Below are 144,179 nucleotides of genomic sequence, written 5' to 3' on the forward strand. Positions count from 1 at the left end.
AAATAGAAGAGTTGGTATAAATATTTTTGTGTATATTTTTTTCTTTCATTTCCCTAGAAAACATGCCTAGTAATAATATCACTGAGTCAAAGGGTACAAACGATTTAATGACTTTTGGGAATGGTTTTAAATTGTTTTTCAGAACGTGAGAGGCTCAGTCGACAATTCCATTTCTCAACTCCACTAATATTACATTAATACTCCTATTTTCTTATTGCCTCTCCAACATTTGTCATTTCCCTTTCATCGTCTTTGCCAATCTGATGACTCTGAGGTAGAACTTCAGTTGTTTCAGTTATTGAAGAGCTTTAAATGCCAAACAGAAGAGTTTATATTTGATCCTAGAAGTGGGATCCTTTGGAGTTTATCAAGCAAGAGGGTGATATCACCAGAAAAATCACCTTGCTGAGGTGTGTACAACATGGATTAGGGTGGGGAGGGACTGGAGATAGGGACCACAAATAGGAATCTTTTGTAGAATGTCTAGGCAAATCTAGTTTAGGCAAGAGGTGATGAGGGCCTGAACTAGTGAAGATACGGTGTGAATGGACAGAAATAAGAATCAGTGACCGATTGGATATGTTGGGTGAATAAGTGAGAAATTGGAAGATAGTGCCTAGATTGTGAACAAGGGTGATTGGAAGGACCATGGCATTTTTACAGAAATAAGGAAGTTCAGAAGAAGGGGAAAGATAATGAGTTATGTTTTAGACATGTTGAGTTTGGGAAGCTTATGGGGTATCCAGTTTGAATTGTCCAATATGCACTTAGAAATAAGGACTGGATCTCAAGAGAGGAGCTAGAGCTAGACATTTAGATCTGAGTGTCATCTGCACAGAGTTGATAATTCAGTCCACAGAAGGTGATGGGGTTACCAAGTGAGGGAATATAGAAAGAAAAGAAGAGAGGGCCAAGGGCAGAGCCTTTGGGTACAATCACAATTAAAAGATATGATATAGATGATAATCCAGCAAGGAAGTTTGACAAGGAGGGATCAGACAAAATCAGTCTTAGGAAAACATACACACACACACACACACACACACACACACACACACAGAGAAAGGGAGGGAGAGAGGGGGAGAGAGAAAGAGAAAGAAATATCCAGGAAGAGGAAAAGGAGGTAGTCAACAGTATGAAATATCACAGAGAGGTCAAGAAGGAGAATTGAGGAAAAGGTATTTGCTTTGACATTTAAGAGACTACAGGTAACTTGGAAAAGAGTGGTGTCAGATGAGTGATGAGATCAGAAATTTAGAAGAAATGGAAATAACAATTATAGACAGTTTTAATATAAGAGTTTGGCTAAACAAAGGTGAGATGATAGCTAGTATTTTTTTAAGGATGGATATGTTTGTAGGCAACAGGAGATAAAATAAAAAATATAGATTAAAGATTAGAGTGAGGAAAGGTGATAGCAAGGATGATTTCTAGATGGAATCGAGGGCACATAAAGAGGGGTTGGTCTTGATGAGAGACTGTGGGACAAATGTGTCCAGCCGCCTATTTTTGTACAATTCCATGAGAAAAGAATGGTTTTTATATTTAAAAAAACATATTTTATCATATTCAAAATTTAGAATTTGGCTCAACAGCTATTATTTGATGATCAAGAATCCAGTCTCCCATTTTAAAAATAAGGAATCAGAAGGTGTCTAAGAGTTGAAGTAATTTGACCAAGGTTACACAGCTAATAAATGACAGTCTCAGAACTTTAACTTATGGCATTTCATCACTTTGGGCAAAATGGAGGGGTTGGAATGGATAGCCCTTAAGGTCTCATCTAAGTCTAGAACTCTGATCCTGCAGACTTCTGTCTCCCAGTGCTGTGCTCTTTCTATCCATGAGTTTATGTAGCATAAATAGTGAATTTCAAAGCGTAAGTGGGGTCCCAAACTCATGTTAGGGCTCATTTAAAGAAAAATCTTAACTTATGTAGAGTAAAGAAACATAAAGCAGGAACATTGTTACTTAAAAAAATACTTTAAAATAAAAGAATGAATGTGTGAGAGCGGCGGAAGACAGAAGATGGTTGACTTCTAGTCCAGCTGAGATCAGTTTCCAACTCTAATGAAAAGAAAACAAGCTGAGGTATAAGAGGGTAAACCACAACCACTGGGACAGATCTTGTGGCAACAATTGAGCTGCCACTCTCTGTCTCCATCCTTGGTTTATCCTTCCTGTTTCCTCACTTATCAAATATTTATTGTCAACAACGGGCAGTTCTGTTTGCACACAGTGCAATGGGGTAATGAGATAGTTAGGTTCCCTCCTGTTATTGATGGGGAGTGCTGATGGCATGAATAATTTCCTCTTTTTATAAATGGGAATTTAATTATTGATGCCTGGTTTAGGCAGTGACAAAAGTGTTCCTGATGCAGAGCTACAATAAGAGGCAACTGGCAGTCAACAGGCGGATGCCTATGCTTCACGAGGTTTATGAAATAAAGTTAGTTGGTTGTTTAGAAGATACAGTGCTTTTTAATTAAAAAAAATCTATAGAAAGTGTATTTTTTAAACAAAACAGAGAGAAGGAAAAAAATCTAACCAAGCCTAGAAAAATGCATGAGGAAGAAATCAGAGGAGAAACAAACCTTTCAGAGTCTGTAGAATGTAAGCTTCCTCAGGGCAGGGACAGTGCCTTGCCTAGACTATGCCTAGCTATGCTTCTCAGCTCCTCCCAAGAGCCTGGTACAACTGTTTGCTGAATTGAATTCAGTTTAGATAACAAATGATTGAATTTTTGTCACAAGTGTGATTAAGAATGACTTAAATTTAACTGGAAATACTCCAGACTTTGAAAGTACTTTCAAGTTCCTACAATTTAATGTAATGTAAAGACAGACAGCCAGGTGGTACAGTGGATAGAATGCTGAAGTGGATAGAAGACCTGAGTTTAAGTGTGACATCAGATATTTATTAGCTCTGTGACTGGGCAAGTCCCTGAACCTCTCTCTGCTGCAGTTTCATCTGTAAAATGGGGATAATATCAACATCTCCTAGAGTTATTTAGAGGATAAAATGAGATAATATTTGTAAATTTTAGATAGACCTTAAATTTGTTGCAGGGTAAATGCTAGTTCTAAGAACCAAATTTTAAACCGCAGGAGTATGGGAGTTTTAGGCAGGTGAAAGTAGAAAGAATGTCCACAGTTCAATCCTTATATTTGTTGAATTTTTCATCTTCATTAATATGTTTTCCCCTGTCTTCCCTGCATGAAGCTTGAGTTTGTAAATAAAGTTTAGTGACAGAGACTACATTTCTTTTTCATTAGTTTCAGATTTGTGATGGCACTGAGTCCAGACAAGAAGTGTCTGGGAATATATTTCAGAATGATGGCATTTGACAGAGTTTTATTCTTGGCAAAAATTAGGATGTTGGAGAGGAGGTTACAAATTCAATGTGTATCTTCCCCCAGCCCTTGATTCGCTTCCTTCTCCTCCTACTTAGTCAATTTTAGGCAGTCAGCTGTCAGGTGTTCAGGATATTTTCTCTCTCATGTCTAGTCTTTTTGTCTGCTCTGCTGAATTATCCATTCTGTCGAATGGTCTTCTATCAGCTGTGATGTCACGGCTTTTATACCTCCGCAATTCTTGTCTACTTTTCCTCTAGCACTATTCATGTCCTTTCAGCTTTTGGTATCAAGAATCTAAGTCAACTATAATAGGAGAGATGGAAAGGCAGTATCATAGAGTGGAAAGTGCCGACTTTGGTATTAAAGAAGCTGGGTTCAAATCCTACCTCTATGACTTATTACCCATATGACCTAGAGAAAAATCACTTTATCTCTTTGACCTCAGTTTCCTTATCCATAAAATGAAGATTGAACCACATGAACTTTGAGGTTTGCTCTAGCTCTAAATCTATGATGCTATGAATTAAGAGAACAGAGAAGGGAAGGGATCAATAGATAATGATTCAAAGAGTATCAATAAAAAACAAAGGACTTAATTGCTAGAAAGTGTACTGGACAACCTTCTGTCAACATGGATCTATATCTAATTTCACTAGCCTATGAACAAACCAGCTTTAAACTCTCAAAGACTTGGGTTTAAATTGTGGGGATTTTCAATGATAAATTACTTCTCTGGTTCACTTTTGCCTTCACTCAGAAAACTGGATGCTACTGAAGTAAATTTAGGTCTGGGTATTCAGTTACCCACAATGCCAATAGGTCTAGGCATAATATAGCATTGAAAGAGTAAAACATTTAAATCAGATAGAAATGATTAATAAAACAACAGAAAACAATATCAGCACTCATTTCCCAAACAAGTAAGAACTAATTCCACTATCCATGTGGTCTTGAACAGTTTTGGAGACAAGCTTTTCTGAAATCTGCAGAAGGCATGGGCAGAGACTCAGCAGCCTGAGTTTACTCCTGGAAAGACTTTGGAGTTGACTTTAGTGGAGGACTCATTCCGTGATCTGTGATTGCCTACTTCTTGATTAGCATCATTCCTGTGCCCTTCTTGGTTTGCCCTGACTTAGACCCTGTTCACTGCATCCAGCTGTACCATCCATGTACTCACCATCTTTTCTGTAGTTAAGATACCTTATTTCCTTGTTACATACCGGTGGGGGCTCTCTATGTAGAATCTAACAGCAACCTTTTCTGCTATGACTACCCTTTTCTTGGAAGCTTTTATTGTTTAGCATAGTCATAATTCTGGCAAGGATCTCTATCAATCTCCACCATCCCCCAGACTCCTCCATCAGCTCCCCACATTAATCATGGTCTATGCCATGAACAAATATCCTTATGGGAAATAGAGTCCTTGTTCTTCTCTGGTGAGTGCTTCTGCTATGGATCCAACAAAAGTCCTAGACAGTTGAGTCCTTCTCCTATCAGACAGACCTATACATCCTCCTCTTCCTTATAGCAGTCCTGCCTGTTAAATAGGTAAAGTACAAATTACACGCACAATTTAATACAACTTTCCTAGCCATTTTGCACACTTGGATATATGAACTTATTGTAGCAAAGCAACTTATTATTATCTTTTCTCTTCGGAGAAAGGTGTCCGCTAAAGGATGCCTCACAGCTTTCTGCCTCCAGGTGATCAGTGATGGAACCCCAACGGGTGGTTCTGAAACTTACCTCCAGATCCCTTCTTCCCTTCCCCTGGTAGGAAATGGAAGCAATGTGTCACAAAGAGTCCTGAATAGCCTTCCCGTAGATCAAGTAGTGAAAAGATCAATAATTCCAGAGGAAAAAAAAATTATAGGGATGGGATGGGAAAAGGGGAGCATGAGATCTCAGACCAATTATTTTTCTACAAAATACTTTATGTGACAACGAAGGCAGGCCCCAAAGGGCAGCATGTAACAACAGAGCCTAATTAGAATGAATTCAGTGTAATCATTAACTCGCATCTAACACCTACGAGAGTATTTCTGTTTAAACTAAAACATGACCTGCATGGTGGAGAGGCCTTGTAAACTGTCTATGAAATAAAAAATGTGACAGTAAAGGTCAGAGCGGCACTCATTTGAATTTCAAGTAGGAAGCGGGCTCCACAGTCATCGTGTAAGGCAAGACTGGCGACTCTTTTTCCTGAGCTTTTCTTGCCAACAGTAGCAGTTGGAGAAATCCTCCAGGACTAATTACTAGGGCTGCAAAACACGTATTCTTCTCTCTGTTGCCTCACCCATCCCTCTCCCACCCCCAGCCTATTCCCTTCACTCTTTCTGATATGGAGAAAGGCTTGGGTTCCTAATTATACTGTATAAAAGAGGTGGCTTTGTCTGTTGTCCTGCACAGGACTGAAGGTCGCTGCTTAAGCCTGCCAAGTGGCCCCTAACAACTCACTCCAGCCACCTATAGACAGCATCCCTGGCATCGCCTTCTCGGCACGTCTCCTGCTGGCAAAGCAGGGGAGGGCTTGCTAATAAACTCTCCTCCCAGCAAGAGTGATGCTAACGCATTGCCTTCCGCTGGGCCACGTAAAAAGCAGCCATCAAATCAGCAAGATGCGACTTGATTTGCAGGTCTCCAGTGAAATTTAAGAAGGCGAACCGTAAAACGTTCAGGGAAAAGGAAGCATGAAAACATTTTTAAGGAAAGCATTTAAAAAGTCAGAGACAGACATAATAATAAAAAAAAAGTTGGCAGGGAAGGTTTTATTTATTCGTTTTGAAACATTGCAAAGAGCTCTGTTAGCAGCATTTATCTGGTTTTTTTTTTAAACAGCCCAGAAAGCAAGTGAGTTGAATTCATTTCCTATTTCCTTCTGTGACTTTTAAAAATACTGTATACACAGAGATCTTCTTTTGCACTTCTGGGAATTTATAAAGCTATAACATTTAGTACATAAGCCTTACTTCACTAAATCCTACCTCATCCTGTCCCGTCTTCCCATTTTTACCTTTTTCTTTCTTCCCTAGCAGTCAGTCCTGTGATTTTCTTTGGTATTTACAGTAATTGATACCTTTGTCTCAATCCCATTCTTTTCCTTGTTACTTTCACCTCTTAACTTTCATCTTCCCCCTTTGTTTCCCCCTCCCCTTCAAAGACATTTAAAAATAAATTTGGCAACGGTGAGAAGTAAAAGTCAGGAAAACCCAGTATTTCTTGTTTATTTATTCTCCAAACTGCATAAACTGGGGAGGAAGCTAGCTATTTACCACTAAACTGACAAAGATGGAGGCCTCCCAATTGAAGTCAGGGAGAGTATTAGAATCTTTGCTTTTTTCCAGGGTCCTTTGCCGAGGTTGCCAATTTCAGTGCTATAATCCCTCTACCTCAGACGAAGTAGGGGCTCCCTAAAATATATGCTGATTGATTGATATGTACCAGAACCCTGGGACCACAAGCATATCTTCTAGCAGGGCCTTCCTGTAGCAGCAGTCCATTCCAGCAAGAAGGAAATTGAATTTATTTCTGAACATTTCTAGAAAAGGATATTCCACAACCTCTCTTCCTTATCCAGTTCCCAAGTTTAATAGCTCTTCATTCCTTTCCTACCTCTAAGTTCTTGGTTGAGGTGGCCTCTATTCTCCCCTTCCTCCACTCAGCTTTCACTTTATTCTTGGCTGTCCCTGTGCTGAGATCGCTTCATAACAGCCACTAATATAGGATTGGGCAAAAGGTGAGGGGAATGGGGGCCTCTTATTCCAGAGCTTCCCAGGGGAAAAAGAAGAACTCTTGACATTTTAATGATAAAAGGATATTTGTTCCCAAGGAGATGCTGTAATAGGGTCACATCTTGCTAACCAGGTGGGCAAAACTGTATTTCAGAACTGGTTTTAAATGAAGGGAAATATCATAGTTGAACCTTTAATGCACAGTTTCTTGAGAAATATATGTGAATAACTTTCCAGGCAAAAATGGAAAAGATGCTTTGTATTGAGGAGTGGGTGCCTCTAACTCCCTGCCACATTAGTACATTGTTCATTAACGTGTGCCTAATTTATTGCATTACATGAATCGAATACATACAAGTAAGCAGAGGTTCCTCCTACCACATTGTCCGACGAATCCCTCTCTGAGCTGTGTTTCTGCTCTGCCTTTGGTATTCTTAATGATATATGATTGTATGGGGTATAATATCTGTCTCTGTTAGATCGCAAAGGAGTATAAAAATTCATAAAGAGACATTAGGTTATATTTTACAGGAATCTTTGTGTATTCTATTTAAAGTTCCATTAACACTTTCAGGGGCTCCACAAAGCAATGTCACTTGAGAAATTTATTGTTTTAGCCACTGATTCAGTCAAGTTTCATTTTCCTCTTTGTGTGTAGGAGGAATGTCGCTATGAACCAATCTGTGCACTGAAGGGAGTTGAATTACCATTCTGGGTTATCAGTTCTTGGGTCATCTCCCCTCTAGCTAGCAATCCAATTCAATTCAATTCAGTAAAATTGTATTAAGTGTCTTCTTAATTCAACAACAATTTGACAAGAATACGACACTACAGACAGCCCTCATAGTAATTGTAGTAGGTTGCTTCGAGGTAGGAAAGGAGACATTCCCATTAAGTTCTTAGAAGGGAACTTTACTAAAGTTGACCCTAAGGCTACTAGAGATTGTCTCAGATATGTTTTAGTATGTTTGCTTCACCACATTATTGGCTTTGCCATCTCTGAGACAGCTAAACCTGATGTAGTTCCTGCACACAGATAAAGTACTCAAGGCATATTTGCTTAATTCATCACCCCTCTTCTCTTTCCTCTTCATTTCCTCCCTAGTTATAATAGGTAGTGTATATATATATATATAACTTTAAGGTTTGCAAAGCACTTTACACATTTTGTTATCACAATAATCCTTGGAAGTGTTGTTATCACCCCTGTTTTACACATGAGGAAACTGAGACAAATGAGGACAAGTCTCAGGGAAATTATGGTTTCAGTTTTGGAAACGCTGAGTTTGAGATGGAAGCAGGTCATTCAGATAACGATATACACAAAAGAGTTGGAAACGCAGGATTGGAGCTCAGGGCAGATATGAGAGCTGGAGATAGAGATTTGGGGGTCATCTGCTGATTGATGAATGCTTGCCTGGAATGGCTATTTCAAAAAATGGCCCCAACTATTTTTCACTTTATCATCAGTCTTCTTACAATTAGGTGTATAAGTTCCTTGAGGGCAGGAACTGTCTTGATTGCTTTTATTTATATATCCAGTGCTTAGTGCAATATCTGATGTGTATTAAATGCTTAACAAATGCTTTATGTTCCTAGAAACTATGGGAATCAATGATATTGACAAAGCAGAAAGTTCAGAGTGAGGAGAACTGAACCAAAGACAAAGCTGTGGGTAGGCTTATGGGCCCCAAAGACTTATGGGGACAGAGAGAAGAAGAAAAGCAGTGATAAGATGAGAGAGGAGTAAAAAAAAAAGTGTTATAGAAATAAAGAGAAGGGGAAGTATCAAGTGTATGTGATAAACCCCCATGTACATGCATCTATGTATATACATACATATATGGAATTAGACACATGTATATCATTCACATACATTTGTGTGTCCATTTGTCTACCTATCTCCCTTGGCTCAAAATCCATTTACGTAAAACTTTCCTCAATGGTGGAGATTGATTTTTCAGTGCTCCTTGCCTGCACATGAGGGCACAAGATGGTAAGAATTTGGGAGAATGGAAATCCTGGTCTTCTGGCTTTTAGCTTTTTAAAAAAAAATTAATTAATTTATTTTTAGTTTTCAGCATTCATTTCCACACAATTTTGAGTTCCAAATTTTCTCCCCATCTCTCCCCTTCCCTGCCCCAAAACATTGTGCATTCTGATTACCCCTTCCCCCAATCTGCCCTGTCTTCTATCATACCCATCCTTTCCCTTATCCCCATCTTCTCTCTTTTCTTGTAGGGCAAGATAGATTTCTATACCCCATTACTTATATTTCTTATTTCCCAGTTGTATACAAAAACAATTCTCAACATTTGTTCTTAAAACTTTGAATTCCAACTTCTCTCCCTTCCTTCCTCCCCACCAATTCCCACCGAGAAGACAAACAATTCAATATAGGTTATATATGTGTAGTTTTGCAAAAAACTTCCATAATAGTCATGTTGTGTAAGACTAACTATATTTCCCTCCATCCTATCCTGCCCCCATTTATTCTATTCTCTCTTTTGACCTTGTCCCTCCCCAAAACTGTTTACTTCTAATTACTCCCTCCTCCTGTTTGCCCTCCCTTCTATCATCCTCCTCATCCCTCTTATCTCCTTCTTTCCTCCTTTCCTGCAGTGTCAGATAGATTTTCATACCAAATTGAGTGTGCATGTTATTCCCTCCTTAAGCCAAATGTGATGAGAGTAAGCTTTACTTTTTTCCTCACCTCTTCCCTTTTCTCCTCCCTTGAAGAAGCTTTTTCTTAGCTTGCTCGTTTTTTTAAAAAAAATTTATTTATTTAACTTTTAACATTCATTTTCACAAAATTTTGGGTTTTCTTGCCATTTGTCCCCTCCCCCCACCCCCAAACACCGAGCATTCTAATTGTCCCTATCACCAATCTGCCCTCTCTTCTATCATCCCTCCCTTCCCTTGTCCCCATCTTCTCTTTTGTCCTGTAGGGCCAGATAACTTTCTATACCCCTTCTCTGTATTTCTTATTTCCTAGTAGCAAGAACAGCACTCAACAGTTGTTCCTAAAACTTTGAGTTCCAACTTTTCTTCATCCCTCCCTCCCCATCTCTTCCCTTTGGAAGGCAAAGAATTCAATATAGTCCATATCTGTGTAGTTTTGCAAATGACTTCCATAATAGTCGGGTTGTGTAAGATTAGCTATATTTCCCTCCATGCTGTCCTGCCACCCATTGCTTCTATTCTCTCTTTTGATCCTGTCCCTCCCCAAGTGTTGACTTCAAATTGCTCCCTCCTCCCCATGCTCTCCCTTCCATCATCCCCCCCACCCTACTTATCCCCTTCTCCCCCACTTTCCTGTATTGTAAGATAGGTTTTCATACCAAAATGAGTGTGCATTTTCTTTAGTGGGATGTGATGAGAGTAAACTTCATGTTTTTCTCTCACCTCCCCTCTTTTTCCCTCCACTAAAAAGTCTTTTGCTTGCCTCTTTTATGAGAGATAATTTGCCCCATTCCATTTCTCCCTTTCTCCTTCCAATATATTTCTCTCTCACCACTTAATTTCATTTTTTAAAGATATGATCCCATCCTATTCAATTCACTCTGTGCTGTGTGTGTGTGTGTGTGTGTGTGTGTGTGTGTAATCCCACTAACTACCCAGATACTGAAAAGTTTCAAGAGTTACAAATATTTTCTTTCCATGTAGGAATGTAAACAGTTCAACTTTAGTAAGTCCCTTATGACTTCTCTTTGCTGTTTACCTTTTCATGCTTCTCTTCATTCTTGTGTTTGAAAGTCAAATTTTCTTTTCAGCTCTGGTCTTTTCATCAAGAATGCTTGAAAGTCCCCAATTTTGTTTAAAGACCATTTTTTCCCCTGAAGTATTATACTCAGTTTTGCTGGGTAGGTGATTCTTGGTTTTAGTCCTAGTTCCTTTGACTTCTGGAATATCATATTCCATGCCCTTTGATCCCTTAATGTAGAAGCTGCTAGATCTTGTGTTATCCTGATTGTATTTCCACAATACTTGACTTGTTTCTTTCTAGCTGCTTGCAATATTTTCTCCTTGACCAGGGAACTCTGGAATTTGGCCACAATGTTCCTAGGAGTTTCTCTTTTTGGATCTCTTAGAGGAGGTAATTGGTGGATTCTTTCAATATTTATTTTACCCTCTGGTTCTAGAATATCAGGATAGTTTTCCTTGATAATTTCATACAAGATGATGTCTAGGCTCTTTGTTTGATCATGGGTTTCAGGTAGTCCCATAATTTTTAAATTGTCTGTCCTGGATCTATTTTCCAGGTCAGTTGTTTTTCTGTGAGATATTTAACATTGTTTTCTATTTTTTCATTCTTTTGGTTTTGTTTTGTAATTTTTTGATTTCTCATAAAGTCATTAGCCTCCATCTGTTCCATTCTAATTTTGAAAGAACTGTTTTCTTCAGTGAGCTTTTGAACCTCCTTTTCCATTTGGCTATTCTGCTTTTGAAAGCATTCTTCTCCTCTTTGGCTTTTTGGACCTCTTTTGCCAATTGAGTTAGCCTATTTTTCAAGGCGTTATTTTCTTCAACATTTTTTTGGGTCTCCTTTAGTAAGGTGTTGATCTGCTTTTCATGCTTTTCTTGCATCTCTCTCATTTCTCTTCCCAATTTTTCATCTACTTCTCTTACTTGTTTTTCAAAACCCTTTTTGAGCTCTTCCATGACCTGAGACTATTGCTTACTTTTTTGGAGATTTTGGATGCCGAATTCTTGACTTTTAAGTCTTTCTCTGATGGTATGCATTGTCCTTTCTCATCTGAAAGGATGAAAGAATATACCTGCTCACCAAGAAAGTAACCTTCTATAGTCTTACCTTTTCTCCTTTATGGGGAATTTTCCCAGCTAGTTACTTGACTTTTTAGTCCTTTGTCAAGTGGAGAGTATACTCTAGGCACCTGTAAATTCTCAGTTCCTCCAAGGTGGCACAATCACAGGAGACAAGTTTCCTCCTCTCCTGGCCTGTGCTCTGGTCTGGGAGCCACCACAAACTTTTCTGCCCAGGATCTGTGAGTAGAATTTCCTCTGCAGAGCCTCCCCCAGCTCTACCATGCAGGCACTCATCCTCACCCCAGGAATGCCACATAGGGCTGAGATTCAAATCAACTGCTTATTTCCCCCAGGGTCTTTAGATGGAGTGCTCCAACAATGGATGCTGATGCCACCTGGGACTAGGGCTGTGGGAGGACCCTACTCCATTCTCACCCAAGTGAAAGAGCTTTCTCAGTGAACTTTGAAGCTGGGCTGAGAAATCTTGGAACCACAGTTACTGCTTGTGGTGCCCTCAAGCCTTCTCTGGTCTTGTCTGAGCCACTCCATGTGTCCAAGGCTGGGCTGTACTTCGCTCTGAGCCTGGTGTGATAGACCTGTCCTGTCAACCTTCTAGGCTTCCTTGGGCTGGAAATCTCTTTCAGTCTCTTGTCTCTTCTGCTCCTCTAGAATTTGTTTAGAGTCATTTTTACAGGTATTTTATGGGCTGTGGGGGGAGGGTTTCTACAGGTCTGTCCTTCTGCTCTGTCATGTTGGCTCCACTTTCTGACTTTAAGCTTTGAGAAAGAAGACACACTATTCTAGATTTTTCTTCAAGGAGAGGTTACTGAGAGGAGAGGCATTCTCTAGGAAGAAACTTTGTATAAATGTATTTATTTCCTATTTGCTACATGCATTCACCATGCAACTGCATTTGGTGGGAAGGGGATCAAACCTTAGATGTATATTTTGGGGACATTTCTTCTCCCTCAAAGGATGGTGATCAGAAACTCAACTTTAACCTAAAATTTGTTTCCCCTAGACTAATAATCTTTAAGGGGAGAATATAGATATAATTCTTGCCTAGTACCTCTTCCTGAGAAAAGCAAAGTGGTCAGGGTTTGGTGCCAATATCTTCCTTCCCATTGTGGCAGGAACTGAAATCTCCTTGAAGAAGGGTGGGTGGAAGAGACTCTTGATGTTCCTTCTTATTCATGCCTCCCTATAAGCCACATCTGGACAGACCCATGTGGACATATTTGACCTACAGGGGCAAAATAACACACACTGCCTACCACATACATGTGCACAAATGGAGGGAGAGAGGCAGACAGACAGACAGAAGATAGACAGAGACGGAGATGACAGGGAGTGAGATGATCACAGAATCATAAGATCATAGGATTTAGAAAGAAAAGGGATCTTACATATGACAATATTTTGGATTTAGTTAGTAGGGACCTTAGAGTTCATAGCTAACACTCCCCTAAATTTACAGATGAGAAAACAGAGCCAAAGAGTTTAGGCAACTTAACCAGGATCATACAGTTATTAAATATGAGGCAGGATTTGAACTCATGTTTTCCTGACTCTGAGTACAGTGCTCTACCCACTATGACACCTAACTGTCCAGATCCCCCAATTCAATTCTTCTTTCTCCTTTCCTTCATCTCCCATCTTTTTTTCAACAGACGAGAAAAATGAAGGTTAGAAAGAGGTAACTTGGCCAGGGTCACAGTGGTAATAAATAATAAAACCAGTATGTGAATGTGTCTTCTGACCTAGAATCCATTGTTTTGATATGGAGCAAAGTCCCTGAGAAGATTGAAGGATACTCAAAGATTCCACTTTGACTTTCTTTTCCTTTGTCAATCTCTTGTTTACATCAAGCACAGTTTTTTATAAAGAGTAAAATCTTTTAGACTTGAAAATAGACTCAAGGAACAAGTTACTGCAGTCCAAATGTCATACATGTCTGTGTAGTTAAAGGACTTCACTTGACGGGGCATTTTCTACATATAGTTATAGTTTGATTTAATGGAAAACAAAACAAAATAGTTTAAGACAGAGTACTGCCAATATGCCATAAATTTTTTCTTAAAGTTTTTTGTCATTGCCTTTTTTAATAGTCACAATTTCTATTGCTAGTCAAGCAAAAATAAAAACATAAAATGTTTCCTGACATTCTCTTTTGCAATTCTCTCCCTTTGCCCTTCCTTCTCCATCTCTTGTGCTGGGTTCCTGTACTTCCTTTCTCCTTCCCTTTTCCCTATATTAACAGATTCTTGCTGTAAAAGAAATTGATTCTTCACTCCAAAGTAGGTCATTATAACAGAGGTTTTAAATCATTTGGTCCTCCCATTCGTGAAATATAGACTTCACTTTAATCTTCTGTGCATTACCAGCAGTAAAAAAAAAAAGAAGCCCATAATTTGTGAAAAATGGGATTTTTCTCCACAATCAATCCTCTGGACAGATATGTAACTTTTCTACTTCTTTTTCACCCATCCTCCACTCTCTTATATATACCTGGAAGTCAGAAGGACTAGTGCTCATCCCACATAGACTGAATATATTTATCCTTATTATCAACGCTAAGTTTAGAAACTTAATGGAACATGTAGGTTTTATAAGCAAAATGCTATAAGCCCCGTTTTCTTTTCACATTCTTTCCTTCCTCCCCTTGTTCTCTTCTATCCCCATTCTTTTACCCTTTCCATTATCTGTAGCTGTTTAAAGGTAACTAGCTTCCCCTAAGGGTGATGTTAGTAGTGTTTACTGTCATATTCCAACCAAGGCATATATGGACGTTTTGGTATACATGACATATATTCTGAATCACAAGGTGAGCACCTGTAAACCACAAAGCCAGACCTGCATGCTACCAAAGGGGTGGAAAAGTGCCAAAGTCCACAGAGTTGAGATGAGAAAGGGTGGAAATTCGAACCATGGGGAATCAATTTGGGATCAGAAGACAAAATTCAGAAAGTACTGAGGCTATTTGTTTGGATCTAAATTCTAGGTATGGTCGGTGGTGTCTCCTGTCTCCCTTCCTAGTACATTGTTGTAGTGTGTAATTAAGAGCAGACTGTGCTATATCCCCTGACTAAATTATGCCCATTAGATTGCCAGGGTAGATGACTCATGCTCACCTCAAATCCTACTTTATGCAGGAGGTTTTTCCCTCCCACTGTCTTCCCTTCTCCCTCACTTCCCTAATGCCTTATACCATATACATCTTATATATATATGTATTTGTGTACATATTGTTGCCTCCCTTAGAATATGAGCTCCTGGAGGGTAGGGATTATATATATTATCTCTTCTTGAAGAATGTCTTCCTACACCTCCAGGCTGCAGTTTGACAGTGTCATTGGTGGAAGGGCTCTATCAATTCCAGGGAATGCACATTGAACACAAGTTTCTATCTTCTCTCCTCTACTCCACTAGGTCTTGAAGGAGGTTGCTTTGTTGCTTCCATGAGTCAAGGATATCTTCAATAGAATATTCTTTATGCCTATTCATAACGAGCAAGAACACAAAGGGTGTAGTTTGGCATGATGTTTGTAGTTTGTAATGAAGACCAATGGGATATAGAGTGGATATAGAGGGAGGAGAGTATCCCAAGTAGTAAGCTACCAGACTAATAATGTGAATGACAGGGAAGGAGCCTACAACCTTTTCCATTAGTTACTGAAGAGGTCTCTTGATGTAGAGGATAGTCATACCTGGAACACTATATACTGAAAAGCCCCACCTGGTGCCCTGATGGAGGCCAACACCCGTTAGCTTCTTGTAGAGTCAGCCTGAGTAATCTCCAACTCCCCAAGGTTGTCACTGACTATAGGAACTATAGTGAATTATTACATTAAAAAAGGGAATGGAATTCATAATTTGTATAGATGGGCATGTGCTGGATGGAAAAGTGACTGAGTATAACAAAATTCCTAGTGAGCAGCAGAGAGACACAATTACCTTGAAGTACGAGATCTAAGAGATAGCGTTTCAGGACTTAGCTTGCATGAGCTATCTGCATGTTAATTAATAATCTGTTGTGAGTCTACTATATGCTAGGCATTGTGCCAGGGATATGAAGGCAAAAGTGACAGATGTATTTGTGTATATCTCTATATGTGTATATACACACATATTTATATGTGTGTATATATGTATATATACATATGCATGTTTATATGTGTGTATGTATGTATATCTATCTATCTATATCTATATGCAGTACTTCAGCTTGTCCCATCAACATTCAATGTGGGAAGCTTGGAGTTTCCCACATTCCTGATTTTTGACCGTGAATGGTCTGAGAAAAAACCAACAGAGTGGAGATGCTATCTGGGGTCAATGGAGGCTCAAGTTAAGGCATTCTTAGTTTCCATTCCAGATCTTTCAAGTACAGAGAAGAGCAAAGATCAGGAATGGAGGATGATTAGATTAAAAAGTGAGGATAAGAATTCATCTTAGTTGCTAACTAGATGTGAGCTGGGAAGAATGAGATAGTGACCTCTAGTCCCTGGGTTTAGGAGCATCTACCTTAACAATAGCTTTTTTCACCTTCTTTTTATCCCTCCAGGAAGAAGCTCATTTTTTTTTCTTTTTCTTTGGCAACCAATTGCTCCTTTTGGTTTTCCTTTTGACCCTCTTTGGCTCCTAAGAGTTTGGTTTCCCTGTTTACTTTTATATATGTATGCTACATTTTAAATTGTTATAAAACTTGATGGCCCCAAACCCAAATCGTTCTTATTGATTATTAAGTGCATGGCGTTAGAGAAAGAGGAAATTTGAGCAATGTAAGAAGGATAGGAACTGGACGGGAGAAGGTCAGAGAAGGCTGCATGGAGAACATAACATTGAAGTTGAGTTTGTAAAGAAGGAAAAGAAAGGATTCTGAAAGGTAGAAATGATGGAGGAATGCATTCCAGGCATGGGCCATGGCTTGAGTGGATCCTTGAGATGGGAAGTCTAGGAAAGAATTGGGATGCTGGTTTAGCTGCTTTGGAATTTGTGATGGGGATAGACATGTGGCAAGATTTAAAAAGTAGGTAGGAGTCAGATTGTGGGAGACTTTGAATAAAGGCATTTGTAATTTTTCCTAGAGGTTGGGAAAGGAGCCAGGAAGTTTAGAAGAGATGCAGATTTATCTTGGTAACTAGTAGCTAGTAGCTAGTTTGGCTGGTGGATAGTTCAGCTAGTAACATCTAGAGAGAAGGAAGGGGCCCACTAGGCAGTTAGAGATGTGAAAATGGAGTTCCAGGGAGAGATTAGGGCTTAGGTATATAGAATTAGAGGGAATTTATACAGACATGACCATTAAATAGATGGGAGTAGAGGTGATCACTGAGTGATAAAGTATAAAGAAAAAGAGAAATCTTGGGACAGAGCATATTTAGTGGGCGGGAGATACATAGCATTTCAGCAAGGGAGCCTGAGAAGGAGGAGAACTTGGAGAAGCATTCATAGAAATCATGGAACGAAGATTATGGAAATAATCACAGAATGATAATTAATTGGGAACAGGCTGATGAGGAAAGAGTCTCAAGGAAAGGGGGTTGGACAACAGTATCAAAAACTGCCCAGACATCAAGAAGGATGAGGGACTGAGAAGGGGTCATTAAACTGAGTAATTAAGAGATCAATGGTAACCTTTCAGTGAAGTGTTCATAAGTTGAAAGAGTTGAGAAATGAATGGGTAATGAGGAAATGAAATCAATGAGTTTAAATGGGGATAGTTAAGTGGTACAATGAATAGAGAGATGGGCCTGGAATCAGGAAAAGCTGAATTCAAATCAGCCTGAGACATTTACTAGATTGTAGCCCTGGGTAAGTCTATCTGATTCCATTTCCACATCTGTAAAATGAAGATTATAATAGCACCTATCTCACAGGATTATCGTGAGGAAAAGAATGAGATATTTGTTAAGTGCTTTGCAAATTTTCAAATACCATACAATGCTGGCTATTGTGATTATTAGACAGCTTTCTAGAGGTTAGGAAGGAGGAGAGTTTTAGGAAACAGTTTGAAGGGATGGAAGGGTCCAGTGAAAGACTTTTAAGCATTGAAAGATGGAGAAACCATGCATATTCCATAGACAATAGCAAAGGCAGCAGTAGGTAAGAGACTGAAGATAAAAGATGAGTGATTATGACCAAAGTGGACTGCTCTTTGGAAAGGAGGAGGGTACCATCTTGCTCAGAGGATAACTCCAAAGACCATAAGATTACAGATTTAGAACTTAATGGATCTTAGAGTTATTTTGTTGACCTCTCAATGTATGAAGGAGGAGACTAAAGTCCAGAGAAAAGAACTTGTTCAAGGTATGAGTAGAGAAGGGTACAGGTTAAAGATGTAGAGTGGTTTTGAGGAATAGAATGGGGCTGAGAAGGGAGCTCATGATGGATGGATGACATTTTCTAACCTTCATTATTCTAACCTCTGCTCCCTGGAGACATTCTTGAGCTCAGAACACCTCCATTCCTGCAGCTCCTTGCTCCTGTTGGAGAGTTCCTCTCCCAAACTCCATTTGAGGAAATGCCTACACTTATTTCTTAACCTAGTTCATCCTCTCTCTCTCCAGACTACCATTCTACTTCCCCACACCTCCAAATCTTTCTGCTTTCTTTCATAAATTGTCTTTTCTCATTAGATTGTAAGCTCTTCAAGACAGGGCTTTTGCATGTATTTATTTACATTTCTAGTTCTTAGTATGGTGCCTGGTACATAGCAAATGGTTAATAAAGCAAATGGTTGAATCTAATCTAATGCTTTTCCTCAAAGTCTGAGAGGAGAGCATCTAGTCATGATGAGGTGGGATGGAGGTGCTGCTAGAAGGCTTGAAGAGAGAGGAGGGTGTTTGGAATAGCCCTGGGATCACCTGATAGAAAAACAATCAGAGAATGATAAAAAATATTGTCATGATGCAGAAAGGGCCCAGCTGTAATGAATTTAAAGTGGGACCAAACAGGAGGATTTTATGACTTCCTCTTTAGGCAAATCACTTAGCTTTTTGCTGCTTCAGTAGAGGATTTATGAGATTCCTTCCAACTAAGCCAAAAAAAACCAAACCAAAACTGTGAGTATGTTTTGTCTTCTAAATCCCTTCTCCCCTTTTCCCTTATTCTCTTCTGAGTTATTCCTAATAGCTATTACAACAGAAAATTTAATATTTTGAGGTTTAGTGAGTGTAAGTGTATAGCATAGTAACAGGTATATAGTAAGCACTTAATTAGTGCTCATTCATTTGTTTATTTTTCTGCCTTTAGAGGGTGAGATTAATTGACTGCATCAGCTCGGCCAGTTTTGGGTATACTGATACATGTTATTTAGTCATTTTCAGTCATATCTAACTCTTTGTGATCCCATTTGGGCTTTTCTTGGCAAAGGTCTTGGAGTGCTTTGCCATTTACTTCTCCAACTCATTTTACAGCTGAGGAAACTGAGACAATCAGGGTTAATTGACTTGCCTAGGGTCACACAACTAGTAAGTATTTGAGGCCAAATTTGAACTCAGAAAGATGAGTCTTCCTGAAAGATTCTCTGTACACTATGGCGCTACCTAGCTGCCTTTCACCGATATAAACTCAGTTGAGCAGGAGAGTCTAATATTGAGAGAAGAACACTATAGAATAGTTAGCAGGATATTAATAGTTGACAATTACATAATACTCTAGCGTTGGTAAAACCCTTCATATACATTATCTCATTGAACCTCTCAACAATCCTATAAGATATTTATTCTGTTTTTAAGTAATTCAAGTCAGTAACTTACACAAAATATCACAGACCACAATCATATTGGAGGCCCCCTCCATATCAGGCTGCCTCTAATCTAATTCAGTCTTTGTCCTTTGATGTTGGTTAAGGGCTAGAGTGGATCAGAAGCATCAAAGAGGAGAGGAAGGGAAGGGGAAATAAGGGAAGGAAAAACAGAGGATGACACAGACAAGATTGTGGGGAGAATGAATGTAGATAGCAAAAGGTATTTATATTACTTACGTGTTATCCCCATTTTATAGAGGAGGAGACTAAGGTTTACAGGCTAAATGACTTGCCCAAGATCGCAACTTTTTAATAAATCAGGATTTGAACTTGGGTTTTCTTGATTTTGAGTTCAGCATTCTATCCCCCTCCATCACTCTGCCTCTCTGAAGTGGGTGTTTCATTACTGTAGGGCCTTTAGGCAGAAACTGGATAGGATCAAAAGACCATAGATTTTTGAGATGAAATGGGTCCTAATCCATCAAATACATTCCTCCCATTTGATTCAGAAGTCATCATTCTTTTCACTGTACAACCTTTTGAGTATGTTATACAGGGAAACCCTTTACAGATATGGTTTGGTCTGGAAGGCCTTTCATATCCTTTCTAGCACTGAAACTCTATGGTTCTATTTCCTATGTCCAGGAAGCAAATTTCTTTCCTTCCTGGATCATTCCCAATATTTGTGACAAATACAACTGCTGTGGGCTTACAGTTAAAGAAACAACATCTTTGTTTAAAAAAATATATATACATATGTTTAGCTCTCTAAATAACAGCATCACAATATGGTGTGTTGGAAATTACAGCCAATTCTTGATTTTTTTTTCATTGCAAAGCAAAAATTTTGCATAATCTAGAAAGTACACTCTGGGTTGAAAACCATGACTGTCAGAGATCTCTGAATTTAGAATTTTGATTCTACTTATGTCTCTTCTATGTTGTGTCTTATTTCCCTTGTAATACTCAGAAAAAAGGTGCATTTCAGTACTTGGGTTACTTCTGTATTGACAAAGTTCTTCCTCTCTTGAGCTGTATTTACCTCTATGGTACCCCTGTGGAACAAAAGTTAATGATCCCTTTTCTTTCAACTTGCTTTTCTCATTTATATCATAACAAGTTTGAAGGTTAAAAACAAAGCCCTTTTTGAGTTAGCCAATCACAAAAAAGCTTTTGAAAAATGTCTGAGCAGGTGATAAACTCCCCCCCGCCCCCCCAACCCTACTTCATGCTCTGACAACCCTGAAATGTCCAGCTGGATTCTGAGTTGAGAACAAGCATGAGAAATTCCAGTACAATTGGCAATTGCTTTCAATAAGTCATAAGTGTCAGAAATCAGTATACCCTTGAACATCAAAAGGCCTTAGCCTACAGGAGTCAGAAAACCCAATTTTTCAAAGCAACTTTCCACTTGAATGGGGAGGGGGAAGACTGCATGTCTGTAAGTGTCTTGGAAATATAAAAAAGGCATTCCATTAAAAATCAGAAGAGAAGAAATAAACTATATTTGTTTTTATTTTTTTGAAAAAATCTAAGGAATAAGACTAGGATACTAACAATTCAGACAGGCCAGTTGGTTGTACCTGGACCTAACTGTGTGGCCGTGGCAATACTGGCTTGACTATTGGAGCATATTAAGATGAGCCATGATGAATCCAGTAGACCAAGTTTTCTCTTTGACAGCCATCTACATCCAACCCTAATCTAGTGGGCAGAACACATTAGATTGAGAGTAAAGGGATATAGTTTTTAGTTCCAGGTCTATCATCTGACTTGTTGAAGTGTTGTCTAATAGTTGTCGCCTATGTCTGTCATTGGTCTTATCCTTCTAGAGCTGAGTGTACCGTGGGACCAGGTCACATTCATGCTGCTATTTCACATCTCTCAGAGCAGAACTTTATTGTTGAGTCATTTCTGACTCTTCATGACCCCACTTTAGGGTTTTCTTGGCAAAGATACTGGAGCCATTTCCTTTTCCAGCTCATTTCATAGATGAGAAAACTGAGGCAAACAGGGTTGAGTGACTTGTCCAGGGTCACACACCTAGTGTCTGAGGCTGGATTTGAACTCAAGAAGATGAGTTTTTCTGACTCCAGGCCTGGTGTTCTAGCCTTTATACCACGTAGATGCCCTCAGGGCAGAACTGAAGTCTAATGGAGAGTTATCATATACCACAGAGCTCAGGGCTCTTCCTGGAAACCCTCCTGTTGCTGCTGCTACCCTGAATTTTTAAATCAGTGAGTTGGTAGTGGTTGCAGGGGAACCTTCCAATGGGCAAAAGGTGGACTTCTGCTATATGTGGTAATAACTGGAGCTTCATACCTTATTAGGCAGATAGAGAGATATATAGATAAGTACCTAGATAGATAAGGCATTTATTAAGTATTTATTCTATGCCAGGCACCATGCTAAGCTCTAGGAATTCAAGTACAATTGAGCAAGACAGTCTGCTCCCAAGGAGCCTATGTAATAGAGCTGGAAGGGAAACAGGGGGAAGTACACTTAAGTGTACTGTGGCATGGTGTGGAGATGGTTAGGGAATGGTGTGGAAGCCTGATTTCCAGCAAGATAAGGTGAAGACTCACCTATCAGAGCTGAGAGTGCCAGCAGCAGAGTCTAAGATTCAAACGCAGGGAAGATGGGCATAATGTCTGGAGTGCCTGGTGCAGAGATGGAGGCCTGGATCTGGAAAAGATCAGATGAACTCTCACCTATCAGAACCTAGCCCAGAGACTGGATAGAATCCAAAGTGGATTCAGTCAAAGGGTCACACCTGAGGACTTAGAGGGCCACGTATGGCCTCTAGGCCCCAGGTTCCCCACCCCTGGACCAACACCAGGCAATAATTAGCAATAATGTGTTCAGGAACCCACTATTATCCTTGCCTCACACCTGAATTGTTTCAGGATTGTCTTGTCTTGCTACCTTGACATTGTCACATTGTCCTTCACCCAGCTGCCAAAATAACCCCTCTAATGCCCAGGCCTGGCCTGATCATATCACTGTCTTGCTAAAAGTCTTTTGGTGAGGTTCCTCAGGACTCCTGGCACAGAATAACAAGAGTTCTATACTCTTTGAGTACTCCAAGCTGTGGACAACTCACTGGTCTTAAGAACTAGAAGATATTATAGCGATCTTCTAGGCTGCTGCCTTTCCTCATTTTGAGGATGAGGAAACTGAGGCCTGTTCAGTTGAAGTGATTCTAACTGGTAAATAGTAGAATTGAGATGTGAGCTACAGTTACCTCTTCCACATTGTGACTTTCCCCATCACAATTTTGGTATGTTATGGGTCTGCATAAGAAATTAGATGGGGATTTCTGGTGAGTTTTGTGGAAGCTGCAGGTGACGCATGAAAGACAAAGAACCTATGATCAAATACTTAACCAAAATCTTACAAGGTACTATAAACACCCTATAAAAGAAAAAAACCAGACTTCTCTAGTACAAAGGGAGAGCTAAAAAATTTTATGTGGATTTTCCAGATTGTTGTGGGTTCAAATGGATGCTGTGCCCCTAGCCCTAAAGATGTGGAGGGGATAACTGTACTCTAAATGTGTTGACACGCTGTCTAGTGTTCCTTTAAGTACACAATGTTCCATTGCTCCATGTGTTTTCATAGAACAACTGTAGGATGGAAAAAGCCCTGGATTTGAGGAATCCTTGGCCATGAAATAGGCTTGGGCAGCTAGGTGGTATAGTGGTCATAGTGAAAGTCCTGGAATCAAGGAGACCTGAATTCAAATCTGGCCTCAGACACTTACTAACTATGTGACCCTAAGCGAGTCACTTAAACTTGTTTGCCTCACTTGCTTCATCTATAAAATGATCTGGAGAAGGAAATCGCAAATACTCCAGTCTCTTTGCCAAGAAAACTCCAAATGAGGTCATGAAGAGTCAGACATGACTGAAAAAAATGAACAAGAGCCTGAATATCTCTGTTGAAATTCTCCTCTTCCTTCACAGCTCAGGCACTGTCTCATCTAAGAAATCATCCCTATTTCCCTTGGTGAGAAATGATTCCTCCGTTCTTGATTCTCTCAAGCCACTCTGACCTTGGTTTGAGCTTAACTCTTATTCTAACTTTGGTCACAGTTATTTGTACACTTATTTCTGCTTTCTTACTAGATTAGAAGCTAATAGAAAATAATCACTGTGCTTTCATTTTTTACATGCCCAAGACTTGGAACAGTGTTTGTTGCATAGTCTGCCAACATATATGTTTGTGGAATTGATTCACATTGAATAGGTCAATGGCAAAAAGTTAAAATTCTGAGTCTTCAATCAGAAAATTCAGAAAAGTTGAAGATGACAATAGCTTTTTGTTTGTTTTTTTTTTAAAGGCAGATCTTTAAACTTGAGAGTCTTTTCATTTTCCTTCCTTCATGGAATGCAGGAACTGCTAGAGGAGTGTTTATGTCTGACATTCATTGAACATTAAATGTGTGTTCATCCTTTGTTGCTGAAGAAGACCATGCCATCAGAGAAATAATGACTTGACTTGCACTTGACTTTGCTTTGAGTGAGGGAAGGCTGTGCAGGTCACCAGCCTCACTTCTCCTCCAGAACCATCTGAATCCAGTGACCAGATATTTATCAGGATGACTGGAGATGACCCAGGATGGGGCAATTGGGTTTAAGTGACTTGCCCAAGGTCACACAGAGTGTCAAGTGTCTGAGGTGAGATTTGAACTCAGGTCCTCCTGACTCCTGCACTGGTGCTCTATCCACTGCACCACCTAGCTGCCCCTGAACATTAAATATGATGTCATGGGAAGGTCATTGGTCTTTTGGTAGAGAAACTTGAATTTGAATCTTGCCTTTGCCACTTACTCTTTGCAGAATGATGGACAAGTAATTTCCTCTCTCTGATCCTCAGTTTCTCTATCTGTAAAATAAGGATAATAATACTTTCAGTATTTATATCATAGGAATACTATGAGGAAAGTGCTATATAAATCTTAAAATGTTATCAATATAGGTAATTATTATTAAATATTGATTGAGCAACTACTATGTGGTAGGCTGGAAAGAATACTGAACTTATAGGATCTAGTTTCAAAATATGGCTTTTCCATTTTCTGCCCATGTGATCAAGGCAAGTCATATAACCTCTCAAGTTTCCATATCTCCAAAATGAGGAGGTAGCAAAAGATGACCTCTCAGGCCACTACTGGCTCTAGGTCTGTGAACTTATGAGAAAAGCATTGTGTTAGGTTTTACAAAGGATATAAAAAATTGTGAAATACAGTTCCAGTTTTCCTGGACCTTATTACCAGTCAAGTCAACAAACCTTTATTAAGTACTTCCTATATACCAGACAATACAGAAAGCTCTGGAAATATAATTATAACAAAAAGAAGACAGTCTTTGTCCTCAAGGAGATTCCATTAGAAAAGAGGAAGGAAATACAAGAAAGGGAAGACAGTTGAAAAGGAAGGACATAGAGAAAGTGGGTGGTGGGGGTGGAAAGAAAAGACAGCTGAGGCATAGTGACCAAGTCCAGAGAGTGACACATAGCTTCATTCAAGGGTACTTGAATTCAAGGAAACATAATAAACTACTGCCTCTGTGGAAGAGAACAGCTTATTACAGTGGTCATCCTATAACTGTAGAGAGAAGCAAGTCAATTAGCATTTATTAAAAACCTACTTTGTTCCAGGCATAGATAGGGCAGCTAAGTAGGATAGAGTACCTGTAATGGAATCAAGAAGACTCCTCTTCCGGGGTTAAAATCTGATCTCAGACATTAGCCATGTTACCCTAGGTAAGTCACTCAACCTTGTTTTCCTCAGTTTTCTCATTTGTAAAATGAGCTGGAGAAGGGTAAACCACTCCAGTGTCTTTGCCAAGAAAACGCCAAAAGGGATCACATAGAGTTAAACGTGACTGAAATGACAGAACAACAAATGTGCCAGGCACTGTGCCAAGTGCTAAGGATATAGTAAAAGGTGAAAATGGTCCCTCCTCTCAAGAATCACATAGTTTAATGGGGGAGATAATATTCAAACAATTATGTACAAGCAAGATCAATAGGAATATATCTTAGAGAGAAGGGGCTACTAGCCATAAGGGGGCTGAGAAAGGCATCTTGCAAAAGGTGGAATTCTGGCTGAGGTTTGAAGAAAGCCAGAGAAGCCAGGAGGCAGAGGGAAAAAAGAGTTTCAGATGCAGAGATAGCACAAGGAGTATAATATTGGAGGTGGCAGAACGAGCAAAACTGGTAGAAGAAAAGCTAAAAGTATCCTTTCCTTTCCTTGTAATCATCTACAATGCCATGTACATTGCTTTGCCTATGATGGACGTTCAATAAATGTTGACTGACAGACCCAAGGACGTTACAGACAGTTTGAAGGGTAGAGAATTTAATATTAAAATCCATCTATTGTTTTTATGTTTTAATTTCAGTAGAGGAAACATAAAGGATGAGGGCAAAGGCTAACATTTTCATTTGCCTCACCTAAAGTCATATTGGCAGGGGCCCTTAGGGTAAAAGAAGGAAAGGATGAGGTGTGGAATGGGAATGGGTATGAAAAAGTCATAATAAAATATCTCATCACCAGAGTGAGAATAAAAACAGATGGATTTCAGTCAAAGAGCAAAAAGGATAATGTATAAAGGCATTATGTAGAAAATTCAACCATCGGTAGACTTTGGGGGAATGTTAAGAAAAAGGAAGTAAGAAAATTAAGGAAAAACCTTTAATACCCAGCTTAGTAGGCAGCCTGCTGGTGTCACTGCTAAAGGGCACAGAGTGTTCTTCTTGGGGATTTTTAAAATGTTTGAAAGTGGTGAGGGGGGAAAACCAAGTTTGGTTTTGTGGCAGGAAAGTGATGCTTTCAAACAACTTAGGGAAGCAAAGATAAATGAAAGAATGGTTTTATTATTTTTATTATTATTAGAATGATATCTATTGGTTTGGAAAAGAAGTAGCAGCAATTAGCGGTTGATGGAAATCTTGATAATCAAGAAATCATCAGAGGGGAGATGGCTGATAAGAGTGTATTAGAAACTTGACTGTTTGTAAAGTAAGGGATGTAAATAGGATAGTGTTTGGGGCAGTACAGAGTAATGAAAATATAGATGTCCTTTGGGTCATAAAAACTCAGTGACAAGAATGCCCAGTCACCTCCTTTAGAGGAGCACAGATGCAGGGTATGAAGAGAAAAGTCCTCTAGCCCAGCAGTTCCTAAAGTCTGGGGTTCTTTAGGATCTCCAAGACCTTTCAGAAGATCCATAAAGTCAAAACTATTTTTACAATAATATTAAAATGTTTTAATTTTCATATGGTAAATATCTAGAGATCTAACCTGCATAAACAAAAGTTCCTTGGGTAGGGTCCTCAGTAAATTTTAAGAGTATGAAGGGTTCCTGAGACCCAAAATTTGGAGAACTGCTGATCGAGTGCAAACTCCTCATTTCCCAAGAAACTGAGGCCCAGAGAGATAAGGGGATGAAAAGAGATATCTAGATAGAGCACAGGAGCTGGAGGCTGGAGGTCCTAAATGTGGGATCTTTACCAAATCATTTAATCTCTACCTGCCTCAGTTTCCTGTTCTATAAGATGGGGATAATATTAACACCTACTGTAAGGGGCAAAATTCCCCTGGCTGGGGAACCCTGTGCCTCCCCTGTAATTGTTGGGTGTTCTTTTTATACCAAAGAAAGAGGCTACAGAGCTGTAGACTGATTATAGATAGTGGTTTAACCAATCCTTAGGAATACTTTCAGAGGAGTAATCTTCAGTCTGGAGCAGCAGTCAGACTGTTCTATGGATCTCCACTGCACCCTAAAATCCCCATGCTAATTATAGAAAACAGACAAAGGCAGGAGGAGCTAGAGTGCATCGCTGCTGATATTTTTTGTTTTCTGCTTAGAAATGAATTTGGGATTTAAGCCAGTGTTATGCCCAAACATAAGTTTGTGCATGGAACATGTACTGGTCATATACGGGTCACAATATTCTTATTATGACTTTCATAGGTCATAGTATCTTAAGTTTTGACTCAGTAACACAAATATAATTTTGTAGTTATATTAGAATTGTAAACAAGTCATTACGTCCAGGTTTCCACCTTTCACAGAGTTTAAGTTTTTATGGCTTTTTACTTATTATTGCGTTTTAGGGCTTTTTCCCAATTTGAACCTTATGCCTACTTACCAAGGTTGCTGTGAGGATAAAATGACATAATAAAAAAAAAGCACCTTGCAGATTTTAAAGTATTATAAAATAGTAGCTATTATTAGTATGAAGGGATCTGCCCAAGGTCACACAGATACTAAATGATAGGATTCAAACCCAGATCTGCTGCTTTCCCCACTGCGTATGACCTTGATTTTGGCTCAGTCATTTTCAAAAATCCATTCTAAAGAGAAACTATGCTCTGGAAAATACGGAATTTGAGGGGCTTATACTACATTTTTTTTTACTGCTACTATTATTTTCCTTCATACATATGTTATGGTGAACTCTGATAACTTCTTAATTTCATATAATAATAATAGCTAACTTTTATATAGTGTCTACTATGTGCTAGGCACTGTGCTAAACATTTTTCAGTTATTATCTGATTGGATCCTCACAATAATCCTGGGAGGTAGGTACTATTATGATTCCCATTTTACAGATGAGGAAACTGAGCAAGTGAGTTATTGATTCACTCAAAGTCATACAACTGTTAAGTGTCAGGTGGAATTTGAATGTAGGTCTTCCTGACTCCAGGTCTGGTGATCTATCCACTGTACCACCTAGTTGCCCTCTGATTCAGACAGTCTTCATCACTGTACAAGGGATAGCGCTAAGTCTACTAATGAAAGCAGCCATCAGTTGAACAAATGAAACATTAGGAGGCTTCTTTATTCTTGCTTTGAAACACCAGAGCAAATCATAGGATTTGGAGCTAGAAGCAACCTCAGGGATCCCAACAAGCTCATTTTACATTTAGTGGAATGGAGCCCTGCTTGTATAGTGAGGTTCCACATGTGGTGAGGATGCTATCCTTGTGTGTGGCTTGAAGGGAAGTGGAATAGATATCTCTAGCCTCCTCCTGCCACCTTTCTCCAAAGGAAACTTTTTTTCCAGTAGGAGAAGCAGGATGTTTGTGCCAGAGACTACCATTCTGCATACCTCAGAGGGAGTGCAACTCCCTTAAGTATTATTAATCTAGGGAATATGTTCCCTAGACTTCCATCTAATTTGTGCTTGCTTTGTCATTTTTGAGGAGAAGGAGAACTCAAGTTCTATATCCAAGGCTTGACCCTTTCCTACCTACTACAATTCTACAATGAACAGAAAATAGCCAAGAAATCTGTTTATGCAAATCCGTAGCAAAACAGAAATCAGAGAAAGCATACAAAGGAGAATCTACAACAGACAATACAGAGTGAAGGAGCTCTCTCCTTCAATGCAAGGTAATTCACTTTAACAGAGAGAGTGTCCTAGATTCTCACCCCAAAGGGAATTCCCTGAAATCTCTAAGGTAGAAAGCTGGGGACAGGGACATGATAGAGACTGCCAGCTGCTGTCATATCTTTCCATAGTCTTTTCCTTCAGTCACCTGAAGGGAGCTTAGTGTCTTCCGTCTTCCCCCTTGAAGCTGGAAGTCAAGTGAATTCTCCAAGAAAATTTGAAGCTTGACTAGTTCACAAAGGGTTGGGTCGGGGGGGTGTGTGTGAAATTGAGGAGTCCTGAAAGGGAACTGGTTAAGAACTGATCTCTCACCAACTCTGCCTCACTCCTTGTGAAGATAGGGTTTTTGTTTCCACCAATAAGGAAGGAATCCCATATTAAAGGACTTTGGAACAGGGGTTACAAATAAATGAAAAAAATGAAGACCCGATAGGGTACATCATTTGTTCAACATCATACTCCATGCAGTGTGACGATTTGGACCGAGGTCCTTTGACTTCAAATACAACGACCATTCTATTACATTACGCCCCCTCTGAGAACCTGGCAGGTGGGACCTGTGACACCTCCTTTAAGCTGGGATCTATGACACCTTATATAACCTCCAGGTTATATAAGATAAATCCAGGGCATATTTTCCCCTAAAGATAGGAAGACTTTGAGAGGAAATGTGCCTGGAATGGGTCTGATACCAAGTGGCATGGTGCAGCCTTGTTAGATGGCTGTTCTTTTTTGCGTTCCTTGGCTGCTACGGAGAATTGTAAGGTGTGGAGAAGAGCAAGATGGAATGAATTATTTTATGAGGTTGATGGAAACTGACCAAAGTAGTCAGGGTCAGGTAAGACTGGAGAGAGTATGAAAGTGAGGTTCAAGAACAGAAGAGGCCTTCCCCTCTTTGACTACTTTGTATCTACTCTGTGTAGCTTGTGTGTTCCTATTTATATATACATTGTCTCACTGATTAGAATATAAGCTCCTTGAGGACAGGGGACATTTTTACCTTTCTTTGTTTCCCTAGCATTTATCACAGTTCCTGGCACACAGTAAGTGCTTAATAAATTGTTGTAGATTGATTGAATGAATTTCCCAACATAAGCATGAGTTAGTAAGGGTTGTTACCTTTGGGGATACTTGAGCCACCTCTGCATTGATAAGTAATATTTGAATAATTAGTAAATGCTACAAATCAGAGTTTGATTTATTGTTTTGTGGATTATCTGGACTTAAGAAATAATGAGGAAAATATGAAAATGTAGATTAAGTTTAAAAGTGTGTCATACATTTTCCTCAGAGAGCTGGTTATTAAATATTTATCAGCACTACCTCTGAGTCAGCCACCAAGATGGATCATGGTGCAACAGAACAGACGAAGGTAAAATCCAGAGGGGAAAAGGTCAGAGATCAGAAAGTGTTCTGTGCTGGAATCAAAAGCAGTAACAGAGCTATGCAAAGGTCCAAGCTCCTGATGTCTCAACAAGGCAATGTGGTAGTTATAGGGAATCCATGTTCATCAAGGAACTGGGCTGGGAAAAGCAAGTTGTACCTTCTAAGGGGGCCTTGAAATTCTTCTAGGGTGTTATTGGTGGCCCCTTACACCAGGTACTATCTAGGGGGAAGAGGAAGTACTTACTAGGTGTCTAAAATGTAACCTTAGACTTTTTGCAACTCTGACTCACTTAAATCCAATTCACTTGCAAGGGAAGACATCACCCTCATGAGGTCATTGGTCCTCTTGGAGAATGAAGGATGAACAACAAAGATGTAATTTCCTCCTCTTCACTTCTGATATCTTGGATGCTTCCTTCATGGTAGAGAGTAGGGAACCTAACTGTAGGAATAACTTCTTGATGTGTTCGGGATTATCATTTAACAGACTACTAGCTGTAGATGCCCTTAGAAGGAGAGAAGCATGGGTCCTCAAGGTGGAGATGAGAACACAGAATTTTAGGAGGAACTTTAAAGGTCCTACCCCATTGGTCTAGCCTATGTTCAAAACATGGATCTCATCCAATAAAAATCATCATTATGCTAATAATTGACATTTATATAGTATAGGATATTGTATCTCAAGTGATCCTCCCAGTAACCTTATGAGTTAGGACTTGTTATTTTCTTATTTTACAGATGACAAAACCGAGACTCAGAGAGGTTAGGTGATTTTCCTGTGGTCACACAGCTGGTAAGTACAGGAGGCAAGATTTAGATCCCATCTCTCCCGCGTTCAAGTTCAGCATTCTTTCAACTCCATTTCTGTGTAGTACTTCCACCAAGTGGTCATTTTGCCTCCAGTTGAAGAATCTTAGTGACAAGGCTGGTGGATAGTGGATAAAGCACTGGATGGAGTCAGGAAGACCTGAATTCAAATTTGGCCTCAGATACTTACTGACAGTGTAATCCTGGGCAAGTCACTTAACCATGTTTGCTTCAGTTTCCTTATCTGTAAAATGAGCTAGAGAAGGAAACGACAAACCTCTCCAGTATTTTTGCCAAGAAAACCTGAAATAGGGTCACAAAGAGATAGACACAGCTGTTAAGTGACTGAACTACAACAAATGCTGCAAGGAACTCCTTGGCCTCAGAGGCAACCCATTTCACTTTTGGGTAGCTGTACTTAATTGCTTGGAAGTTCTTTTGTATGCTGAACTGAAATACACCTCCTTGTAAATACCACCTCAGTGGTCCTCATGTGCATAAATGAAGAAACCGCCAGTTCCTTCTCTACATTCAGTAACCCATCAGCTATTCAAAGGCAGGGGTCCTATCTAGTCTTTTCTTTCCTGGGCTAAACATTCCAAGGTAAGCCATTCCTTTAATTAACTAGGGTATAGTTTCAGGCCACTTTAAACAACCTGGTTGCAAGTCTCTGAATGTGCATTGGTTTATCAATATTCTTTCTAAAGCCTGGCTCCTCAAGACGGATATAATATGAGTCTCCTGATATCAATCAAGGCAGAGCATAGGGAGGCTCTAATCTCCAATGCTTTGGAAACTGTGCTGTTGTTAATACAGCCTCATACTGAATTAACTCTGCTGACTACCAGAGCACACTACTGACCCATATTGAAGGTGTAGCATTCATTAAAACCCAAGGGTCCTTTTCACATGACCTACTTTCTAGCCATATCTCTTCTATCCTTTTCTTGTGTAGTTGGTCTTTTTAAAAAATCCCCATGTTGGCTTCCACTTTTATTCCTGCTAAATATCAGTTTATTGGTTCCAGCTTGCTATCCCAGTTTGTTGAAATCTTTTTTTGGAACTTCATTCTGTCCTACAGTGCATTCACTGTCATCCACATACAATAATACGCTATCTATGCCTTTCTTTAAGTGACTTAGGAAAATATTGACAAGAAGAACATCCAGAACAGAGTCCTAAGGCACTTTACTGCCTCCTGGCTGATCTCTGCCTATTAGTCATAGATTATGGGGTAACCGGTTCTGAACCCTCATAATTATACGACTATTGAAGATTTAATTTTTCATCTGGCCAGTAAGTGTCTTGATGATGGACTTTGGCACATACCTTACTAGCATCCAATTGTACTGTTGTGAGCTCCTTGAGGGTACAGGCCTTTTTTTACCTTTCTTTGTATCCCTAACACTTGGGACATAGCAGACTCTTAATAAACCTTTGTTCATTTGACTTACAACATTTTTTCTGAGCTGTTAGGCTAATAACTCAGTCACAAAATAAAGTAACATTACTTAGGTTATGTCATTCTTTGTAAAGCTTTGAGGACATCACGGGTGGGGCAATGAGAAGGAATATAAGGTTTGCAGGTTAAGTAGTTTACAACTCACTCCCCCATGTTCATTCTTGTGGTCAGGAATAAACAATAGCATGGACATACAGTAGAATCCCTACCCAGCGTTAGAACAGAGTTCTGGGTCTCTGCCCTTATGTCTGATTGTTGTTGGTGGACAGGTTCATGGGGACCAAATGGGGGATGAAGTTAGGGGCAGCCAATCATTGGATGCGTTGGAGTTACCCCCACCAATCTTAAGGGCATTATGAATAGGAAAGTTTGCTAACTTTGCATACATAGATTAGATGAAGTTTGCTCAACTAACTATGATGGGAGAGAATTGCATTTTTTTGCCAACATGTAACTTTCTAAATCAATTTTGGGTACTTGAGAACTTCCTGGTCCCTAGGTGAGTTAATCAGTAGTCAAATATGTAGTCACTTCTGTCAGCTAGTGCCTAGCAATAGACCAGTCCTCACAAAATCCATATGGACTCACAGTAATTCTTTTCCTTTCTAAATGCTCGCAATTTACTTCCTTTAAATGTTGTAGGCTAGAAGTTTGTTGAAGGAAGCAGGGTCAGTTTTGTTTCTGACTATCTATTCCCAGTCCTGAAAAAAAAGGTAGTCAAGAGAACATAAAGAACTTTTAACCTCATACTTATTTTCCTAATTGTAATCTCATAAAGGATATCTACTTACTTATTGAAGGTATTTTTGATAACAGCTTTAGAAACAGGTGTAATTTCAGTAGAGGTAAAAAGAGCACTTCTTTTACAGTCAACAAATGCCTGAAAAATTCAGAGAATACAAGATCCCATTGTGCTTATCGTCTGTCAACTAGAAGAAAGCATTTGATTGATGGAACAAAATGCTGCTTTCAAGGCTTTCTTCCAGCCTGAGGTCTCCCACATATATATCCAAATCACAAGATTCTTAAAAGATGTAAATAACCTTGTTTAATGACCTTTCCATTGTTATTTTCAAGTGCATGAAACACACTCACCAAATGTGTCATTATCCTGGAGGATGTTTGACAGAGTCCTAAGAGAGGAAGAATTCCCTTAGACCAAGGATCCTTAACCTTTTGTGTGTGTGTTCTAGACCCTTTCTCAGTCTGGTGAAGAGTATGGGGCCCTTTTCAGAATATAGTTAGCCTTTCCACATCACAGGGATTAGGAATGCTGGTGGCCCCATGATCTGGAAAATTCGTGTAAAATTTTTTGGTCCTCCCTTTGTATCAGAGAAGTCTGAATTATTATGGCATTAAAAGATAAAATATGTTGATATTATACTATATACATATGTATACATATATATGCTATACATTTCTGAGTTTTTCTAAAATTTGCATCATCTGCTGGCCTTTGTGTGATGTCTGCATCTTCCACAAAACTCCCATTTAATTTCTTGTGCCAACCCATGATATATCAAAACTGCGACAGGGAAAGTCGAGATGTGAAAAGGATAACCAGTGTTTTTAAATGCATAAAATGGTACATAGGATTACAAAGGAAACTAATCATCCTAAAATGTAGTTATCAAAATGTTAAGAAAAACAGCACAAATTCATGGACCTCAGGTTAAGACACCCTACTGTAGGTGGAGAGTACCTTTCGATTCTCCTATTTGCGGATGACATTTTGCTGATTACATCAAACCTGGAATATAATAGAGCCTTCTTCATTTGATCTAGTTCCTCTTTATATTTTCTAACCCTATGACCTTGGGCAAACCATTTGAGCCTCTTTAGAATCAGCTCCTCATCTTTAAAAAGAGAGGCTTGGACTAGATGATTTCCAATGTCCCTAAATCTGTGATATTGTGGCATGATTTTTTCCCATCTACCCTAAGGAAAAGTCCTGCCAATCATTGATCTCTTGTCCCCAATGTAGCATAAAAAACTCTCGTTTTGAGCAGTATTTACAAGTCTCAGTCCTATTATGCTTAAACCTCATTCTCTCTGTCCATATTCACACTTTTATCTTCGTCAGTGGTTACTTGCCTTCACTTCCATCTCAAGTACATAAGGGCAGAGATCATCAATCATGGATCATTGATCATAGATTCATCCAAGATATTTAGAGCTGGAAGGGTCCTTAGAAGTCATCTAGTCCAACTTGCTCATTTTGCAAATGTGGAGCTGAGACTCACAGAAAGTAAGGGACTGGTCTAAGGTCACACAGATAGGAAGTAGCAGAATCTGCATACAATTTCATTCCAAATGCAGCATATTTTCTATATCCAAATCTGAGTCCCTTGAAGAAGTCACATTACTCTTCAGACTCTTTAGACACCCTCTACTCCTTTTCTTTCTTATAACAATAACAACAGTATTAATATTAATAACTAGCACTTATATCTAGCACCTTAAAGTTTGCAAAGTACTTTACATGTATTATCTCAATTGCAATTACACAGTCAATTATGACTATTCTATCAGAGTTCCTTTCTTGAGTCTCCTGGCTACACTTTTCCTTCCTATCCCTCCATCCCCCCAATCCCTCTTGAAGACATTCTTCTCTTCTAGTATCTGAGAAAGTGTAGTTAGCATGGAAAGGAAAGACGTATCATGGAATCACAGAGGCATGTAGAAATCAGGTTCAGCTTTGGCCATGAAAACACATACTGATAAATGGTTTTCTGATATCTATAATATTAATATCTAACACTTATCTAGTACTTGCTGTGCCAGACACTGTGCTAATTGTGATCTGATTTGATTCTCACTACAACCCTGGGAGGTAGGTACTATTATTATTATGTCCATTTTATAGGTTAAGAAACTGAAGCAAACAGATTAAGTGACTTGCCCAGAGTCATACAACTAGTAAATGCTTAAGACCAATTTACATTTGGGTTTTCCTGATTCCAGATTCAGTACTTTATCCATTCCTTCTCTTTCTCTCTCTTGCCTCTCTTCTATACATACACACACACATATACACATGCATGCACACACACATGCATGTATACATGTACATTTTTCAATATTATCCAATAATATCTAATGCATTTCATCCTGCCAAGGCTGCATGAATCCACCATGCTTGAGTAGAGAAAAACATTGTAGTCATGGATGATATTTGAGATCAGTTTATTATGATTCTGTGGATACAAAACATTTAGTGCAGACAGAGAAGGGAAGGGGTCGTGTAGTATGTCATGTCGTGGCAGTTAGGCAGTGTTTTTGGAAGGTACAGAGATCCCATGGGAGGTTGCCCTTTTGTCTCAATATATTCTTCTGCCTGTTTAGGCAAGATAGCCATGAGGCTGTGTCTGGGTGAGTTGCCTAGAGGCATCTGTTGTATTCATCTTTTTATTTATGTTGCATTAATGTTGATGTTGCTTTGCTTTCCTATGTTCAAGGCATCAACCACAAAGAAACTAAGTTGTAGAGAGATCAGAAATCTATTTTGTTCAGACTCGCATTCAAGCACTCTACCTTTTCTGCATTGCCACTTGCTTGTTGGATGTCGTATAGACATCTTAAACTCAACAATTCCAAAACACAACTCTATAGTTCTTCTAATCTCTACCTGCTTACGAACATACATATTTCCTGTGATATTGCCAGGCACTCACATTTGAAACCTTAGAGTCATTTTCCACTCTTCATTCTCACTCACCCTTCACATCCGATCACTTTCCAAGTTTTATTGATATATTGATAAATATATATATATATATATACACATCAATATATGTATATATATATATATATACATAAATATAACTTTTACACATATATGTGTGTATGTATCTCTCTATATATGTACATACATGCATACACATATAAATATATATGAAAATCAATAGACTCCCTTTTTCACTCCTAGGGTTGCTACCCTAGTTCAAGACTTTATTACCTCTTGTCTGAAATATTGCAATATTGGTCTCCCAGCCTCTAGTTTCTTCCTTTTATAATCTAGCCTCCACAGGTTGAAAAATTGATTATTATTGAAGCTGACATATCACTCATAGTTCATGAAGACCTAATGGCATTCTCTTATCTCTAAGATAAAATGTAAACTAAACCCCTCTGTTTGACTTTTAGAGCTCTTCCTAATCTGATTCCAGTATACCTTTCTAGACTTATAGCACAATCTATTTTCATGCAAACAAGCCAAGCTGCCCTCCTTTCTTTACCCCATATATGACATTGTTTCCTGCATTGACTATCCCCCAAGGCAAGGCAATCCTTCCTTACTGCTGCCTTATAAAATTCCTTAGCATCCTTAAAAGCTCAGTTTAATTGCCATCTCCTACAGGAACTCTATTCTAATGCTCCCCAGTTACTACTGTCTCTCTCCCTCTTCAGTTACTTTATATATCTCTCTATTCTGTTCATCCTTCTGTTAATCTATCTTAATATCAATCTGTTTATCTCCTGTATCTATCTCTATCTATCATCTGTCTCTATCTATATCTTTTTATCATTCTGTTACTATCTATCTGTCTATCTATTCATCAGTTTTTCTATCTGTTGTTTCCCCCAATAGAAGGTAAGCTCCATGAGGGTAGGGATTGCTTGATTTTTGTCTTTGTGTCTCTAGTTTCTAGGACAGTGCCTGGCATATCAGTAGGTATTGAATAAGTTTCTGTTGAATTGAATTGACTTGAATCATTACCAGTTTTTTTATGGGAAAAATCATGGAAAACAAGAAGAGGAGAGACAGAAAGTGATCAGAGGGGGAGGAAGATAAGATGGTGCCTGGGAATAGGCAGTGGAGCCTAGAGACTTGGAGATGAGTTTGATTGGGGAACAGGCTTTATTTGTCCTCAACTCTGGTTTCCAGGCACAATGTGCAGGCTGTGTACCACTCTGAATTTATATATATATATATATATATATATATATATATATAACAAATATATGGTACATTTTAATCTATAATGACATCGTATATAGTACAACATGCACACTATGCAGAGATTTGTTCTTTAAAAGTTAGTAAAAAATCTGCACACTAACAGCTATTCCTCAAATTTCTGTAATTCTTTTTCTCATTAAGATGTTTTATGCCTGTAATCTATTGTTTGACAGTCATACCTATTTGCCATACTAATACCTAGAGTCCTAAAATTGTTCCCAAATTTATTTTTTTACTGGCATCCAGAATCTTTCCTGACAATACAAATTTTAATATATGTTCTAGCACTTATGAATCAATTCCTCTGACAACATCCTTTACACTGTTTGCTTAATTTCTGGTTGGCGATATGTTGCAGCTCAATCTTGCCGCACCATGCCCCTCTCCATTGTCCTTTGCATGAACCTTAACTTCATTTTTTGGTGTCTGTATTGTTCCATGACTTGGAGTCATATATCATCAGAGGAATATTATTGTTAAAGAAGGGTCTTTGTTTCAGGGAGAAGCTTAGAGTCATACAAAACATGCAGAATATCCCAAGACAATCTAACCATTTCTCCTCCTCTTTACTTCTGGGCCCAGCTCATTGGTTATTTGCATAGTCTAAGGTGTATATCTATATATACACACATACATGTAGATAGATATAGATATCTATCATATATGTATACACACACGCATTTATATACATATGTGTGTATTTGTATGTGTATATGTAAATGTGTACATGGATGGACTAACTCTCTAGGTTGTCAGTCAAACTGCCTGTTACCTCGGATAACAGACATTTTTTCCCGTGAAGATAGTTAAGCTGAATGCTTTTGAATGATTACAGAACTTGTTTAGAAGGTTCCATAATATTTCAGGGCTTGACGCAATCAGTACAGTGTCATCTAATAATAATTACAATAGCTAGCATTTATATAGCATTTTACTTTTGGCAAAGAATTTTGAAATTATCTTGTTTGATCCTCACAACAGATTTGGGGAATAGATGTCATGGATAGGGAAACTGAGGCTGGCAGAGGTGGGGTCACTTGCCCAGGGTCACGTATCTAGTAAGTGTCTGAAGTAGGATTTGAACTCGGGTCTTCCTGACTCCAGATCTAGGTGCTGTCTTAGTCCCCACACCCAACCAGTTGACCAGTCTGACTGATTCTACTTAGGCAATATCTTTTTCTTCCATCTTTTCCATTCCCACTGCTACAGTTCCGTTTCAGGATCTCATTACCTTTCATTTGATTATTACAACAGCTTTCTTTTAGCCTTTCTACCCCATCCCCTCCAATCCACTTTACATGCTGCTTTGAGATGAATCTTTCTCATGCACATCCTCAGTCATATCACTCCAGTGCTCACAAAATTTGATTGATTCTCCATTGCCTAGAAAATAAAATTCAAGTGGCTAAGCCTAATATTCAGGTTCCCTGCAATCGGGCTCCTTCTGTCTCCTTTCCAGTCTCATATGTACTTTATTCACCTTCATATACCTTGTGCAACTATAAACTTTGTTATTTGTAATCCTTCAGAAAAGTTGTTTGATTGAAATTCAGCGCAATGCAACAAACATTTATGAAGTACCTATTATATAAAAAGCTCTATTCTAGAAACAAAAAAGACAAAGCAAAAACGATTTCTGCCCTTAAAGAGCTTATATTCTACTGGTGTGTGTGTGTGTGTAAGAGAAACTCAGTGTAAGGTATATACAAAGAAATTTAAACTACTAAATGAGATAGACAGAGAGCAGAGAGGTAGGAGAGAGACAGACAGGCAGAGAGACAGAAGAGAGAGATAGACATAAAGACATAGAGAGGACAGAGACAGAGATAGATATAGATGGAGAGACAGAGGCAGAAAGAAGAGAGGGGCACATAGAGATAGAAAGAGGAGAGAGAGATAGCCATGGAGAGACAGAGAGAGGAGAGAGAGATAGACAGAGAGAGACAGGGAGAGGAGAAAGACAATAAAAGAGACGGAGAAACAGAAAGAGGAAGAGACAGAAGATCTGGATAGGAGGGAGTCTGGAAAGTCTTTGTACTGAAAGTACAACCTGATTTCTCACCTCTGTTCCTTTGTTGATAACAGTTCCTTATGTTCCTGGAATATAATCTGCATTGCCACTTTCCCCTCTTCCTTACTTTTTTCCCCCTATTGGATTCCTATATAGCCCTTCAAGGCTCAGATCAAATGTCCCTTCTTCCAAAAAATCTTCTCTAATTACCCTCCCCCCAGTCAGAAAGGATCTCTTTTTCCTCTGATCTTCCTTGGGACTTTGTACTTCTCATGACATTCTTTTTAGCTTTTAAATTTTTTAAAAAATTAAATATTATTTAAAAATTGAACAGAGATCTATTTTCTACCTCTCATTATGTTCCACTTTGTGCTATAATTATTTGAATTCCTATCTTATTGTCCTACTAGACCATAAGTTCCTTGAGACCGTGCCTTATTTATCTTTATAGCTCCCTCAGTGTATAGCAAAGGGCCTTGTCATGAGGGCAGGCACTCAAATAAACATTATTTAAATTTAATAAAGTTGAAAATGTTACATTGGGAAGATGATATGATTTCCAAGTGAAAAATAGAATTCGTGAAAAAAATGAAACAAAATTACTGGAGAAAGGCCCGTAGGAAATATTTTGTAGCCAAATTGCGATTTCAATGCTCTTAACTGTCGCTTCCCCACTTACTATTCTCTTTTATGATCAATCCATCAACATACATTTGTTAAGCAACAGGTATGTGCCAGATTCTGTGAATGGTTCCGGGGATCCAAAGACAACTCTCAGTGGTGGCCCCCTTTCCTCATTTCTCAGGCCTTTAGTACCATGATATCATGATATACACACTCTCTCTCTCTCTGTGTCTATATATATATATATATATATATATATATATGTATGCATATGTGTGTATATATGTATATATGGGCACATGTATATTTGTATATGTATATGCACATATAAAAAGATATACATACATGCATATATATGTATACACACATTCTCTCTCTATGCATTCTCCTAGAGAGATCTGAAACCTTCCTCACATTTCCTTCAATGCCTCAGGGATCAATGATTTCATTGGTGTGAGTACTCCTTTCACTGATGCAGATCACAACTCCTTTCCACCTTATTAGACAGTCTTCATGAATTGCTGTAGCAGAAGAAATTCATCCCCTGGCTGTTAGCTTTCTAGTGGTGAGCCTTTCTAATCTTGGGCTGGCTCGTTTTCCTTGAAAAGACATACATTCTTTTGCTAGACCAAACTCAATGCCTTTCCAGCTTAATGGTGCCTGACAGAGCCTCTTCTCTTCTGGCAAAACCTTTCAAAACCCAAGATCACCTCCATGTCCCACAATGAGGCCTGGAACTGTGGTGGAGTAAACTAGTTATTACTAAGGTATAAGCAGCTCATAGTTGATTAGGCCAATATGTTGCTTATCTCTGGGGTATTTATATTTCAACCAGGAATAGAAGCTTCAAGCCTAAGGATTACAATTCTAATTTTGGAAAATCAGGACTAGATAGAGCCCTCTGGAGAATGTGAAGGTGGAGAGGTAGCCAGTGGATAAAGTGCTGGGCCTGGAGTCAGGAAAACCTGAAAGTTCAAATCTGGTCTGAGACACTTACTAGCTGAGTGACTCAGGGCAAATCATTTAACCTCTCTGTGCCTCAGTTTCCTCATCTGTAAAATGGGAATACTAATAGTACCTACCTCCCAGAGTTGATGTAAGGATCAAATGAGATGATAATTTTAAAGTGCTTAGCAAATGAAGTGGCACATCATAAGTGCTATATAAATATTAGCTATTATTATTATAATCTTTTCAAAGTAGATTTTCCATCTAAGTGTTGCTCTATGTACTATAAAGATGCACCTTTTGTTTCTTTTTGTTCATGGCAGAGGATAGAGAACCTGCTCTTGTCCTGGTCATCACAATTGTAATGTGGTTTTTAAAATGACGTCTACCTGAAAGCTGGCATTTTTTCCCTCATGCAATTCAGCACTCAGATCTATATTGTTTAAATCTTGTTTGCACTGTATTTTTATTCTTCCCCAAACAGCATTTCTAGCCCTTGAGACAGCTAATTAGACAAGTAGAAAGGGTGGCAGGTTGATTTATTGTGACTACAGTGTTTAAAATTTTTCTTTCAGCTAGAAACATTGCTTTTAGGTAGACTACAAGGACAAAGTGGTCAGTTTGTTGTCATACGAGATTATAGTTGCTTTTATTTTAATGAGAATCCTGGATAAATTTTCCAAGAATAGCCATACCTCCTGTGCTTTTCCTCTTCTTATCATTTTCCAACCCTCAAACTGGTTAATTCCAAGGTATCTTCTTAGAGCTGTCAATTTCCAGTTTTCTCTGACTTCACTATCTCATACTTGCTTCTTACCCCAGTTTCTTTTGGTTCCAACTGTGTTGTGTTCTGGTTTGTAAGTATTTATCCTAAGCAGCCTGGGCATGCTTCTCTCCTGATGGGTTGTTTTCTGCCTCACCAGTGTTTTACATTCCCACTTAAAATCAGCAAAAGTTTTTAAAAAAGGAAAAACAAAGGGAAAAAAATCAAGAAAGAGGAAGTCATGCTTAGGTTGCTTTTCATCAGTTACTTCAAAGTACCAGGTTCCAGTGGCAATTAGTCATTGGTTTACAGAGTCTATATGTCATCCATCTCCTTCTGGATCCTAAAAAGAAACTCAAAAACAAAAAGACACCATTACAACAGGTTTATGAAAATAGAGCTTCTTCTCCATGCCGATGATTAGCTACTGAAAAGATTAAGTGGTTAAGTCTGTGTTATTTTCTCATCAAGTTTATGATAGGAATTACCTGACTGTGGGTAGTTTTCTCTTATAGCTCATTTAGCAAGTGGATTCTTTCCAGGGTCTTACCGATAGCCTAATGTTTTATTAAATGATCTTTAAATATGATGACCATATTTATCTCCTAGATTTTATATCAGTTCTGATTCCCAGTCACAGAATAGTGAGAGGTATATCTTTACAGAATATGAAGAATGTCCTATATTTTCATATTTCATATTTTTGCAAATATTTACTGAATGACCGAAGTCAGTAAATATTTAAATAAGGGTCCTTAACCTGAGGTCTGTGAACTCGTCTTAAAAATAGTTTGATAACTATATTTCAGAATAATTGGTTTCTTTTATAGCTCTACTTTATATATTTAAAAATATTTTTTGAACAAACAAGTCATTTTGATTATTAAAAATACCCAAATTAAATATAAAGGATATATGAAGAAAGATGCCATCTCCAGAGAAATAACTGATAAATAAGAGTATTTATAGAATAATTTTACATATATATGTATATATATAGTGTCTAATGGTAGCTATCTGTAGTATGGGGGGAAGAGGGAAGAAAAATGCTATGTGATAACTTTACTATATATTTAAAAGGGATAGCAAATTGTACATAAATGATTTGCAATTTCATGTATGATTATATTTTTGTTATACTGTGTTATGGAAATGTTTATTTTATTCTGCAAATTGAAATAAATTAATAAAATAAATTCAGGGACTCCTAACTGCTAAAAAAATATTCTGAGAAGGGGTCCATAGGCTTTACCAAACTGCTATTGGGGTCCATAAAACAAAATAAGTTAAAAACTCCTAACTTAAAATTTAAAGTATTTTTTGGATTAGATCTGCGATTTCATCTGTTCAGGGAACTCTCTCCATCGATGGGGATGGGTATCTCCTCCACAGCTTAGTCTCAGAATATTATTTGAGACATTGAGATGTTAAATTCCTGCCCATACAGCTAGTGTATGTCAGAGGTAGGACTTGAACTCATGACTTTCTCTCTGAAATCAGATCTCTATCCATTATGTCATAACTGCCTCAAATTAAGACATGAATGCCACAGAAGACAGCGATTTGCAACCTGAGGAAACATCATGATTATTCAGAAAAACAGACTCATGCTAACATGGATTACTTACATCTATAGACAATGGCTCCTCTACATTGGTAGAAGGAATTTCCTCACTATTAATTCATGATTCCAGTGAAATCACTGGTGTGGACCAAAAATAGTGTGTATTAAGTATTTATGCCCTGTGTGCCATGTTTCTGGTTACCTAACCCTGAGAAAAAATACTTTATATTACCATGATAACATGTACAGTAAGGCAGGGGGCAGCTAGGTGGTGCAGTGAAGAGAGTGTTAAGTCTCGAGTCAGGAAGGCTCATATTCTTGAGCTGAAATCTGGCCTCAAACACTTACTAGCTGTGTGGCCTTGGACAAGTCACTTAACGCTATTTATCTCAGTTTCCTCATCTGTAAAATGAGCTGGTGAAGGAAATGGCAAACCACTCTAGTATCTTTGCCAAGAAAACCCCAAATGGGATCATGAAGAGTCAGACATTATTGAAATGACTGAACAAAACTGGAGCAGTAGGGGGACTTTTTATTATACCACTCAATTCACACTTTGTATGTGAACATGTACTCTGGTTTCACAAATGGCCAACCCTAGATAGGATCATCAAAAACTTGAAAGGGAAGATTATTACAACTTCCTGAAGTGTATAACTTACTCCATAGTGTTTTGCAATGTTATTGCTCAATAAACATAAAAATATAGACATGAAATTGTAAGAACTTTCCTAGATATACTCAAGGTAGATGGAGGAAAGAGCAGCCAGCTACTTTGGCTGTTCTCTGCATATATTGAAGGTTGTTATTTGACACTAATGTACTCAAATGCACAGGAAAATTGTAATTAAACTGTTTATTTGGTTCTATATTGTTCGCTGCCCTTAGTTTAATTAAAATATACTTCTGTGACTTTGGGGAGCAGACATTGCAGCCAAATAAAGATTTTATAACAGTAAGAATGAGGAACAAGGCAATGTACTTTAACAAGCCTATAAATCTCTTATTCTTCATGACCAATTAGCTTATGTACTGTTCCTTAACTATCTCCAGGTCATTTCTAATGCAGCCTGTGCTGTTCCATGGAAAGTCTCCTAGTAGTTCTACAATTGCTGCCTGACCTACAGAGACAGGATGGCACATTTAGAAACTGGAGGTGGAAGCCACAAGAGTTGAAGACTCAATTTAGAAAACATAGGTATTATATTTTGCAAGCATATACACAGATGAGCATTTGACTTATTCCTTTGAGAATACTATATAATACCTCTGTGAGCCAAGATGGTGGAATTATGCAGGAAATCCCCTGAATTCTTTCAAATTCGTCTCTAAACAACTATAAAATAACCCCTCAAAACAAATTCTGGAATGGCAGAACCAACAAAAAGGCAGGGTGAAACAATTTTCCAGTCCAATACAACTCAGAATGTCAGAAGAAAAGGTCTTTTCTCCTCAGGTAAGAGGGGAACACAATCCAGAGTAGACAGTGTCCAGGTAAGCCAGCAACAAGCCATGCCCTAGCAAGACAGCAGGAAGCCCTGAACCCAAGGTTAGGTCAGTGATCAAGACAGGTCCTGGGGCAGCAGGTGAGTGACCAGACCACCCCACCTTCAATGGTCCAACATAGCAGCAGGTCCACTGTGGGCCCCAGCACAGAAACAGGTCCCACATAGACCCCAATGCAGTACCAGATAAGTGACCAGGACCCACACAGCCCTACCACAGTACCAGGTCCACTGAAATTTCCAGCAAAGCACCAAGTGAGTTGTTAGGCTTCCTGCAGTCCCAGCACAGAACCAGGCCAGCAACCAAGTCTTTTGCAACACCAGGGCAGTGCCAAGTGAGCACCTGTGCATCATCAGGCAAGCAGCCCTGGCCTGTAGCCTGTAGTACAAGAAGATTGGGACAATATCCCCTCCACCATAAGAGCAGATGTCAACTTTAAAAGTAACAAAATGGGTGGAAATGAGAAAAAAACAGAAAAGAACCTGAGTATAGAAAATTATTATGGTGATAGGCAAGAACAAAACACAAACTTAGAAGAGGACAACAATGTGAAAATGCCTGCATGCAAAGCATTAAAGAAAAAAAATGTGAATTAATCTTGGACCCAAAGAGAACTCTTAGAAGATCTCAAAAAGCATTTTAAAAGTCAATTTAGTGAGGTTAGAAGAAAAATTGGAAAAAGAAATGAGAATGATGAAAGGTAATCATGAAGAAAGAGTCAACAGCTTAATAAATCAGTCACAAAAATGGGGGAAAATAGATGCAAAATTTTACTGAAGAAAAGAATTCCTTAAAAAGCAACATTGATCAAATGGAAAAAAGTACAAAAATCCAGTAAAGAAAATTACTTAAAATGAAGACTTGGACAAGTGGAACCTAATGACTCTATTAGACAACAAGAATCCATCAATCAAAATAAAAAGAATGGAAAAAATAGAAGAAAATGTGAAATATCTTTTTGGAAAAACAAGTGACCTGGAAAACAGATACAAGAGAAGTAATTTAAGACTTATTAGACTACTGAAAGCCATGACCAAAAAAGGGACCTGGACATTAAGCTTTGGTAAATTATCAAGGAAAACTGCCCTGATATTCTAGAACCAGAGGGTAAAATAGACATCAAAAGAATCCACCAGTCACTTCTCAAAAGAGATCACAAAATGAAAATTCCCAGGAACATTATAGCCAAGTTCCAGAACTTATAGATCAAGGAGAAAATATTCCAAATAGAAAGCAAGAAAAAATTCAAGTATCATGGAGCCACAGGCAGGATTATATAGGATTTAACAACTTCTACATTAAAGAATTGGAGAGCATGGGATATGAGATTCCAGAAGGCAAAGGAACTAGGATTACAACCAGGAATCATCTACCTAGCAAAATTGAGCTTAATCCACCAGGGGGAAAAATGGTCCTTCAATGAAATAGAAGACTTCCAAGCATTCCTGGTGAAAAGACCAGAGCTGAACAGAAATTTGATTTTCAAATACAAGATTCAAGAGAAGCATAAAAAGAAAAAAAAGGAAAAGAAAACATAAGGGATTCAGTAAGACTAAACTGTTTCCATCCCTACACAGGAAGATGATACTTATAAATGATGATACTTAGGAGTATACATGTGCAGAGTATGAGAGTGTAGGAGGTGGAAAGGAATGGGATGATATAAAAAATTAAAGGGTGAGACAGAGGATTACACTGGGAGCAGAGGTAGAATTGGGTAAATTATCTCACATGAAGAGACATGAAAGACCTATTACAGTGGAGGGGAAGACGGTGGTGGACATCACTTGAACCTAACACTCATTGGAATTGTCTCAAAGAAGGAGCGACATGCACACCTAGTTGGGTATAGAAATGTACATTACCCTATAGAAAAGTAGAAGAGGAGTGGGCTAAAAAAAGGGGAAGGGATTGAGAGAAGGGAGGGCAGATTGTGGAAGGCAGTGGTCAGAAGCAAAACATTGGTGACTAGAAGCAATGTGAAAGGAGAGGAAGGAGAATATGATAAGAAGAAATAGAGGTTGGAGGGAAATACAGTAATCATAACTGTGAATGTGGGTGAACTCTCCCATATAATGGAAGCAGATAGCAGAGTGGATTAAAAACCAGAGTCCTACAATATGTTGTTTACAAGAAACATACTTGACACAGAGAGATACACATACAGAGTAAAGGTAAAAGCACAATATATTATTGGAGTGAAGGGAAAAGCACAATATATTATTGGAGCACAATATATTATGCTTCAGGTGAAATAAAAAAAAGCAGGGGTAGGAATCCTGATCTCAGACAAAGCAAAATAAAAATGGATCTAATTAAAAGAGATAAGGAAGGAAACTACATTTTGCTAAAAGATAACATAGATGATGTAATATCAATATTAAACATATATTCCAAGTGGTATAGCATCCAAATTCTTAAAGCAGAAGCTAGATGAGTTACAAGAGGAAATAGAGAGTAAAACTATACCCATTGTGGACCTCAAATTCCCCTCTCAGAACTAGATAAATCTAATCACAAAATATATAAGAAGTTAAAGAGATGCGTAGAATTTTAGAAAAGTTAGATATCACATCTCTGGAGAAAATTCAGTGGGCATAGAAAAGAACATTCCTTTTTCTCAGTGGTACATGGCACCTACACAAAATATGACTAGGTATTAGTGCTTAAAAACCTCACAATCAAATGTAGAAAAGCAGAAATATTAAATGAATCCTATCCAGATAATAATTCAATAAAATTATATTCAATAAAGGGCAGTAAAATGATTAAATTGTATTGGAAACTAAATAATCTAATCCTAAAGAATAAGTGGATCAAAGAATGAATCATGGAAACAATCAATAATTTTACTAAGGAGAATGAAAACATTGAGACACCATACCAAAATTTATGGTATGCAGCCAAATCAGTACTTAGGGGAAAATTTATATCTCTAAATTCTCAAATCAATAAAATATAGAAAGAACAGATTAATTGGGTTCTAGTTTTTTAATGAAAAAAGTGCAAAGGAAGATGGTCTAGCTTTACCAGATCTCAAGCTATAATAAGGCAGTAATCACCAAAACTATCTGGTACTGGCTAAGAAATAGAGTGGTGGATCAGTGGAATAGATTAGGTACACAAGACTCAGTAGTAAATAACCACAGTAATCTTTGTATTTGATAAACTCAAAGACCCCAGCTTTTGGGACAAGAATTCACTATTTGACAAAAACTCATGGAAAAACTGGAAAACAGTAGGTCAGAACTAGGTATAGACCAACATCTTATACCATGTACCAAGATAAAGTCAAAATGGGTATATGATTTAGATATAAAAGGTGATACCATAAGCAAATTGGGAAAGCAAGGTATATGGAGAAAGGAAGAATTTATAACCAAACAAGAGGTAGAGAGCATTATGAGACAATTTTGATTATATTAAATTAAAAAAGTTTTGCACAAACAAAACCCCTGCATTCAAGATCAGAAGGAAAGCAAAAAGCTGGGAAACAATTTTCACCAAGTATCTATTTTATACAAAGTAGGCCTCATTTATAAAATATACAGAGAATTGAGTCAAATTTAAAAGAATACAAGTCATTCCTCAATTGATAAATGATCAAAGGATATAAACAGGTGGTTTTCAAACAAAGAAATCAAAGATATGAAATCATATGAAAAAATGCTCTAAGATTAGAGAAATGCAAATTAAAACAACTCAAAGATATCACTTCACACTTATCAGATTGGCTAATATGACAGAAAAGGAAAATGATAAATGTTAGAGGGAATGTGGGAATATTGGACCACCCATGCACCATTGAAGTTGTGAACTGATCCAGTCATTCTCAAGAGCAGTTTACTCTTGCCCAAAGTAATCAGACTGTGCATATCCTTTGATACAATAATACCACTACTAGATCTGTATCCCAAAGTGATTAAAAAGGGGAAAAGGACTTAATTGAAAAAACATGTTAATAGTAAGCCTTTTGTGGTGGCAAAGAGTTGGGAATTGAAGGGATGCTCATCAATCGGGCAAAGACTGAATCAGTTGTGGTAGGTGAATGTAATAGAGTTGTGCTATAAAAAATGATGAGCAGACAGGTTTCAGAAAAACTTGGAAAGACTTACGTGAACTGATGCAAAGTGAAGTGAGCAGATTCAAGAAAACATTGTACACAGTAACATCAGTGTTGTATGATGAGCATCTATGAATGACTTTGCTATTCTCAGCAATACAGTGATTCCAGACAATTCCAAAGGACTTGTGATGAAAAATCCTATCCACATGCAGAGAAAGAACTGATAGAGTTTGAAAGCAGGTTGAAGAATACTATTTTTTTCTTTTGATCTATTTCTTCTTTCACAACATGAATAATATAGAAACATGTTTTACATGATCACATGTACAGATTCTATATCAAACTTCTTATCTTCTTAGAGAGGAAGGGAGAGAGAAAATTTGGAACTCAAATTTAAAAAATGAATGCTAAAATGATCTTTACAAGACATTGGGGGAACATAACACTATGAAAATTTTTTAAAAAAAGAATACTACTTAAAAAGGGAAAAGAAGAATGGAACAAGCATCTATTAAACACCTACTGTGTGCCAGACATTAAGCTAAGTGCTTTACAAGTCTCATTAAAAGACAGAGTAATAGTGAAAGTAACACTGGATGTGGCATCAGAACATCAGAAGGTTTTAAGTTCTTTTTAAAAAATTGCCTCTTTTTGCATTTCTAGCATATAGGATGGGCCATGGAACATAGTAGGTGCTTAATAAATGCTTGTTGACTTGTTTGATTCTTGATGCTATCACTTTTTTGTTCCACTTAACTCAGATAATTGTTACTGAAGATCAATAATAATTCACATTTATAGCGTCAATTTAGGTTCATAAAATGCATTTCCCATAAGAACATAGGTAATACAAATATAATTTTCTTTATTTTGCAGATGAGAAAACTGATCCTTGTAGAAGTCAAATGACTTGCACATACCCACAACTACAACTTAGTAAGTTTTGGAGCTGAGACAGAGACCTCTGTCTACTGACTTAGAATCTAAAACACTTTCTAATACAGAGGAGATGCATGCATTAATAGATGTGGAAGCATTTTATAAAATGCAAATCACTGTAATAATTTGGAAAAAATACTGAATTTGGTGTTAGAAGATGTAGGTTGGAGTTTGGTTGTGCCGTTCTGTAACTTAGGCAAACTTCCAAGTCCATATTTCCTCTTCTATAAAATAACGATAGTGAGTCACTATATCTTATTAGACCATATAAATAAAGTACTTTAATATCACATCCTTCCATAAATATTAAATTATTATGATATTCTCTGCCAGTAAAGTCTTTATTCTGGTGCCTTATTGTGATATGTTGGCAATGGGTTTTGGTTGAGACAGCACATACTCTAAGTGGTCCTTAGAAGGTGGGAAGATATATCTTATCATGGACCAATGTCTGCTATCAAAGGACCAGCCAAGTTAAGTCATTATTAAGTTGGCTACAGGGTCATGGATTTTTTGGCCATGGCTTCTCAATGACTATCTATGATATTAAAGAGGAATTGTAAATCATGTCGGTGAAGGGAGTACCTTTGTGGAACAAATATACAGAAATAACAAACAAAAGATACCAAGTGACTGAGTTGATATCAAAGCTCTATTTCATTTATTGACAACACAGACCACCCAAAGGTAGTGTGAAGTCTTGGAGGCTTTGCTAAAAAAAGTGGGAGATTTTTCCCTTATAGAAAAGTCACATAAACTTCCTGATTCATAATATGTCATGGTATAGAAGATGAATGTTCCTTATTTATGATATATGCACCTTTGGCCACTAATGTCTCCCTCAGGTTACTCTTCTGAAATCATTCTCTTGTCAATAATCCCAGGATGGTTCCAGGAACTTTTTCTGTATTTGGCACTAACTCTACTGCTTTTTACCCACAAAACCTTTAGCAAGTCACTTTGCTTTTGCCTCAGTTGATCTGTAATATAAGAGGCTTGGATTTTATGGCCTCTACAGCTATGTTTCTACTTGTGAACACAATCCAAAGATGCCAAAGGACACTACAGCCAGACCTAATGTCACTACTGAGATCTCTCTACCTCTGAATGCTAGAACCACCTTCCCCTTTCTTAATTCACCCCACCATTTCACTGCTCTCCTTGCTCAGTCCAAACCTTGTTCTGTGGTAGGCTTTGGTGGGGCCACATGGCATGTGTGTGGATGTCAGCAATCTGGGATTGCAGGGCCTTTGAAACAATACCATGTTTAGGAGCAGGTATCTGCTGAGTGTTCATCTCTGATGCTTGCTATTTGGGGCATTCAGCACATAATCCTACAATTAGTTCATTTAAAAAAATAAAAAAAAATCCTACTTGCAAGTCACCTTTAAAACAAAAGGAGAAGCAATTTTGAGTTTAGTTATTTTTCATTTTTGACATCTAGTACCACCTCAAGCTCTGCAGTTACAAATAATGCTGGTGGGATACTGATCCTTTTATACACATTTAAAGAAAGAAGGGTCATGCATTATGAATAGAGCAAAGATAAAGGAAGTGGCTCTGCAGTGTGAGATACTTTGAGTACATTAATCAGCCCATCTTTTTTAGAGTATATTTTTTAAAATGAATTTTTAAAAATGTAAATAATCAAGAGGTAGGGAACCTGAAGACCTCAAGGCCACATGTGGCCTTCTAGGTCCTTGGGTGCAGCCTTTTGACTGAGTCCAAGTTTTACAGAACAAATCCTTATGTGAAGCTTAGATTCAGTCATAGGGCTGCAGTTGAGGACCTAGAAGGCCACATGTGGCCTTGAGGCCCCAGGGTCCCCATTCCCTATAGGTCCTTGAAACCTGTATGGTCTAGACCCACAAGGGCAATGAGAAGAAGAGGCAACCTTAAAATGCAAAATATAAAAAACTCACCAGAAGGAGAAATAGGCCAAGAAAGGAAACTGAACCTGGAAAAAGCTGAACTGGAATCCAAAACATCATGTATGGTATTGAGATTTTTCTGCATAGAGTTAAGGTGTTTCATGGGGGTTTTGTAGCCACAGATCATATCTTCTTTATTCAGAAAGAGAAGCTCCTCTTCAGTCAATGTGGCTGTATTAAGCATCTGCTATGGTAGCTGTGGAATAGGAGGTTTCAGTGTAGAATAAAATAAGGTGAAACCTGGTATCGATTTCTGAGGCAAATGGGAGGAGTAGAACAGTTATTATAGGTAAAATGGATAGTATTATATATGTTTGTAGCCAATGGACAATAGGATTCTTTATATTAAAAGAAAATTCTACTTGAGTTTGGAGAAACAATCAGTCTAAGTAACAGTTATGGCAGATTTGAATGATCGGGGTCTATGGACAGATTATTTTAGTGAGATGTAGAAATAAATTTTCAAGCAATCACTTTTCCAAAAAGTGTGGTATATATTAAGCTGAGGGGCAGATTCATATAGTGGTCAGAATGCTAAATTCAGTCAGAATGCTATGGATTAAGCTTCTGCCTCTGATACTTCCCAGCCACAAGTAATTCACCTAACTATTCTGAGTCTCAGTTTCCTCCTTTGTAAAATGGGGAGTAAAAATTCTTGTATTTATATCTCAGGGTGGTGGCCAGGCTCAGATGACATAATATATGTAAGTATAAAGTGATTTGAAAATTTTAAAAAGCTATATAAAATGTCATATACTATTTAAGTGCCCATCATATATGCAAAATTATGCTGTTTCCTATAGCAAGTAGTTTTTAAATTATGGCTAGACTAATCAGTATCATTCCCAGCCTCAGTTTCTCTACTTATAAAATGAGAATAATAATCCCTATAATACTTACCCCACATTCTTGTTGTAAGGTCCAAATGAGGTAATCATTCAACAAATATTTATCAAGAGGCTACCATGTTTCACATGTTGGGCTCAGTAGTAACCATAAGGGACACAAAGACAAAAATAAAATGTTCTTGACCTGGAGTTTACATTTCGTCACTTTGAGGACTTTAAAGCATAATATGTGACAGCTGTTGTTTTCATTGCCTTGATGACCTTGGACAAACCATTTAATTCTTCTGGGCCTCAATTTCCTCATCTGTAAAATGGGAGAACTCCCTAAGGCCTGTTTTGCTCAAAATCTCATGATCATATGACAGAGGACCCCCATTCTCACCACCCAAATCCATCACTTAATTTTTAATTTAAAATTTTAATTTTTAAGAAGGAACTATGACAGAATGCCTTAAGAAATATGAATGTGATTTTAGAGAGTAGTAATTAACTCAATTTATGCAAAAGGAAAGGATGAGATTAGATAGCCCCAAAGATTTCTTCTGGCCCTAAATTTATGATCCTATGAAACTCTGAAACTTAACATCCACTCCTTACTCCAACATATTGAAAGCCAAGGGAAAATATGTGCTGCAGATCAATAAAAGATTTGATATTTTAACCAACACTCTGAGTAGCTAACTGGAGGCCACCTTGGGGAAACAGACATTTTCCAAGTTTGGAAAGATTGCCTCATTGCTCAGGTAGGAACTTGGAATCATGCAGGACCAAATAAAAATTTGAAGAATATCTTGAAAAAAACCTCTAAAACAGATAATAAAAAGTCATTTGAAAACATTAAAGTCAAAAGAATTACATAGGGAATTAATGGAACCATTTCCTTAACGTATTACAAAAATAGAGCCTAAGGTTAAAATAGAAAGAGCTGGTAACTCACTGAGTTCTTTATATAGGGTTCTCCTGATGAAGTTGCCAGGGAGAGTTCTGCTTCCAAATTGACTTTCTCAAAAGACAAGTAAAAAATGCCAGAATAAGTTATGGCAAATGCATGGGATTTTGAACTGGGTTTGTGGTTTGGCATAGGGGACTCCCAGTGAGCAGACTCCCTTTTCCTGTGCGAATTGACATTTTTTTTTCTGCAACTAACAATCCCTTAGACTTTCCTGAGGGTGCTGAGGTGTTGAATAACTCATACTAAACTGTTACTTACACATTTAATTTGTATCAGAGGTGGGATGTGAACCCAAGACCTCCTGAATTCTGAGGCCAGTTCCTTATGTGCTACCCCACTGTATCAGAACTAATTAATAGGTGTGATTAAAAGATAATCATCAGGACTAGATGAAATACATTGAGGAGTTTTGAAGGAACTCAAGGGTAAAATTTTGAGACAGTTGTTCAAAATGTATACCCAGTAATTTAAAATATCCTGTTTACAGGACTGTCAGGTTGTGAATGGAAACATCCATGTGAAAGAGATCCTGCAAATGATAGACGAATGAGTAAGTAACATATCTAGGGCTATCTAGGTCATAGAATCTATAATAAAAAAAAGATCATGAGATACTTAAGCAAACCCAAATGAATAGATCTATCACCCTAGATTAGAAACAAAATCATTTCTGAAACCTTATCTTTCTGTAAGGTTTATCTCAGATGCTACCTACTCTGTGGAATTTCTCTGAAATTTTCAATTACTAGTGTTTTCTCTCTCCTCACAATAAATACCTTGTGCTTGTATTTGTACATGCCATGACCCTCAGGAGAATACATGTTTGTGGAATGCATGGAAGGCTTGGAGTGTTTTGTTTTTGCCTTTGTATCTATCTGTAGTGTCTAGTATCTAATGGGGTATAAGGGGCATTCAGGGAGGAACAGCACCTCTGGTGTGAGGGCTTGCTGAGCCCTTTTCAGGGCTGCTCATCTGCTTTTGATGTCTACCTGTAACTCAGTTCTCCTCTGTGGCTCCAACAAGCTGTAACATGTGCAGCAACTACACCTGTCTCGGTAGACAGGCTAAACTAGATTGAGGGGTAACTGGCAGGCCTCAAACCTGTTGATGAGTTAGGAGGATATCTACCCAAAGCATGTGAAGACTTCCTTCAGCAGAATGGGTGGATGAGAACAGTTTTCTCTAGTGGCCATGAAGGTGACTGAAGCAAGTGCTGTGGAGAGCTTAGAGCTTGGTCAGGTATCAAAGATTCCAAGGCCATCCACTACATCCTTGGCCATCACCAGTTGTCTTGAATTTTGTCTTTCCATGGACTTTGATGACTCTGGAAGAGAAAGTGGACCTGACAATTTTGTGAAACTCTGCCTCACTTAAATCCAATTTACTTGAAAGTCAAGATATCACCCCATATCACCCCATGATGTTATTGGTATGGAGGAGTGTGGTTTGTGATGAGCTTGGAAAATGAGTGGTTCCATATTTTGAAGAGCCTTGGAAGTCAAAGTTGGAACTTTACTCAATAAAAAAGAATCTTAAAATGAAAAAAAAGAAAATGAAGGATGAACAACAATGAAGAACAATACCAGAAAGAGTCAAAACAGAGAAAGAAAATTGTAGACCAATTTGTCTAATGAATATAGATGCAAAAATTTTAAATAAGATTTTAGCAAAAAGAATACAGCAACTTATCATGAGAATAATACTTTATGATCAGGTAGGATTCATACCAGAAATTCAGAGCTGGTTCAATATTAGGAAAATTATTAGCATTATTGATCATTTCAACAACAAACCTAACAAAAACCACATGATTATCTCAATAGATGCAGAAAAAGCTCTTGACAAAATACAACCCCCATTACTATTAAAAACACTGGAGAGCATAGGAATAAATGGGACTTTCCATAAAATAATAAGCAGTATCTACCTAAAACTTTCAGCAAGCATTGTATGCAATGGAGATAAGTTAGATGCATTTCCAATAAGATCAGGGGTGAAACAAGGATATCCATTATCATCACTATTATTCAATATGGTACTAGGAATGTTAGCTGTAGCAATAAGAGAAGAAAAAGAAATTGAGGGAATTAGAATAGGCAAAGAAGAAACTAAGTTATCACTCTTTGCAGATGATACAATGATATACCTAGAGAATCCCAGAGATTCAAGTAAAAAACTACCCGAAATAATAAACAACTTAGGCAAATTTGCAGGTTACAAAATAAATCCACACAAATCTTCTGCATTTCTCTCTGTTACTAACAAAGCACAAAAGCAAGAGACAGAAAGAAAAATCCCATTTAAAGCTAGGATAGACGTTTTAAAATATTTGGGAGTCTACCTGACAAAACAAATCCAGGGACTATATGAACACAATTACAAGATACTTTTCGCACAAAGAATATCAGATCTAAGTAAGTGGAAAAACATCAGTTGCTCATGGGTAGGCTGAGCCAATATAATAAAAATGACAATTCTACGTAAATTAATTTACTTATTAAGTGCCATACCAAACTATTAGATAATTATTTTCCAGAACTGGAAAAAAATAATATCAGAATTCATCTGGAAGAGCAAAAGGTCTAGAATGTCAAAGGAAGTAATGAAAAGAAATGCTAGGGAGGGTGGCCTACCTCTACCAGATCTCAAATTGTATTAGAAAGTAGCTATTATCAAAATCACTTGGTACTGGCTAAGAAATAGAAGGGTAGACCAGTGGAATAGGGTAGGCACTCAAGATGCAGTAGTCAATGAATATAACAATCTACTGTTTGATAAACGCAGAGATCCCAGCTTCTGGGATAAGAATTCACTATTTGACAAAAATTGCTGGGAAAACTGGATAACAGTGTGGCAGAAACTAGGCACAGACCAATGTCTGACACCATGCACAAGAATAAAGTTCAAATGGGTACATGATCTAGGTATAAAGATTGATACTGTAAACAAATTAGTGGAGCAAGGAATAGTGTATTTATCAGATTTATGGAGAAGGGAAGAATTTTTGACTAAACAAGAGATAGAAAACATGATGAAATATAAAATGGATAATTTTGATTCATTAAATTGAAAAGTTTTTGCACAACCAAACCCAATGCAACCAAGATTAGGAGGGAGGCAGAAAAGTGGGAAAAAATTTGCAACTGGTGTCTGTGATAAGGGCCTCATTTCTAAAATACATTGAGAACTGAGTCAAATGTACAAGAATACAAGTCATTCCTCAATTAACAAATGGTCAAAGAATATAAACAGGCAATTTTCAGAGGAAGAAATTAAAGATATCTATAGTCATATGAAAAAGTGCTCTAAACCACTATTGATTAGAGAGATGCAAATTAAAACAACTCTGAGACACCACATCACACCTATCAGATTGGCTAACATGACAGAACAGGAAAATGATAAATGTTGAAGTTGTGGGAGAGCTGGAACAGTAATTCATTGTTGGTGGAGTTGTGAGCTGATCCAACCATTCTGGAGAGCAATTTGGAACTGTGCCCAAAGGGCTACAAAAATGTGCATATCCTTTGACCCAGCAATACCGCTTCTAGAACTGTACCCCAAGAGATCATAAAAATGGGAAAGGGTCCCATATTTGTGGTGGCCCAAAACTGGAAATCAAGGGGATGTCCATCAATTGGGGAATAGCTGAATAAATTGTGATATATGAATGTAATGGAACACTATTATGCTATAAGAAATGATGAACCAGAAGACTGCAGAGAGGCATGGAAAGACTTTATATGATCTGATGCTGAGTGAAAGGAGCTGAACCAGGAGAATTTTGTACATACCAATAACCACAATGAGTGAGGATTTTTTTCTGGTAGATTTAGAATTTCATTGCAATTCAAGGACTTAAAAAATTCTGAAATTCCACATTCAGAGAAAGAACTATGGAATTCAATTGCAGAATGTAGCAGATCATTTTCTTTTGTATTATGTTTTGGTTTGTTTTATGATTTCTCCCATTCATTTTAATTCTTCTATGCAACATGACTATGGTGAAAATGTATTTAATAGGAATGTATGTGTGGAACCTATATAAAACTGTATACTGTCTCAGGAGGGAGGGGGGAGGTAGGAGGGAAGGACGGGGAGGGAGGGAAAAAATGTAAGTTATATGCTGGTAATTGTAGAACACTCAAAATAGATAAAATGAAATTTAAAAAACGTGTCTAGTATTGAGTAATGCACTTAGTAGGTGCTTAATAAATGTGTGTTGAAGAAATCATGCTGGGGATGGAGTATCAATATAGTTTCTTTAAGAGAAAATTATTTCTCCTGGAGTAGAGAAGCACATGCAGAAGGGAAGCAAAGGAACTTCTTTTAGAATTTTTTAAAGGCCTTTGATAAGGTTCTAGTTTAATTTTTTTAAAAAAACTGAATCTCCATGAACTTGGGAATAATATATATTTTTTTCAAGGTGTTATTTTCTTCAGGATTTTTTTGGGTCTCCTTTAGCAGAATGCTGACCTGCTGTTCATGCTTTGACTTCATGTCTCTCATTTCTCTTCCCAGCTTTTCCTCCACCTCTCTAACTTGATTTTCAAAATTCTTTTTGAGCTCTTCCATGGCCTGAGCCCATTGAGTGGGCTGGGATACAGAAGCCTTGATTTCTGTGTCTTTGCCTGATGGTAAGCATTGTTCTTCCTTATCAGAAAGGAAGGGAGAAAATGCCTGCTCACCAAGAAAGTAACCTTCTATAGTTTTATTTTTTTTCCCTTTTCTGGGCATTTTCCCAGCCAGTGACTTGACCTCTGAATATTCTCCTCACACCCACCTCGCCTCCTGATCCTCCCAGCCAGCGCTTGGGGTCTGAGATTCAAATGCTCTTTCCCAGCCTCAGGGCTTTTGGCGGGGGCAGGGCTGCTATTCAGTGTGAAATTAAGTTCAGGTGCTCAGGTGGGGGCAGGGCCACCTCTCAGGCTCAGTTCCCTCAGGGGGTTTATGCACAGACCTTCAACAGTGGATCCGGGCTCCTCCCTGCTTGGGGAGCCCTGGTCTGTTGCTGCCTCTCAGCTTCTGCCTCCCAAGGGGGCCTGAGGTATGGGGGCACCCCACTCCCCTCTTGACCCGCCAAAGAGACCCTCTCACCAACCCCCGTCACCTGTGGGTGGAGGGACCCGCGCGGCCACTGGAGATCCCGTCCCTGAAGCCTGTTTGGATCTTTTCCTCTCGGTGTCGTGGCCGCGGCTGGGCTGGGCTCCACGTCCGCAGCGTGACGGACCTTTTGCGAGAGGTTTGCAGGTCCCTCTGGAAGAGAAATCTCCTTTGCTCTACTGTTCTGTGGCCTCTACTGCTCCAGAATTCACCGTGAGTTACTTTATACAGATGTTCTATGGGTTGTGGGTTTGGAGCTATGTGTATGTGCGTCTTTCTACTCCGCCATATTGGCTCCGCAGGGAAAAATATTTTATCATGAATAACAAAGTAGTAGGATAAATGGATATTTCTCAAGCTAGAAAAATAATAAATAGCAGTATCTCCAGGGATTGATACAATATTATTTTTCTGTGTGATTGAAAATTTGATGCTAGTGCCTTCCTTTTGGGATTACTTCCTATTTGCACAGTATATATATTTTCATGTATATAGTTGCTTACATGCTCCCTTTCAATGGATCATGAACTCTTTAAGGGTAGGGATTATTTTATCTTTTTGAATCTCCAGAGTTTAGCATATTGCCTATCCTCACAATAAGTATTTAGATGTTCATTGACTTGACTTGTCTTGGGAAGACCCATGTCTAAACCTTCTGGATACTTATTGAAATGTCAAGCCAATAGAGATAAACCATAGTAAGATCAACACACATTTGAAAAGTGACACGTGAGCTTCAGTGTGGGCAAGGATAGATAAGGTCATAGGATCATAGGTTCATAAACTGAGAATGGAAAATATCTCAGAGACCATCTGTTCCAGATGGCCTTTATTTTAGAGTTGAAACAGATCCAGAGAGGCCCTCTGATGACATAGTAAATAGCAGAAGTAACATTTGAATACAGAGCTTCTGACTTTAGAGCCAGTACTATTTATACTGTCACATGTTATAATCAATCAACTAAAGGAAAACAGATTTCAAATTACAGATTTGAATTTTATATATATATATAATTATATATTATAGTTATATATAATGTGTATAGCTATATATATGTATATATATATATACATACATACATATATATATATATATATATATATATATATATATATATATATATATATATATATATATATATATATATATAATTTGAATTATAGATCAAAATATAGAGTGCAGTAGATAGAGTATGGGCCTGAAGTCAGGAAGATTCATCTTTGGGAGTTCAAGTCTGACCTCAGATATTTACTTCCTAGCTGTGTAATCCTGGGCAAGTCACTTAACCCTGTTTATGTCAGTTATTCAACTGTAAAATGAACTGGAAAATGGGATGGCAAATTATTCCAATATCTTTGTCAAGAAAACCCCGAATGGGGTCATGAAAAGTCAAGCATGACTGAAACAATTAAACACAAATACTGGGTACTAAATGGTTCAAAGATTTAGTTATTTTCGAAGGTATTTTGAATATAATTCAAGTTGATATAACCTCTCTCCTTCTACAGATGAGGAGATTGAGGCTCATAGATATTCAGTTACTTTCCTGAGGGTTACCCACGTCACAAGGAGCTGAGCTCAAATTCAAATTTGCTGATTCTACTCTTGTGGTCTTTCTTTCTAACATGTCATCCTTTTTGACTTGGGTTGTTACGACTTGTTGAACCAGAGTGCTTCAGAATCAGATAAGATAGAGATACTGTAAACTTATTAGAATTGTCAGGCAGAACAAAAATATTCAGACACTTGCTCTGTTATTTGGTTCAGTTTCTTAATGTTCTGTCCCATTACATTACTCAGAATCATGCCACCTTGTTTTTTATTTCATTCACAACCTCCTCTTCTCTTTCTAGCTGTTTGGTTCTATGGCATGATATCACAAGAAGACATCACTGAAGACAGAGAGTGAAGTTTTGACATGGTGTTTCTGGGTGTTCATCCCAGCAGAGGGAAATCCTGAGGCTCAGTGATCATTTAGATGCCCAAATTAATTTGATCTCCAGCACTTTTCTCTTCTCAGAATGTGTGTGTGTGTGTGTGTGTGTGTGTGACAAGTGATTTACTGCTTCTTTAGTCCAGGAAGTATTTATTTCAGGAAGAAAAAGTCTCTTTGTTGCTCCCCCTATGTTTAATCTTTCTCTTCATGATCTGCTGTTAAGTTTTGTGACTCACCTTGGGACACTGGAGGGGAAAATAGAAATATAACTGAGTCCTGTTAGGAGCAACTGACTATTTTATTTGGAGTAAACTAGAGTCTTAAGATATTTGCAAGTGATTATTTGCAATAAGTTATAGGATTCCTATTAATTCTTTTGGGGGCTAAGGGATGGGACTTAGAAAAGGTAAAACTGTGGGCCAGGTCTTTAAAAGTCAGCCTTTATGGGAAGAAACTGAAATAGATAACTTTCGCACAGTGAGCTGGGCAGATCTTTACAAGGCACAGGAGAACTCCACAGGTTGCAGGACAAATGCTCCAATCATCTCAGGGATAATCTAACCTGAGGAGGGAGGGAAGCAATGGATTTTGAGGGGTGAACACTATCATGATGAATTAATGGGAACACACTCCCTCTACCAATGCAGATTTGTGACTTTGAGTCTTAGAAAGTATTGTCTTGGTCACTGAGAAGTTAAGTGTCTTGACCAAGGTCACATGGTGGCTGTATGTCAGAAGTGGGCCTTGCATCCAGGTCTTACCATGTTTCTATTAGTTATAATACATTTCCTCTTTATTATAGAACTATAATGTATTTTATTTCAATTACTCCTCCTCACAAAGTCCTAAAAATTGGGTTAGCAATGTTTCCCTCCCCATTTCAGAGATGGCAAAACTGAGGCACAGAAATTTAAAGCCATTCACTAAGCATCTACTATATGCCAAGTATTGTGTTAGGTGTGGGAAATACAAAGGCAAAATGAAAATTGTGCCCTCAAGGAGCAAAAATTTTATTGGGGAAAGCAATATGTGTACAAATATGATCTACAGATTATAGAGAGTAAATAGAAAGTAACTGGGAAAAGGGGAACTAGCAGCTGGAGAGGTTAGGGAAGGCCTCATATAAGAGGCATTTGAGCTGAACTTTAAAGGGTGTTAGGCATGTTAAGGGGCAAAGGGGACAGAAGAGCACCTTCTAGATGAGGGGGCAACCTATGCAAAAACTTGGAGACTAGAGATAGAAGGCTGTGAATTTTGAACAACACATAGTCCAGTATGTCTGGAAGGAAGGTAGAATGAGAGAAGAGGAGTGAAGTATAATGGTCAAAGTTGTGCTGTAAGTTAAAGGGTAATTGAGAAATCCAGCTTCTCCACTGTCTTCAAGCTTTGGGCCAGGGTATTTTGCTCTTTGCCACAGCTGTATATGCCCTACTTGAGTAGACATCTAATCCAACCTATAAATGAAAAAAAATCTTCCTTTCAACATATATTAAAAATACTCATCCATCTTCTGTATAAAGACTTCCAATAAGGGGAGACCAGTACTTCACAATGAAGCCCATTCCTCTAAGTTAAGTTTAACAGATTTATAGGAGCTCCCTTTTGGAAGTAAAGATGATATACTTGGACCTCTGTGGATATAAACTAAGGGGTAAGGAAGTGAGTGGGTGGCCATTTTTGCATGTGGATTTTAGAGAATCCAACCTTGTTGCTTTCTATTTGGATTATAAAATTAGTATCTTCTGCTAGGTCCTGATTATATATGTGTTCTAACAGGAAGATTACAGAGAGAAAAAGAGAGAGAGAGAGAGAGAGAGAGAGAGAGAGAGAGAGAGAGAGAGAGAGAGAGAGAGAGAGAGAGAGAGAGAAACTTTAAGGTCTGTGGTCAGAGTACAACATCCCAAACAAAAATGAAGTATCAGTTTGCAGTTATAACATAGTTTTTATTTGTTTATTTATATTTTTAAATAGTTTTTCCCCATTACATGGCAAGAGAATTTTTAGCATTCATTTTTACAAGGTTTTGAATTCCAAAATTTTCTCCTTCCTTCCCTCCTCTCCACTCTTACTAAAATTCTTGTATTTATATCTCAGGGTGGTTGCCAGGCTCAAATGACGTAATATATGTAAGTATAAAGGCAATTTGATATAGGTTACACTTATGTTATTGCATAAAACATATTTCCACATTAGTCATAGTTTTCAATGAGAAAACAGATCAAAAGAAAAAACACACACACACAAATATAGTAAGTGAAAAAAAAGTATGCTTCAATCTGATTCAGAATACATCAGTTCTTTATTTGGATGTGGATAGCATTTTCCTTCCTGAGACCTTTGTACTTTTCTTGGATCATTGTGTTGCTGAGAAGAGCTGAGTAGTTCATAGCTTATCATTTTTGATTGATTCTTTATGTTTCATAGAGTCATTAGTTTCCACTTACCAAATTCTAACTTTTAAGGAATTGTTCTTCTCAATTAGCTTTTGTACCTCCTTTTCCATTTGGCCAATTCTACTTTTCAAGCAATTGTTTTCTTTTTCCAAGCTGTTGACTGTCTTTTCATAATTGTCTTGCATCAACTCTCATTTCATTTCCCAATTTTTCTTCTACCTCTCTTACATGATTTTAAAGCACCTTTTTGAGCTCTTCTATGAGTTCTTTCTGGACTTGAGACCACTTCTCATTTTTCTTTGAGGTTTTGCCCATAGGTGTTTTGACATTGTTGACCTCTTCTCAGTTTATATCTTGGACTTTCTAGTCACTATAATAACTTTTTCTAAGGCCAGATTCTATTTTTGTTGATTTTTCCTCATCTTTTTTGGCCTTTTTCATTTCTTTTAAATTGGAGCTCTGTTCCTAGGTGGAATGGGCACTGTTTCAGGCTTCTTGTGCTAGTAGCTGCAGGCCCTAGCTGTTTAGCTGTTGCTGTACTCGTGTTATCCTGAGGACCTTTGTGTCTGGTGCTGCACTGAGGGGATAGGGTGAGGGATTGCAGGTGCTGCTGGAGGCTGTAGGGGTTTATCAGGTTCCCTGGCATTGATCTGGAGTCCTAGTGCTGGTGTCTGGTGGGCAATGTGGCCAATGGGTTGTTTTTACATTTCCTGGGGCTATGCTGAACCCAGTGGCATTCTGGCAGTTGGAAGCTGCCTGTTTGCCTGAGGCTATGCTGAGGCATGTGTTGGTTCTTGGAATTGGAGTCTGCCTGTGTCCCCTGGCTATGCTGAAGTATGTGAGGGGTCCTGGTATGGACATTTACCTGCTCCAGTACGCTGTGGCTCAGGATCTCCTGCTGATTTGATGAAGTGGGGCTTGCTGCTGGCTTGCTAGGATGCTTACTGCCCTAGATTGCCCCTTTTAATCCAGTGAGAAAGACCTTTCTTGCTGATCTTCCAAGTTTCTTGAACTCAAAAATTGCTTCACCTCATCTTTTTGCTGGTTTTGTTGTTCCAGGATTTGTTTTGGGTTTGTTTTATGGTTGTTTAGAGGTAATTATGGGAGAATTATGTCGATTTACTCCTTACTCCATCATCTTGGCTTCTAGAAGTTTATATATCATGGTTTAAAATTTTTTTTATTGTGAACTAACTAAATATGTTTAAATAAATAAGAAAAGAATAAAAAGAATTATATGTAAAATAACATTTGTGGTATATTTTTAAAACAATATATTAAAAATTTTAAAAGTAATGAAAAATTATTTGTAACCCTTTCTAAAATATTTTTGTCTTCTTTCTCCTCCTTCTTCTCTTCTCCTCCTCCTCCTCCTCCTCCTCCTCCTCCTTCTTCTTCTTCTTCTTCTTCTTCTTCTTCTTCTTCTTCTTCTTCTTCTTCTTCTTCTTCTTCTTCTTCTTCTTCTTCTTCTCTGCCACCTCCTCCTCATTCTTTTTTAGTTGATGCTTTTTCCCCCTTCTTGCACCTTTATCATTAGCCACTAATTTACCATACTCAATTTCCAAGTTAAGTTCTTACTTTTGTTATGGGGTCCTTCTTCTCCATCTCACTCCTCAGCCCCACCTCCAGCATACACAGTATCTAGTATTTAGAATATGGAAAGATATTCCCTGATGAAACCAGTCTAAATGACCACATGGGGCCAATGGGGTTGGGAGTGGGTGAGAAGACAGCTTCTTGCCATGTGTGACTCGTCACTGGGTGAGTCCCCTGATTGGTTGCTAAGATAGAACTCTGTGGAGGGATATGCTAAAGAGGCTATACAAAAAAGGCTATACTATAGATCCAGCTATCTACTGCTCTCTTGTTTCTGATTTTGAAGCAGGAAGATGGTTCTGAGCAATCTGGAGGGTTTGCTAGAGGTGGCTTTCCCCACAACGAGTCTAAAGCTATGTATGCATAGCTACCTGATTCTTTTGTGGTTATTTTTTCCTGATCTTAGACAAATGAGTATCTTGGAATGGAATTACACAGATAGCAGTCTTGTGACTTTCAAAAAGTCCAAACATCCCAGAAGGTCTGAGGGCAACGACTAAAGTATTTGTTGGAGTGGCTACAGTTCCATAGGTAATGATGAGATATGCCATGGAGAAACAGACAATGAGCTATAATCATTCAACTATGGTCAAGGTAAACCAGTTTCAGAGAGTGTGACTGCTCCCAGAGAAATACAGATTATAGGCTTAACAGAAGTCCAGACTCTTAAAGGCCAGCAAAGTGGAACTTGGTAAAAAATATACAATGGGAGAAAAGGACGCCTTATATGAGATGTTTGCCATATGTGTGTGTATATATATATATACATATATATACACACACATGTATATATGTGTATATATATATGCATGCGCACATATGTATGTATGTGTATATGTATGTATGTATGTATATGTATTTGTATATGTATATACACACATATATATTTATATGTGTATTGAAATGTATTGCCCTACTTTTGTGTTATAAGTTTGAGCCCATCATCTCAGCTTTGCATCTGCTGTTCCGTCGGATTTTATCTCCATGGAACAAAATGCCCTCATGCTAGGCACCATTTGTTCCTTCCCACCCTGCTTTCCTGCCTCCTTTTTGTATTTGGTCTCCATCTCCTTAGACTGTAAGCACCTTGAGGTCAGGGACTATCTTTCTTTTTACTAATTGTATCCCCAGCACTTAGCACAGTGCCTGGTACATAGTAGACACACCTTGGAGATAGTGCAGGTTTGGTTCCAGACAACTGCAATAAAGCAAATATCACAATAAAGCAAGCCATATGAAATTTTTGGTTTCTGAGTGCATACAAACATTATGTTTACACTATGCTATAGCCTATTAAGGGTGCAGTGGTATAATATCCAAAAAACAATGTACATGCTCTAATTAAAGAATATTTTATTAAATTCTAAAAAGTTCTAAGCATCATCTGAGCTTTCAGTGAGTCAGAATCTTTTTGCTGGTGGAGGGTGTTACCTTGATGGGGATGGCTGCTGAATTAGGGTGGCGGTTGCTGAACGTTGGGATGGTTGTGGCAATTTCCTAAAATAAGACAACTGAGTTTGCCACGTTGACTCTTCCCTTCACTAAAGATTTCTCTTTGACAGCATTTTACCTGCAGTAGAATGGAGTCAATCCTCTTGAACCCTGCATTTACTTTATCAACTAAGTTTATGTAATATTCTTCAATATTGTATGTCTCAGGGAATAGGAATGCCCAAAGAGAGGGAGACATGGTGGAATGAATGGTTGGTGGAGCAGTCAAAACACACACATTTATGGATTAAATTTGCTTTCTTTAAATTTTGTGGTTTTTGGCATCTCAGAACAATTGCAATGGTAACATCAAAGGTCACTGATCACAGATCACCATAATAATAATGAAAAAAATTGAAATATTGTGAGAATTACCAAAATTAGACACAAAGACATGATGTGGGCACATGCTGTTGGAAGAATGGTGCTGACAGACTTGCTCGATGCAGGGTTACTGCAAACCTTCAGTTTGTAAAAAAAACAGCATCTGTGAAGTACAACAAAGCAAAGTGAAATAAAATGAGATATTCCTGTAAATGTTTATTGATTGGGTTGGATGTAAGGGGACAGTGCATCCCGAATTGGAGGAAATGTTTTATGCCAATGATTCTTGAAATAACTTCTCTGACAATGCTTTTTCTAAAAGTTATGTAGTTTGGTGGACCAATTTTTAATGGGACGCACACTCAGTGGGGATTGGGAAAGGCAGTACTAGAAAATCCATCCCCTCAGAATTACCTATCCCAAGATGCAAGAGAGCTTGACTTGTCCCTCTGGGGATCCCGGAACATGAACAAAAAGTTTGAGGTGGGGCAGTGACTCTGGAGAGGTCTGTTCTACTGTAAAAAAAAAATTGCACGTAGCCAAGCAAAATACAACAATATGGTGGTTTTATCTAAAAATGTAGGCCTAATTCTGTACTTCTCGTCTTTAAGAGATGAAATATGCTCTTCAAGCTTTCTGAAGTTATGAATGATTATCTCCTTTTGTAAAGTTCTGATTATATAGTGTTTTCAAAATGCTTTCCTCCCAACTACCCCTGTGAGAAAGGTATCATTATCCCTAGAGGCTTAGAGAAAGGGAGTAACTTGTCCTGGGTGATACAGCTGGACAGGGACCTAGAACACTTGTCTTCAGTTTCCAGAATCTTGATACTAAAGGGCTGGAAGAGTGTGGGGAGGGTTAATGAAGGAACCCGGAAGCTGGAAGCTAAATAAACAAAGGGAATGCCCCATTTCCCTTTTCATGTTACAAATTCCAATTTTGCAAAAAAGTTCTCTTTAGAGAAAAAGCTATTACCTCCCTAATTATCCTGTGTCTTTAGGAGGGAAACTTTCTCTTCCCATCAGGGTGCCCGTTATTTAACCTTCATCTCCTTTTCCCCCCATGCCTCCTGGTGTTGGATTAAATTTCAAATTGATAAAATGCTTTTGCTAGCCACATTAGTGCCATAAACATAGGACTGTCTGCCATCCGGGCATACCTACATTCTTTTAGAAAAACAACCAGAAAATGCTGATGAAAACTGCTTGGAGATCCAAGGAGGAAAAAAAAGAAATAAAAATAAGAAAAACCTACTGCTGCAGGCAATCCCTGAACTAGAAGGAAAACACAGGGAAAAACCAAAAGGTTCTGTCTTTGATTCATACCTAACAGAGGGCTCCTTAATGACTGCCTTTTGTGTCGCCAAAGCTCTGCTCATTTATCAGTCTGTGGTTTAATCCAAATGCATCAGGATGAAAATTCAAGGATGAAGGTTAAATGACAGACATTCTGACTTGGAAACTACACAGTTGATGAATGACTCCCAAAGTTGACTGAAAAGGAGTACCAGTGGGGAGGGGCTTGGGTGGAATTTATCTTCAGAAACACAGAAAACTAGGGTAGGGTTTGGGAAGAGGCAGTGTCAGGGTGAATCTAACAGGAATAAAATAAGCACATTTTATTTTAATGGTAGATTAGCTAATTCTGAATTATAGGAGAACTCCTTGGGACTTCCTCACGTCTACAATGATACTGAATGAATTTGTGGTCATACTTATAATTACAGAAACACATAAGAGAATTGATATAAATAACAATATATTTTATGGAAATAATTTAAATAAAATTTCCTTAAGGTCTAACATGATTTGTTTCTTTTTTTCTTTTGTCAGGCTTCCCCTTTAGGTTTAAATTTCTAGATTAAAAGCTGGAAGAGATCTTATAAGTTATCTAGTACAAACTTGTTGTTTTGTAGATGACCTAAGCCCAGAAGGGAAATGACTTGGCCAAGGTTATATAGGAAGGATGGGGAAAGGCAAGATTTGAATCCAGTTTCACTGACTCTAAGTACAATTGTCTTTCTGCTGCACCACACTCCTTTTCTATTGCTTTCCTTTCCTCAAATCCTTTCCTATGTATTTTCCCATCCCTCACACAATTTGCAGTGGAGACAACTCCCATCATTTGATGGACTCGTAGGCCAAACAGAGTGATTACAAGCTAGCTTTTGTTTAAAAGTAAAACTATTACTACTTTGTCTATGTAGTTCCATGACTGAATTTCAATGGTATGGATAATGTGGGGGAGACAGACATCTATGGTTAAGCATTCAATGTGTTATAAAAGAGAATAATGGAAATTCTATTGTTAGGTTCATCAATTTAGAACTGAAGAGGATCTTAGAGATAGTCTAAATCCAATACTCTCATTTTAAGGATGGGAAAACTGAGGCCTAGAAAAGCAGTGGCAGAATGTTTTTATTCTTATTTTCTATTTTTATTTATTTTATTTTATTTTAGAAACTCCTAGGGCTATGTAGAAACATGTGGAATGTTTGAGAACCATCTTGAAGTTAGGCGGGAGTAACATCTTGTTTCTTCAGTATGTGAATCAAGACTATTATTTTCTATCTCTCTGTCTTTGTCTCTGTTTCAGAAATTCCAGTCTCAGAAAACACATTAGAGCCCTGTGAAGAGCTGTACATACAGTGCCTTGAATCGGGCCATATCTGAATATGTTTCCTGCGGAGTCCACTTTGGATATTGAGTAAATGCTAAGGATAAGATGAGAAATTTGACTCATTCACCCGATTGCTCCCAGAACAAACCAATAGTGACATTCCACTCATCTGAGATTTGTTCCGAGGCACGGTGTTGGTCCTCGTTTTATTCAAGTGGGATTTCTCATTTTTTCTTCCCCTTTCTGTAGAATGACTTCCCCAAGGGAACCTGAGTTATTCTATTAGATCTTTGAACAACTCTGTTCTGCATCACATGACCAACAGGATAGAGAAATAAAAATTTCTTCTGATCACAATCACAATCTCTCAAATCTCTCCCAAATAGGAATTATATACAAGAGATAAATGATTTCAACTGTCTCTATAGTCTAGGACATAAAGAACCCCAATGAGATTAAAACTTCATGAGTTAATAGCAGAGAAAGTTAAACCCTAACCTCTAACATGTGCATTCAGTTCTCTCTTCCCTTATTTCCTACTCCCCTAGATCAGGGCTGTGTGAGCCAATGGCCAGCTTTTCAATAGAACTCTCCTTCCCTCTCCTTCCCTCTCCTTCCCTCTCCTTCCCTCTCCTTCCCATATTGAGTAAAACCAAAATGTGGAACCTTGCACAGGTTGGGACAAGATCTACTTGAAGCTCTGTGCTTCAACAAAGCTCAGCTGGAGAACTGAGGAACAATTGTATTCAATTAAGCCTGATGGAAAGACTCTATCTAGCATGAATGAACGAATGAAGCATTTATTAAGTTCTTACTATATGCAAATTCCTATGCTAAATATTAGGTTTACAAGTAGAAAATAACATTATTCCTGCTCTTAAGGAGCTCACGTTCCAATGAGGACAACGACACATATAGAAGTTTCCATTGCAAGTCAGATGGAAAGGTCACATGGTCCTTAGGGTGCAATGGCAAAGCAGATATTCATTCCTCTTCTTTAATGCGATTTATACTGGGAAAGACCGTATCAGTTTCTGAGATATTTGGTGACAAGATAAGAACTTTCTTTTCTGGGTCTTCAATGGATGTGACTGCATCACCTGCAGTTGCCAGGTTGCATTTCCACAGAAAATGATTCCCAGGATGATGTTTATGGCCAATGGGCTAGAAGCATTGCTATTCCCTTATCTCCTTCAGCATTTGTCACTTCTGATAGGCGTGACAAAGTACCTCGGAGTTGTTTTAATTTGCATTTATCTTCTCAATAGTGATTTAGAGCATTTTTTTCATATACATATGAACTATATGACTATAGATAGCTTTGATTTCTTTTTGTGAAAACTGCCTGTTCATATCCTTTGACCATTTATCAATTGGGGAATAGTTTTTATTTTTATAAATTTGATTTGTTTCTATAGTCAGTTTATATTTGAGAAATGAGGTCTCTATTAGAGAAACTTGCTGTAAAAATTTTTGATATTACTTCACTATCTATGGGACCTTTGCAAAAAAATGTAGTTTTGCTGATTATCCCTTTTAATTAGGTACATTTTTGCTTTTGTTTTATTTGAGATCTTGATTGTTACCCCTGCCTTTTTTATTTCAGCTGAAGCATATTAGATTCTAATCCAGTCCTTTATTTTAACTCTACATATGTTAAACAAAGGTTCTCTGGTCAGATTGAATGACTCTCCAAGGTATTGGAGCCTGTGCTAAATGGGGGGTATGTTGAATATGAGAAATTGAGGTGCTCTGTATGTGTGCATGTGTGTGTGCATATGTATGTATGTGGCATGAGCACATGTCAGATAACTTTGGTGCCCAGCAAGGCCAACAGAAGTATCAGCAGCAACGCTTGACCTCTTAAACACCCAGAAAGGCAGCAGCAGCAGCAAAGCCACAGCCAGAATGTCTTCAAGTTAAAAACAAAAAAACAAAACCCACCAAACCCCTCACACTAGGAAGCTTTCCATTTAATTTTTCTTACCATTTTCCTCATTTCTAACTCCCTGGATTCAAAAGAAAAAAAGTCTAGTGTGTATAATCTGAACATATATTTATGCATATGTATTCTGAAAATTTTTTTTATTAATAATAGCAATACTCAGTTCCATTCCCACTTTCTGTTCCCTTTTAGGGTTAAATTCTCTTTTCTCAATTCCATTCCACAATTCATAAATAAACTCATAGTAGATGGCCATCTAGTTTTTAATAATACTTTCAAATCACATGGAAAGGAAGCAAGCAGTTGAAGTAATAAAAGCTTCCAAAATTCAGGCTGCGTTGTCTGGCAGCCAAGAAAAGGACAAAAAAGTTCTTTTTTCCCTCCTTCATCTTCCCACCCTCTCCCCTACTGAAAAGCAATAAGTAGGTAGTAGATGGGTAATTGGAAACAAGATGGAGGAGGTCATAATGGCTTGTGGTTTGGACTTCATTCTTTTACCAACCACAACCTGCTGCCTTGACTTACCTGCTGTATCTCTGATGGTGCCATTTTGCCAACTCGTTACTCACATTTGGTCAGCAGCTCTTTTCTGTTTGTGATCTGATTATCTCTTCTGTTCGCTGCTTGGAGCCAACAGGCGAGCAATAACCTTTGGCCATCATTCTGCTCTGGGTTTGGATGGTCAAGAACAGAGTCCTTGGGGCTGCTCCTTTCTGAACCACACCCCCAAGAATCTCTCTTAGTTTCCTCAGTGGAAATTCTTCAAGATCAATGCCATGGGAACTTGGGGAATGGGTGGCAATTCCTGTCCTCCTGCAGATCTCTATTTCCTGCCCACCAAGTCTCTATGTCCCTTTCTACAGGATGGACAATTTGTGCCTCACATGGGGACTAGCTTAATTTTTAATTGATTAAGTAACTGATTCTACAAACATTTCTTGCTTTATAGTGATGCCTTGATTAAAAAATCCTCTGGGAAAAAGACTATTATCATAAAGATGTCTTGGATGTACAAAAGTTTGTGGCAAGTTCTGGTCTCCTAACCACTGGGTTGAGGGCCATGGTGACTGATGAGAAGAAGATTTTCTTCATATAGATGGACCAGAATCAGTTGAGGAGAGTATCTCATTGACCTTGCTTAAAATGGCTCATTGATCAGAATGTAGTAGAGATATTTTGTGGACCCCACTATCCATGACTTCTGTATCACTGATTGGGAGACATACTTCAAAACATGAGATCACTGTTCTATACTTAACCTCACTCAATTTGCCTCACAAAGAGAAGAAAAAGAGAGATTGCCCCATCAAGGAACAGAAGAGATGTAGGAGAGAAAATTTGTGTCCCAGAGTGTATTACTACCCTCCAAGGTTATGATCTCAACTTCTGGAAATAATATTTCTCACACTGAAGTACATCCCTGGAATGGATCCTCTTCTGTTTTAGGGATATAGCTATCTTTCTTTAGCTTGGAGTCTCTCAATCACCTAATTTCTTTGGTTTGTAAAAACATGATTTCCTAAAATGGCCTTCCTCTTATCTCCTTCATTCTACCTAAAAGCTTTATTTCAATCTCTTTTACTTCTGCATTTGAGTGTTTAGTTTATTTAGTGAGATAAACAAATGTTATGATAACGGCAGACAATGAGTAGATGGTACTAACAGCAGAGTCCTAAACACAAGAATTAATCAGCAAGAACAGGCAGCTATCCCAGATGTCTCATGCAATTTTTAGGAAATAATTTGAAATATGGAAGATGTACAAAGCAGCTCTTAAGCGGGGGGAGGAAAAAATCCACACACACACACACGCACACACAAAACATATGCTGTAGCATGTACACCGCAGATGTGAGCTTTGTCAACTGTACCTATCTCTCCTTGCCAGTAAGTCTGAGGTTGGAATTACAAGAGCTCGTAAATTGTGGGGAATGAGAAGGCTGCTTAATCCCTAACAGCTAGGGAAATAAATGCAAATGGAAGAATTTTGGAGGATGGTTTTGTTAGCTTACCCCCAATACTGTATGACTCGGGATCTTGAATATTCATTTATAAATACTATTAATTTATTCTTATATATGCTATAGAATCCCTGTTTTCCTGTGATCACAATACATTGTGACTTCTGAAAGCAGTGTAGTATAGTAGGAAACAAATGGGTTCTGGAGTTAAATCTTGTTTTCAATGTTTTCCACCTGGATGATGGTCAGATGGTCAGATGGAGTGTCATGTGCAACCTTGGACTACTTATATCATCTTCTTGGACAATCTCCTAATTTACAAAATAAGAGGGTTGAACTAGTTGACCTTTGAAATCCCTTATAGCTTTGTATTTGTGAACCACTGGATGAATGAAATTTTTTATAATTAATTTCCCTTGCCTTCAAAAAAAGGAGCACTCATGGGTGTTGTGGATGGACAACATTCTTCCATAGAAGAAAGAGTAGGTAGGAAGTCAAGAGACCTGGGTTTGCCATTAGCTTGCTATATGACATCAGGAAGCCACTTCACCTGTCTCAGTTTTAGTTTGTTCATTTCTGAAATAGAAGACTTGAACAGGAAGATCTTGACAGTCTCTTGTAGATCTGAAGTTCCATGATTCTGCATTTGTTTGTGCAGTGAATTAATATGCTACTGATGTTGGGTAATAGGAATAATATTGGCCTCATACAGTAACTGTGTTACCTTCACCCTATGTAGCTGCTGCAGTTGGGGGTCCATGATCTAACTCATATTTTAACTGATTTTTACCATGTTTAGCAGTGAGATCTTTGATAATGATCAGGGTTCTACTCTGTGCAATCTCCCATCTTTAGTTATAGTCATTTTCAAAGTGGTTCATACTTTATAACTTATTTTATGCAGAACTCTTTTTTTGTCTTGCCAACTATTTTATTACTTGCCCTCTGGGATCTTTACACTTGTTTTCTTTTCTTTAATCCAGCAATTCATCTCTTCCTAAAGAAAAGCACTAGAACATTAAAATGATTTTCTCTATGGCTTTCCAGCATGTATATAAACTGGTTACAGTGGGAACAACTTGCTTTGAGTACATTAAAGCTTCAGGCAGACTCTAACCCATTTATAATTTAGTAGATATGTCTTAGAGAGTTTCCTGAGCCTCAGAGAAGTTGATCAACAGCATGTCATTGGTTGGCTAATGGAATGCAAACTTCTTGAGGGCAGCTATTTCATTTTTGTTTTTATATTCCCAGAACATAGCACAGAGTAGGTGCTCAATAAATGCATATTGTTGATTGCTTGCAGTTGCACAGTTGGTAAGCATCAGAGAAGAAGAGAAATTTGAACTCAGGTCTTTTGGACTGTAGGTCCAATATTCTGTCCACTCTGTTACACTGGCTCTTGCATTGTTGAATATGTCTGGAATAATATTGTGAGTCCTAGACTATCTTTTGTACTCTTTGGAACAACAAAGTAGATATTCTTCCTTATGGGGATTTGATTTCTTCTTGAATTTACTTTAGTATTTTGATGGATTTGTAGTCTTATTGATGTGGTTCTTTCTCCTCAGCTATGCAGAATCAGTACCCATACACCTTCTCATGCTGTGTGACTTTTATCCATGTCCTCCCAGACAGCAATCCACCCAGTATGCTAAGAACCTTCTTCTAGATCACATCGAATGGAAACCAAGGGAATATACATGCTGTTAAATGGTTTTCCTTTGCTTTTACTATGTGACTAGACCACTGGTCTTTTTGAATAATTCAAAATCATCCTCTTGGAGAATGTTCAGTAATTACTTCAGGAAATTTCACCATTTCCTTTATCTTCTAAAATCTTTGTGGAAGGGAAAGTTAGATAACCAGTTAATTTTGCCCAAGTAAAAGCAACCAGCGGCTTTGATAATGTTTTGTGAAAGGAAGCTTTTAAGTTTTAATATTTAACTGACAAAACCAATACAAATTGTGTCTAAAGTCAAGGTTTCTTTTACTGGATTAGAAAAATAATGTGCTAAGTTTAGTTTGCCTAATTACTCACAAAATCAGAATTAACACCTAATTCCGTAGAAATATATACTACACCTCATCTCTACTGTTTGGGGAACTCTTCTACCACCTGTGTGATGTTGGGCTAGTCACTTAAAAATCCTGGGCTACAATTTCCTCATTTACAAAATAAGAAGATTGGGCCAGCCTTCTGGTTCTAGATATTTGATTCTGTGGCCATCATAGAAATTAAACATCTTTACTAAATGAACCTGCCATATTTGAACTACACATCTTGTTCTTTAACCATTCCTCACAATATTTTGATTGAAGACTATTCAGTTGAGTTAATTAACCAGTTAATCAATAAGTATATTATTAAACACCTACAATGTCACCAAGTCCTGTGATTAGCACTGGGGGCACAAATATATAGAATAAAATAATTTCTACTGTCTAGGACAGGGGTGTGGAACTTGTAGCCTCAAAACCACTTGTGACCCTCTAGGTCCTCAAGTGTGGCCATTTGACTGAATCCAAACTTCACCAAACAAATCCCCTTAATAAAAGGATTTGTTTTGTAAAGTTTTGACTCAGTCAAAAGACCACACCCTAGGATCCAGAAAGCCACATGTAACCTTAAGGTTATGGGTTCCACACCCTTGGTGTAGGAGTTTCTATTCTACCAGGGGATACAATAAATACACATATAAGTGCCTGCATAATAAATATAAAAATATAGATGTAAAACAAAAAATATAAAAAGCAATTAAATATGGTGGGCGGGCACTAGTATTTGGGGAATCAAAAAAGATTCCATATATAAAGGTGGTGCTTGAGCTGTGTCTTGAAGGAAGAGAAGGACTCCTGGGCAGAGGTGAGAAGGGAGTGCATTCCAGGCTTAGGAAGATGATAAATGCAAGCGTACAGAAATGGTAGTTCCAGTGTCATGTGTAAGAAACAGGGAGAAGCTTAGTTTGGATGAATCACAGGGTGAGGCTGGAAAGATACTTTGGGACCAGGTTGTGATAGTCTTTGCAAACTAAATAGAGGAGTTTATATTTGATCCTAGAGGCAATTGGAAGCTACCAGAGATGACTGAGTGGGTAAATGACATGGTATACAACTGAGAAAAATCATTTTGACAATAATGTGCAGGATCAGCTGTAATGTTGAGAGACTTAGGGCAGGGAGGACAAGTAGGAGACCATTTCATTAGCCTAGGTGAGAGGTGATACGTTGTGTTTGTCCTTCATTGCCGAAAAAGACCATGACATCAGAGAAATGATGACATGACTAACACTTGACTTTGTTTTGAGTGAGGGAGAGCTGTGCAGGTCACCAGCCTCACTTCTCCAGCCTGAACTAAGATGCAGTTGTGTGAATTGAGAAATATTGTGAAGGTAGAAATAGGGGATAGCTAGGTGGCAGGAGCGGATAGAGTGCTATATCTGGAGTCAAGAAGACTCATCAGTGTGAGTTCAAATCCACCCTCAGACATTTACTAGCTGTGTGACTCTGGGCAAATCACTTAACCTGTTGGTCTCAGTTCCTTCATCTATAAAATGAGCTGGAGAAGAAAATGGCAAACCACTCCAGTATCTTTTTCAAGAAAACCCAAATGAGGTCATGAAGAGTCAGACAAGACTGGAAAATGACGGAACAACAATAAAGAAACTGCAAGATCTGGTGATGGATTGGATATGTAGGGTGAGTCAGAGGAAGGAATTAAAAATAATATGAAGATTGTGAGATTGGAAGAGTGGGGGTTCCTTTCATAGAAATTAAGGAGTTTAGAAAAAGGGTGGATTTGGTAAGAGAAGACCAAGAAAAGAGAAATTACATGAAAAAAACAGAGAAGAAAGAATATCAAGGGGATAGTTATTAATTATGTGAAATTCAATAAATAGATGAAAAAGAATGAAAACAGAGAAAAAATACTCAACAATCGCTGACTATCCTACTTCAGTTTTCTATGCATGTAGCATGTGGAGATATAAGAGGAAGAGGAGGACTCCAGTTTAGGAAACAGACAAAAAATAAGTTGTGACTGAGATTTGGAGGAGTAGTGAAGATGGTCAGAGATTGAATTTGGGAAGGAGAAATCTATGGGGGACTTCAGGAAAAGGAGAAGGTAAGAGATAAAGGAGAAAGAATTGAGATGAAGGAGAAGATGGACTAAAGGAAAAGGAGAAAAATTGAGATGAAAGACAAGATGGACTGAAGGAAAAGGAGTAAAAGACCAAAACTGAACACTTGAGGAGAAAAAGAAAGAGGAGCACAAGTGAGTGAAGGACCAAGGAGAAAGAGAATGGCTTAAGGAGGAAAAGAAGCAGAAGAAAGAGAGGAATTGAAGGAAAAGGTAGGTGGTAAAACAAGCTAAAATAAGACAAAGTAAGAGGTATTGGAAAGATAAGGCAAGAGGTTAGTGAGAAGAGGAAAAGGAGGTTTCATATGACTGTCATAGTATCAAAAAAGGCATTAACAAGAAGAAATGCAATGTGTCAACTCAACAGCTAAAGGTCCCCTCAAACTATTTTCTAGAGACCAGGGGACCTGCTAGGAAGAATGATGAGGACTGAAGATATCATTTTCTTTAAGTATGGGCAGCAGGGATAATTTTGCAGTGGCCTGTATTGAATGTACTGTGCTTGTATTTGTGATGCTACCTATGTGGACTTCTCTCTGACCTAGAAGAGAAGAGAAAGGAGTCTGAGGAATGTCCCTCTATTAGACAGATTGTCAGAGAAAATGAACTACTTCTTTCAAAATGGAATAAGAGGTTTAAAGTGAAAACCAAGATGAAAAAGAGGAAGATGGGAATCTTGACCTGTGCTTGGAGATTGTTAAGTGGAAGAATGTCACAGAGAGGAGGAAGAAAAGAAGGCCGATGAAACATCTGGAACTAAAACAAAAATTCAGAGGCTATTTTTGAAGAAGGAGTTCAATACTCTGAGGAAGAATCAGATGTTTTTACTTCATTGAAGTCACAGGTGCTATGAGGTGAAAAAATATTCAGAAATGACCAGAAGAAGAGAAAAGTAATGGTGGTTGATGACTTGCTGAGGAAGTAATGAGGCAATTGTCTATCTGTTCCCTTGAAAACAGGAATAGAGAGGTCTCTTGTTTTTTCAGGGCACGTCTCCAAGGCACGACAAAGAACCTCCCAAGACTAGTCAAGGCAGAGGACTATGACCTACTTTTGATGATTCATTTGGGCACAAATGATACTGCCAGAAAGAACCTAGAAACCATTGCCAAAGATGACTAAGTCTTAGGCAAGAAAATAGAAAATAAACTGTTTAGAGGCATACACAGGTGGTATTGTAATCATTACTGCACATTGAAAGCAGGGACTCAGAAGAGAAAAATAGATTTGGGAAGTGAATAATTGGTCAAGAAGATGATGTCTGAGAATGAGATTTGAATTTCTGTACTGCAGATTAAAATATATGAATGACAGGCTGTTGGAACTGGACGGACCATGACTAAAAAAAGAACTGGAAAAAATATTTACTTGAAGTCTTGAAAATCTAATCAAAAGGATTTTAAAAGGAAGGAAGGAAGGAAACAAGCATTTATTAAGTGCTTTCAATGTGCCAGCCAGGACTGCTAGATGGCTCAGTGAATAGAGCACTGGGCTTGGAGTCAGGAAGATCTGAATTCAAATCTGGCCTTTGACATTTCCTAGCTGGGAAAGTCACTTCACCTCTGTTTGCCTTAAAACACTGGAGAAGGAGAAGGAAAACCACTCCAGTATCTTTGTCAAGGAAACTCCAAGAAGAGTATCCCAAAGAATCAGACAAGACTGAATAACTACAAAAACGATGTGCCAGACACTGTACTAAGTACTGAAGTGGGTGAGGATTGCTAGAAATAAAAGCAAAAAGGCAGTGTCTGCTCTTAAAGGGCTTAGATTCTAATGGAGGAAGACAACATTTGAAAGAAAGCTGAACACTGGGATGGGGGAGGGAAGAGAGAGGGAGTGAATTTTGTTTTGAAGTTCAGAAAATCAGAACAAATCTGGAAGTGGACTGAAAGCAGGCTACCTTGGCCCCTTCACAAAATAGAGGCTTGAGAAGGAACACAGGAATGGGAGAACGAGAGTAGACCTTCCAGAGGGATTTTCTAGGGCGAGCAGCCTGCAGGGGTGGCAGAATGTTCCAGAGTGAGCAAAATTCCAGGATGAGAGAGATTAGTAGAAGTCTGATTCTGAGGTTCAGAAAGATATGTCTAAGTATATCCACCAATCTAGATACCAAAAAGATAGGCAATTAGAAAGGAAGAAAACTACATACATACCCATTGATTCACAAAAGATACAATCTAAACAAGGAGCTAGTCATAATATCACTGATATCTATAAATGAATGTACAGAGTAACAGTGAAAATATGCTAGAGAGCTTAATGAAAAGTGACCAATTTATCCTTATAGGAATTGGAGGTACTTAGTAAGGTGAGAATCATATATAGAATGTGACTGGAAGTGTAGACCTAATTCAAAAGAAAGAGGAAGATTAGCTCATGTAAGAGAATCTAGGGACCAGAGAGGAGAAACGTGGTGGAAAGCTTTGGTGTGAAGATCAAAGCAGAGAGAAAAGAGAACTGGCATTACCATTGAACGATAGCACAGTCTACTTGGACAGAATGATGAAATAAATGAAGAGCTTGCAGAACATATCTTCTATAGCTCTTCTACACAGTATCTTCTTTATCTCTATGTCTCTCTCTTTTTTCCTTTCCCCAAAGCTGAAGACATAATATGTTCTTGGCTTACCTTAAAGATAATTTCATCCTTTAAAAGAAGAGACTTACTGTTTTGGACTTCATAACCACCAATATGGAGAAATTGGTAACTGAAGGAGAAATTATGGGAATTTAGAGAAGGGGGCACTCCATCTTAGAATTTGTGATAGAGAAGATCAAAGCATAGTCTGACATGGAATCTGGATCTTTTTGGAGGGGAGTTTTCTAAGGATGCAGATAAAGGATAGGTAAGATCCCATAATTAAATTAAAATTAAAATTCTGTGGGGGAAGGTAGCCCAGGAAGGATGGCAAGCTCTCAAGAATGAAAATCTATTGACAAAAAGAGAAATAATTAAATGAGAAAATCAGTGAGAAACTGTGTGGATGCACAGGGAACTCACCACTTACTTAGATTCTTAAAAACATGTTCAAAGAAGATTGAAGCAAGGATGACAGAGGATGGTGAATATTTGGGTTAACTATGATCCTGTAAAAAAGAGGGTCGTAAGTACAAAAGTTCACAATGATCTGAGGCTGGCAACAAAGTAGGATAGCATCAAATTTTTATTTTAAAGCTATGTCAGGTAAAATTAGGAATCAAAGACCGTATAGGACACACTGCTCAAGGCTGATGGGATCGTCATAATGGATGATGGAGAGAACATGAGGCCACTCAACTCTTACTTCAATTCTATTTTCTCTGTAAAAGAGGGACCTTCATACTGGAAAAGACAGAATACAAATAAGGTAATTGAGAATTGTTACCCAAGGTAAATATAGAGATAAAAAAGGGAGAATCTACTTACTTTAATGAGTTCATGTGATCTGACCCAGATCAATTGTATCCTCATATAATGAAAACAACAAGAATGACAAACTCAACAATAACAAAAACTGAAAGATGTTATTTTTTAGCCAGTGTTAGTGAGTTTTGAAAGATTTGGCTATTAGAGAAATAAAAATGCTGTCCTAGTTTGTTTGTTTTCTTTTAAAAAAAAAGATAATGGAGTCGGCACACTTTATTTCAGTAAACTTGACAATTTCTCAGCAGGATTCTAGACTATAATAAAGGGTTTTGAATGAACAGAAAGATAGTTTGGTTTAGTGGATAGAAAGATGGCCCTGAAGTCAGGAAGACCTGGCTTCAAGTCTCACCCGTGATACATATCAATTGTGTGACCTTGATCAAGTTACGGGGCTCTAAGGCAACTATCTAAGATTGTGCAATGCAGAGAAGGTGCTGACCTGAATTGATGATGAGAATATGTACCCCTATTAGCTCCTTATACCAATGAAATCTAGTCCCTATCCCTTAGTAAAAATTTAGAAAAAGAAGCGGGGATCAGACAGAGGCAGCAAGATGTCACCAAGAGCAAGACATACCAGACTAACATTTTTTCTTCCTTCCTTCCTTTTTTCCTTCCTTCCTTCCTTTCTCCCTCTCTCCTTCTCTCCCTCCCTGCCTTCCTTCTTTCCTTCCTTTTTTCCTTCCTTCTTTTTTCTTTCCTTTCTCCCTTCCTCCTTTCCTCCCTCCCTTTCTTTCTTTCTCCCTTCTTTCCTTTCTTCCTTCTTGCCTTTCTTTCCTTCTTCCTTCTTTTATTTCTCCCTTCCTCTTTTTCTCCCTCTCTCCCCCCCTTTCTTTCTTTCTCCCTTCCTTCTATTCTTCCTTTTGTCCTTTCTTTCTCTTTCTTTCATGGTAGTTTCACTGACTAGTCCATATTGTTAACTTAGCTCTAAAAGAGTCTCTCCTGCCATTTTTATGGAAGAAAAGGAGAGATGTGGGCTACATGATAGAGCAGTAAATTTGATTAGTGACTAATTGAATGGCCAGATTCAGAGTAGAGTCACTAATGGTTCAGTGATAACTTGGAAAGAGGCCTCCAGTGGAATATCCCAGGAATCATGTATATAGCCTTGTGCTACTTCACATGTTTATTAATGGCTTGGATAAAGACCATGCTTATCAAATTTGCAAATAACACAATGCTGGAAGAGATAACACCAAAGTTGTGCTGGGGTCAACTTTTTGAGAGCAGTTGATAAATTTTCAGTGTAAACTTTTAAATCTCAGAAATCAGCAAGTACTAGAAATCTGGGTTTGACAAAAGGGATATAGAAAATGTTAATGATGCAGATTAGACTTAACACTTTGTTGGGCATACATTTTTGTTGCTATATATTTTTTTTTATTTATCAGTATCCCCCTGAGTAATAACCTGGATGATTGAGTCTTGATACAGAATCATTGTCATCTAGAACATCATCATTATCGTCTTTGAATGAGTCAAATGAGATAAAATTTAATAGGAATAAATGTAAAGTCTTAACCCAATCTAAAAAAATCAACTTTACAATTTGGGTGAAGGGAAGCATGCGCAGACAGCACTTTATCTGAAAAAGATCTGAGGGTTTTAGTGGCCGATGAACTCAGAATGATTAAGTAGCATAACAATTAAAAAAAGCAAATAAAATCCTTGGCTGCCTAAGACAAGCATAGTTTCCAGGAACGAGGAGGTAATAGTGTCACTGTACTCTGTCCTAGTCAGATGGTGTCTGGGATATTTATTTAGTTTTGGCCAACAGATTTTAGGATGGAAATTGATAAGATGTAGAAGGCTCTCAGGTTCATGATATGTGAAAAAATATTGGAAAGAACTGAAAATGGTTAACCTGGAGAAAAAAATACTTGGGTAGTGGGGAGGGGCTGTTGTTTGCTGACAGTTTTCAAACATTTAAAGGGTTGGCATGTAGAGAGGAAATAGATTCATTTTTGTTTGGTTCTTGAGGGCAGAACCAGGAATAGGGGGTGGAGGGGTACATATAAATAAGTTTGGAAGGTAAAGAAAAACTTGCTAGCAATGAGAACTAGCTGAAAGTGGAGTGGGCAGTCTCAAAAGGTAATTCATTCACTCGGATTGGTTATTTCCATCTTTAAACAAAGACTGAATGGTCACTTGTCTCAGATAGTATCAATTTTTTTTAAGGTATGGGTTAAGCTAGACTCATGAAACTTTTTTCCAACTCATATTCTATGATTTTGTAATTCCTACAGTTGAGATACACCTGGCCTTATTTTTTTATGTCATAGAATGGTTGCTTTGGACCACCGATAATTTTTATGTTGAGTTTTCTTTCCCCCCAGTGTGGTTTTGCTATCATGAACTTTTTCTTCATTCCAGGAAACAACACCCTATCCCTTAAACCCTCTCCATACAATCTCAGAGCTCCTTCTGGTACCATTGAGATTCCCAGGGCACCTTCTCATAGTGCCTTTAATTTTGTCTTTTTGGGTAGGATAATCCTGGAACTTTTTCTTTAGCTTTCCTGGCAGTTCAAACAGCAAAGAGTTGCTGAAACTTAGTCATAAATAACTCAGCACAGGTTTTCTCTGAGTTTTATAACCAATATTAGTTTCTTTCCAATTCTCATCATTGCTCATATGTCCTTTACTGGGAGGGATAACCTTCACTTTGTACTTCACATCGACTTGGTCCCACTGCATATTTGGGGCATCAGTAAGTAGAAATTGGTGATAACCTCCCTGGCTACAACCTTTTGTGGCTCAGAGAAAGGCTTATAAGATTCACATTCCATTATCACGTTACAAGTCACGTAGTGTGCTTTCCTTCTTTTTTTTAAATTTTTAATGTTTTATTACAGTGTATGTTACTGAAATATTTTTCCCCAAAAGAGAAAATATGACTGTAATAAAGAAGGTCTAGCTTTCTTTTTATGAAAGCTCTTTTTCACTTTGGGCGGGGCCCAGCTCTTCATTTCTCCATGCTTTTTGCTATTGCATCCGTAACTCTGGTAAGTAGATCAATTTTTCCTCTTGTCTCCCCCTCCAAATTTACCTGTACCGCTACATATAAACAATTAGAAAAATGTAGGGGTGGAGACTTAGAAGAATGTATGGATCTGTCTCCATTTTATCAATCCGTACACGTTTCTTTTAACATATTGCCCATTAGTTCTCAGATCAATTAAACCGTCTCTGTGAATTAATTTAAAAGATTTTGGGACAATAATTCTTTAATGGGATGTTCCACTTTTTGAGGGATGGAAAACAGGATGTTCTTTGCATACTCCCCCGTAAACTTTCTCTTGAGAAAAGGCAATGGTCTTTCAAGACAAAATGCCTTCCACATCCAGAGAAAGAACTGTGGTATTCAATCGAAGAATGAAGCAGATCATTTTTTTGTGTGTGTATTACATTTTGGTTTGTTATATGATTTCTCTCTTTTATTTTAATTCTTCTACACAGCATGACTATAGTGAAAATGTATTTAATAGGAATGTATGTGTAGAACCTATAAAAAATTGTATGCTGTCTCTGGGAGGGAGGGGAGAGTTAGGAGGGAGGGAGGGAAAAATAAAGAGAGAGAAAAGGCAGGAAGGTATAGTATCTAGGCAGGTGTCCTCAAACATTTTTAAAGACCTGGGACCTTAGCTCAGATGTTAAAGATCTTGGAAAATATGCTAAGACTCATGGTAGTGAAATAAAACATATTCTCAGTGAAATTTTCATTATGGAGTTTATGTAAACATTTTAAAAATCACAATTTATGTATTGATGAGAACAAGCAAAAAATTAAAATTTCATTGAGAAATGAAATTTATATTAAATATTTAAAATTTCATTGGGAAATGAATTATGTATTAAATATCTTACAAATAGAATAATAATCAATTAATGTGTATCTCTTCCTTTGTGCCAGTTATTTTTCTCAGTGCAGGGAGATGCCAAGACAAGACAAAAACAAAACAAAAATGTGGTATGATTCCTGTCAAGGAGATTATATTCTACTAGGTGACAGTTACTTAGTATTGAAGTTTGCAAAGCACATTGCTTCATTTGAGCCTCTTAATAAGTCTACCAGGTAGGCTGTTGAATCACTTCAGTTGTTTCTGACACTTTGTGACTCCCTTTAGAGTTTTGGGGGGGCAAAGATACTGCAGTAGTTTGCCATTTCCTACTGCAGCTCATTTTACAGATGAGGAAATTGAGGCAAACAGGGTTGAGTGACTTGCCCAGGGTCACACAACTAGCAAGTTTCTGAAGCCAGATTTGAACTTAGAAACATGTCTTCCTAACTCTGGACTGGCCTTCTGTACACTATGGCACCACCTAGCTGCCCTATCAGTAAGTATCCTTTTTATAGATAAGGATCCTGAATCTTAGAAGTTGTGACGTCACACAGATAGTATCAGAGCTGGATTTTGAACTTATGGCTATCATAAGTTAATTAGACTTTTATTGTAGTTATCAGAGGATATTATTTGATTCACATAATTAGCTGATTTGACCACATTTTATAATAATTAGCTGAGTCACCATAGATAGAGAGATGTTCTTTGATTTAGGATGACCTGAGTTCAAATCCTGCTTTACAGTGACTTATTAAATGACTGTGGGCAGGTCACTTTCCAGAGTCTCATAAGAATCATAAATTGAAAGCTACAATAGACTTTAGGATCAACTAATCCACTCTCCTCATTTTAATGCCCAAGAACCTGAAGCCCAGAGTAATTGGGTAACTTGTTCAAAGTCACTTAAGCAGTAAATAGAAGAGCTAGGATTTGAACTCAGGTCCTGTGACTCTAAGTTTAGCTCTTTTCCGCAGTGTAACATCATTATTCCCTGGGAATAATAACCGAACCTACCTCATAGAGTTGTTTTGAGGAAAAAGTGAGAAAATGTATGTAAGTGCTTCACAAACCTTATTGAAAAATATGACTGTGACCTGTTACTATTATACCCAATTTAATAATGAGTTCTTTTATAATAGGGTACTGCAGACTCCCAAACATTTTCTCAGTGGGTTCTACTTTGTGAGTTACTTTAAGCAGGCCTGTTGCTCTGCTTGCATTAAGTAACTTACTTCAGGTCAGAGCATTTTTAACAGCAAGGGATTTGTCAGATCTTCCCACTACTGGTCCATTGTTTTTGAGAATCAAGGAATGAATCAATTACTTTCTAGAAACTTCCTTTATATTACAGTAAGAGGTATGTTAATCTTCAGAAATCTTGTGTGCTTTGGTTTCTTTTTCTTTTTTCTTTCCATTTTTCATAGCAATAATGACTTAAAAGGGGACATTTACTTGGAGTGAGTGACATCCAAGATTTAATGGCTCTTGGATATGTATGTTGTCGGCAACTCATTTTAGTTGATTATTAATCCCCAGAAAATCAGCTAGATTAATGTGTAATTAGTAGCCAACAACAGATTCTTGATGGATATCTTGACCCCTTAGTTTCATCTACCACTCCCTTTTACATCCCGTCTTCCATCTTCTTGACTTTGTACTTTTGATAGGATCCAGACCAATTATAATGAATGAAAAAAATAAGAAAGAGTGGAGATCTGAATGAAAAGACTGAAGATGATTGGGGTAGCAATAATAAACAGATAATTTGCAAATTGATTAAAATAGGCTGTCCTATTTCTACAGTCATACCCAAATGAAATATAGACAGAAATGGTATGCAAATATATCTTGGGCCTTTTATGCCATTTCTATACCCTTAACAATTCTAGTTGAATTGGAGTCATTTATTAATCAATTTGAAAAGAAAATTGTGGTCATAAGAGGAATTGGAATGCCATGTACTTTCCCTGTGTATGTGTACACGCTTGTTATAGAAGTATGTTTATAAGATTGTGACTCACAGATCTGTGATGTCATTCTAGAAACTGCTGTCTTCAGAGAGACAGCATTGACGTCAGTATGAATAATCAATTAGCATTTTTCTGCTTGGGAGTATTTTCTAGGTCTAACTGCAATCTTTCTAGAGGATACAGCAGGATGATAGGGAGAATGAGATACAACTGACCTCTCAAATCCCCTTTTATAAGACATACTTAAATAGTTAATCATTAGATTCACATTGGTTCAGCAAAGAATATATTGAAATACATACATTTTCCTTTCAATGCTACTTTTTGAGGTGGCACGAAGAGATAAAGCAGAGGCTATCAGAATCAAAGGAGAGCATGATCGAATCCTTTAAGAGCCAAAGAAAACTGCTTGAGGATCTTCTGTTTTCTTTCTTTATACAGCACCCTATTTCTCTGTAATTTACCTCTGACTTACTACGTACCTGGCTACTTTTCCTACATATTTCGACCTTTTCTACCTTAGCTGGCCCTGACTCCAACTTCTAAGCCTCCGATTTCAGTCATATTGTCATATTTTCTCTGTCCTGACCTAGCTGTCCTGGTAGTTTCCCTTCATTCCGTAATCTCAAAAAGCACAGTCCTCCTTGTCTGTCTCGGACTCAGTTTCTCATGTTTGCCCTCATTTTCTCTTATCTGATCTCTTGGTTTCTGTAGGATGGGTTCCCTTCTCCCTTGCCATTTCAGCCTTATCTTGACCTGTGTGATCACAGCTCACCAGTGAGAAGAGAAGACACAGCTGACTCATCCCGGGTCCTAAGGGAGACTTCTGTTTGTAACCAGCAGGTTTCTAAGCCTATGTACCTTCCTGACTAGAACTCATTCATTCTAGCTGTTCTTGAAATTTGCTTCACAGAATTCTAGATCTGAAAGGTACCTTTGCAGTAATTCAGGTCAGCCATCTAATCTGACAGCTGAGGAAACCGGTCCTTCATAACCTGACCCTTCTTACTTTTTCTAATGTTCTTACATGACTCCCCTGTGCACAGTCTGTGGTCCAGCTTACTGACCTTCTTACTGCTTCTAATACATGGTGCTTCCCTTCCTATCTCTGTGACTTTGCCCTGGCCATTCCCCATACTTGGATGGAATGCACTTCCTCCTCACCTCTACTTTGCAGAATCCCCGATATCCTTCAGAATTCAAGTGCTACGTTTTCATGGACTCCCTCACCTACTAGTGCCTTCCCCTGTAAGATTGCTTTGTAATCGGTTTTGTATATATCTATATAAATGAGTGAATGAAAAAGCTTTTATTAACTACATACTATGTGCCAAGTACTGTGCTAAGAGCTGATGAATACAAAATTCCACCTTCTCCATGAGCTCACACTCTCGTTGGGGAAGACAATAAAGAAAAGAAAATTTAGTTTCAAGGCAGCTGAAAAAGTCCCAGCATCCCTAAGGGTCATCTGCAGGGAAGATGACATGGCCCAGGGGTCCCCTTTGGTTTGCATCAGAGGGTCGGATGATAGCGTCTGAGGACATAGTAAAGACAGAAAGACAGAGAAAATGGTAAGGCCTGCTGTTCTTCCATCTCACTGGAAGAAATAGAGCTGGTGACTCCCATCTCATGTCAACAATTTAGGGGAGGGGGCAGAGAAAAGCATGTACATACCTTTCTCATCTTTCCCATTAAATATAAAATCCTTAAGGGAAGTTCTTAACTTTTGTCTTTGTATTCCCAGTATTTAATAGGGTGCTTCACCCATAATTGGTCCTAAATGCTTATTGATAGACATGTCCAAAGTTCCATACCTAGGTACTGAAATATATTATTCATATAAATATATATGCATATATACATATACAATTACATATTATTATTACCAGACTAGTGATTTCATTGGTGGAAGGAATTCTGGGTTAGAAAAGTTTGACCTGCAGCATTCTACCTGCATAGTCTTAGAGAGTTATCTGGTGTTCTTGAGAGGTTAAGTAACTTACCCAGAAATATAGCCAGAGATAGACACGAACCTAAGGTGTTCTCTGACACCTACTATTGACTTACTATGTTGCTTGACAGATAACCACAATTGATGTCTCCTCCCTCCAATTCCTAAGACATTCAATTCACACGTTCCTCTTTTAAGAGAAAGCAGATATGAAGCTTCTTAGAAATAATATTGAAAATGAGTCCAAAGAAATAGAAAAAATCAATCCTTATTCACCATCTCACACTCTTTCTTTTCTCTCCAACAAAAAGCATTTAATTGCTGGAACTCAAAAGTCATTTGCATAAGACTCTCCTCATTGGTGGAGATTTATTATTCAATGTTCCTGCCTGAAATATGAAGGGGTGGAGTTGGCAAGATCTTAGAATAAGAGACCCTGGTCTTCTGGACTCCAGCTTCTAGAAAGAAGATGACACAAATATTCATTCAGATTTTCTACAGGCATGGGTCCATGAAGGAAAAGAAAGATTCTGGGAAGAAACTGATATGGAGAGGTGCCAGCTTCTTTGGTAATTTAGGAGATAGCCTTCAAGAGACTTGTGATAGTTAAAAAAATACTCAGGCCACCATCAGTCTGGAGATGAGATTCTCTGAACTTAACTAGACTGTTTTTCAGATAACAGACATGCAGTCTGGCACCCAGATGGTACTTGAAGTCTACCCATCTTGGTAGAATCTTCCAGAGCTTTGTTCCATTAATATTGTCTTCAAGAACTCGGGGTCAACTTCATGCCAGGACAAAGCATTGAAATAAGACTTTGGAGTAGAACGCTAAAACAGCCAGTTGAAAGAGTGGAAAATTAATCTCTTTCATGAAACTTTCTAATTCTGTTGTGTGTGTGTGTGTGCGTGCGTGCGCACACGTGTGTGTGTTTAAGTTGAGTTTGAACTGGCCAGGTGTTTCACTGTAATATCTAGCATTTATATGGTGTTTTAACATTTTCAGATCATTCTTATGCATATTATCACATCTGATTAACTGTCCTCACAATAAACCTGCGAGGTAGGTCTTATTAGTATCCACCTTTTACAGATGAAGAAACTGAGACAGGCTAAGTGACTTGCCCAGAGCCGCATAGCTTTTCTGAGGCAGGATTCGAACACAGGTATGCTGGACTCTAACCACGGCATCATTTGGCTACCAGTAGTGTTAGCTGGAGTGGAAACAGCTTGCCGCACATGCTTTTGCCTGTTTGGATCTAAAACTCAGAAAGGTCATTTATCTTATCATTTCCTATGATAATTAAGATACTTTGTTTATATGATGGGTAAGCACGGGGGAGGGTCATCCAAGAAGGACAGTTTGCACCTGTTTGTACAGATGTGTACAATGTAAAAGAGAAAAGTGCTATTCAGTGATTTATCAGCTGCTTTAGAAGAATTTCATATTTTAACTTACAGGGAAGCCCTGATGTTTGAGTTCCACTGAATAGACTGAGATTATAAACACTGTTCATGTAACTTTATATCTTTTAATTCTCCTTTGGTGCCCTGTTATTAAAATATTATGAAAGTGAAAGAGCTCTGATTAAATTTGCCTACATGGATACATTTACATTAATGTATGATGATTAATTATAAGTTAATGTGCTCATTCACAAAAAAAGTTATTTTAAGGTGGCATAATGAAAAGGCTGTTTGGATAATCCTGCGTAGCCTCTTATTAACGCTATCAGAAACCAGATGTGAAATGCTAAGGCACCTGTTGGATTAATGCTGGCGGTAGCAACTGGGTTGGTTCTTCTGAGTGTCATACTCAGTTTGGACCACAAGATGTCGCTCCATAATCCATTATGGTTTTTGCCTTTTGTTATAAGACGTCAAATGGCACTTTCATTTATTTTACATACTCTCTAATTACATATTAAAATACATTAAAACCCCCTACCAGGAAGAGGTAGTTCACACATTCTTCTAATTTACATGGGGGAGTGAAATGAATAATCCTTTCTTTATAAGTAATCTCTTTGTAGAGTCAGATATGGTCATTGTGGGGAAACCTTTGGCAATTTCTATATGTGTGGATGTATGTACACATTTATATATAATATTTACATATACCAGAAGTATTAGGGGGGTAGTAAATAGACATTCAGAGTCAGTCAAGCCCTGTCTTTGACACACGCTAGCTATGTGACCCAAGGCAAGTCACTTAGTGTCTCAGTACCCTAGGCAACTGTCTAAAAGTATAAATTTCTGATAATCTGCATCTGCAGAGGGATTTTGCACACACTTAGAATTTCCTATACTGATGAGCTCACAGGTCTAGAAAAAAATACATGTACATATGCACATTTTAAACTTTACTCCAAATTATCATTGTCTTCTCCCTCAAATGAAATACTTTCCCCTCATACAATGAAAAATCAGACAAAAAAACACAACTGTAACTCTTTTGAATGTCAGAATGTGCACTAATACCAAAACTGAAGATCAGCTTTCTATAATTGAGTCTTTCAGTAAGCAGTCACAACATGAAAGACCATTAACAAAAACACTAGAAAGCATCTTTTGTGAAAGAGACCAAGATTTGATTTTTTTATATCCTTGTTTTAAGCTGTGAGAAATCTGATTCTCATTTTATCTTCTGAGGTTGTTGTGACCTTTAACTTTCCCATCGACAGCTTAGATTTTAGCTTTTTCTTAAATTGTAGGGATTATTTAAAAGCATTCCCTTTTCCCCTATACTTCATTACAGTTCTTACCTAAATAAATAATTCCTGCCTCGTCACCTTTCCTATCAGTATGCAACCACAAGAGAAAAATGGTGTCACCATCAAAAGTTCCCAGGAAAGGTAGGAATTGAGTGATGACGAGCACTTGAAAATTTTAGCTATAAGGTGAATTGAGGTGGTCTCCTCTTCCTTGCTTTTATCAGAAGGCTAGTTTTATGACTTCTGAGGATATATTGGAAGAAGCAGAACTTATTAGACCTATCAACAGAGTAGGTGGTGTATATATCATTGTCTTTTGGAATGTTATCCTTGGTCCCACGCCTGATATCCTCTATTGACCTCACTGGTATTGCCTGAAATTCCAATATCGGAGTTATATTCTTTGTACCAAGGAATTGTCCTCAATTTAAAAGGTAAACATGTAACATATTAAACTCTTAGTAATCTCATTCATTCAACAAACATTTCCTAAACTTGGCCCTGGTGATACAAAAACAAAGATGAAAATCAAGGAACATGTACAGTCTACTAGAATGGATAGCTCTAAATAGGTTTGAAGATGGTGGCAGGTAGAGAGAGGTTTCTGAAATCAAAGAATTGGGTTAGAAAATATAAGTAGTAGGAAGGAGAGCCTTGAAAGAGGAGGTGGTACTATCCTAAGACAAAACTAGCCCTAATTCACAACTTTACTGAGGGCAGGATTTGATCAATGCATTCACCAAAGTAGCAAAAAGATGTGGAAGAGTGGCAAATTGTAAGGCCAGAGGAAATTAATCAGAAAGTGGATATTAAGTACTTACTATGTGCCTAGAAAGACTTTTCTCTTCTGTGAATGCTGTGTACCAGTCCTGGTCAACTGTCTCCTATTGGTAAGACGTTATCTTTCCTTTGTTACTTCAGGTGCTACCTTCCTGAAGGGCATTGCCAGGAAGGGACTCTGCAGAAAACTCACAGTTCCACCACTATGGGTGCAAATTCTACATCTCTGCTAGTTACTAGCTATGTGACCTCCTGTAAATCACTTCATTTCTCTGAGTTTTATTCTCCTCCTCTACAAAACGAAGGGGATTGGACCAGATGGCCTCTGAGGTCCCTTCCAACTCTAAATCTATGATCCTAAGTCCCTGTGATCCTAAATCTATGTTCCTGTAATCCCTTCTGCCTAAAACTATCTAGCCTAAACAGTGGGGATTTAACATCTGACACTTGGAATATCTTACCTGCACTTTGGAATAGAGCCTGATCCTTCTTCGGTATGCTAGAACAATGTGAGGGTATATTGGAAAAAAGACATTTTATGCAGTGAAAGGAGTCTCTTCAACAGCAAAGATGGAAGGGGAAAAATCATCAAATAGCTCTTTGAAAGAATGCTAGAGAAAGCTTCTTTGTTCTTGAAAACTCGTCTACCTGGCACCTGACTCTCCATGAGATTTTCAAGGTACCAGACACCACATGCCATACACAAGGAAACAGATCGTTCCTCACAGGAGAAGTACAGATCATCACCTGCATCACTGTTTTGAAACATTGCGACCTAAATGGCTTTTATGTTCCTAAAAGAGGAAGAAAAAAAAGGCAAAGCTTTTGAAGGCCCAAAAAAAAAAAAAAATAGTTTTCTCTGATAACCCCCATTAACTCTGGGGGTCATTGTGGCAAAATGAATGGGATTAGAAATCTGCTAAAAGCTGCAGCCTCTGGTTCGTGGTGACTGACAAGCCTTTCACTGAGTAGTTACAAATGAGACTAATGGTTTAAACGTGTTAGTTATTGTCAGCTGCTCTGATCCTGGAGTCTGCTCTGGAAGCTATGGCAGGAATCGATAAGGCATCACTTTCAGAGTGAGCTACTAGACCATATAGATTGCCTGGAGGGAAATGCTGAGTTCCTAGCCTGCTCAGGCCAGATGAAAGCAGCCTGCTAAATCTCCAGGAAGATTGACCACACTGCCCAGGGGCAATTAGGCCTTTCACCACTTTGAACAATGATTTTAAGAGGAGGTGTGTGTGTGTGTGTGTGTGTGTGTGTGTGTGTGTGTGTGTGTGTGTGTGTGTGTGTGTCTGGGGGGGGATTTAGAGTGAGAGAAGAAGGGGGAGGCTATGGAGGAAAAAGGACTGGGATGACAAACTCTGAGAGCTGGAGGTCATTTTTTCTTCTGCCAGGAAATTGATGATGGCCATTGGACAAGTCGTCTCCTCCGATCCCCTCTCTCCTTCCCCCCGCCCTCCCTGCCCTTCACCTTGTTCAGATTGTTGCAGAATGAATGTTCTGGGCCTGATGCCTTTCTTTTTTCCCCTTTAGAAGGACAGATAGGCGGCAGCAGCAACACTTGGTTGATGATAAACTATAAACTCCTGTCGAACTCCATTAATCCATTCAATCTCCAGAGCCAGCAATCTGAAAGCATGTCAGAAGAGGGCTTCCTGTTGGGTACATTTCAAAACAATCATCTCCCATTGTTCAGCATGCTTTCTGGTGCAGCTCTCTGCAAATGCGCCAGAGTCATCAAGGGGAAAAAGGCATGTTCCCGCCACAATTGTAGACAAATTCCAGATTATCAGCAGGCTGCAAAAGGGAACCATTCCCGGGCTCATTTGGCAGAAGGGTTGGTTTGGGGAGAGGAGGACCATGTCTGATGCACACAAGGCTGTTCCCAGCCAGGTGAAGGGAGCTTAAGCATCCAGGCCTAGCTGAGACAGTGGGGTGGAAGCTGAGAGAAAGGGGGATGAGTGGAGGGTGAGGGAGAGCGGGGTTTCTCATCATTGGCCCCATTTTTAGAGGGAGAAGGCAGGCCAGCTCAGTGCTATTGAATAGCTTTCTGGTCTCTTTCTGCCTCATCGACTCTCCATCTCTGTTTGAATTTCATCTGAGAATGCATCTTCTCCCCATCGTTCCTGTGGCCGAGTTTCATTCCCTTTCTATTATTAGACTGGTGATTGATTTATTTAATTTATTCACCATGCAGTGTCTTTCCCTGTGCTGTTTACTGTAATTCGTACTGTAAACTGTCTTCTGTCAGGTGTTGTTTAACTCTGTCAAGTGATCCAGGAGGCAAGCTGTCAGGGAGGTGAGCCTGAATTTCCCCTGTGCCGTTTTGGGGGTGGACCAGGGGCAAGGAACACATATTTTCTTTTTTTGCAGAATGGTTTGCCACAAGCCCAAGATGATGTTATAATGTTCAGGTGCCAATCAAAGGTTCTTAGTGCGAACCAAGATATGGGACCTTGCTTCAGAATGAGTGATGGATCATGGGAAGGGAAAGGATTTCTTTCTTGAAAAGGGAACTGGATTCACAAAACACCTTTTAAAACTAGCACTAATTGACAGAAAAGAAGCCAGTGGTTGGCTGGCCATGGAACCTGCATTTCCCTCCTGGGAGTGGTCTTTTTCTTGGTGTGGGACATTCCAAGGGAAATTTGTGTTACTGTATAAGAAGAAAACTGAGTCTCCACAGGGCTGGGAATAGTATATCACCTACTTCACTAGCTCTCAGTTCAATGAAATACTACACAGGCAGATTTCAGCTGTGAGAGATCAGAGACAGCAGGGTTTATAGACAGACAGGAAGCTCCTTATTGTCCATTTTCAATGACAAATTTTGTCAACTCTTTCTGAGATCTGAAAAGCACAGTAGACTTTGACTCTTTTGGGGAAAGTTGCCCCTCACACACCTTGAGATTTGAGAAGCAAAATGAAACCTGAAGACAGTGCTGTTGCATAATAAAAGCAAAATACTTAAGGTCTTAGGAAGAACTAGTTTTTACTCTGGTTTTTTCTATATACCATTCCTTGAACAATGGTTGCACAGCTTAGTGGAAAGTTTTGTTTTGGGGTTTAAAAGGAGATTTAGTCCTAGTTCTACGGTTAACTAGCTGTGTGACTTTGGATTAATTATCCAACCTCTTTGGACCTTGGGTATAAAATGGGAATGATGATCAAGGTTTCTACCAACTCTAAAATACTTCGTTTCTATGATCATTTATTTATTTATTTGCAATGCATTTATTATTTATTTATTTCATCATTCTTTTTTTTTAATGGATTTCTGAATTCTCTGTCTCCCTCTAGTCCCTCTACCACCCAGTGAGAAGGCAAGCAATATCAATTATACCTGTGAAATTATGCAAAATCTATTTCTACTTTACCCATGTTGCAAGAAAAATAAAGAAAACAAATGTCAGCCTGCCCTCAGAGTTCATCAGCTTTTTCTCTGGACATAGGTAGCATTTTTCATTATGTGGCCTTTGGAATTATTTTGCATCATTGTATCAGCCAGAGTAGCTAAACTTTTAACAGATGACCATTGTTACAATATTGCTGTTACTGTGTACAATGTATTCTGGTTCTGCTTACTTCTTTTTGCATCAGTTCATATAACTGTATGATCATTTATTGAATATCACATATAGTGAATTTAATATTCCATGGATTTGGGCATCCAGGGATAGATTTCAGGAGGTCTTTGAATTTGGATAGGAAAAAAACCACATCTTTATTTCAATAATTTTTTTTAATCGTGTGCATTTAGAAACATTATTCTTATACACACACCTTAAGAACCCCTGATTTAAGTCTATTAGGGATTTTAGAGATCTCAGTTGAGGAAACTGAGTCCCAGAAAGGTATCATAAATTGCCTGTAATCATATAGGGAGTAAATGGCAAGCTAAGACACAGTTAGGTTCTTTGATCTTGGATGCACTACTTTTCCATTTGTACCAGGTTGCCTCAAACAAAAGCAGACAAAAATGCCTCACAAATGCAAAGTGTGTTCTCAGCCACTTCACTCCCACGTCAACCTAGTAGGCTCGATGATTGTGAGCATGAAAGTGATATGGGTCAAAGTAATGAATATAGAAGATGATTTGTATTACGGTACTTAGGATCCACAGAAAAAAAAGATGTTCAAAATAGAGACTGACAAAGAAAGACAGGTGTAAGAACAAGGCCTGAGAAGTAAGCGATAGAATAAAGATATCAGGAAAGAACAAGAAACAGGATCAAACAAATATTTAAGTATGAAGAGTAAAGGAGGGAGAAGCCCCTAATCATTCTTGATTTATATAAATGGGAATGAAATTAGTGATGGCTTTGAAATAATTATAGATTTAAAGTTGGAAAGGATATAGTTATCAACATATGTTTTTAAAAAGTTTTTGGGTCCCAGGTGAGAACCTTTGACAATACCCCTGTGCAAGATGGGATGAGAGCCTGAACTAGGTTAGTGACCATATGAACTGGGAGAAGTTTATAGAAATGAGAGAAAATCGACAACTGATTGTATGAGAGAGGTGAGGGAGGGAGAAAAGTAAAAAGTTACTTTGAGATTTCAACATTTGAATACTTCCAGTGATGGGAAGCACATTACTTCACAAGGTAGCCTATACTGTTTTTGGATAGGATTCATTATATTAGTGAATTCTTTCTTGTTCACATGTTTAGTTGTTTTTCAGTCATATCCCACTCTTCATGACACATTTTGGGGTTCTCTTGGCAGAGATACTGAAGTGGTTTGCCATTTTCTTCTCCAACTCCTTTTACAGATGAGGAAACTGAGGCAAACAAGATTAAGTGACTTACCCCAGTCACACAGCAGCTAGTAAGTGTCTGAGGCTGGATTTGAATTTAGGAAGATGAGTGTTTCTAACTCTAGGTCTGGCACTCTATTGCACAACCAAACTGCCCCTGAAATTCTCTCATATCAATCCCAAATCTACCACCTTGTAAGTTCCGTCAGTGGTTACTAGTTCAGTTGTATTACTTTTTTCAGGGTATGATTATGGGAATCATAATAGAATTTAAGAACTAGAATAGACCTTTGAGATTCAGGAAATTTAGAGAGAAGAAAGTATAACATTGAACTAAAAGGGGGAAAAAAAGATTGGAAAAAGAAAGGAATTTCTATATTCCTTCCTCTGTCACCCTCAAGTTGAATGTAAACAACAGGAGGGCAAGGATTTTTTTATTTTCTTTTTTTTTGTATCCATAGTATGTGAAGGTGCCTGATCCATAGTAAGACCTTAACAAATGCTTACTGTATTGAATTGAATAAAAATGACAGACATTCATATTTTTGGTAGACTTTAGAAATATCTCACTTTGCACCTAAAAAGCCTTTCCCAATCTCTCTTAATTCTATTGCCTCCACTGAGTGATTATTTCCTATTTTTCCTGTATATAGCTTGTTTGCACTTGTTTTTTATTGTCTTCTCCTGAGCGCCTTGAGAGCATAGATTGCCTTTTACCTTTCTTTGTATCTCCAGTGCTTAGCATAGTGCCTGGCATATAGCAGGCAGTTAATAAATGTTTATTGACTGACTAATGAGAGTATAATAGAACTCAAAAATTTGAAGTTATATAAAAAAAACCTTTTGAAAAATTTCAGTTACATAACAGTGGAAATGAGGCATAATCCAATTGCAAGTATATCCCTTGGGATGTCTCTGTTCCTGCAAATCTACAAGCACTACAGTTTTGATTTTTGGAAACTGAATATTTCTGTTTAGTGAGGGATTAGTGGGAAATATATAAAAGCACATGTATGTGGTTTATATCTCTAAAGAACCTGTAAGGTCACCAAAGAACCAGGAAACTACTGTCCAGTGTTGGGGAGTATCTGGGGAGTTGTCTCATTATAGGCTAATCTCCCCTCAACTTCATTTTATACATTCAAGATAACAAGAGATGTGGAGGATACTCTCAGCCTTTAACAATTCATCAGTATTATGGCATAGCAGCCTGAATGTGGAAATTCTAAAGGTCCTACATGGTGATAAATGGCCAATTTATGCTAAGATCCATCAAGTGTGTTGGGGCATTTGGATCCATCACTGCACAGCCATGACATGGCCATTATCAGGCCGCAAATCGTCCAAAGAAATAACATGCCTCAGGAAGCAAGCTTTTCTGGCAGAGCCTGTCTCTTTCTACACTCAGTGTGAGACCAGCTCACTGTAAACGAAGCAATACAGCATGTAGATTAGCTCATGTTCAGCAGCTGCATGGCAGAAAGCAATTATATCATGGAGGCATCTTTGCATACAGGAACTAGGGGCTCCTCAAACATGTTTGCCATTGCTGCATTACTGAGTAGGATGGTACATTACAATGTACATGTAACCATAATAGAAAAAACCTTACTGCATTATATTGTTGCATTCATCCTTCATTGCTGAGGAAGACCATACCATCAGAGAAATGATGACATGACTTGCACTTGACTTTGTTTTGAGTGAGGGAGGGCTGTGCAGGTCATCAGCCTCTCTTCCTCCTCATGAGCCATTTGGATCCAGTGACCAGATATTCATCAGGATGACTGGAGATGACCTAGGCTGAGGCAGTTGAGGTGAAGTGACTTGCCCAAGGTCACACAGCTAGTGAGTGTCAAGTGTCTGAGGTGAGATTTGAACTCAGGTCCTCCGGACTCCTGCACTGGTGCTCTATCCACTGCACCACCTGGTTGCCCTTCTATCAAAGTATACATGAGGAAATAATAACAGGATAGCTTAGCTAGTGATACAAAATACGCTTACTTTGTTTGTGGAGGGTGACGTGTTAAAAACAGGGATCCTGAAGCTGCAGGCTTAAGTTCAGAGAGAGAGTTCAAGTTTCCATGCTAATGGAGAGTAGCTAATACATAGCAACTTAATCATTAATACACACTTCACTCTTTAGTCATGTGAAAGAAGAAACGGAACTAAAGGAAAAAACACAGACATAAAAACAACAGCAAAGTAAAAACAGTATGTTTTAGTCTGTATTCAGACGCCATCAGTTCTTTCTCTGGAGGTGGATAGCATTTTCCATCGTGAGTCTTTTGGAATTATCTTACGTATTTGTATTGTTGAAAAGAGCTAAATCAATCAAATTTTATCATTACATAGAGTTACTATTACTGTATACAATGTTCTAGGTCTGCTCACTTCATTAAGCATCAGTTCATGTAAGTTTATCCAAGATTTTCTGCAATTGACCTGCTCATCGTTTGTTATAGCACAATAGCATTCCATTACACTCAGTTGGCCTGTTTAAGAAGTAGTCAGGGTAGTTTAATGAGCCAAAGAAAAAAATAACTAAATCAAGCTGGGAGGGAAGCAGCAACAGTTAATATTGATAACCACTCTTAAGCCAAAAGGATCCAGAAAAGAGCCCCCAAATGGAGCTTGGGCAGGGGCCTGGTGTTGTCTGTTCTGTGGGCTTCAGAGTGCAGTTTAAGATTTTGGGTAAGGGAAGGGAAGGCAAAGGAAGGAAAAGAGAGGGAAGGGAAGGGGAAGAGAAGAAATGTGGCTAGTAGACCCCAAGTTAAGTGGGCATCCTCTGACCATCCTATTTTGAAACAAAAACATTGCTGAAAGTCCAGAGCCTTGAAATATGAAATCTGTAGGCCAGCCCGCTGGCAAATGGTATATAAGTATACTTTGAGAACAGAAACTCTATTGAAGTGCTGAATTATATTAGGGACACAGCTACAGAACTTAAAATATTTATTTAATTATTTTATAAGAGTGACAAAAGTTTACACTTTTCTGAAAAAATTTAGGCAAGATAAGTGGATGGGAGGCAGGGCAGAGCAGCATGATACTGTGGAAAGAATTCTAGATTCAGAGTCTGGCACCCTAAGTTCAAATCCCAAATCTGCTACTTACTACTGTTTAATGTTTGATGTGTTGCTAAACATCTTTGGTTCTCAGTCTCCTAAAGTGGGAAGTGAAGGGGTTGAATTAGATAACGTTGACTTTTCTTCTGGTCCTTAATTCATGATGAGGAAAGGGAGATTATGTAAAAGTTGTAAACGTGTCCTATAGTATGAGCAATATTATTTTTAGCAAATATTTGTTGCTTTCTTTTCAGGTGATTCATCCACTCTTCTGTCAGCTGGGGTAGGTGACACCACTGAAAATTTAGGGGATTATTCCTTTTGGTCAACAGATTGACCTCCTTATGAGACTGATCTGAGAAGTCTTTAATAGTCAGAATTGTAATTTGCATTATGGAGAGAGATTCCTTCTCAAAGTCGGGTTGTACCAATACTTTTCCAATCAAACTTCACCTTTACTAATAATTAACCTGAGGATACTGGTATCAACCAGTGTTATCATTTCTCATCTAAAATTCAGGATTCTAGCATTAGTCTACTCTTTCAATTATGTTTTCTTTTCTTTGAAGATCTGTACCTTCAACTATAAATCTTTCCATGTATCAAAAATTCTAGATATTTTTATTTATAAGGTTTTATCTCCCCATAGCCCAGTGGGATTGCTTATGTATGGTGTGGGTGAATATGTATATGTATATATGATACACATAGGTACATGTGGATACACACATACCCATGTGCATGCACACACATGTGTACATATATACATGCAACACAGCATATGTATGTGTATTGTGTAAGTATGTATATAGTCTGGACTTGCATTTCATCAGTGCAGAAAATTCCAATGGGGAAATTCCTTCTACCTTTCCTTCCAGTGAGGATTTCCTCAAGTGCTCTGTAGGTTAGTCTTAGAGAGTTACTGAAAAATTGAAAAACAAGTGATTTGCCCAGAGTCATAATGAGTCATAGGCAGGACTTGAATCCAGTTCTCTCTGATTCCAAGGTCATTTCTCTATCCATGATACCATACTACCTCTATATACATACACACACATGTATGTATGCATGTGTATATGTGTACGTGTATATGTACATATATGTATATATAGTGTGTATGTGTATACATATATACACACACACACACACATAGAGTGTGTGTATGTTCTGCCCAACATATGCCTAGTTCATAGTTGGCACTCAACGTTGTATAACAGATAGAGTGCTGGACTGAGAATCATGAAGAACCAGACTTAAATCCTTCTCCAGACCTTCTGGGCCTCACTTTTCTCAAAATTGGAGGGCTCTATTTGATGATCTTTAAAGTCTCCTCTGGCTCCAAGTCTGTGATGCTATGTTAAATTCTTATTGAATGAGTAGATATGGTCATTGAGTTTTATTTCAACTAATAGTTCGTTAAAAGTCATCTTGATTGCTAATTTCCCTGGAAATCTATAAGAACAATCAAAAAGGCAAGGTAAGACAATAGATTGATTTTTTTGATTTTCTGTTTTTCATCATATAAAAATAACTTTGAGCTGAGAGATTAGGTTTGTAGAATATGGAAACACTTCCCTTCCCATTTGACCAAGTACAGTTTCTGTACTGGCCTTGTTGGGTGCCTAAAATTCCTACTATTATTCTAAGGCTAAAGTTGAAAGGCAAATTAATTAAATTATAGCCAGATCACTTATTAACACATTAATAAAAAGTTCTTTCTTCTCTTTGGCCAGCTAATGAACTACTAAAGTCTGAGAGAGTTTGATTCCTTGAAAGGTAAGGTCTCACAATTTGAATGAAGACAGGAAAGTTCCTGGAATGCAGGGCACTACATTCCAAAGAAAAAGAAAGAACAGGACAACTAGGAGAGAAGATACAGAAAAGGGAGGAAAAGAATCACAAGAGGACATTAAAGGCGTGTTCTTTGTTTGGTTTTCAATGTTGCTAAGACTGGTCCTGGCCTTGGTGGTTTGCCACTCCTTCCATAGGTTTCTGGATTCCTGAGAATTTATTAAATTCTGTCCCCTTCTTTTTCCCCTCATAACTAACATGATTTCAGGTCCTCATCATGTCTTTCCTAGATCATGGTAATTGCCTTCCAAGTGGTCTCCTTCCTTCCATTCTCTCCTTTTACCAATATCATTCTCTCAGTTGCCAAATTGTCTTAACCCAAGACTAAAAATGTCATTCTTCTGTGCAAGGATTTTCAGTGTCTCCCTATTGTCTCTAGGATAAAATACAAAGCTCTTAGCTTATCATCTGAAGCCTTTTACATTCTGGTTTCCAAATATTGCACCTTATTTCATCCCAAGAAGTTTCTATCCCAACTGACCTTCTTGATTTCCCCTGAATTAAGCCCTCCATTTCCTGTCTATGTGTTTTCACAGACTGTTCCCTGATGCCTTCAATAATCTCTTTCATCACTATTTTTTAGAATTCCTATCTTCCTGTAAAGGTCAGCTTAGGTACCAGTTTCTATGGGGAGTCTTTTCTGATTCCCTAGTTTTGGGGGCTCCTCAAACTATCTTTTATTTACTTATCTGAGAGAAAGTAGATTCCTTGAAAGCAGAAACCTTTTAAAGTTATCTTTATATGCTCAGTGTCTAGTCTAGTGCCTTGTACAAGTAATGACTTAATAAAAGCTTGTTTCATTAAATTGAACCACAGGTAGCAAGAATGGCATTGGGTTTGATGTGAGAAGGCACCTCAGTCAAATCCCACCTCTCATATATACTAGTCAGGTGACCATGGGCAAGTCAGTTATCATCCTGGAATCCAGTTTCTCAATCTGTATAATTTTGACCTAATCAAAGGACACAACCAATTGGAGAAAAGTCTTCAAGGTAGTGTTTTTGCTTTATGAAATAAGATGCTTTTAAAAAGTCTTAAAAGACAAACGTTGAATATTAGTACAGTCAATTAAAATCACTTAGTAAATATTCATGTTTATGTTAATCATTTTCAATGCAGGAGACAACATAGTATGCTGTTTAGAAGGGCGGCCTTGTAGTCAAACAGAGGCATACTCAAGTCTTGTCTTCAACACATATAAGATACGTGATGTGGGCAACTTAACTTAATTTCCCCACTCTGCAGGAAATTCTCTTAGACTATCTGATTCCAAGATGCAGATGAGTTACTGATCTTCTTCTGTGGAGGAAATTTCTATACCAGGGAATCTCCCATACTGTGAAATCACAGTTCTGGGCCAAAAAGGAATACTTAATTTGAATTCAAAGAGCTTTATTAGAATTTTTTTCATTATTCCTTCCAATTCTGTAAGGAATTTTTTTGGGCTTTCATTTTCAAGCCCCATTTTTTTTACGGTTGACAATAATGAATGTAGTAGGGTCTGGTATGTGTTGCATCTTTTATTTGGTTGTTGGATGGTCAAGATGTGCTTTGCTGTGGAAAGTTACTCATAAAACACCAAATGTCTTCAATATGTGTGTAGATTTTTAGTCTGCTGTACTTTGAGTTAGGAAAGACCTGAGTTCAAATCTAGCTTCATATACTTACTAGTTGAATGACCTTGGGCAAGTCACTTAACATCTCTCAAACTCAGTTTCCTCATCAGTAGAACTGGGATAATAATAGCATTTACCTTCCAGGGTTGTAGTGAGGATCCAGTAAGTTAATATTTGCACAGTACTTTGCAAATCTTAAAGCACTGAGTAAATGTTAGCTATCGCTATTGCCATTATTAGTATTGTTAATTAAGTGAGAAAGTAGTTATTGATGTTCTTTTGCACTTTTTTGGATAATTTAAAGGTCTGATATTTTCCCTAAGCTTTTGATTATTTGTGATGATATATGTAAATATTTATAAAACACTTTGCAAACCTTAAAATGCTATATAAATTCTAGTGATGATAATGATGGTGGTAGTGGTGGTGGTGGCGGTGGTGGTGGTAGTAGGATGACTACTGCTGCTGCTGCTGGTAATAGTGGTGGTAGTAATAGTATAGTAATTATTGAGTTTTCCCCTGGTCACCTCCTCCCCTTTTTGGGGGATAAGGGCTGATTTTCCTTTCAAGTCTTTGACATCCTCCCTATCTTCACATACTTTGCTTAATATTCTTCTAATATTCTCAGAAGGGTGCCACACTCTACTACATGCCTTCTGTTTTTATTCTTGGTCTTGTCCATCTACTTTTCTCATCTTTGTTTCTTTACATTGACATCTGCATTCTTCCTCTAGAATCCAAATGTAGTGGCCCCATCATCTTTGAGAATAGAAAGACTTTCTCTTTTCTTTAATCTTTTTTCATCCATCTTCCCATCTGTTGGTTTTCTTCAGTTTCTTTCTCAAATGGTCACAAGTTGACTTGATTTAGTTGGATTTCTCCCTCAGCATCTTCAAAAAAAATAACTTTTATTGCTATCTTTTGTTTTTACATAACTGTCATTTCTGAATAAATCCCCTCTTTCTCTACAGTTAATCATCCCTTTAACAAAAAATAACAAAGGGGAGATAAAACCAGAAGCAGTTCAGAAAAAGTAAAACAATAAATATATCAAATGAGCCAAGGAGTATAAACTTGTGCGTTTATATCTCTATAAATACATCAGTTCCATACTCACAGTATTCTCAGCTTTCTAATGAAGGGAGAGAGGTGAATATTCTCATCTCTCCTTCAAGAGCTCACTTTCATCAAAATTCCTTAAAACTGTCCCCCAAAACCCTACCTCAAAGGAATCAAACAAGTATTTATATGACAGGTAGTGTAGGCTCTGGTAAAATAAAGAGACAGAAAGGAAACAGTTCATTACCCCAAGAACTTGCATTCTCTTGGACAAAATGTACACATTTAGTGCAAGTATATTAAAAAATAAATTCATGGTTATCTTAGAGGGGAAAGCACCAGAAGCTAGAGAGCTGACAAAAATTCTAAACTAGTTTTGTCCTTGAACACTTGGCAAGTAAGTATCAATAAATTTTTAAGGAAATATTAATGAGTATCCTAAAACTTAGGGTCTAGAACAGGAGTTCTTAACTTTATGTGGGTGTCGTAGTCACTTTGGGTAGTCTGGTGAAACGTATGGAACATTTCTTAGAATAATATTTATTGTCTATATTCATACCAGCTGTGTGACCCTGGTCAGGTCACTTAGTCTCTGCCTACCTCTAAAGTTAAGTGACTCCCAGGATTATTGTGAGGATAAAATAAGTTAATATTTGTAAAAAGGTGTTTACAAACCTTAAAGTGCTATATAAATACTAACGAGCATGATGATGATGATTTTCTATTATTAAAAGTTCAATTTAAGTTAGGAGTTGATGAAAAGAAAGATGTAAATTGTTCTCATTCAAGATCACTGACTCCCTGAAATCTAGCTGTGTGCTTGGTCTCTTGAAAACTACATGACAGATGGAACTGAACTCTTTTTGGTCAAAGGCAATCAGAAATCACCAGGTCTGAAAAGAATTTGCTCCTCTCTTCCTGAGCAACTGGGTACAGAGGCAGGACGTGGGATGAAGTCTGACTCTGTTGGTAATTAGCTTTTGTGACCTTGGATAATTCAGTTTTCTAGGAATCAGTTTCATTATCTGTGAAATGGAAGGATTCAGCCAACTTGTATCTAAGGTCCTCTCAGGGAGCAAATGATTCTATTTTGGATGAAATGTTGATATCATCAAAGGGATGGAAAGGACAGTTTTGTATACTGTAACAAAAACAATAAAATTAAACTTGGAGAGTAATTGGGTACATTGTGTTTCTAGCTGTAACTGGAAGAGAATAGGGCCCAGAAGAGCCAATCAAGAAAGAGGCAATACCCATTCCAAGACTTTTCTTGACCATATGTTTCCCTTCCCTACCTCTATAGAACCCGTGTTCCATATGAGTCATGCCCTGTTGATAGCCTGGCTTAAAGCATTAATGATTGATGCTACCTCATTTCACATCTTGTAGATGCAGCTCTGTGAAAGAAATTCAGTGTTATAAGACCTGGAACTAGCATTTCACAGACATTATTCTTTTGTGCCAGGGAGCACACTCTAGCATAATGTCCAATCTCCCTACAATTATCACATTTCCTTTTCCCTGCTGAGCACTCTGAAGCATTTTTGCTAAGTAGTTTTAGAACCACAATGGGAGTAGACCCAGACTCTGGTGGCTAGAACTGCAAATTTGGCCCAATTCATTCCAAATTCAAAAACCTGTGCTGTGCGTATGCAAAAATCCACTGTTCTGCCAAACAGGTAAGTGGGTTATTCTTGGTGCCCTCCTCGCCATTAGCCAGTCTGTTCTGGCCTTGTGGTATGCTGAACTAAAACTCCCCAAAGCTCTGATTGCTGCCTGCTGCCTCAATGAATTTTATATCAGCAGGCAAATGAAACACTCAACCAAGGGAAAGGAATTCATAATGTTGAGGCAGGATCAGATTGCGCTGTGCATTTTGCATAAAAGGATTGTGGCTATCAATATGGGATGGCTAATCTAGATAAATCGCCACTTTACATCAAATCTGTCCCCGAATAGTTCAAATTAGTGGAGTTCAGCCAGACAACACACACTGAACTTGTGAACCAATGCAGGCATTTTCTTTATGCTCATGAAACATTACATGATGAACTTGGCAAGCCTACACAGACAGAGATTTAATTCTTTAGAAGACATTAATCTCTATGGTACCACTTTATATACACTAACCAGCTAAATCTGGTAGGTCTCCCCCTAAAGCAAGGTTGCCACACTTTTTCTTCTTATAGGGAAGTAAAAGATGGGATTGCCACTCTCTACCTACTTAAGCTTTCACTCATCTTCCCTTTGTTGCAGAGGTGGAGATTATAGGTGTGGGGCATCGGATACGCTCTCAGACCTAGTAGACATGTTGGTTTTGATGATCGTAATTATTTTGTTTTCTGATTTTTTGTCATCACAGATGGATATATGAGGAAAGAGGAGGAGTGATATATTTAGAGGGGATCTTAAGCAGATGTAGAAATCAAAAGATAGCAATAAAATGTTTTTGAAGGAAAACAAGAGTTAAAATGACACAGAGAAGGATTCTGATGAACAGATGACCAGTCAATCAACAAACGCTTGTTATACACCTGGAACTATGGATACATATAAAATACATGAAACTTCCTACTCAGAAATATCTTGTGTTCTGAACCTATCCTCCCTTTTCTCAGTAAAGAGTTGGGGGACCCAGGTACAGAATGCTGGCCAAGTCTGTGCCAGCTAGCTTTGCTTAACAATTTTTCTTTCATTTACTGAAGAATTTTATGTGTTTGTGTGTGGGGAAGAGTGGAAGTGACTGTGAACTTTAAAAAAAAAGGTATCAATAAAACTTAAATAATTACTATTTCTCTGTATTTTTATACATTTTGTTAAACATTCTCAATTAATTCCATTTTAATCTGTTTCAGGAAACACACAGAAATTTTGCTGGGGTGAGTTTGGTGCCTCTTTTCTAGCTCAAATTGTAAATGAGTGCCGTGAGTCTTGGTGAAGATATATACCTTCTCCAGAAGCCATGCGTATATTTACTTAGTCAAAAAGTTAGGACTGGATCCCAGGTCTCTTTATTGCTTTTCCTTTGGCCTAGTCATTGATCTCTTATGGTTCTTTAAAGAAATCTTTGGGCCTAAGTACCTCTACAGATCTCAAGAGGGCTTGGAGGAACAAGTTTTCTCTTAAAGAGTAGCGTAATGGGTCTTCTCAAGTTTAATGGTCTTTTTCTTCTAGGGACCACTATATGCTTTTTACAAATAATGAAGCATTAATGCTCATATCAATCTGGCTCATTTCTCCAGAGTCTAATGGGAGCTCAATGTAAGTTAGAAAGTACAAGGTCAATGAATTTGGACATCAGAGCAGAGTTCAGTGAATGAATGGAAACAGAGGAATGTATATCAATCAACCAGTAAAGGATTGAGTCCCAGAAGAATTTAATGCTTGCAAGGTGCATCTTGCACTTTGAAGGTCTAGATTTGGGGTGGGAAACCTCAAGGACACATATGACCTTCTAGGTCCTTGGGTGCGGCCTTTTGACTGAGTCCAGGTTTTACAGAACAAATCCTTTTATTAAGGGGATTTGTGCTGTGGAGTTTGGATTTGGTAAAAGGGCTGAACTTGAAGACCTAGAGGGCCACATATGACCTCAAGGGCACAGGTTCCCTATTCCTGGTCTAGATCATGTTATGGATATAATATTCCCTATTTATAGTTTTCATAATTCTCCATCTTATTGGCAATTGGACAAATGATTTTAGACCCAGAGTTGTGTGATATTTAATATAACCCTAATTCTAATATAGAGTGAGGACAAATGATTCATTGAAAATAAGAGAGAAACCACATGGGATAAAATGACTCATCAATACAAGTTTATAAGGCAGTTGGGAAGTGCTCTTTTTGTTGAAATTCATCCTCCTTCATAGCATTGGAAAACCATTCTGCAAAGTTTGTCATGGCTTTTTTTAAAAAGCGTTGATGTCTTTTTGTTTTACATTGTTTTATATTTCACTTTTGGAAAACCCCACCTTTATTTCTCCCTCCTCTTTTCAAAACCAAACCCTCTATTATAACAAAGACAGCTAAACAAAAACAACAGATAGAGGATTGTGTCTGAGATAGATCTGATTCTGCCTGAATGATTCCCTTTGCTCAGCTGAGAGAGAAGGTCATAGGCTCATAGATAACTGAAAGCAGGAGCACATGTTGGCAAATGTTTAATAACTAAAATAAAAAAAAAATCAAGCCCTGATTTGTAGATTTCTGAGGTGCAGAAACTGACACTAAAAATTGAACAATCACTTGGACTCAGAGTAGGAAAGGCTCTAAGAAGTCATCTTGTCCAATTTACTCATTTTACAAATGAGAAAACTGAGGCACAGGGAAACTAAATGACTTGTCAAAAGGTATACAAGTAGTAAGTGTCAGAGGTAAAAAGAGGATTCAGCAACAGTAATGGATACAGTTTTATTGTGGAAATAACAGTACCCCATGTACCCCAGAGACCATGGGACCTTGCCATCTGAGTTGCATCTGAAACTTTCTCTGTGTCTTTTCTCCCTCATTAACATGTGAATTCCTAGAGAGCTGAAGCAGTCTTGATTTTCTAGTTGTATCCCTAGTGCTTAACACAATGCTTTCTATACAGAACACACTTAATAAATGCTTTTAAAAACTTATTCATGTTGTTTATATTTTTTCTGGGACCATTACTGGTTTTTCAGCTGCTCAGAGTTCTGTTTACTTGCAGGAATCCTTTATCTTTTTAATTTTATTTTTAATCATTGTGTGTATGTGTGTGTATACACATACATATATACATATTATATATGTACAGATGGATAGATGTAGACATAGATATGTAGATATGGATAGATAGGCAGATAGAGAGATAAAGATATTTTGGTTCTGTTTATTTCCCTCTGAATCCATTTCTACAATTCTTTCATTGCTTCTCTGAATTCCTCATATTCGTTCCTTTTTTCGCATATCTAATATACTATTATATTCATACACGGTAATTTATTCAGCTATTTGCCTCCACAGCTCTTTCTCTGACTTTCTCTTTGCCTTTCACCTTTCTTCCTCCCACTTCTCTTCTTTCTTCTTTCTTTTTTTTTTTTTTGCTCTTTCCTTCTCTTTTTTTCTCCTCATCTCCATTTCACTTTCCTCTAGTGTCAAGAAATGGAGACAGATAGTTGGGGAGAGAAGTCAGTGTTGGATAAGAAGCAAGAAGGAAAATGCCTTACTTTCCTCACTTCAAGCCCTGACTACAACCAGACAAAATGGGGAATAGGACACACTGGGAAAAACTAAATGGGTTTTGATTTGCATGTGAACTGATATCAGGTTTCTTGGAATACCCCAAACCAGAAAATAAGTTTGAGAACTGTGATTCATTTGGGACTCTTGTGTGCTCAGACTTACTGAAAACGGGGCCCTATTCATCAGGTGGGGCAAAGTAGGGTATCTGTACTACTGCTTGAACAAACCATTATTTTATTCCTGCCTTTTAAAAAATCTCTAACTGTTCTATAATATTCTTTCATGGCTTTGGCTGGAATAGCTTACCTTTTCTGGTTCTACAAGATAGGAGAAATAATTCGAAAGCAGCTGCTTGTTTGGGTTGATAAAGTGGTCTAAACAGACATTCATTCCCTTTAGAGCTCATCTTCTCTCTTCTGTGGAGCTAGATCCTGCCAAAGTGGCTGGTGTCTGGCAACAGGGTTGGCTGGCATGGTCAGGTTTCAAATGTCACAGCACAAATGGCAGTTCCAGGGACTAAAGTAAAGCAATAATGCCAAGCCTTAAATGTCCTTCAAATATATCTTTTCCTATCTAGTCCCTTGCCAGAGAAGTAAATAGCAATTATGCAAAGGTCCCCTACCCACATCTTGCTTCTCTACCTCTTCAGAAACTTTATGGAGGGTTCATTTTGATTCTAAGAGGTCTCCCTGTGGCCTGCTTAGTATTATAAGGCATAAAAATGAAGCATGATAGTGGGGCTACTCTACATAACCACCGGATGACAGAATCATCACTGCTGTGGTTTGGTGAGTCACTGTCATAAGCACACATAAATAGGATATTTATTGCTTTAAGAGTTGCTGGTGACTACAAAACCTATGAAGGAAGATGCCATCCACCTTCAGAGAAAAAAACTGATTAATGGAAGTGTGCATATTATAGTTTTACATTCATCTATACCCACATGTGTGTCAGATGGTGGTTTTCTCTAGTGTAGGGTGGGGAGGGAAGGAAGGAAACAGTTTGGAACTTAAAATGTAACAAAAATGTTAAATTAAAAACACTATTAAAGAGTCGTTGACGATACAAGAGGCATTAGGGTAAGACGATTCTCAGTTCTAGAAAAAGGGAAATAAAGGAAACTTTGAAGCTTGGAAAAAAATTCTGAAAACAGCCTACTTTTGTTAGAGTGCACACAAAATTAAAGGCAAATGACAAGATGCTTACTTCCTGAAAGCCTCCCATGCAGGAACCTTTTTCCCAACAGCCTGTGAATGCACCAGCTGAGAGAAGGGAGCCAGATCTGTGCTATTTAAGGTGACTGTGATGGCACTGGTTACTGCAGGGGGAAATCTTACCACAGAGCAATGAGCCAAAGAAAACATTACTATTTAACTATTATAGGCTGCTGTAATGCAGTTTCCTCACCGTGAACAGCAAATGATTCTGGCTAACGAACATAGAAGGTTAGATTCTCTCCCTCTGTCCCCTCTTCCCTACCCTGCAAGAGCCACAGGAAAATACCAGGAATGCTTTTTCTCTCCAGCACAGGGTGGTGTCTCACCCTTCTGCTCAACTATCCCATCTCAATAGAAGTCATGTCCTGGTGGGATCAGGAGACATGAACCTACACTTGATCAGAATGGAGATGCTAGGGTAGGAAGAGAACGTTTGGGAAGGAATTCTAAAGGTCTGCTGAAGTAGCTCTAGTAACTCAAAGCTGATTGATTCCATTACCCAGATAGAAGATTCTCTGCTAGCCTTATAATACTAAGCAGGCCACAGGGAGACCTCTTAGAATCAAAATGAACCCTTCATAATGTTTCTGAAGAGGAAGAGAAGCAAGATGTGGGTAGGGGACCTTTGCATAATTGCTATTTACTTCTCTGTACAACTTCTCTCCAGACCCAGGGAAGCACTTCTACTTTGTTTTTTAAAACAGTGTACCGAGAGGCAATATAGTATAACAAAGACCACTGAGTTTGAAATGAGGGTACCTGTGTTCATTTCTAGCTCTATCACTTACTACCTTTATGACCTTGGTCACAGTACTTAACCTTTCTGGGGCTCAATTCTTTCTCTGCAAAAAAATGCAGTGTGTGTATAGGGGGGTTTGAATAAGATCACTTCTTGGAAGATCCTTTCCATCTCCAAATCTATGATCCTTAGATCATGTGCTCTCACAGACTCGTTCACTTGTACCAGTTGTTAACAAGTTGTTCTTACAGGTTGTGAAAGAGTGTGGAAAGGTGAAATATTTTGACCAAAGGCTTCCAAGAATGGTTGACTGAAGAACAGAGGCTTAATCTGGAGAAGTGAAGATTTCTTTGGAGGAGGAGGTATGTGATGAAGGTGATGGATAAGACTTATTCTTCTTGGCCCTAGAACTAGAATCAATGGAGAGAAGTCAGAAACAGACAAATTAAGACTCAGTTTAAGGAAAAATTTCCCATTGGTTATAGTCAATCAGAAGCAAGATAAGTTCTCTCACAAACTTGGTCTCTATGTAACCTGTATGATTCTTTTTAACTTGAAGTTTATGATCTTAGAACATATCCTGGTATATCTTAAAGTCAGAGAGTAAGGGGAGAGAGAGAGAGACAGATAGACAGACAGACAGACAGAGAGACAGAGAGAGAGACAGGGAGAGACAGAGAGAGACAGAGACAGAGAGACAGAGAGAGACAGAGAGACAGGGAGAGACAGAGAGACAGGGAGAGACAGAGAGAGAGACAGAGAGAGAGATGAAAGCTTGTGTCTTCATGTATCACAGAGAACCATGCATATATCAAGGAACTGGTGCCCAACAGGGACCCAGGAGAAACAGAGGGAAATTCTGAAACAAACTCGAGAGAGGTTGCCCTGAGGTAAAGGACACAAGAGAAGTGATATACATTCATATATAGGAAAGATTCAGCACATATATTCATTTGGATTGCCAGATGTAGAAATGAAGCCTGACAAGAGAATGTAAGAAAGTAGATGATATCAGGGATTTGTGAACAACCTCTGACCTCCTCTCTTTCTCTATTCCGGCATCTTTGTCTGACAAGTGCTCTCTCTTTCTCCTTTCAAAGGCCATCTCCAACAGTCCGCTGACATACGTGGAATTCACCATCAAAGAATTATGTCTTCAATAGCCTGCAGCTGTTTAGCTATGGATTTTAGTGAAGTCCAGGACAAAAGTTCACATCAGCAGATTGACAAGAACTGGAACCTGGAAATCAACCCACTGACCAACCACGGACATTTAATATGGATTAAAGTCTACTGTGTGTCAGACATGGTGATAGGCACTCTGCCCTAACAGAGCTTATAATCTAGCAAGGGGAAACAACACATATAAATTTAAGTATAGACAAAACACACTACAAAAGAGACACAAGATAATTTGGCAGGGAATGGGGGGGTGAGGATAGGCACTAGCAGCTGGGGGAGAGAAGGAAGGCTTCTAGCAGTGGTTCCCAACCTCCTTTTTTTTTAATGAATGTCATTCTCTCTAACCTTTGCCCTTGGGTTCTTCTTGCAGGCAGTTTCAGATAGCCTTCTTCAGTGTCAGCTCATCTTTAATTGTCACCTTTCCTTTTCCTTTCCAGTCTCCATCACAGGCTCTTTTCATAAATTGTTTTGCCCTCTTCTCTGGGTTCTTTCACTCTGAATCAGTATATCTGGGCTCCTTTCTGTTTATTTCTGTCTCTCTACTGTTTTTACTTCCCAGATTCCCTTGACCCCTTAAGACTCTCTTATCCAGGGATCATTATGTCATCTGAGTCCATCCCCACGCTACATAGAATCATTCCTTTTGAAGGCTTCAAATTGCATATCTTTGTGTTCAGTGTAACAGTGCTCACAGTGGGTGTTTTATTAATGTTTGCTGAATCTGAATTTGTGATAATTGACAATTAATTACCAGCTTGTCCTAGATAGTGTTGCTTTTCTCAGTTCCTTCTCCTTTCTATTGATTTGTACCTTTAAACTCATTGGTATGGGGAACTTCTGGTGTGGAAAAACCTTTTACCAGGTGTTCAGCTGCAACTTCTATGTAAATTATAGTCTTTGAGAGTTTTCTGGGACACTGAGAGATCAGGTGAATCACTCGATGTCACAGAGGTAATATATGTCAGTCAGAACTTGAACCCAGGTCTTAATAATTCAAGTCTGGTACTGTTACACAATACTTTCATCATTGTGCCTTAAATTAAAAAAAATAATCAAAGCCCTGTATTTTAGTTTTAATATATACAATTCATCTGGGGCATACTCCTCAATTTAAAATATTCTTTTGTGCTAAATATTGGGTATTTAACACTGTGGGGGAAACTAGCCATGTACTAACACTATGTTGAATACTGCAGAGGATACAAAATGATACTATTATACCATCCTTTCCCTACAAGAACTAGCAAAATAGCTAAGAAGTTTATATCTGATTATTGATCTATGTCTCATGCGTACGTGAGTACTTAGGTATTTAAAGTAAGCAGTATCACTAACAAAAGGTTAGACCTCCAGGTAATTGTATATTCCGCATTCATCTTCTGTGTGCCTTTGAAGGGGCCCTTTTGCCCTTCAGGGAACTTAGTTTCTTCACTTATAAACTGGGGACCAGAATGCTGGTCCTGCATCATGAAGATGTCACGTGCATTAACTAATTACCAATGATTGAATAACATCTCAAGAAGCCAATGTAAATGCCAAGTGTTCTTACTGATAATAAAGCAGCTACTTTCTGGATGGGGCTGTCATGAGGCTTAATGATTTAATTGCTATGGAGTGCTTTGATATTCCTGGATGAAAGGTGTTATGTAAGGAATGAAGTGGCACATTCTTAAGTACCTTCTATTTTGTTTTCCAAAAGATCATTAAAATTAATTTCCAAATGAGAAAATGCTCATTGGCAAATTCCTGGGTAAAACATCCATCTGACAGCACAAAAGTAGAATATTAGAATAATGAAAATTATAGAGAACTGAATTATATAGATATTATATGAAATTATTCCACATGGAATTATAAAGAAATATTAGGCTTTCTAGCCATAAATTTATGGGGTTGATCTCTGATTTCTGTTTGGAAATTGACTACTGTGACTTTACGGCCGGATCTACAAAATAGTACATGAATGTTTTAGCAGGATTTCAAGTGTTGCCAACAATTTCCTAATGCTTAGCATAAATTCCATCACTAAAACCAAAAATCTATATTTTCACCCTTCATCCCAAAGGTATATCATTGAAGTCATCATTCCCCAATTTAGTTCAACTAATTCCTAGTGCTAACTTGTGAAAGGTCAGTAGTGTGTTCAGATCACACCTTTAGCATAATCAGTATAATGAGAGGAGAAAAACACTTCAACAACCAGTCCTTAAATTCCACAAAATGATTAATTTTCATTTAAACAATTCAAGTAAGTGCTATAGAATTGAATGTTACAAGGGACTTTTACAAATCCCTCTCACAGACAGGTTTCCATCTTTACATTCTTTCTCTCCTATCCTTAGTTATGTATTTTTCAGGTTACACTTTTCCTTTCCAGATCATTCAAATGTGGGTTATTTATTGTATTCCCTGGGAACTTTTAAAGAGTTTAAGCACTGGGACATCTTTAAATGTCCTAGATAAATGATTTTGCAACTCCTTTGAAGACCTGAAAATAGTCCCAGGACTTTCTCAAGCGCTTCAATTTGATTCAAGGAAATAACTTAATTACCAACGACCTGATGGAATAGATTTTACACTTTAATTTTCTGCCTTTTTAAGAAGGCAAAACATTTAAAAGGGAAAAAAAGTAGCAGGTTGCTTGTTTTCTCTGAGTTGCCACAAATTAAAAATTACACTCAGGCTACACTTAGAGTTTCATACTAATAGGAAATATTCATGAGTAAATAAAAAAACCCAATAATTATGACACTTTTTATTCAAAGCATGGAGAACATTTTATCAGCGTGCAGATTGGCTTCTGAAGATTTAGATGGGGAATCTGAGGCAGAGAGAGGAGAAATGGACTGACCAACTGTCAACAGAAATGACATTTGCTCCCTTGAACACCATACTTAACTCTTGGAGAAAAGTGCCATGTTGTTGAAATCCAGAAATGTCTTAGATTATGTTAGAGAAATTTTAAACTTGGTTTGCTTGTCAGTGTTTCAAAACTAGGAAATAAATTTGCACAGGCAGGTTGTTTTGACTATCCCTTTGTTTTTAAAGGTGGAAAGCAAACACAATTACTTCCGCTTACTGTTATTCTCAAAACCTTTTCAGATATCTATAGGAACCAGGGGGCAGGTTTAAAAAAATAGCAGGACAGGTAGGGAGAAATATTCTTTTAGCATTCACTTGGTAATTTGGACCACCTTCAGCAATGGCTGCCAGCTGCAGGCTTTAAGGAAGAATCATTTCCTTTACCAAGACAGTTTTTGAGGGCAGCCGCCTTTTAAACATTCTATGACTTTGGTCAAAGAGCTAGGAAGGAGGCATTAAAGATCTCAGCCCTGTCAGAAGCTTCAGCCAATAAGAGGGCTCCTGTCATTCACAGTGGGGCATGTTCAATATTTCCTATGTTGTTTGGCTTTCACCCTGACAGCTTTTAAATCTCGAGGGACTAGGGGATTTTACCTTTCCTTTCTCCCCAAAGTGAGTGTATGTTTTGGCGGGGGAGTGAGAATGGAAGGAGGGGTGAATGAGGAAAGATTGAAGAGAAGGGATCAAGGAGAAGAGTAATGATTATCTGACTTTCACGGGTTTTTTTGGTTACTCTTTATTAAATTTCAAATGAAATATTGGCAATTTGTTCAGCCTTTCCCCATTGCTAATATTTAAAAGCATTCAATTAAGATTTGTAATGTGTCCAATGAGTTAAACCGTCCTATGGTATTAGAAAAATATTACATATATGAATAAAATACATCAAGGCATTAAAAAGCTATTACACACTCTGAACATAAAATGGCAGAATAATGATGGATTCTGCCAAGCAGCAAACATATTCAAAAATATTATCTTCCTGGTAATGAAATGCCATCCGTTTCATTTTAAGCTAAATACGTTAGACATATCAGTGGAGTCTGTGCTGACACAGCAGTGAGTTGAAATTGAAAATCTGAAATTATATATATGATTGGACACAGTGTTAAAGTAATTTATAGGAAAAACCACAAATGTGCTGGGTCTGCACCTTCTGGTGAACTCATTTTATAGAATCAGATAGAGGAAAACTCTACCATTTCTAATGTGCTGTTAGAGTGGCAGCCCGCCAGTGCCCCAATATATTCAGTATGAAAAGGAGAAGAAAGACAGACAGAGACAGAAGGGGGAGGTAGGGTTTGATGGTCAGGTAAAGGTGGGGAGTTGCCAGGGGAGGAGGATGGTAGTGTTGAGGTGAGAGTGGGGGAGAGGAAGAGGAAAAAAGAGAGAGTGATAGAAGAAAGACTTTGCAGCCTTGATTCAAATTACAACAATTCTGCATAACCCATCAAGAAAATGGCATTCACTTTCATTACTCTGACCTAATATGATATAGCAGCTGGAAGAACTGTATTAGCTATCGAGACAAGTGGTAGATAACGGGCAAGCATTTGACAGGGGAACATTTCAGCATGGCTACAGCGTGGCTGGGGTGGCTCCACCAGGTGCCAAGTGGCAGCCAATCTCATTACTGTGATCATCTGATACCTCCAAGTTCAGGCGGGAATTCAGGTTTTGCTGACGGGAAAAGAGACTCTTTTCTTCAGGAGCATACAAATAGTCTGACCATCTCTTTATCTGTCTGTCTGTCTCTGGATCTGTCTTTCTTTCATGTTTTTATTTTCATTTCTGCTTAGCAGGTCTCCCCACAAAGTGAAGGAGGGAGGGTAGGTATGGGAGGAAAAACACGCTGCACTTTGGTGTGGATATGTGTGGAGAATTGGTACCCTGATGTGCTTTCGTCTTTCATTTATCTCCATAATCCTGCTTGAAATGTGGATTATTTAATCATAATGGGCTAGTCTCTTCCTATGTCACCCAAGAAGCTATAAGGTTCTGTCTTATCTGCAGGAAGGAAGAAAAGAAACCTTGTTACCCTCTGAAGTGCTTGAGATTCTGTGATTAAAAAAATAGATTTAAAAATGGAATCAAAGACAGAGAGAATGTTTTTATTTTATACCTTATATTAGCTAACTAATTCTAGGAAAGGAAATAGTAGATTTTGGGAAATGTGTTTGCTGCAAAGTGGCATTTTGATGAGAAGATATGACGCCACCATTGTAACTCATGCAGTCTCTGCCATCCCCAACAAGCAACCAGCAGAGGAAATCCCCAGGGATGCAAAAATATGATCATGATAGGGAATTTATAGGGAAGTTTTCTTTTTTCTTTTTCTCTTAAGACTTATTTCATTCATTCATAAGATCATTGTCCTAGAGCTAAAAGGGATGTCATAGTCTGTCTGTTCCAATTTTTTCATTTTATAATTGATAAAGCTGAAACCTAGGGAAATTGCATGATTTATCCAAGGTTGTACAGAAAGGATTTCAACCTAAGTCATCTGACCTGAGAATCAATATTCTTGACACTGTATTATGAAGATCTATTTATTACAAATTCACATAATCTCATAATTGGAAGGTGTATTCATGGTCTTTCAATATGCTGCTCAGTCTTTCTAGGGTGTTTCCGACTAGTGGCCATTTAAGTTCTTCTTCAAGGCTCTAAGGGATCTATTCCACTTGAACGGTTCAAATTGCTAGGAAGTTATTTTTTTCTTATATCAGCCTAAACCTGACTTTGTTTTAACTTCCACTAATCAATGCTAGTCTTTCTTTCTGGGGCCAAGTCAAACAAATCTACTCGCTCTTTCACATGACAGTCTTTTCAATACTTGAACATAGCTACCATGGTCCACTTTTAGGCTTTCCTTTTCTAGGATAAATGCCCCTACTGTCTTTGACTAATTGTCTTATGAGATCTTCAGTCCCTCACCAACCTTCTCTCGTTCCTATGCACCTACTTCAGTTTACCAATGCTCTTCCTTAAACATAGCACCGAGAATTCAACACAATGTGCTGGATGTTGAATTGTCATCTCATTTTTTTCTGGGATATTTTACTTTTCAATGATGTCTAAGATCAAGCTGCTTTTTTGGAGAGCTATATGTGGTTAATTTCTAGAACTTCAAGGGTCTCTGTAGAAATATTATATAACCCTATCCTTGCTGAAGGGAATCGGCTCAGCCCATTTGAGGGAAAACTATATGAATTAATTGGACATAATGAAAAGGCAAAAAGGAAAGGGCAACAGGACAGCACCCCTCCCACAAGTTGGGCAGCAGCAGACACTTCCAAAACTAGGGCAAGGCAGAAGCATCCACAGCTAGAGAGGGAAAGACAGGGAAGGGACTTTGCCAGAAAGCCCTGGGCACCGTGGTTTTTATGCCAAAGCACAAGTAGGGAGTATATGATAGGGCTGCATCCAGGACTTGACATATGCAACTCTTACCACTCCCGTCATCAATTATTTTGTGGGTCAGGGTAACTTAGAAATACTAAAGAAGGCCAATTATTTTATGTAAAGGAGTGGGGCCTTGCTCAGGCACATCTGATTGGCTTTCTGATTCTGAGGTCATAGACAGGGATGTGTCAGTCACCAAAGCTTCATGGGCAATGCAAAATTTTAGCATGCAAGGTTCCTGAAGACTTCAGAAAAGAAGGAGGTCTGGGCAGAAAGGGAATACGACTGGAATAGAGAAAGAATATTGCAGAGAGACCAAGTCCAAAGAACTGGGAGCTTTTCCAGACAACAAAAGGAAAAGTATTCTCTGCCCCAGATGGGATGGAAGAAGGACTATCATGGACCAGGCGATATTCTGAGGTTTCTTCAACCCTGATGGAATGCATGTGATAGGAGTAGGGGATGGGGGAATGCACAGTTTCCATTTTTGAGCTTAGCAAAGTAATTGATGGACAAAAGGATAGGAAAGGGGATGAAGCAAAATGAAAAAAAGTGACTTTTCCTTCCCTCTACCTCCTTTCTTTCACTTAAGAGAGAAGTAGAGGCACTGTGGGCTACATTTACTTTTCCCAATCCTATGGCAGCTCTTCCTGTCTTAATGATTTTTCAGATTGCAGATAGCAGCCCAATAATTACATCCACTAGTTCTTTCAGTACTATCTGGACCCTGAATTAATTGAGGTCTCTTACCATCTTGCTGCATAGGCTGAATTTCAATTCTCTCAACCATTTTCTTCTGTGTTTCTCATTCCTAAGTTCATTTTCCTGAACAGACAAAACACAAGGATAGTAAGAACTGAGCAGTTTCCTCTTCTCTTTCAAATTTGTTATCACTAGCTAATCATCCTCTTCTTTGATCTTCTGTTTGCCCCCACCATACTTTGAATAATCATTTTCGGGGCACTTAGGTATCACAGTGAGTAGAGCACTGACCCTGGGATCAGAAGGATCTGAGTTCAAATCTGACCTCAGACACTGAACACACTTACTTGCTGTGTGACCTTGGAAAAGTCACTTAACTTTAATTGTCTTGCCTTCTCCTCCTCCATAAAAATAGAAAGATCTATAAAAAATAATTTTCATCGCTCTTAACCTTCATCACTAGCCTCAGCTCATTCTGAGCTTTAGAACTCCTTCATCACCTCTGTCCTTCTTTTCATCTTCTATTTGTGTCATTTTGAAATACAATTTGGTCACTGCTGTAATAGTAAGAGAAAATTAAATTAAATTATTTCTGGTTTCACCTCACACCTAACAAATTGGCAAAGATGACAAAAGATGGAAGTGGTCTATGCTGGAGAGACTTCAGGAAGACAAACACACTAATTACTGTTGATAGAGCAGCTCACTGGTCCAAGGACTCCAGAAAGCAATTTATAATCATGTTAAAAAGAAGGGGGTTAATTGCCTGTACCCTTGACCCAGAAATCCAACTACAAAGTGTCAAGGACAGAAAGAAAGGTGTCACCATCTCCAAAATGATCATAGCTCTTGTGTGTGTGTGTGTGTGTGTGTGTGTGTGTGTGTGTGTTGTAGCAAAAAACTGAAAACAGTATATGTGTTCATCAACTTGAAAATAACTAAACAATTTGTAGTAAATAAATGTAACAGAATGTTATGACAGCATAAAAATGAATAGGAAGGCAAACGAAATAGTGCAAAATGAAGAAAACAGAATAAGGAAAAAATATACAAAAAGACCACAACAATGTAATTGGAAAGAATAAAAAAGATATAGAACACTGTGTAAGTGTAAGGACCAAAATGGTCCCAGAGCAGCACTGAGAAGCTATATCTGCCTCTGTTCTTTGCAGAGGTGGGGATCTATGGGTATATAATATTGCATATTGCCGTCAGACATCGTCTCTTAAGTACACTGGTTATTTTATCCAATTTACTATTTTTTTCCTCTTCCTGTTAAAATCTTTATTAATCACAGATGTACATACAGCATGGGCTAGACGTACCAGGGCTATAATACTACATCTTGGGGTTGGCATTACTATTGACCTTTTCCCTGAACATATTGTACCCCCTGTGAGAAAGTGAAAGGGTCAATGATAATGTGTGCCAGCATTTTCTGTCCATGTTTCATGCATACTTAAGGTTACAAGGGATGGCTCATTGGGTAGGGTAAGGAGGAAGGAAATATATTCAGAAATAAATGCCATATAAAAATGATACCTATAAAAATAAGATAAAAAAAATACCATGAGGGAATGAAAAAGAAATTCCATTCAAAATAGCTACAAAATGCACAAAATATCTAGGAATTAACTTACTCCAACATAATCAGGATTTAATTGACTACAAATGCAAAATACTCTATACAGAAACAAAGGAAGGCAAATAATTGAGAAAAATTAAGGTGATTGCATCCATACGGTCTCTTTATTAGAAAAAAATCCATTTTCTTCTTCAGAATTGTTCATTTTATTCTTAACAGCATTTTATTCCTTTTCAATCAACTGTCTCTTAAGAGTTTTACATCCGGAAATTCAAAATTTGGAATTTCAGATTTGAGAACCTGCATATGCTATCTCTGGACTTTAGGGAAGTGACCTACAAAGTGAATGCCAGAAGTTTCCTGGGGGACTTAGTGTTACCCCAAGGAATGTATAATTAACTAATTAAAGGGTCAGACACCCAGAGAAAACAAAATCTGTCCCTGACCTCAAGGAGCTAAAGTTCAAATGGAGGAGACAGCATATGAATATTGGTAGATCCAAAATAAATACAGAATAGATGGAGGCTAGCTGTAAAGTGAATCTACTAGAAATTTCAGAAAACAGGGGCCTCTCAAAGGAGTGACTTTTGAACTGAGGCTGAAAAGAAGCCAGAGTTTTAAAGAGGCAAAGGGTAGGATGGAGAATATTTTAAGCATCAAGGTTAGCAAGAGTAAAGGCATGGAGAAGGGAGAGTGCATGCAAATTACAGCAGGTAGACCTACAGGACTGAATCGCAGACTGTGTGGAGAGCTGTAATGTGTGAAAAGCCTAGAGAAGGGGCAAGGCTACAAAGAGCTTTAAATGCCAAATGAGGGATTTTTGTGAAGGGACAAGGAGAAAGGGACATCTAGAGGAGAGAATAATATAGATTTGAACTGGATCATCAGGGGTTGAGATCTGGAAGAGTGAAGAGGGGAGCCAGGGTAGGGGTGATGACTTGTGGTGCTATGCAGGAACTGGAAGTCAAAATGAGGAGGAAGAATTGGTTTAGGAAGTGTAAGGTGTAGGAAGAGATGGAAAGACAAAAGCTTGTGAATGGATAAAGAAAAATACAAGGTTTTGAAGATGGGAATAGGACATGAATGGTGATGGCAAGATTAAGACTCCAACCATTCTGTGTATCTTAAAACCCATATCATTTCCTGCCTAGACTACTGTAATGGCCTCCTTATTAGTCTAATTCATCCTTAACACAGCCACCAAAGTGGCTGAAGCACAGATCTGACCCAGTCATCTCTCTATTAATAAACTCCAATGGCTCCCTATTGACTCTAGTTCAAATATTATTTCATCTTTATCTTTTCATTTTGATATCTCCATTTTTGTGTTTGACTATATATATATATATATATATATATACAATTATGAAGACAATAGGATTTGTTTGTGATTTGTACATAAGTTAATGTAATTATAACATGTTTGTATATGAAATGTATATGTTTAGTATATAATTAAATATATTTACATAATTATCATGTATTTACAGAGTTAAATACATGGTTATTATTATTTTATTATTAGCCAGGAAGACCTCAATTCAAGGGTTCTCTACCTCAGAACATACTGATTGTGTAACCTGGGCATTTCCCTTAAGTGCTCCAGGCAAACTCTGAGACTATTAATTGCCGAAAAGTTGCTGACCTACATTGGTAGAGGGGATTTCATTCCCCAGATCTCCCTGTGCCGATGAAATCACAGGTCAAATCTCTCTATGTGTGATCTAAAAAGTTTGGAGACCACTTGGCAGAGCATGTGTTAGGCTATTATCAAATTTCTACCTCCTTTTTCAAAACCTCTTAGATGTAGTTATCATTCTTCCCAAGGGTCCTGTCTTTTCAACTTCAGTAGATGGTTCCTTATTAGTGGTTAGAATCTAGTCCATTCCTTTCATCTGTTCCTCTACCTGATGAAGAATGAAATTGTTTTCATTATCCATAGCATAAAATGTTACCTGATTTGTGAGAGGTGGTATGACATGGTGAATAAAGAACTTCGGAGTCAGAAAACCTTGAGTTCAAATCTCACCTCTGATACAAAGTAGATGTGGGACTCTTGGTAAATCTCTTAATTTTTTCAGCCCCTAAATAAATTCTTTTAGATTGTAAGTTGTAGAGCAGGTACAGATTTAACTTGGTAGAGGGAATTTCTTCATCAGGAGCTCCTAGAAATCATAGATCTGATCCAAAAAATTAAAGTGAGTCAGGAATTGACAAATATTAGGTCACTTTGTATACTCATGGAAAGTGAAGCAAAGAGAAGGTCTATGACTTGCTCAAGGTTGTAACAGGGTAGAGATGAGACGAGATTAAGACTTCTAAATTCTACTGTAGTTATCATCAGCAAAGAGGAGAAATTGGAAACTTCCTTAAATGTCATACAGTATAACCTCTAACCCACTTTAGGAATCTTTTCTAAGGGATCCCTGCCAGGTGTCCATTCAACATGCCATTGCTGTTTTTTTACCTTCATTCTCCAAGAAGACCAGGATATCAGAAAGGTAATTTTATGACTTGCAAGTGAATTGGATTTAAGTGAGGGAGAGTTGTGCAAAGTCAACAGCCTCACTCTCTTCTCTGAAGCCATCTAGGCCCAGTGGCAAGATATAGATCAGAAAGACTGGAGATGGCCCCAGATGCAGGTGTCAGTTTGACTGAGACAACACTCATTTAGTGATTAAGGCTAGGTAAGAAATGAGACAAAGGAAAGACCTCTTCTACCTAGTGAAAAAGAAATTAATCTGGGCAGGGAAGATGCTCAGGGTTTCTGACATGTTCTTGACCACTTCCAGGAACAGAGATGTCATTATCAAACAAAGTAGTTTTTTCTATTGTTAGAAGATTCTAATTAAAAATTCTTTTTTTCTTTCCTATTGGGCTAAAATATTTCCCTCTTTCATTTCTGCCCATTGGCCCTTATCTGCCCTTATCTTATCATTCTCTTCTAAACAAGTGGTAATTTATCAACGTATGCCCTAAAATTTTGTGTCCTGATTTGAGTATAATATCCTATATATCATCTAACCAGCTCTGAGGACAGAGGGTCTGTCACTTCTATGATTGAGACATTATATTATAACTGCTACAGCCTGAGATTTGGCTAGTTTTTTAAACAGTCACAGAATATTGTTGGATTATACTAAATTTGTCATGAACTGAAATGCAACAGATTTATTCACATGATCCACTGTCAAGACAGGGCTCCCCTATTGTGCAGAACTTTCTATTTATCCCTGTCAAATTTTGTTGTGTTGTTTTTGTCCTTTCTTCAGGCCTATGAAGACCTGTTAAAATCTTGATTCCGTCACCTCACCTTGTCTAGACTTATCTCACAATTCTGTACTCTGTGCTTCATTTCAATTCTGAAACTGGATTGCTCATCATCCTCTAAACATGTCCCATGTTTTCCCACTTCCATTCCTCTGCTTCTATTTCCTCCCATGTCTAGAATAGCCATCCTTTGTTGACCTCATAACCATCCTTCAAAATCTAGTTCAAATGTCACAATTTCTTTTAAGCCTCTTCTGATTTCCATGGCCAAAAGTAATTTTCATTCATTTTGAAGACATTACATACTTTTTTATATGCTTCAATTCTAATTGGTCATTTACCAACAAGTTTTATTTCTCTTTAAAAGGTTGTAAAATTCTTTGAGGCCAGGATGCATCTTAAATGTCTTTGCAAACAACATTTATTGAATCCATTATGTTAGCTCTTCCTACTAGTGAAATTGATAAGTATGCCTTAGGACCAAAGGATCATAGATTTAGAACTGCAAGAGACACCAGACATCATCTAGCTCAAACTATATCTTGTCCAAGCTCACACAGGTATGACTGGCTTTCTGTTTAGGTCCTCACTTACATCATTGGCAATATAGATGAGGAAACGGAGACCAAGGAAGGTTAAGGAACTTGTCTGAGGTCATACAGCAAGTAGGTAAGATTTGTACCAAGTCCTCTGATCATTGATCTTTTTACCATACAATTAAGTGCCATATAAAATGTTGTATTACTACTAGTGCTAATAAAATAATTATTATTTTTAAAGACTAGGTCTCCATGTCTTGCCCTGGCTGGAAGCACAGGGGCTACAAAGGGGGTTGGTCCCATTTTGATCAGTATGAGAGCTTTGACCTTCTCCATTTCCAGCTTTGATTGGCTTTCCCGTCCTTAGGCAGCCTCGTCCCACCCTTTGCCTCCCATATCTGGGTGCTCACCATGTTAATGATGAAGTTAGGGTGGATACCCAATTGGCTTAGTCCATTGTAGCTCACGATTCCTGAACTCAAGAGATTGGTCAGCTTCAACCTCCCCAGTGTCAGGGATTACAGTGTTATTACTGAAATGAATCAGAATTCTCTCACCATGAATAGAATCCTCCCCAGAAGAAACCAACACCACTATGGGATAGGAAAGTAGCATGCCTAGAGGACTGCTGTATTTCTAAATACATAATATGAATGAAACTATGTGAAATCTAGAAGAGCACCTTTGTCATTATATGGGTAGGATGGTAATGATATCCATGATTTTCCTTAATATATCTTATGGGATTCCATTTGTCTGCTTGAAGATCTTTTTCTGGTCACTCATGTTGCTTTGGTGATGTCTTAACCATGCTACCCAAGTCCTTTTCAGTAAGTGCAGGCTGTATAATTGATTTTGTTTTCTCTGGATTTTGCCCCATTCTTAAGAGTAGGGCATGGGGGGGGGGAAGAGGAAAGGCTGAATATTGTTTTGTTTTCACTTCTTTTCTTGCCTGACTGTACCTCATTCTTGCTATGGAGGGGTTCCAGATCAGAGATCAGAAGAAGTGTAACTAAAGATTAAAAAAAAAGTCTAGCCTTTAGTATAAGCTCAAGATCAAAACTTTATGCCTCTATTCCAGCTACACTACTTGTACTAAAGATGTCTGGAAAAAGGCCAATAAGTGAAAAAATGATGACCACGAGAACTGTTTAGGGAAAAACAGCTGTTCAAAGTAGCTACATTTGAAAAGTTTTCTTTTCTTTTTTAAAAAAAATTAAGCCTTGAGTATTCTTGTAGTGAAATAAGGCTTCCCAGGTTTCACAGATAATTGTAATGTCTAATAAGACAAAGTACTTAATATAGGAAGAATATTCTTATTTGTTCCTATATTTTTGATATAGTATGATAGCAAAGCAGTAAGTCAAAACACTACAGTCTTTAATCTATATAACTTGAGGGAACAGGTAGTATTGTAATTGTTAACTTGTCCTCATTCTGTATCATGGGGTTCAAACAGAAATGGTCCTGGGCAAGTTTTTGCCTTCCTATTATTCTTTTATATTCACTGTCCTACTGATTGTTACACAAATGAAAATAAAAATAACTGCTGTAGTTAGATAAAAGTTTTAGGATGTACTCTTATTCTCCACTTCCACTGAAAGCATTCTTGATGCAACTCCTAAGGAGAAAGGATAATGTGAATGATATGAACTTCTGTTTGGCAGCTAGATGATGCAGTGGATAGAGTGCTGGACCTGGAGTCAAAAAGAATTATCTTCTTGAGTTCAAATCCAGCCTTAGGGACTTATTAACAGTGTGACTCTGGGCAAGTCACTTCACTCTGTTTGCCTCAGTTTTCTCATCTGTAAAATAAACTGGGGAAGAAAATGGCAAACCATTTCAGTATCTTTGCAAGAGAACTCCAAATGAAGTCATGAAGAGTTGGATGAGACTGAAATGACTGAACAAATGAATCTCATCTTCTCCCACAAGATTTTGAGATCCTTAGTCAGATCTCTATACTTTGACAGCTTTTTGTTCCACGCAGCTTAGAGACTGTATTTGGATGGAAACATCTACTTAAAATGTTGTTTTTAAGTTTTTATAGGTCAGTGTTTTGTTGTGATACAGAGGTATGCTGATAAATATTTAACAACTGGTTCTCTGAAAGAAATGTATGTTCAATATGCTTTTAAGTTTAATATGCATTATTCATATTTTTATCATTTATTTAAGGCTGGATAATTAGCAAAGCAATAAATCAAGTCTTGATTTACATACATTGCTGTTTTCTGAGGTATAAATATACTGAAAATTTGACACTTGGTTCTCAGAACTGATAGAAGCTGGTTCCAACATACCCCTAGTTGTGGGTAGTCATTTGATCTATAATAATGATATCCTTCTAGTACAGTTTATTGATTGAGTTCCTCAGGATATTTTGAAGCATATAGATATTGCTGTTGTTTAGTTGTTTACTTGTGTCCAACTCAGATATTGTTGTTTAATTGTTGATGTATGTTCAACTCTTTGTGACCTGTTGACCTGAAAACTTGGTTAAAGAAAAGGCACAGGCTAAATGCATACATTTTATGATTTAATTAATTAATTCCCTCTTAAAGATAATAGTCATAGCGCTATGGAGTCAGAGGTTCCTCTCTGACTCCCTGGTACAGAAATCTTCTGGCTTATATACATTTTACCATAAGAAAGGAACTCTCTTAGTTGGACAGATTGTAAATTTAGTAAAACAAGACAATTAACAAAGCAATGTCAGTTGAATTTTATGATCTCAAGCTGTGTGAATCTCCTTTCCGTAGCATATGTCTCTGTGACACAAGATAAGGAGAAAATCCCATTACTCTGGTGACAGACATCCTGTCCTAAACATGCCCTTAAAGTTGTGGACAGGAAAGGGTATCTTAACAGAGTTTTCAAAGTTGAAATTACAACCCAGGACATCTGTGTTTTTTCTTATCACTAAGATGCCAGGGGGGAAGGGTCTTCTAAGGAAGTTACTAAATCAGCCCTATCTGCTTTGCTGACAAAAGGCATTTTCTGAGTAACAAAGGAGACTATTAGGTCCAGACTCTTCTTAATTCAAGCTTTGGCCTTATTAAAGTTCAAAATTTATATTAAATATTATCAGACCCCGCAGACTATAACATACCATGCCCCTTTATCCTCCACTCTCCTGAAGTTGGTTCAAGCTCATGTGCCTTGCTTCTGTGACACTCACTGTGTGAAAAGTTGTTTCAGGGGGCAGAGCCAAGATGGCGGAGTAGACAGAGGCACATACGCTAGCGCCGAACCCACCGCCCATAAAATATCTGTAAAAAATAACTACCAACAAATTCTGGAGCAGCAGAAGCCACAGAACAATGGAGCGGACCAGATTTCTGTTCCAGAGATCCTGAAAACCTCTTGCAAAATGTCCTCGCGCTGCGGACCCAGAGCCCAGCCCAGCCCTGTGTTGGCCTCGGCACCGAGAGGAGCAGATCTGAGCAGGCTTCAGGGATGGGATCTCCAGCAGCTGCACGGGTCCCTCCACCCACAGGCACCAGGGGTGAGTGAGAGAGTCTTTTTGGGTGGCCGACAGGGGAGCGGGGTGTCCCCATGGCTCGGGCCCCCTTGGGAGGCAGCAGTGGAGGCAGGAGCAGACCAGGGCTCCCCAAGCAGGCAGGAGGCTGGATCCATTGTTGAAGGTCTCTGCATAAACCCCCTGAGGGAACTGAGCCTGTGAGGAGGCCCTGTCCCCACCTGAGTACCTGAACTTGATCTCACACTGAATAGTAGCCCCTCCCCCGCCCAAAGCCCTGAGGCTGGCAAGCAGCATTTGAATCTCAGACCCCAAGCGCTGGCTGGGAGGATCTGGAGGGCAAGTGGGTGTGAAGAGAATATTCAGAAGTCAAGTCACTGGCTGGGAAAATGCCCAGAAAAGGGAAAAAAAATAAGACTATAGAAGGTTACTTTCTTGGGGAACAGATAATTCCTCCCTTCCTTTTGGATGAGGAAGAACAATGCTTACCATCAGGGAAAGACACAGAAGTCAAGGCTTCTGTATCCCAGCCCACTCAGTGGGCTCAGGCCATGGAAGAGCTCAAAAAGGATTTTGAAAATCAAGTTAGAGAGGTGGAGGAAAAACTGGGAAGACAAATGAGAGACATGCAAGCAAAGCATGAAAAACAATTAAACACCCTGCTAAAGGAGACCCAAAAAAATCCTGAAGAAAATAACACCTTGAAAAATAGGCTAACTCAACTGGCAAACGAGGTTCAAAAAGCCAATGTGGAGAAGAATGCTTTAAAAAGCAGAATTAGCCAAATGGAAAAGGAGATACAAAAGCTCACTGAAGAAAATAGTTCTTTCAAAATTAGAATGGAACAGATGGAGGCTAATGACTTTATGAGAAACCAAGAAATCACAAAACAAAACCAAAAGAATGAAAAAATGGAAGATCATGTGAAATATCTCATTGGAAAAACAACTGACCCGAAAAATAGATCCAGGAGAGACAATTTAAAAATTATGGGCCTACCTGAAAGCCATGATCACAAAAAGAGCCTAGACATCATCTTTCATGAAATTATCAAGGAAAACTGCCCTGAGATTCTAGAACCAGAGGGCAAAATAAGTATTCAAGGAATCCACAGATCACCACCTGAAAGAGATCCAAAAAGAGAAACTCCTAGGAACATTGTGGCCAAATTTCAGAGTTCCCAGATCAAGGAGAAAATATTGTAAGCAGCTAGAAAGAAACAATTCAAGTATTGTGGAAGTACAATCAGGATAACACAAGATCTAGCAGCTTCTACATTAAGGGATCAAAGGGCATGGAATATCATATTCCAGAAGTCAAAGGAACTAGGACTAAAACCAAGAATCACCTACCCAGCAAAACTGAGTATAATACTTCAGGGGAAAAATTGGTCTTTCAATGAAATAGAGGACTTTCCAGCATTCTTGATGAAAAGACCAGAGCTGAAAAGAAAATTTGACTTTCAAACACAAGAATGAAGAAAAGCATGAAAAGGTAAACAGCAAAGAGAAGTCTTAAGGGACTTGCTGAAGTTGAACTGTTTACATTCCTACGTGGAAAGACAATATTTGCAACTCTTGAAACTATTCAGTATCTGGGTACTGGGTGGGATTACACACACACACATGCATACACACATGCTCACACACATAGAGACAGAGTGCACAGAGTGAATTGAAGAGGATGGGCTCATATCTTAAAAAAATGAAATCAAGCAGTGAGAGAGAAATATATTGGGAGGAGAAAGGGAGAAATGGAATGGGGCAAATTATCTCTCATAAAAGAGGCAAGCAAAAGACTTATTAGTGGAGGGATAAAGAGGGGAGGTGAGAGAAAAACATGAAGTTTACTCTCATCACATTCCACTAAAGGAAGGAATAAAATGCACACTCATTTTGGTATGAAAACCTATCTTACAATACAGGAAAGTGGGGGATAAGGGGATAAGCAGGGTAGGGGGGATGATGGAAGGGAGGGCATGGGGAGGAGGGAACAATCTGAGGTGGACACTCATGGGGAAGGACAGGATCAAAAGACAGAATAGAAGTAATGGGGGGCAGGATAGGATGGAGGGAAATATAGTTAGTCTTATACAACATGACTATTATGGAAGTCATTTGCAAAACTATACAGATTTGGCCTATATTGAATTGCTTGCCTTCCAAAGGGATGGGGTGGGGAGGGAGGGAGGAAAAGAAGTTTGAACTCAAAGTTTTAGGAACAACTGTCGAGTACTGTTCTTGCTGCTAGGAAATAAGAAATACAGGTAATGGGGTATAGAAAGTTATTTTGGCCTACAGGACAAAAGAGAAGATGGAGACAAGGGCAGAGAGGGATGATAGAAGAGAGAGCAGATTGGTGATAGGGGCAATTAGAATGCTTGGTGTTTTGGGGTGGGGGAGGGGGCAAAAGGGGAGAAAATGTGGAACCCAAAATTTTGTGAAAATGAATGTTAAAAGTTAAATCAATAAATACTTTAAAAAGAAAAGAAAAGAAAAGAAAAGTTGTTTCATCAGTCCATGAAAAATTGAACTTCTGAGATGTAATTCTAGCCAGTAGGTTATGGGTTGCTTGTTGATCCACAAGCACTAAATTTTTAAGGACTGCAGTAATGTGATCATAATGATATAATGCATGTAAAAGACCTTGCAAACCTTAAAGCGCTATATAAATGTTAGAAATGATGATAATGTTGATCATGTGTTGCAAAGTCACTACTGTCTCCTCACATGATCCAATTGGTCACATAAGGCTTGGTTCAGAATTTCCATCAGAAATTGTTTCTTTTTCAAAAACATCCATTTTGACTAAGTCGTAACTAAGCCGTTTATTTGACACTTATTTGTTGACCTGTTATCAGTCATTTAGCATTTATTAAAAGCCTACTAGGTGTCAGGCATTATGCTAAACACTGGTGATACAAAGAAAGGCAAAGAACAGCTCCTGCCCTGGAGAAGCTCACTTAACGGTGAAGATAGCAAGCAAGCAAATACATACACATATGGTGGAGGTTAGGAGAGAATTTGGAACTCAAATTTTTTTTTAATGTTAAAAATAAATTAATTTTAAAAACAAATATGTACAAACTAAATACAGGATAAAAAGAAAATGATTTATAGAGGGAAAGCATTAGAATTAAACAGGTCTGAGAAAGGATTCCTGCAGAAGATGGAATTTCAGTTTCAACTAGAGGAAAGGCAGAGAAAATTCTGGAAGATGATGGAGTAGGCTGGAAAATTCCAAGCTCTCAAGATTTTTCCCCAGGGAAGAGTTAAAAAAGCACCTCAAGGTGAACAAAGTATGGATGGAGATAAAGAAGAATACCAGCACAACCCCTGTCTTCCTGGGACAATTTGAGATCAGAAGAAAAATCCCAGGACCAACCATTCTGAAGGGTAAACACCTCCAGACTAGGTTCCCTTTTAACCGCAAGCTGCAAGCCATTTAAACAATAAGCAGGTAGTCCTGGGGTTAATTGGCTTGAGAGGTTGCCTCAGTCCCAGCAACAGGAACTTCTCCCCTCTCCCATAGTGAGGGGACTTGGTGTTTGAATCCTGGAAGTTTGAGGGAACCTCTGCTGATAAGGAACGCTAGACCTAGCTGTGCTGTGAAGAACAGCAGGGATGAGGAGGATCCAGCACACACCTGGTGAGTGCAGAAAGCCTCTGGTTGCAAGCACTTACAGGAGGTTGGAGGTTTGGTTTGGTTCCAGGCTATGGGGAGAACTGAAGATCTGGGGCAAGAGGCACCATCCCCCCATATCCCAGGGCTAGAGATGATTACAAAAAATAAGTTATTACCACAAAAAATGCAAAGGAAAAAGAATATAACCTTACAAAGCTAATAGTGGAATAGAGAAGATGGGTTCATCTTCAAAGGAGGATACTGAAGTAAAGAAGCCCCTAAAGAGTAACATCAAATGGTCACCTGCTCAAAAAGAATTTATAGAAGATGTTATAAAAGAGTTTAACAATCAAATGACAGAAATGAAGGAAAAATTAAAAAAAAAAAGTAAGAATAATCCAAGAAAAACAAGAAGGTTATGAAAGGAAAATCAACTAATTAGAGAAGGAGATCCAGAATCTTAAGAAAGAAAATGACACCTTGAAAATTAGAACTGGGCAAAGTGAAGCCAGTAAAATTTTGAGATCAAGAAATAACTAAACAAAATATGAATAATGAAAAAAGAAGAGAAAGTGAAACATAAGAAAAACAACACATTGGAGAATAGATCAAGAAGAGAAAATATAAAAAATATGAGTAAAAAAAGAATCTTTATATAATAATACAAGAAATAATTAAAGAAAATTGTCCTGAAGAAGGGGAATTAGAGATAGAAAAAAAATCCATTGATCACCTCTTAAAACAGATCCCATGAGGAAAACTTAGGAATATTATAGTCAAACTCCATAATCCACCAGCTCAAGGATAAAATATTAAAAGCATCAAGATTAAAACAATTTAAATATGATGGTGCCAAAATTAGAATTACACAAGACCTAGTAGCAGAGACATTAAAGGACCGTGGGTCTTGGAACACAATTTATTGAAGAGTAAAAGAACTGGGGTCTTGGCTGAAAATATTATACCTTGCAAAGTTAAGTATTTTCCTGCATGAAAAAAATGGGTATTTGGTAAACTCTCAGACTTTCAAGACTTTGTTAAAAAAATCCTGAACTTAATAGAATCTTCAAAATACAAAAACCAAGAGAAATATAAGGTATATACTAAAGAATGATTATAAGGAATTCATAAGGACAGACTGTTTACCTTTTATATATGTAAATTATATGTCTAAGATTCTTATTAAAAACTGGTTAGCTCATAAGAAAGATTGGGGTAAACCTATTATATGAATTTAAAAAGTAAAACCGTTTAGGAATAGCCAAAATGAGTAATTGTTTTATGCAAATGAGGTTCAAGGGGAAGAATGGATACAGGGGAATTAGATGGTTGAGGAAGACTGGTAGTTTTGGTAACCTACTTTTATCAGTAATGGGTTTAAGAGGGAACAATATTTACATATTTAGAAGAGTATGAAAGTCTTCTAAATTCAGAAGAAATAAAACAGTAGGAGTATAAGGAGGAGGGAAAGGACAAAGGAGGGATCTTTAGAGGGGAGAATGAGGAAATAAGGTAAAAGGGTGGTATAGAAGAGTGTTTAAATTTATGGGAATGGGGAGGATAGGAGAGGGATCCTTGGAGGGGGGTAGGCAAGTAATAGGAGAGCAAGCTAGTGGATAGAAGTAAAGTAGAGGAGACAAAAGGGATAGGAAATAACAGATATGCACAAAAATAAAAACAAAGATCAGGAATAGAATATGTTTGGGAAAGCATATGTCTATATACGTCTATATGTATGTGCGTATGTATATATCTATAGCTGTAGAGAAACATATCTAAACTTTATTATGGCCTTCTGGGGAGCTGGGGGAGGGAAAAAAGAACAAAATAAAGAAGTGTGCAGCAGAGAAGCAAAGATGGACAATTCTCAACTCAACTAGAGGGAAGGTTCCTTAATCCAAGTGAATATTGCTCAGGGAGGACCTTATGATTCCACTCGTGAATCTTAGTAATTTCATTAATTCCTTTCTAAGGTGAGATACTTTCAGTTACAATCTATAAATCCCATCATGAGTTTTTTTTATTATTGTTCAGGGAAGTGAAATTCACTTACTTGAAACTACATAAATATAGCTTTTTGACCTGTTTATTGTGTTATTTAAGTGTATCTATCAATTCTCTTCCTCCTTTTTGGTATGGAATGTGGCCTTATGTTTCATTAATTTTATAATAGTATTTGTTAGAGGACTTTCCAAATCTTATGATCCATTTTATAGTTATAGAAATCTACATTAAGACTTATGTTAATTGCTTTACAAGTGTAAGTTCCATTCAGTTTTGATTTCAGAACACAAGTAAATCGGTTCATATATTCAATTACATCCTTCTCCTTGACATTTTTATGCTACGTGTGTCTCGCCTGAGGGAAACCAAGGTAGTGAAGAATCATCTTTATCTATTGTTCCAATGTAACTTCTGGATTCAAGCTGAAAGTCTTCAGTCTATTTTTTCCTTAAGGTATGTTAAGAACTTTAGACTTATTGAATTTTAATATCATTGGAGAAAGATTCCATGTGATGAAGAAACCTTTTACTATCTGTCTTGATGTATAAAACTATTTTTTGCATGCTATCTAGCCTTGGCTATGGGTTCTTTTGGGAATGCTAGAGGTAGGAGGAGGCCAAGTTGGTCTGGGATAAACTCCCGCTGCAGTTTAAACCCAAGTTAGAAGCAGTAGAAGTATAAAGACCAGAGATGATATCTTAGTTTCACCCAAACATAGATTCCTAGATTAAACTATAAGCTCAGTTGTGAGAACAAGAAGAGGTATATAAGAAGCAATTTGTATTGGTGCTAGAGATACATTAGGACTAGTTCCTGAGGACAGCTCCTTGTTTTCCTTCTTTTTATAATTTTTATTATTATTACTATTACCTCTCAAACTGAGTGCTGGGGGAGTCTATTGTATTTATCTCAGTCCAACTCTGCCCCCTCCCTCCAGTATTCCAAGAGAGATCATACAGTCAAATATGGTGAAATAGTTTTATCAATCAAAGAAGATGAATTACCACAAAAAAGAGGGGGAGGAAATAGAAAATCTCCTGACTATAAGGGTTTGGAAGGGACTTTCTGCTTGAATGTTGGAGAGTTCCTCAGCACTTTCCCTTTCATTTGGAATCACAGGAAAGAGAAGCATGAGGGGAGGAGCCTGTCACCTGAACCAGAGCTAATATAGAGCTTGTTGGCCACCTCTTATGGCTGAATATCCATGGTTGGTGGTTCTGAATTATTTCTGAGAGCATCAGATTGCACCATATTTCCCTCAAGATGGACAATATGTCCCTTGTGCTCCTTCTTCCTCATCTCCCACTTTCTCCTTCAGAGAAGGCTTTGTGAACCAGTTAAAGTCTTAAACTCACAACCTTTCCAAAACATCTCCTCTTGTGCATTCTGTGATTATCGTTTCTCTAAATTGTTACATCTTTTTTGAGTTAAAAAAAAATGAATCTAACCAGCAGTCCAATGATACTAAAAGAGTAATTTTAAAAAGGTGGCAAGTAACAGAACCAAAATTAATAAATGTATTTTCCCAAAGTATTTGAAAGAAAATGTAAAAATATTTACATATCCTTCACTTAGAATTAAGAAGATTTGGCAACTGATTATATATATGTATAGGATGAAAGATATTGAAGATTTGAAGATAGCTCTAAAATTAAGAACCTGGGTCGCTGGAAGTATGGTGTTATACCTAACCAAAATAAGGAAACTAAAAAGAGAGGGTAGAGTTTTTTTTTTTCTTTTTAAAGATGAATTTTGATTTGGACTTACCAAGTTTGAGAAAATTACAGATATTCAGTTGGAAGTGTTCAGTAGACCCCGAGTTATAATAATAGATAACATTTAAATAGTGCTTTAATGTTTTCAAAGTGATTTACAAATATCTCATTTGATTCTCACCGTAACTCTGGGGGTAGGTACAATTACCACCCTCATTTTACATTTGAGGACACTGAAGGCACAAAGCAATTCTCCAGGACCATATAGTTAATAAATGTCTGAGGCTGTATTCGGATTCAGGTCTTCCTAACTGCATATCTATTCTATTGGTTATACCACCATTCTGCGTGCTGATGTGGGATGGGAGCTCAGTAGAGAGAGTGTGATTAGATAAATAGATTTATGAGTCCTTTTCATACAAATGACCCATGGGAGTTAATGGGTTCACTGGGAGAGAGAAGAGAACTGAGGACAGAATGTTGGGTACACACTTAGGGGATGAGACATAGATGATGATTCATCAAAATGGGTTAACAATAAGGAATCAGACAATAGGAGAAAAAAAAGGATAGAGTGTGGTGTCATGAAAACCCGTAGAGTTGAGAATATCTAGAAGAAAAGGTGGTCAGCAGTGTCCAAATACTGTAGAGAAATCAAGAAACTTAAAGACTGAGGAACAATTTTCAGATTTGGCAGTTAAGACATTAATAGTAACTTGGGAAGAAGCAATTTCCAATGAATAAGATGATCAGATGTCAGATTGAAAAAGATTGAGAAATTTGTGAGAGGAAAGGACATTAAGGAGACAAGAGTAGCTTGTATTTTTTCTAGGAGTTTGGTCATGAAAGAGGGAAGAGGACTCTTGAGTAAAGGTATGATCGAGTTAAGTTAGCTAGTTCTCTTCTTTCCTTCCTTCCTTCCTTCCTTCCTTCCTTCCTTCCTTCCTTCCTTCCTTCCTTCCTTCCTTCCTTCCTTCCTTCCTTTCCTCCTCCTCCTCCTTGTTCTTGTTCTTCTTCTTGTTCTTATCTCTCTCTCTCTCTTTCTCTCTCTATTTTTTCAGATTACCTAGATAAAAGAAAGTATTGGGTAAGGAATTTGACTAACAGATCACAAATCCAGTATAAGAACATAATATTGTAGTTGAATGAGACATTGACTATCCAGATATCTTCTGGAGCTCTTGTTCTCTGTCAAAAGCAGAATAGCTGATATGTTTTTATGTTGTGAATGATAATTTTTTTCTTTAAAAATAAAGGATGCATCAAAAGGAACTGATATTCTACATCCATTTTGGCCAACGAGGAGAAACTACATGCTCTAGTTAAAATGGCGACTGGGGCCATGTTCTTGACCATCAATCAAGGAGTTCAAGATGGAGGAGAAGAAGCATAGTCTTACATACATCTTGGATTGTTTGAAAACAGTTCCTAAAAAGAAAATATAGGTAAGAGGAAATGGCCCATTATTTTGCCATGGAGCATGAATGGACACTCTCAGGAATTACATTCTAAAGACATGGCTTCACTGAATCTGAAATATATCTTATATGTACTACACTATCTTATTTCTAGAAATAAATTTGCCTACAAATCAAATAATTAATCTGAATCACACTAGCTCCTCCCCCAAAGCATCTTAAAAACTGAAAGGAAAAATAATTATGTTAATATCTTTTCTTCAAAACAGCTGTAGCTTGTTGTAAAGCAAATGTTACCCTAATACCCCAAAGATACAAACCCTTTTGAGAGCAGGGCATATTTTCTTTTTATCTTTGTATCCCTGGAGTATAACATAATAGCTTGAACATAGTAGGTTTTTGATGAGTGTTTGGTGAATTGAATATGATTGGTTTCAAATTAACTCTTCCTCTTGGACTAATGTTCATTAACTGAACTGGCTACTTGTAGCACTTGCTTTCAGGATTATTTATAGTAATCCTTTGGAAATTGCTAGGGAATTGTTAAGAATATGTATTCTTTCTGGTAGTTTGTATTTTTTTTTTTGCTGACATTCTGTTAAGCTAGGTTTTTCCACTGACTAAATGGCTCCACTGCACCATTTTATGTAAACTCTGTGAAATTTTTGAGATCATAAAATTCTTGTTTATAAATGATTGCTTCTTCCCTTAAGGAAATGCTCCCTAATTCCTCTCAAATATTTGGTTTTTCCAAAAATGCCTAACTTCTAATCAGATAGTTTCAGTGCCTACAGCTACTGTATATTTAATGATTCTCTCTATAAAAAGGAGAAAACCTCCATTATTCCCCAGTTATATGTTTTGTAAGCATATTCCCTTTCCTGCTAGGAAAAGACAGTTCCCATGCCCCCATTTCCCTAAGGAAAAAAACTTAGTGCTTTCACCATTCTTTTAGGGTTGGAGAAGAAAGGAAAACTATCTCTTTCTATCCTGTTCCACTGTCTTTGACCCAGCTAGGGTCAAATTACTTGGATTAGAACATCAATAAGCACCTTCATCTGCTCAGTAGTTTCTAAGCTCCTTGTGGGCAAGGGCTGTTTCATTTTTTCATCTCCAACACCTAGCACAGTACCCTGCAAGTAGTGGGCACTTAAAATATTATGTCCCGAATTGAATTTGCTCAGTGTTCCAGGATAGGAGTCTAGCAACACAGACTTTAAGTTGTTAAGGTTCCTTAAAAGGGACAGGAAATATGTCATAGTGTTCAGAGATAAAAAGGACCTGGATAACTTACTTATTTGATAAAGCTGGAGATAAGACCAAAAAAGGGAAGTAACTTGATCCAAGCACATGGATGGTGATTGGCAGAGGAGGATTCAAACCCAGACTCTAAAATGTCCTTTGCCCTTCAGCATAACCTGAAGGACCCTTAGGCTTCCTGCTGTGGAATCATTATACTTCCTCTTCTCTGCCTTAGATCTCATTTCTTTTGGTGTGAGGTCTGTGTAATGCAGGGTATTATGGGAGATCTCCAGGGTTACAGCACCTGTGCTTTGAGGGATGGGTAGGTTAAAGGAAGTTAATGTCTCCTTTTCCTCTCTCCTTCTAACTCTATGTAGAAGGGCACAGGAATAAGAAGAATGAATCCATTTACATATTCAGCCTACATTTAGCCATTCATGTATTAATTGTTAAGTTTTATTTAAAGAGAGTTTGTATAGGCCTAGTAATATAAACTGCATGTCTTTTGTTGAAGGGCCAGTCTCATTGCATTCAGAGAGATTCATCAAGAAGTTGACTGTAGGTTTTTAGCCTCAACAACCTGGATCCCTTGACTCACAGTCCAGCCCATTTCTACTTTTTCATTTTCTCTATGGTTGGGAGCTAACCTGAATTGTTGCAGGGTCATGGATAAGAATGCTCAGAGTCTGGGACATTAGAATGGCTGATGTCAGGCTATCCCTTGTTCAGCATTCCCTAGCCCAGAAGAGTGATCGAGAACCTCATTCATTGGGGGCCCAGATTCCCAGGGGTAGAAAGCAGCAGTGGCTATTTGATGGTGGCTTGCTTTCTGTCTTCTGTATTCCTGATGTCTGGCACTGAATCTAATGGACAAGAATTCAACTAGTCCTAAGCAGAATGGGGAAGTTGGCAAACTTAGTCTTTGGCCTTCTTCTTCTCTACCGATTTTCCTCTGTTTTGATAATGACTCTACCATGGTCCATTCCCCTCTACTCCCCCTCCAGTAAGTACTCTTCTGACTATTTAAATCAGCCTTCAGATGAGGACCTTATGTCAGTTTTTAACACTGTCAGTGTGCATTTAAATTAATGTGCTCCTGAGGAGTATTTGCATTTTAAATTTTAGAACAAAAAATTTTGTTGTGGAAATGATGTGAGTATGCTTGATAGAGAAGAGATACACACACAGAAATATACACACATATACATAAATATACATATGTATGCACACATACATGTATGTATATAACCTCACCATATAAATAAACATCAACCTATTCCATCTATGGGTACAGTAGATCCCAGCAGAGTGAAAGCGATACATGGGACCCTGTGGTCCACAGAACCTCTAAATTTGGGTTTGTCTGCACATGGACCCTACAAACCTCACATCTTTCTATTTCTTATTGGGTTGTAAACCTCATAGAGATCTCCTTTAGGCCTGGGACGAGACTGGCCATCCTAGATCTTTACTATCCAGTTCCCCCAAATTTAACACCTTCCCTTTGACCTCATGGTAGATATAGCCTGGTGGGAGACACTTTATAGACCACAAATGGTGGACCTTAAGCCTTTTGTTTTCCCTTTTATTGTGTAGCTGCCTCTCCTAGGAACTCTAATTAAGATCTATCCCACTGACAATAAGTATTAACACCCAGTTAAATTTTAGACGGCTTTTTAATGGGATGTACTGTAAATTTAGCTCCTTTATTATGTCACTAATCTATCTCTGTCTTCTACCATATGGTAACAGAGTTTTCTATGTGCATTGTCATGTTTATGAGTAAATAATAGATTGCTGTTGCCCAGTAGTGAGAGATGGCCTGCCTAGGCATTATAGTCTTTTTTTTTTTTTTTTTTACTTAATTTGGTTTTTAGAGTTTGGGGTGGGGTGAAAGAGAGGGGAAACTTATTTTATGTTAAACATTTCAGGGTGGTGATTTTTTTTGGTATTTTTTAAACATCTTATTTTTTATTTATTTTATTTTAAACATTTCTCTGTTTTGCTTTGTTTTCTTAGCACAGTGTGTGGCAGACAGAGGGCATTTAAAAACTTGTTAACTGATAAATTGACTCCTTATATCCAATCCATTGCCAATTTTTATTCCTTATTGGTAACATCTCTCGAATCTATCACCTTCCAACTCATAGGGCCACCACTCTTGTTCAGGCCTTGTCTCCCAATTGGCCTCAATCCATTGTCTCCAATTCATCCTTCCCAGCCACCAAAGGGATACTCTTAAAGCACAGTACTGATTGTATCACTCCCCTCTAATGAACTCCAGGGGCTCCCCATTACTTCTAAGATCTACAAACTTCTTTGTTCTGCCGTCATGGCCTGGCACCAGTCTACCCTTACAGTTTGATGGAATGTTATGCTCTCTGTGCTCTAACCAAACTGGTCTTCTGGCTTTTATGCACCAATGCCACTCCATCTCCCATCTCTGTGCTTTTGTACAGGTTATTCCTCTTGTTGGGGATGTACTCCCCTTTCACCTCCACCGCTTAGAATTCCTCCTTTCATTTAAAGCTTAGTTCAAGGACTTAGTTAAAGAAAAAGAGAAATAGAAAGGAAAACAGAGGGAAAGGAAGAAAGAATGGAGGGAAGGAAAGAAAGAAGAAAGAAAAGAAGGAAGGAAGAAAGGAAAAGAAGGGAGAGAGGGAAGGAGGGAGGGTAAAGAGAAAAAAACCCCACATATTGGAATTGCCATTCTGTTGGTATCCTTCTTATATAAGGGAGTTCTATGATTTTGCAAACTGGCAGATAGAGAGAGGGGTGGAAACCAGCTGACCTTTCAAAGTACTTGCTTAGCTAACAATAAAACCTCAACACTGTAAGAACTCTGAGCACCCCCAGGGACTTCTCTGGCCTGTGTTGTACTTTTGGAGGAAAGCTGAAGGAACAAGATCTGCAGATAAGTATGTTCTAAAACCCCCAGAAAAGAGCCCTTCAGGGAAAAAAAAAAGCAAAACAAAGAGCAAAAAGGAAATCTCAATGAAGAAGTCATGATCCTGCCTGTACAAATGAGGTCTATATTTTTGTTTGGCTTCTCCCTGAAAAATAAATAAATAAAGACTTGCCTTGTGCCCTTGGGAATGAATCAGATTGACTTATTGATTACTGCACAGCACACTGTAGATAAATTCATTGGACTGTCACTCTAGGTTTAAGTTCCTGGAAAACTATTAGTGGAATCATTGGAAGGGATTTTCCTAATAGCACTTCAAATTGGAGAAAGAAGGACTTTTGATTAAAACCCAATAAAGGTGGCTTACCACGAGCTAACAAGGGGACACAGTAAATCAGCTCTGGTCACAGGTGAGCTGGAAGTTGGTCTATTGTCCATGGGGTGGGAGGGTGGTGGTGGGAGGTGGGGGAATGCAGAAAAGTGTTCATCTAGAACTAAGATCCTAGGCAACCAGATCAAGTCACTTAATCTTGTCTTCCTCAGGTATAATAAAATGCATATCAAAATACAAGGGTAAGCTAGCAGGAGTTAGTAAGGTATAAAAGGCAGTTAGGTGGTGTGGTAGATAGAATGCTGGGCCTGGAGTCAAGAGGATCTGAGTTTAAATCCAGCCTCAAACACTTATTAGCTGTGTGACCCTGGGCAAGTCATTTAACCCTGTTTGCCTTAGTTCTTCATCTATAATATGAACTGAAAAAAGAAATGGCAAACGATTCTAGTGTCTCTGCCAAGAAAACCCCAAAAGGAGTCATGGTGAATTAGACATGACTGAAGTAACTCAACAAGTATGTTGTAAGGGAAAAAAAGTAATGGGGCTAGTAGGTAGGAGAATGATAGTCCTGGCATCTACTATTAACAAATCACTTGACCTCTCTGTAAAACAAGGACTGTCTTGGATGATCATCTTTATGGTCCTATTCATAATGAAATTTCGTATTTTTAATTGTAACCTAACTAATACTACAGGCTGACTGTGTCATCCTGGGCAAATCACTTAACCTCTCCTTGTTCTAGGCTCAAACTTTCTGATCTGGGACCCCTTTGCACTCTTTATGCTATTAAAAATTATTGAGTATCTCCCCCTTTTAAGAGATTTTGTTTATGTGGTTTATGTCTTACTTGACTGCACTACTTTGGGACTTCTCCATCATGCTCCAGGAAGCTCATTCTTGGGAACCTCATTATCCTGTAAGATCCCATCAGCCTTAGGACCCTACTTCATCACTACCTTTGCATCTTTGATTGGGGGGTAGGACCATTAACTCCAAATCTCTATTTAAGGAAAGAGCTCAGCTCAGACAAGCCCAGATTTTTCATCTGGCTGTACCACTTTGGGATTTCTCTAACTGGCTTCTCCTTCTTCCCTTTGCCCTTTTAGCTTTCCTTTGCGTGCTTTTTTCCCCCATTAGACTGTAAATTTTTCAAGGGCAGGAAGATTTTTTTTTTTTCACATTTGTATCCCTCCTGCTTAGCACAGTGCCTGGAAGATATTGACTATTGACTCTGCCTATTGATATTTACCATATTAGAAATTAAAACATTTTAGTAGGATTATAAAAAATATTTTTGACTCTGATGATGACCTGAAAATAACTCAAGGACTTCCAGGAATACCCAGGCAATACCTTTTATGCAACATATTTTTATGTTTAATCTTATTAATGTTTTCTCCATAACTTTCTTAAGTAGACAATCAATTAAACCATAACTCAAGTCCTGATTTGTAGCATTTGCTGACTTCTGAAGTATAAATGCATGTACTGAAAATTTAACAATTGACTCTTGTGAGCAAGTTAAACATAGCTCTAGCCCTCCCTTCGGTATTTCCCTTTGGTAATATTGCACATTTCAAAACTAAACTGAAATAGGAGCAGAACAATCCCAATATCCTGGTGCCCAAAGTCCTCTAACCTCACATTTCTTTAAAAACAAACAATTATTTATTTAAACATTTTTTCTTTTTATATTTTGAGTTTTAAATTTTCTTCTTGCCTCCCACCCGCCTACCACCCACTGAGAAGGTAAACAACATGCTATCAAATATACATGTGAAATCACACAAAACATATTTCCATATTAGCCACTTTACAAAAAGTGCAAAAAATAAATGAAGTGAGAAATTATACTTTAATTTGTCCTGAGTTCTTCGTTTCTTTTTTGTTTTGTTTTGTTTTGTTTTTAGTTCTTTGTTTCTTTCTCGGGAGATGGACAGCATTTTTTCATCATGAGTCCTTTGGAATTGTCTTGGATTATATTGATCGGATTAGCCAGGTCTTTCACAGTTGATCATCGTCATAACAGTGCCATTACTGTGCACAATGATTTCCTGCTTCTTATTTAATTTTGCCTCAGTTCATATAGGTCTCGCCTATGTGAAACCACCTCCGTCGTCATTTCTTATAACATGATAGTACTTTATCACAATCATGTGCCATAGTTTGTTCAGCCATTCCCCAGTGGATGAGCATCCTCTGAATTTTTATTTCTTTACCTCAAAAAGAACTGCAATAAATGTTTTTTGTACATTTGGTTCGCCCCTCTTTTCTTTGATCTTTTTCGGGATACAGAACTAGCAGCGTTATTGCTGGGTCAAAGGATATGCTGTTTTATAGGTCTTTGGGCATAATTCCAAATTGTTCTAAAGAATGGTTGATCAGTTTATAACTGTACCAACAGTGCATTAGTGTAACCTTTTCCCCCATCTG

At 38.1% G+C, this 144,179-nt stretch overlaps 1 long non-coding RNA gene across 1 annotated transcript; it reads left to right on the forward strand.

Moving 5' to 3' along the window:
* Positions 1-31,131: 31,131 nt before the first annotated feature.
* Positions 31,132-114,380, forward strand: LOC140501447 (uncharacterized). Its single transcript, XR_011966183.1, has 4 exons — positions 31,132-31,188; positions 107,166-107,189; positions 111,729-111,839; positions 112,578-114,380. It is a non-coding gene; the product is annotated as an uncharacterized lncRNA (long non-coding RNA).
* The last annotated feature ends 29,799 nt before the right edge of the window (positions 114,381-144,179 follow it).

The sequence above is a fragment of the Notamacropus eugenii genome, chromosome 1, assembly GCF_028372415.1.
Source record: "Notamacropus eugenii isolate mMacEug1 chromosome 1, mMacEug1.pri_v2, whole genome shotgun sequence".
NCBI classification, from domain to species: Eukaryota; Metazoa; Chordata; class Mammalia; order Diprotodontia; family Macropodidae; genus Notamacropus; species Notamacropus eugenii.